This window comes from Thalassophryne amazonica, chromosome 6, assembly GCF_902500255.1.
Source record: "Thalassophryne amazonica chromosome 6, fThaAma1.1, whole genome shotgun sequence".
In the NCBI taxonomy this organism is placed as follows: domain Eukaryota; kingdom Metazoa; phylum Chordata; class Actinopteri; order Batrachoidiformes; family Batrachoididae; genus Thalassophryne; species Thalassophryne amazonica.
The window spans coordinates 78348296-78492474 of NC_047108.1; positions in this window are offsets into that span (position 1 = coordinate 78348296).

The window sequence follows — 144179 nt, forward strand, 5'->3', positions numbered from 1 at the left end:
ACATGACTGCCAACAAAACGGGTGGAAGGCCTGGAACCTTCCAGTAGAAGTTGTCTGCAGGGGTTTTGCTGGGCAGTCACTTTGGAGGATGCTGGGGCAGTTGGGAATTGAAGGGGTGGCCAGGAAGCGCTTGATAGGCAACATTACTAGGCAGGCAGAGGCAGCATCCAGATGGATTTGGATTCACAGGGATGTGAGGTGGCAGAGCCAGGCTGTGGAAGGATCAATGGCAAAGAGTTCAGTGGCGGTCAGCAGGGTAGATTCAGGACGCTGGATTTGCTGTCAAGCCCTCCCGATGTGTCATGGGCTTAATTTGACGAAACATCAAAAGAAGGGAGGGTGCCCATCTGATGACCTGTGGTAGCTACTCAACTCCTGCCATGTGCTGGTGCCTGAAAAGATGGAAGGAGAGGAGAGAGCGATGCCACTGGCCCACAGATGGTGCAGGGCAGAGTACCTGTAAAGGTGGGCCAATTGCGATAACCCTATCGTATATATATATATATATATATATATATATATATATATATATATATATATATATATATATATATATATATATATATATATATAAGGTCACACAGACAGACATCTTATTATCTGCAAAGCCACGGACAAATGTGGTTGGGTGACTCGTGCGGCGGAAGATCAGGCTAGCTTTAGCCTGCTATCTGGTGAATGCCAATTGGCGTCTTTATCAAGCAACAGACAGAGATATGCATGGTGTCAGATTGTGGGATTACAGAGGTGGACCATGAATGTCCCTGTACATGTGCACATAGGGAACACTCACGAGTGCATGAGAGGGGAAAAAATGTCTTGAATTCTGAAATCTTAAATCTAAAGGGGTGTTCTTCCTCTCACATGACCTTGGTGCAACATTCAGACAGTGTGAACAGCAACAACTCCCTTGTCTATCAGCTGGAATCTATGAAAGTATATCTTTGTATTTTATTCTATGCATTTTTAATATTTGATGAGTATAGAAGACATAAATACACACACACACACACACACACACACACACACACACACACACACACACACACACACACACACACACACACACACACACACACACACACACACACACACACACACACACACACACACACACACACACAGTTTTCACCACATTTTTATGCAGTGTTGTAATCATTGGCTGCTGGAATGAGTGTTTCTTCTGGAGATGATCCTTTTGTCAAAGCTGATGCACAGTGCAGTGCATCTCATAAAGTGTAATCTATCATCACGTTAGTTTATTCATCATCATTCTCCTTTTTGCAACCTCCAGAGACTCTGATCTACAGCTGAGGACAGCGTGTACTTGCTGTATCAGCTTCTCCAGTCTATTCTCTGGGTCACCAAGAGGCTGCTGTTTGACACAGCACACTAATGCATGAAATAGCTGATGCCACTCAAGAATCATAGTCTTTGGGAGTGCCCCAGTAAACTGAATGTTCTCATTGCATGCAGCAAATTCCAAGCATTCTAAATAAATAAATAAATGAATAACTAAATACAGGCTTCCATACTGGGTGCTTACAACAGACCCCATGTCAGGTCAGGTTTGGAAGTATAAGCTGGTACTGTACATTGTCACATCAACCACCTCACTGAACTACTTTACGTCTTAATTGATGTCAACCCAGGCAGACAAGCGGTGCTTCTTTATCTCGCAAATTTTAGTATCTGTCTGTTGTAATGAGATATTGCATGTGTGTGACCTTGGCCTCATCCAGATGCCTTGAGGCAGTATCATAAGCCATATGGCGACAGTGTCACAGCTGTTGCTTCCTTCGTGTCTCCTTCAAAACATCACTATGTATTGTGTACTCTTGGAGGCCACGTACTGGTGTGAAGCATAGTTCTCTTATTCAGTACTCAGAAATACAAGTCGTGATATGAGTCTCCCCACTGGAACATGTGCATTTGTTGACAGTTTGACCACTCTCAGTTTGGCACAGCACACAAACTAATCACCTGTGGCAAGTAATTTATCAAATCAAGCTGTTGTGTGGGCCGCTGAAGAGGAGGTACTGCTGGCCCGCCACCACCAGAGGGCGCCCTGCCTGGAGTGCGGGCTCCAGGCACCAGAGGGCGCCGCCGCCTCACGGGAGCAGCCTCGGTGACAGCTGTCACCCATCACCTGAGACAGCTGACGGCAATCATCAGTGGGGTATATCAGCAGGACGGCATCTCCACCTCATTGCCGAGATATCGTTTCTACCAGAGAGGTAACATATCAAAGCCTACTGAGTACACAGTATTGACTGAGCTAGTTATTGGTTTACTGTTCCAACGAGAGGTGGAGGTACCTTTCCTGCCGTTCGGAGTTCTGGGTGCAAACGCGCCCCCATCTAACTGTTCTTTTTCCCTCGCCAGCAGTACCAGGTCCGACACGCGGAGGCAGTGGCCACCTGGGAGTTCGGGACTTGGCGGCTCCAGTATTCCCGGGGTCCTGTGGCGGAGGAAGCTGTGTGGTTCCGGTCTTACCTTGGAGAGGCGTCTCCTATCTTCGAGCCTGCCCACACGACACCTTTGTGTATTGACTTTTGTCCGTTTCTGTAATTGGTTGTATTCGTTGTGCACATTCACAACAGTAAAGCGTTGTTATTTTGACTTACTCCATTGTCCGTTCATTTGCGCCCCCTGTTGTGGGTCCGTGTTCCTACACTTTCCCAACAGGATATCTCGGCCAGCGTCATGGATCCCGAGGGGCGTCAACCGGCTGTTGAACGGCCAATGGAAGAACAAGGCGCACAGGCGTCCGCAGGAGGGGTAATCGGTGAGTTGCAGCGGATCCTCACCGCTTTCACGACTCGGTTGGACTTGATGGCCGAGCAGAACGCCCTCCTGAACCGCAGGGTGGAGGCTCTCGCCGCGCAGGTGGAAGCGCGCCCTCCGGGCGCCGCTGCGGCTCTCCCTCCCGTAGACCCTGTGCGTGACAGCGACGTTCCACTGGTTGTCCAACGACCCCCCCCACCATCCCCTGAAGCATACATAAGCCCCCCGGAGCCGTACGGAGGCTGTGTGGAGACGTGCGCGGATTTCCTTATGCAGTGTTCGCTCGTCTTCGCACAGCGTCCCGTCATGTACGCGACCGACGCTAGCAAAGTAGCTTATGTGATAAATCTGCTTCGTGGTGAGGCACGCGCTTGGGCTACAGCGCTCTGGGAGCAAAGTTCACGGCTCCTTCTGACATATGATGGGTTTGTGAGGGAGCTCAGAACAGTGTTCGATCACCCTAATAGAGGAGAGACCGCTTCAGCCGTGCTGCTGTCAATGAGACAGGGGCGCCGGAGCGCAGCTGCCTATGCAGTCGACTTCCGCATCGCGGCTGCGAGGTCCGGCTGGAATAACACTGCCCTCCGCGCCGCCTTCGTAAACGGACTGTCATTGGTCCTCAAGGAGCACCTGGTGGCTAAGGACGAACCGCGGGATTTGGATGGGCTTATCGATCTTGTCATACGATTAGACAATCGGTTAAATGAGCGCCGTCGGGAACGAGACGAAGGGCGTGGCCAGGCACACGTCGTCCCTCTCCCTTCCGGTTCCAACCGCGTTCCGCCCTCCCCACGCTCCACGGCCCCTGCGCTCCGTGCGATCACAGCTCCCCCTGCTGACGAAGCTATGGACACGAGTAGGGCAACATTTAGGGCACCGGCCACACAGAGGAGGCTGGCCCGCGGAGCGTGTTTTGTTTGTGGCTCGATTGAGCATCAGGTACGAGACTGCCCCGAGCGGTTAAACACCAACGCCCGCCCCTAGACACTGGGCTAGGGGGGGGCCGAGACGTGCACGTGGGACACACCCACATCGCCACACGACTCCCAGTTACAATCCTTTATGAGGATTTAACCCTGAAGGCCCCAGCACTGGTGGACACGGGCTCAGAAGGGAATTTGCTTGATAGCAAATGGGCCAGGGAGATAGGGTTCCCTCTGGTGGCACTTACCTCGCCTGTGCAGGTACGGGCACTAGATGGCTCCCTACTCCCTCCAATCACTCACAAGACACCACCAGTAACTCTGGTGGTGTCGGGGAATTACCGGGAGGAGATCGAGTTTTTTGTAACTCCGGCCACCTCCCGTGTGATTTTAGGTTTTCCCTGGATGTTGAAACACAATCCCCGGATCGATTGGCCGTCCGGGGTAGTGGTCCAGTGGAGCGAGACCTGCCATCGGGTATGTTTAGGTTCCTCGGTTCCTCCCGGTTCCCAGGCCAGGGAGGAGGTCAGAGCCCCGCCCAATCTAGGGACGGTGCCGGTGCAGTACCATGACCTTGCGGAGGTGTTCAGCAAGGATCTGGCACTCACCCTTCCCCCGCACCGCCCGTATGATTGTGCCATTGATTTGGTTCCAGGCGTTGAGTTCCCGTCCAGCAGGCTGTACAACCTCTCACGACCTGAACGCGAATCAATGGAGACCTACATCCGGGACTCTTTGGCTGCCGGGTTGATCCGGAATTCCACCTCCCCGATGGGTGCGGGTTTCTTTTTTGTGGGGAAAAAGGATGGCGGATTACGTCCATGCATCGATTACAGGGGGCTGAACGAAATCACGGTTCGTAACCGATACCCCTTACCCTTGTTGGATTCGGTGTTCACGCCCCTGCATGGAGCCAAGATATTCACCAAGCTTGATCTTAGGAATGCGTATCACCTGGTTCGGATCCGGAAGGGAGACGAGTGGAAGACGGCATTTAACACCCCGTTGGGTCATTTTGAGTACCTGGTCATGCCGTTCGGTCTTACAAATGCTCCCGTGACGTTCCAAGCATTGGTTAATGATGTCTTGCGGGACTTCCTGCACCGATTCGTCTTCGTATATCTAGACGACATACTCATCTTTTCTCCGGATCCTGAGACTCATGTCCGACATGTACGTCAGGTCCTGCAGCGGTTATTGGAGAACCGGCTGTTTGTTAAGGGCGAGAAGTGTGAGTTTCACCGCACCTCTTTGTCCTTCCTGGGGTTCATCATCTCCCCCAACTCCGTCGCTCCTGATCCGGCCAAGGTTGCAGCGGTGAGAGACTGGCCCCAACCCACAAGCCGTAGGAAGCTGCAACAGTTCCTCGGCTTTGCAAATTTCTACAGGAGGTTCATTAAGGGCTACAGCCAGGTTGTTAGCCCCCTGACAGCCCTGACCTCACCAAAAGTCCCCTTCACCTGGTCGGATCGTTGCGATGCCGCGTTCAAGGAGTTGAAACGGCGCTTCTCGTCTGCACCCGTTCTGGTGCAGCCCGATCCTAGTCGCCAGTTAGTGGTTGAAGTGGATGCCTCGGACTCAGGGATAGGAGCTGTGCTGTCCCAGAGTGGGAAGACCGATAAGGTCCTTCATCCGTGTGCCTATTTTTCCCGCAGGTTGACCCCGGCTGAACGGAACTATGACGTCGGCAACCGAGAACTCCTTGCGGTGAAAGAGGCTCTTGAAGAGTGGAGACACCTGTTGGAGGGAACGTCCGTGCCATTCACGGTTTTCACTGACCACCGGAACCTGGAATATATCAGGACCGCCAAGCGGCTGAATCCCAGGCAAGCCCGCTGGTCACTGTTCTTCGGCCGTTTTGACTTCCGCATCACCTACCGGCCCGGGACCAAGAACCAGAAGTCGGATGCCTTGTCCCGGGTACACGAAGACGAGGTCAAGGCGGAGTTGTCGGATCCACCGGAACCCATCATCCCGGAGTCCACTATCGTGGCCACCCTCACCTGGGACGTAGAGAGAACCGTCCGGGAGGCCCTGGCACGAAGCCCGGACCCCGGGGCTGGACCAAAGAACAGACTTTACGTCCCACCAGAGGCAAGGGCTGCAGTCCTGGACTTCTGTCACGGCTCCAAGCTCTCCTGTCACCCAGGGGTGCGAAGAACCGTGGCAGTTGTCCGGCAGCGCTTCTGGTGGGCGTCCCTGGAGGCCGACGTCCGGGATTATATCCAGGCCTGCACCACCTGTGCCAGGGGCAAGGCCGACCATCGCAAGGCTCCGGGACTGCTACAGCCGCTGCCCGTGCCTCATCGCCCCTGGTCCCACATCGGCCTGGATTTTGTCACGGGCCTCCCGCCGTCCCAGGGAAACACCGTGATCCTCACGATAGTGGACCGATTCTCCAAGGCGGCCCACTTCGTGGCCCTCCCGAAGCTCCCAACGGCCCAGGAGACAGCGGACCTCCTGGTCCACCACGTCGTCCGCCTGCATGGGATACCATCAGACATCGTCTCCGATCGCGGTCCCCAGTTCTCCTCGCATGTCTGGAGGAGCTTTTGCCGGGAACTGGGGGCCACGGTCAGTCTCTCGTCCGGGTATCACCCCCAGACCAACGGGCAAGCAGAGCGGGCCAATCAAGAAATGGAGCAAACACTGCGTTGTGTGACAGCCGCGCACCCGGCGGCCTGGAGTACTCATCTGGCCTGGATCGAGTACGCCCACAACAGTCAAGTGTCATCAGCCACCGGCCTCTCCCCCTTTGAGGTGTGTTTGGGGTATCAGCCCCCGTTGTTCCCGGTGGTTGAGGGAGAGGTCGGTGTGCCCTCGGTCCAGGCCCACCTGCGGAAGTGCCGTCGGGTGTGGCGTGCCGCCCGTTCTGCTTTGCTGAAGGCCCGGATGAGGGCGAAGACCCATGCAGACTGGCGGCGGACCCCGGCCCCTACGTATCGCCCCGGGCAGGAAGTGTGGTTGTCCACCAAGGACATTCCACTGCAAGTGGCCTCCCCAAAACTCCAAGACAGGTACATAGGTCCGTTTAAAATTCTCAAGGTCATCAATCCCGCCGCAGTGAGGCTTCAGCTTCCAGCCTCGCTGCGGATCCATCCAGTATTCCATGTGTCAAAAATTAAGCCCCATCACACCTCGCCCCTCTGTACACCCGGTCCGGCGCCACCTCCTGCCCGGATCATCGATGGCGAGCCGGCTTGGACAGTGCGCCGGTTGTTGGACGTCCGACGGATGGGCCGGGGCTTTCAATATCTGGTGGACTGGGAGGCGTACGGCCCTGAAGAACGCTCCTGGGTGAAGAGGAGCTTCATCCTGGACCCGGCCCTCCTGGCCGACTTCTACCGTCGCCACCCGGACAAGCCCGGTCGGGCGCCAGGAGGCGCCCGTTGAGGGGGGGGTCCTGTTGTGTGGGCCGCTGAAGAGGAGGTACTGCTGGCCCGCCACCACCAGAGGGCGCCCTGCCTGGAGTGCGGGCTCCAGGCACCAGAGGGCGCCGCCGCCTCACGGGAGCAGCCTCGGTGACAGCTGTCACCCATCACCTGAGACAGCTGACGGCAATCATCAGTGGGGTATATCAGCAGGACGGCATCTCCACCTCATTGCCGAGATATCGTTTCTACCAGAGAGGTAACATATCAAAGCCTAGTGAGTACACAGTATTGACTGAGCTAGTTATTGGTTTACTGTTCCAACGAGAGGTGGAGGTACCTTTCCTGCCGTTCGGAGTTCTGGGTGCAAACGCGCCCCCATCTAACTGTTCTTTTTCCCTCGCCAGCAGTACCAGGTCCGACACGCAGAGGCAGTGGCCACCTGGGAGTTCGGGACTTGGCGGCTCCAGTATTCCCGGGGTCCTGTGGCGGAGGAAGCTGTGTGGTTCCGGTCTTACCTTGGAGAGGCGTCTCCTATCTTCGAGCCTGCCCACACGACACCTTTGTGTATTGACTTTTGTCCGTTTCTGTAATTGGTTGTATTCGTTGTGCACATTCACAACAGTAAAGCGTTGTTATTTTGACTTACTCCATTGTCCGTTCATTTGCGCCCCCTGTTGTGGGTCCGTGTTCCTACACTTTCCCAACACAAGCAAACAAATTCTGAATGTGCACACACCATAGCATTTGGAGCACTCCAAGTAGTGGCTTTGTTACACATTTTTCTCACTGTCACAACAGAGCTCTGCATGGACTGCAGACAGGAGCACAACTCCCACCCTCTGCTTTTGTTGTACAGCTTGTACTACAACATTATGTGTGTACTGTTATTCTGTAGTTCTTCTGCAATATGATTCAGCATTACATTTTTGCATTTAATTAAAAAGAAAAATGTCAGTCCTTCCATCCTTTCAAATTTTAGGCCTATTTCTCAACTCTCTTTGTATCCAAGGTGTTGGAGAGAGCTGTCGACATCCAGTTGCAGTTGTTTTTAGCCCAGCATGACATTCATGAAAAGTTTCAGTCTGGCTTCAAACCCAGACATAGCACCAAAACCACTCTACTGAGAGTTTTTAGTGATTTGATTTTAGTTGCTGACTCAGGTAGTCCTGCCATCCTGTTACTTTTAGACTTGTCAGCTGCCTTTGACACAGTCATCTCAAGCAGTGTGTGGGCATTCCAGGCTCTGCTCTCACCTGGTTTCGTTTTATATTGTAAGGCAAGGCCATACAATAATTATGTAAAACCCCAACGGTCAAAACGACCCCCTGTGAGCAAGCACTTGGCTACAGTGGGAAGGAAAAACTCCCTTTTAACAGGAAGAAACCTCCAGCAGAACCAGGCTCAGGGAGGGGCAGTCTTCTGCTGGGACTGGTTGGGGCTGAGGGAGAGAACCAGGAAAAAGACATGCTGTGGAGGGGAGCAGAGATCGATCACTAATGATTAAATGCAGAGTGGTGCATACAGAGCAAAAAGAGAAAGAAACAGTGCATCATGGGAACCCCCAGCAGTCTACGTCTATAGCAGCATAACTAAGGGATGGTTCAGGGTCACCTGATCCAGCCCTAACTATAAGCTTTAGCAAAAAGGAAAGTTTTAAGCCTAATCTTAAAAGTAGAGAGGGTGTCTGTCTCCCTGATCTGAATTGGGAGCTGGTTCCACAGGAGAGGAGCCTGAAAGCTGAAGGCTCTGCCTCCCATTCTACTCTTACAAACCCTAGGAACTACAAGTAAGCCTGCAGTCTGAGAGCGAAGCGCTCTATTGGGGTGATATGGTACTACGAGGTCCCTAAGATAAGATGGGACCTGATTATTCAAAACCTTATAAGTAAGAAGAAGAATTTTAAATTCTATTCTAGAATTAACAGGAAGCCAATGAAGAGAGGCCAATATGGGTGAGATATGCTCTCTCCTTCTAGTCCCCGTCAGTACTCTAGCTGCAGCATTTTGAATTAACTGAAGGCTTTTTAGGGAACTTTTAGGACAACCTGATAATAATGAATTACAATAGTCCAGCCTAGAGGAAATAAATGCATGAATTAGTTTTTCAGCATCACTCTGAGACAAGACCTTTCTGATTTTAGAGATATTGCGTAAATGCAAAAAAGCAGTCCTACATATTTGTTTAAAAAATAAAAATAAAAAATTCACAGCATTTCACTTTTTCCCACATTTTGTTATGTTACAGCCTTATTTCAAAATGTAGTAAATCATTTTTTCACTAAAAATTCTACTCACAACACGCCGTAATGACAACATGCAAAAAGGTGTTTTGAAATTTTTGCAAATTTATTAAAAATAAAAAAACTAAGAAATCACATGGACATAAGTATTCACACCCTTTGCTCAATACATTGTTGATGCACCTTTGGCAGCAATTACAGCCTCAGGTCTTCTTGAAAATGATGCCACAAGCTTGGCACACCTATCGTTGGACAGTTTTGCCCATTCCTCTTTGCAGCACCTCTCAAGCTCCATCAGGTTGGATGGGGAGCGTCAGTAGCCATTTTCAGATCTCTACAGAGTTGTTCAATCAGATTCAGGTCTGGGGTCTGGCTGAGCCACTCAAGCACATTCACATAGTTGACCTGAAGCCACTCCTTTGATATCTTGGCTGTGTGCTTAGGGGTCATTGTCCTGCTGAAAGATGAACCGTCGCCTCAGTCTGAAGCCAAAGGCACTCTGGAGCAGGTTTTCATTCAGGATGTCTCTGTACATTGCTGTATTCATATTTCATTCAATCCTGACTAGTCTCCCAGTTCATGCCTCTGAAAAACATTATGCTTCACTGTAAGGATCGTGCCTGGTTTCCATTTTGGCAAACTCAAGGCGGGCTGTCATGTGCATTTTACTAAGGAGTGGCTTCCATCTGGCCACATACAGGCCTGACTGGTGGATTGCTGCAGAGATGGTTGTCTTTCTGGAAGGCTCTCCACTCTCCACAAAGGAATGCTGGAGCTTTGATGAAGTGACTCAACACCTCCAATTCAATGGTAAGCTGTACAATTTCATCTTTTTTCCACTCTGTGTTGTAAATTTGCAGACTTTTCTGCAAAAACTATTAAAATATGATGGCAGATGGAGTGAAAGCAGAAAAGTGTCAAATCACAGCCTTTTGTGTCTGATTTAACAGGTGCACATCAGGCTGCAGGTCTGAGTCTGAGCACGACATGAAAAAATAAACAGTTGGGCTTTTAATCACAGAAATGACTCCGGTCCCACTTTCCTCGAATCGGTGAGTGTCAGCGCTGAACTTTAGTTTGTACCTCTGTTACTCTGCATGTCCAGACTGCTCAGGGTTTTTAATGGAAATACATTGTGATTGGACGGGACATTTCATCCGATGTGAGCGACATTCCATTAAACAAAATCCGTTGAACTGTTTTTGTCCGGTGACTGCGGATATCTGGTTTATATGATGATGGTTTAGTTGAGTTTTACTGTACATGGGACTGAACAATAAATTTAGCTCTCAAAACTTTGACAGTGATGTCACTTCCATCCCACACAGCTGACTATTTTCCCAAATTTTTGTACATCCAAAATCTGTTCATCTTTAAGCCCTTGTTGTGTCTATTTGTGCATCCAAATGCACAGCAACCCGGGATTTTCAGCAGATAAATAAATAAAATAGCAGGTTTACATGCAGATAGATGAACAGTGAATGCTATTTTGGCCCCAAGATGGCACCACAAGTCACTTGACCGTTTTTTCGACTTGTCATGTTGCTACTCTCTCAATTAAGGGACCCTAACCAGTACCCCCCCCCGTCTCTTCCCACAGGTGAACTGTCCCCTGCGAGCCTCTACGCTTTCTTGCACTGCTTCTGTGTACTGTCTCAGCCCGTATCAAAAACCACCTGTGTCTTCAAGACATCTTTTCCAAGGACCAAAGTGTTCCAAAGTGTTGTAAGTCTTAAATGTAGGAATGAATCCATATGAATTAAATGAAATGAAATAGAAGTCAAAGTAAATGTAATAATCACCGCAGGTTTTATTGTTATTATTATTTTACTATTTATTTACTGAATTTATTGTTTTTTTTTTTACTTGGATTTTCCAAGCTTTCACAAATTTTTCTGTTTGAGGTTGTAAAACTGTTCCAGTGCATTGTATAATTCACACTCCAGTGGTAAAGACTGACCACAATAAACTTCTCACTTCTCAGCAAATTTGTTGAAAAGACTGTTATGATTACACTATTAAGCAGCAATTACACCGCAAAAAATCAACTAATACTATCTACAATGATTTACAGAGCTCTTACTGGCCTCGTCCTAAATAATATTTTCAAAATGCTTGTCAGTTCTGAAGCACTTGTCTTTTTACATATTCCAGGAGGTAATACTAAAACTGGCAAAGCACCCTTCTGTTTTTATGTTCCCATGTGTCGGAACAGCTTTTCAGTCGATCTCTGATATGCCCCTACAATAACAGACCATTGACCTTTAAATATATGGTAAACGTAATGGGAAAGAACAGTGCTGCTCAACATATCGATTTCTGAAATATGAAATGAAAAACTTTTCTTTTAGTACATGCTTCTCTTCAGCTTCCCTTAAATTTTTTTGTGTGAGTCATGTAGGTGTCTCTTTATTGGCTCCCCATGCATCTTATCTATATTGTAATAGTCGAATGGCCTCTGCATGCATGCGTGCGTGTGTATAGCTTTGATCTGGCAAAAACCAAGGAGAGCTGACATTTGCCATTTGGTAAGTTTATGTATTTTGGGTCAAGGATGAACGACGCCAAAACCGAAAGTTGGCAGGACTAATATTGCTAGAGAAGCTACATATATTGGCTAACAATACTGAACAGTGGACACTGATATTTACATTTTGGACTCACACACGAATCCAGCAGGGGGTGGTAAATCATCTATATATTGAAAGTTTGAGCAGATGATTTTATTTAGTAAGTTCAATGTAATCAATCAATCAATCAACTTTTTTCTTATATAGCGCCAAATCACAACAAACAGTTGCCCCAAGGCGCTCCACATTGTAAGGCAAGGCCATACAATAATTATGAAAAACCCCAACGGTCAAAACGACCCCCTATGAGCAAGCACTTGGCCACAGTGGGAAGGAAAAACTCCCTTTTAACAGGAAGAAACCTCCAGCAGAACCAGGCTCAGGGAGGGGCAGTCTTCTGCTGAGACTGGTTGGGGCTGAGGGAAAGAACCAGGAAAAAGACATGCCGAGAAGGGGGGCAGAGATCGATCACTAATGATTAAATGCAGAGTGATGCATACGGAGCAAAAAGAGAAAGAACAGTGCATCATGGGAACCCCCCACAGTCTACGTCTATAGCAACATAACCAAGGGATGGTCCAGGGTCACCCGATCCAGCCCTAACTATAAGCCTTAGCGAAAAGGAAAGTTTTAAGCCTAATCTTAAAAGTAGAGAGGGTATCTGTCTCCCTGATCTGAATTGGGAGCTGGTTCCACAGGAGAGGAGCCTGAAAGCTGAAGGCTCTGCCTCCCATTCTACTCTTACAAACCCTAGGAACCACAAGTAAGCCCGCAGTCTGAGAGCGAAGCACTCTAATGGGGTAATATGGTACTACGAGGTCCCTAAGATAAGATGGGACCTGATTATTCAAAACCTTATAAGTAAGAAGAAGAATTTTAAATTCTATTCTAGAATTAACAGGAAACCAATGAAGAGAGGCCAACACGGGTGAGATATGCTCTCTCCTGCTAGTCCCCGTCAGTACTCTAGCTGCAGCATTCTGAACCAACTGAAGGCTTTTTAGGGAACTTTTAGGACAACCTGATAATAATGAATTACAATAGTCCAGCCTAGAGGAAATAAATGCATGAATTAGTTTTTCAGCATCACTCTGAGACAAGACCTTTCTGATTTTAGAGATATTGCGTAAATGCAAAAAGGCAGTCCTACATATTTGTTTAATATGCGCTTTGAATGACATATCCTGATCAAAAATGACTCCAAGATTTCTCACAGTATTACTAGAGATCAGGGAAATGCCATCCAGAGTAACGATCTGGTTAGACACCATGCTTCTAAGATTTGTGGGGCCAAGTACAATAACTTCAGTTTTATCTGAGTTTAAAAGCAGGAAATTAGAGGTCATCCATGTCTTTATGTCTGTAAGACAATCCTGCAGTTTAGCTAATTGGTGTGTATCCTCTGGCTTCATGGATAGATAAAGCTGGGTATCATCTGCGTAACAATGAAAATTTAAGCAATACCGTCTAATAATACTGCCCAAGGGAAGCATGTACAAAGTGAACAAAATTGGTCCTAGCACAGAACCTTGTGGAACTCCATAATTAACTTCAGTCTGTGAAGAAGATTCCCCATTTACATGAACAAACTGTAATCTATTAGACAAATATGATTCAAACCACCGCAGCGCAGTGCCCTTAATACCTATGACATGCTCTAATCTCTGTAATAAAATTTTATGGTCAACAGTATCAAAAGCAGCACTGAGGTCCAACAGAACAAGCACAGAGATAAGTCCACTGTCCGAAGCCATAAGAAGATCATTTGTAACCTTCACTAATGCTGTTTCTGTACTATGATGAATTCTAAAACCTGACTGAAACTCTTCAAATAGACCATTCCTCTGCAGGTGATCAGTTAGCTGTTTTACAACTACCCTCTCAAGAATCTTTGAGAGAAAAGGAAGGTTGGAGATTGGCCTATAATTAGCTAAGATAGCTGGGTCAAGTGATGGCTTTTTAAGTAATGGTTTAATTACTGCCACCTTAAAGGCCTGTGGTACATAACCAACTAACAAAGATAGATTGATCATATTTAAGACTGAAGCATTAAATAATGGTAGGACTTCCTTGAGCAGCCTGGCAGGAATGGGGTCTAATAAACATGTTGATGGTTTGGATGAAGTAACTAATGAAAATAACTCAGACAGAACAATCGGAGAGAAAGAGTCTAACCAAATACCGGCATCACTGAAAGCAGCCAAAGATAACGATACATCTTTGGGATGGTTATGAGTAATTTTTTCTCTAATAGTCAAAATTTTGTTAGCAAAGAAAGTCATGAAGTCATTACTAGTTAAAGTTAATGGAATACTCAGCTCAATAGAGCTCTGACTCTTTGTCAGCCTGGCTACAGTGCTGAAAAGAAACCTGGGGTTGTTCTTATTTTCTTCAATTAGTGATGAGTAGAAAGATGTCCTAGCTTTACGGAGGGCTTTTTTATAGAGCAACAAACTCTTTTTCCAGGCTAAGTGAAGATCTTCTAAATTAGTGAGACGCCATTTCCTCTCCAACTTACGGGTTATCTGCTTTAAGCTACGAGTTTGTGAGTTATACCACGGAGTCAGACACTTCTGATTTAAAGCTCTCTTTTTCAGAGGAGCTACAGCATCCAAAGTTGTCTTCAATGAGGATGTAAAACTATTGACGAGATACTCTAACTCCCTTACAGAGTTTAGGTAGCTACTCTGCTCTGTGTTGGTATATGACATTAGAGAACATAAAGAAGGAATCATATCCTTAAACCTAGTTACAGCGCTTTCTGAAAGACTTCTAGTGTAATGAAACTTATTCCCCACTGCAGGGTAGTCCAACAGGGTAAATGTAAATGTTATTAAAAAATGATCAGACAGAAGGGAGTTTTCAGGGAATACTGTTAAGTCTTCTATTTCCATACCATAAGTCAGACCAAGATCTAAAATATGATTAAAGTGGTGGGTGGACTCATTTACTTTTTGAGCAAAGCCGATAGAGTCTAATAATAGATTAAATGCAGTGTTGAGGCTGTCATTCTCAGCATCTGTGTGGATGTTAAAATCGCCCACTATAATTATCTTATCTGAGCTAAGCACTAAGTCAGACAAAAGGTCTGAAAATTCACAGAGAAACTCACAGTAACGACCAGGTGGACGATAGATAATAACAAATAAAACTGGTTTTTGGGACTTCCAATTTGGATGGACAAGACTAAGAGACAAGCTTTCAAATTAATTAAAGCTCTGTCTAGGTTTTTGATTAATTAATAGGCTGGAATGGAAGATTGCTGCTAATCCTCCACCCCGGCCCGTGCTACGAGCATTCTGACAGTTAGTGTGACTTGGGGGTGTTGACTCATTTAAACTAACATATTCATCCTGCTGTAACCAGGTTTCTGTTAGGCAGAATAAATCAATACGTTGATCAATTATTATATCATTTACCAACAGGGACTTAGAAGAGAGAGACCTAATGTTTAATAAACCACATTTAACTGTTTTAGTCTGTGGTGCAATTGAAGGTGCTATATTATTTTTTCTTTTTGAATTTTTATGCTTAAATAGATTTTTGCTGGTTATTGGTGGTCTGGGAGCAGGCACCGTCTCTACGGGGATGGGGTAATGAGGGGATGGCAGGGGGAGAGAAGCTGCAGAGAGGTGTATAAGACCACAGCTCTGCCTCCTGGTCCCAATGTATGTAAGTACATAATATAATTGTAAAATGTTAAAAATACATGGATGACACGAGAAAATGAAAACACTTATTTCCATTGTGATCCATTTAAAAATCAAATTACAAAATAGAAGCAAAAATGATGATGATGATGATAATATTGTGTATATGATAACAAGAACCGAAACAATTTATAAATACAGTAAGACAGAAATTAACTTTAAAAAAATTACATAATTCACAGGAAATAATAGAGTTGTGGGGCAGCATGGTGCCTTAGTGGTTAGCACTATTGCCTCACAGCGAGAAGGTCATGGGTTCAATTCCTGCCTGTGGCCCTTTTGTGTGGAGTTTGCATGTTCTCCCCGTGTTTGCGTGGGTTTCCTCTGGGTGCTCCAGTTTCCTCCCACATCCAAAGACATGCGGGTTAGGTGGATTGGAATCTTTAAATTGTCCATAGGTGTGTGTGTGTGTGTGTGTGTGTGGCTGTGTTTGTTTGTCTATTTGTGGCCCTGCGACAAACTGCTGTCCTGTCCTGGGTGTACCCCACCTCACAATCTATGACTGCTGGGATGGGCTCCAGCCCCCCGCGACCCTTAACTGGACTAAGCGGTTGAGGTGTGTGTGTGTGTGTGTGTGTGTGTGTGTGTGTGTGTGTGTGTGTGTGTGTGTGTGTGTGTGTAATAGAGTTGCGTTCTTCTTCAAAAAACTGTTGAGGTCTAAGGTTATAAAAACATTCTGGAATCACACATCATTCCAAGTCATTATAGAAACTTTGCACAATTTATTACCACCCTTGAAAAATATCAGCTACCTACTTTATAAACACTACCCAATCTGGAGCCCCACGGGCAACATGCTAGTTATGTATATTTGGGAAAAGCAGATAACTCAAGTAAGACTGGCTTCAAGCCTTAACCCTCTGTGGCCGATGCCGTTGTATACGACGGTTAAGACCAAGCTTTACTAAATTATAAATAACTTTTTAATGATATGAGATAGAAACTTACTTTTTTGCTGAAAAGTTAACTCTGCGGACTTTCGAGCCAGCCATCAGCCATCTTTGTACTCCTCATAGAAGCTGTGTGATGACGTGCGCAATGTGAGTGTCCAATCGGAATTGGTTCACCGTCACATAGTTTTCCAAAATCCAATCGTAGGGCAGATTTACCTCACGTGAAATGCCAAAGATCGTTTTCAGGAGTGATATGTTACTAGTTGGCCCATTTGAATAGCCCCCTGGGTGCTCCAATGAGTACATACTATTAGTACATACGCAGTGCATCCTGCGCCATTACGCACAGCGATCAGTGAAAGCAGACGGAGCAGACAGAGAGCCTCTGATGACACTCTCACGTGCTCAAACAAAGAGTGTGTAACTATCAGGATTGCTCCACTAGTTTGCATGTGAATGTTACTGGATAACTCTGTTGCTTTCTCGGTGTAAAGCATTGTTTACCATATTAATGGAGCGAGGGGGAGGGCCGCTCCTCAGACTGTAAGGAGCCAAAGTGGGCCAAAGTGTGAATGAAAGCTGCTTTAGGAGCAGCACAGAACACTCCAAAACAGAGTAGAAGTAGAAGTGTAATAGCAGACAGAAATTGCTTTGAGATGAAGACAAACAAAATGTGTAGACCATTTTGTATATATTGTTCAAAATGTGCATTTGTGTTTATTGTTTAAACCTTTTTGTTGTACAGTCTTTCACACAAGACCTCAAATTACCTTTATAAAGTGTCAAAACAGTTGTTTATTATAGTTTGCTGTGTGTTTTGAATAAATGTGTGTGGAAAATAATTTCCCACTTTACTTTTTCCTTTCTTATTTCTGATTGTAAACCTTTATTACACTTATAAAACACAACAAAAGCATATATATTATGAAAGCACAGGTTGCCCTGAAAAAAAAGAGACATAAAACTTGATTGTGTGATGCAGGGAGAGCTGTTAACAGCAATAATAAAACATTTATGCCAGGTGAGTGAACTGTCCAAATAATGCCCTTGGACCCCAGAGGGTTAAATATGGATGGATACATCTTTTTTTAACAGTGTGTTTCATAACAGTGGTGGCCAGCAGAGTCACCATCTACACCACGAGAAGCCACCAATTATTATATGTAACATCGAAAAGAAAATTTGCTGTCCTATGTGTGCACTAGCAACACCCAGCAGCCTCTCGATGTCTGTGCTCCAGTGTTGGAAGTTCATGGCTGTCGTTGTCCCTCACACTACCCATATACCCTTTGATTAATTATTGAATAATTAAGGGTAGTATGGGTGAAATATCATTGTACACCTGTGGTTCTCAGTCCAATGTCTAGCTACTTTTGTTTTATTTTGCCTAGAGGTGGAACTGAGTAAAAGTTTGACCACATATTTGTTACATCCAACCACTGAACCAGCTGATTATTACCTGTCTTAGTTGCACAGGCAGAAGCAATACATGGTAAGACTCTTACTCAATGAAGCTGGGATTTTCCCACCTCTGATTTTGTCTGTGTCCTTTTGAGAATATCACACGATATCACATAATTCAAAGCAATGATTGGAGAATGAAGCACTCTTTGAAATCTTCAACACGCGAACGAACAAAGCTACAATACTTAGTTATCAATTGTTAACTATAGGTATAAATATAATGTTAAGTAATCCACTGTGTTAACAGAAATCTGTGCTTTCTTTAAACATTCCTGATAACTAGTGTATTTCTTGCACCATTGTACTTTGAAGTACTATTTGGAATCTTTGAAGCTTTACATTGAGTCAAGTATGTTGCAAGTCTTCTTGCATTGTCACACTTTTCAGGAACTGCCTCCACCAGACAGGTGTACCATACAGTACTATACTGTTTACATTTCTAAATAGTTTATGTAAATGAATTTCAAGACATATTCAGTAAGTTGGAAATGTTCATGTATCCATCTCCTGACTTGTTTGAATAAAACTGGCTACAGAAGCAATAATTTGTATTCAAAAATAATATTTGTACTGTACATTTACCTTTTCCAATTGCTAATGGCTTCTCAAACTGCAGTTACTGTGTAGGACTTGGCCGTAATATTTAAATGGTTAATGTGGCTAAACGGTTAATGTGATGTTTTTGTTAAACTGCTTGAATTAAAGCTCAAAGTCCACACTACAAGCACACCTTAATTGTATTTTCACTGAATTGTGGTGGTGTACAGAAGCAAAATAACAAAAAGTGTTTCAACATCTAACTATGTATGTACCACCATATATCATAAGAGCCATTTCAACACAAGGGGCAGTTTCTCTTTCCAATATACGCAGCCCACATTTCCCCCACTCACCCAGAAATTATGTTAGTTATCTAGAAGCTTTTACAATACCATTAATTTCTGGATCTACTGGGGTCTTCCATGCTGTTTTAAGAGGCATTCATCTTGGCGCATGTTAAATGTTAAACCATTGAAAATCTGCATAGTGCTGATTTTGTTTAATTTTATGTGAAAATAAAGTACAAATTCTAAATGACTGAACACATGATTTTTGAATTAAAAACATTAATATGTGCATTTGGGAAACATTGAGTTTGAAAGTTTTTAGTTTAAATTTTTTTTGTCAGCGTATGCCCACAACTGTATCTCACCTACTGTCATGTAAAATAATTAAATCACATTCCTTGTTTCACAAACACCGTAAGGAAACCCAGGCATGATTTATGAGTTTAAAAGATCTGCTTTTACTCAGAATAAAGAAAAATATGCATGAATTAAAATTAAACATACAGTTGAACAAAAATATGCTGAATAAGAGATGCTTGATGGAACCACTGCACTCACTGGTCGATTTCTCAAGTAAAAGTTGTCAAGTCTTAAACAATCACATCAGTCATTCAGCAGTCAGATGACATTTCTTCCCTATGATAAATTTTTACTTGAACAATGATTTTTTGATGGTGATGGTGGGGTCATGTGTACATGAATGTGACTTCCTGCACCACGATTAGCTTTATACCGCCATCACACATACGCTGATTGAGGCCGAAATGCATGACAATGACACATCCAGCCACAACTGGGAAATATTGACTTGCGGTCCAAAGACCAACGGACGGAAGTCTATGAGCATCTACATATTTGGTCCCATTCGCGCGGCTGTCCCGAGTGTGTTGCACATGTTCAAAACACTCTGGGAGCCATCGAGATGGAACGCACATCTGACGGCGGTCTGTATGCAGTTTTTGCATCATGTGATCTCAGTCTACATATTCTGATGGCATCAAAACAGCATCTGAAATGATCTGATAGCTGTTGATTGAGCTTTGAGATTGATCCGTCAGAGCAAAGCCTGCCAACATGTTGTGCCACGGATGTCCACCTCCATTGGACCCCAGCCAGGGAGGGCAAAGGAAATGTTGATATGTAATAACATGTATGTGGAACACATTCATCATATACAGTGAATGTGAACAGTGCATAATCAAACCGAAAGTACCGTGTGCTGCTGCACATCTCCGTGGTCTCATGCACAGTAATGTGTCATAGAGCATGTCAGGCACAGAGCTGAACGGATCTCATTGCTGTAATATGCATATTATTACCTGATCACCATCTAAACTCTGTGTCGGAGGTGTGATGTGGAACTGTATTGCCAGGCTGTGACAACGTTATTAAACATGAAACTCAACTCCAGTATGGAACCACAATCCTTTCACAGTGCAGAGTGCACAGGAACCAAACCACAGCCTGTGGTGAAAAGCCTCACCTCGGCTACAAAAATTAAATCCCATGTGATAATCCGACCAACATCACTGTGTACAGAGTTGTGTTGTGCTCCTGAAGTGAGCAAAAAAGAAAAAAGAAATTAAAGTTCGCTGGAAAGGCTGCGTCTGACACATGGTGTGACTGCTTGACCCACTGCCAGCAAACTTTCAGCAAAGGTGTCCAGCGGACATGCGACTTGCGCACACACTTGGTGGCTCATGCAGCCATTATGAACACACATACACACACACAACTGAGTGATAATTTCAGTCCCATGCGCACTTGCACACACATGCACATGGGGCAGAAATTTTATATATATATATATATATATATATTTAGAAAATGCAAATTTATAAAAAAAAAAAAAAAATGAACATGTACATAAGTGAAAATTGGATTCCACCTGGGGTAAAATCAGTTGATCTGACACCATTTGGAAAGACACACCTGTCTACATGTAAGGTCCCACACTTGACAGTGCATGTCAGAGCACAAACCAAGCATGAAGTCAAAGTAATTGTCTGTAGGACTCTCAGACCATGAGAAACAAAATTCTCTGGTATGATGAGACAAAGATTGAATTCTTGGTGAGAATGTCAGGCATCATGTTTGGAGGAAACCACGCACCATCCTTATAGTGAAATACTGTGGTGGCAGCATCATGTTATGGGGATGTTTTTCAGTAGCAGGAACTGGGAGACTAGTCAGGATTGAGGGAAAGATGAATGCAGCAATGTACAGAGACATCCTGGATGAAAACCTGCTCAAGAGCGCTCTTGACCTTAGAGTGGGGTGACAGCTCATCTTTCAGTAGGACAATGACCCTAAGCACACAGCCAAGATATCAAACAAGTGGCTTAGGACAACTCTGTGAATGTCCTTGAGTGGCCCAGCCAGAGGCCAGACCTGAATTCCACTGAACAACTCTGGAGCTTGGGAGGTGCTGCAAAGAGGAATGAGCAAAACCGCCCAGAGATAGGTGCACCATGCTTGTGGCATCACAGACTTGAGGCTGTAATTGCTGCCAAAGGTGCATCAACAAAGTATTGAGCAAATGGTGTGAATACTTATGTACACAATAATTTCTTCTTTAGTTTTAATAAATTTGCAAAAATTTCCAAAAAAAGCTTTTTTTCCCATTGTTTTTTTTTTGTTTGGTTTTTTTTTTGTCATTATGGTGTGTTGTGAGTAGAATTTTGAGAGAAAAAAAAATAATGTACTCCATTTTGGAATAAGGCTGTAACATAACAAAATGTGGAAAAAGTGAAGCAACATGAATACTTTCCAGATGCACTGCAGAAAGTTTTACACAACTGAGGTGATCACCACCTTTATGGTGATTGGAACTGTCTAAAAAAATTAGACCTCTGACTTTTTGAGCACAGAGGAGCAGCCTGAGCCAGTTTCATGACTCCTTTATGGGTTCCTCATCACACTGAAAGTTCAGCAGCTGAAGAGCAAAATCACAGCACAACTCAGTTTTCCAAACCACACTGCAGATGTACAGATGATGCATACATCATGTTTCATCCAAAAATCTCCAACAAATTGAAGCTGTAATTGCTGCCAGTGCTGCATCAACAAAGTATTGAGAAAAGGCTGTACTTATGTGCATGTGATTGCTTAGTTTTTTAATAAGTTAGCAATAATTAAAAAAAAAAAAACTTTTTCATGTTTTCATGGGGTGCTGTGAGTTGAATTTGAGGGAAAAAATGAATTTACTCCATTCTGCAATAAAGCTGCAACATAAAGTGTGTAAAAAGTGAAGCACTATGAATACTTTCTGGATGCACTATATCAAATCAAATCAAATCAAATCAGTTTTATTTATATAGCGCCAAATCACAACAACAGTTGCCCCAAGGCACTTTATATTGCAAGGCAAAAGCCATACAATAATTACAGAAAAACCCCAATGGTCAAAGCGACCCCCAGTGAGCAAGCACTTGGCGACAGTGGGAAGGAAAACTCCCTTTTAACAGGAAGAAACCTCCAGCAGAACCAGGCTCAGGGAGGGGCAGTCTTCTGCTGGGACTGGTTGGGGCTGAGGGGAGAGAATCAGGAAAAAGACATGCTGTGGAAGAGAGCAGAGATCAATCACTAATGATTAAATGCAGAGTGGTGCATACAGAGCAAAAAGAGAAAGAAACACTCAGTGCATCATGGGAACCCCCCAGCAGTCTAAGTCTATAGCAGCATAACTAAGGGATGGTTCAGGGTCACCTGATCCAGCCATAACTATAAGCTTTAGCAAAAAGGAAAGTTTTATGCCTAATCTTAAAAGTAGAGAGGGTGTCTGTCTCCCTGATCCGAATTGGGAGCTGGTTCCACAGGAGAGGAGCCTGAAAGCTGAAGGCTCTGCCTCCCATTCTACTCTTAAAAACCCTAGGAACTACAAGTAAGCCTGCAGTCTGAGAGCGAAGCGCTCTATTGGGGTGATATTATACTAAGAGGTCCCTAAGATAAGATGGGACCTGATTATTCAAAACCTTATAAGTAAGAAGAAGAATTTTAAATTTTATTCTAGAATTAACAGGAAGCCAATGAAGAGAGGCCAATATGGGTGAAATATGCTCTCTCCTTCTAGTCCCCGTCAGTACTCTAGCTGCAGCATTTTCAATTAACTGAAGGCTTTTCAGGGAACTTTTAGGACAACCTGATAATAATGAATTACAATAGTCCAGCCTAGAGGAAATAAATGCGTGAATTAGTTTTTCAGCATCACTCTGAGACAAGACCGTTCTAATTTTAGAGATATTGCACAAATGTAAAAAAGCAGTCCTACATATTTGCTTAATATGCACATTGAAGGACATATCCTGATCAAAAATGACTCCAAGATTTCTCACAGTATTACTAGAGGTCAGGGTAATGCCATCCAGAGTAAGGATCTGGTTAGACACCATGTTTCTAAGATTTGTGGGGCCAAGTACAACAACTTCAGTTTTATCTGAATTTAAAAGCAGGAAATTAGAGGTTATCCATGTCTTTATGTCTGTAAGACATTCCTGCAGTTTAACTAATTGGTGTGTGTCCTATGGCTTCATGGATAGATAAAGCTGGGTATCATCTGCGTAACAATGAAAATTTAAGCAATGCTTTCTAATACTGCCTAAGGGAAGCATGTATAAAGTGAATAAAATTGGTCCTAGCACAGAACCTTGTGGAACTCCATAATTAACCTTAGTCTGTGAAGAAGACTCCCCATTTACATGAACAAATTGTAATCTATTAGATAAATATGATTCAACCACTGCAGCGCAGTGCCTTTAATACCTATGGCATGCTCTAATCTCTGTAATAAAATTTTATGGTCAACAGTATCAAAAGCAGCACTGAGGTCTAACAGGACAAGCACAGAGATGAGTCCGCTGTCTGAGGCCATAAGAAGATCATTTGTAACCTTCACTAATGCTGTTTCTGTACTATGATGAATTCTGAAACCTGACTGAAACTCTTCAAATAGACCATTCCTCTGCAGATGATCAGTTAGCTGTTTTACAACTACCCTTTCAAGAATTTTTGCGAGAAAAGGAAGGTTGGAGATTGGCCTATAATTAGCTAAGATAGCTGGGTCAAGTGATGGCTTTTTAAGTAATGATTTAATTACTGCCACCTTAAAAGCCTGTGGTACATAGCCAACTAATAAAGATAGATTGATCATATTTAAGATCGAAGCATTAATTAATGGTAGGGCTTCCTTGAGCAGCCTCATAGGAATGGGATCTAATAGACATGTTGATGGTTTGGAGGAAGTAACTAATGAAAATAACTCAGACAGAACAATCGGAGAGAAAGAGTCTAACCAAATACCAGCATTACTGAAAGCAGCCAAAGATAACGATATGTCTTTGGGATGGTTATGAGTAATTTTTTCTCTAATAGTTAAAATTTTATTAGCAAAGAAAGTCATGAACCCATTACTAGTTAAAGTTAAAGGAATACTCGGCTCAATAGAGCTCTGACTCTGTCAGCCTGGCTACAGTGCTGAAAAGAAACCTGGGGTTGTTCTTATTTTCTTCAATTAGTGATGAGTAGTAAGATGTCCTAGCTTTACGGAAAGCTTTTTTATAGAGCAACAGACTCTTTTTCCAGGCTAAGTGAAGATCTTCTAAATTAGTGAGACGCCATTTCCTCTCCAACTTACGGGTTATCTGCTTTAAGCTGCGAGTTTGTGAGTTATACCACGGAGTCAGGCACTTCTGATTTAAGGCTCTCTTTTTCAGAGGAGCTACAGCATCCAAAGTTGTGCTCAATGAGGATGTAAAATTATTGACGAGATAATCTATCTCACTCACAGTTTAGGTAGCTACTCTGCACTGTGTTGGTATATGGCATTGGAGAACATAACAAAGAAGGAATCATATCCTTAAACCTAGTTACAGCGCTTTCCGAAAGACTTCTACTGTAATGAAACTTATTCCCCACTGCTGGGTAGTCCATTAAAGTAAATGCAAATGTTATTAAGAAATGATCAGACAGAAGGGGGTTTTCAGGGAATACTGTTAAGTCTTCAATTTCCATACCATAAGTCAGAACAAGATCTAAAGTATGGTTAAAGTGGTGGGTGGACTCATTTACATTTTGAGCGAAGCCAATTGAGTCTAATAACAGATTAAATGAAGTGTTGAGGCTGTCATTCTCAGCATCTATGTGGATGTTAAAATCGCCCACTATAATTATCTTATCTGAGCTTAGCACTAAGTCAGACAAAAGGTCTGAAAATTCACAGAGAAACTCACAGTAATGACCAGGTGGACGATAGATAACAACAAATAAAACTGGTTTTTCAGACTTCCAATTTGGATGGACACGACTAAGAGTCAAGCTTTCAAATGAATTAAAGCTCTGTCTGGGTTTTTGATTAATTAATAAGCTGGAGTGGAAGATTGCTGCTAATCCTCCCCCTTGGCCTGTGCACCGAGCATTCTGACAGTTAGTGTGACTTGGGGGTGTTGACTCATTTAAACTAACATATTCATCCTGCTGTAACCAGGTTTCTGCAAGGCAGAATAAATCAATATGTTGATCAATTATTATATCATTTACTAACAGGGACTTAGAAGAGAGAGACCTAATGTTTAATAGACCACATTTAACTGTTTTAGTCTGTGGTGCAGTTGAAGGTGCTATATTATTTTTTCTTTTTGAATTTTTATGTTTAAATAGATTTTTACTGGTTATTGGTGGTCTGGGAGCAGGCACCGTCTCTACGGGGATGGGGTATTGGGTGGATGGCAGGGGGAGAGAAGCTGCAGAGATGTGTGTAAGACTACAACTCTGGTTCCTGGTCCCAACCCTGGATAGTCACGGTTTGGAGGGTTTAATAAAATTGGCCAGATTTCTACAAATGAGAGCTGCTCCATCCAAAGTGGGATGGATGCTGTCTCTCCTAACAAGACCAGGTTTTCCCCAGAAGCTTTGCCAATTATCTATGAATCCCACCTCATTTTTTTGGACAACACTCAGACAGCCAGCAATTCAAGGAGAACATGCAGCTAAACATGTCACTCCCGGTCCGATTGGGGAGGGGCCCAGAGAAAACTACAGAGTCCGACATTGTTTTTGCAAAGTTACACACAGACTCAATGTTAATTTTAGTGACCTCCGATTGGCGTAACCGGGTGTCATTACTGCCGACGTGAATTACAGTCTTACCAAATTTACACTTAGCCTTAGCCAGCAGTTTCAAATTTCCTTCAGTGTTGCCTGCTCTGGCCCTCGGAAGACAACTGACTGGTGTCGTTAACTTCACATTTCTCAAAACAGAGTCGCCAATAACCAGAGTTTGTTCCTCGGCGGGTGTGTCGCCAAGTGGGGAAAAATGGTTAGAGATGTGAACGGGTTGGTGATGTACAGGGGGCTTCTGTTTAGGGCTACACTTCCTCCTCACAGTCACCCAGCTGGCCTGCTTTCCTGGCTGCTCGGGATCTGCTGGGGGACAGCTAACGGCGGCTAAGCTGCCTTGGTCCGCACCGACTACAGGGGCCTGGCTAGCTGTAGGATTTTCCAAGGTGTGGACCGAGTCTCCAGTTCGCCCAGTCTGGCATCCAGAGCTACGAATAAGCTACACTTATTACAAGTACCATTACTGCTAAAGGAGGCTGAGGAATAACTAAACATTTCACACCCAGAGCAGAAAAGTGCGGGAGAGACAGGAGAAGCCGCCATGCTAAACCGGCTAAGAGCTAGTAGCTGCGCTAAGCTAGCGGATTCCTAAAAACACACAAAGTGAGTAATGTGTAAATAATTTAGAGGTGATTCAGCAGAGGGAGTGCTTTAGTTAAGGCACGTGAAGATTACACTGTGAACAAATCGTTATCTAGTTAACTAGATCAATCTAACTGCGCAGATTAAACAGCTAACAGATACAGAAAAACACCGCTGTGCTCCGGAACAGGAAGTGATACAATACCGCAGTGAGAGCCAACCACCAGTCATATATATGCTGGTTTAATCAGCATTTTGATATTCCACATCAGCCAGGAGGGTGTATTATCATGGCAAATGTGAAGTGCTCACTAAAACACATTGTGACCAAAATTTGAGGAAAACAAATCATCTTCCTTCTTCCTAGAAGTCTTCGATTTTTTTACTTCAGCTCAAGCAAAAATGGAGTGAAAACAATTTTGTCACTGTATTTTATTTACACAGGGTGCATGCCTAGGCTTTTCCATTGCCTAGGAATTTGTTTATTTGAATGTGACAGTTGCGATAGTAGAAGGACACACAGCGTGTATTGTCATTGTACATACAATGAAATTTGTCCTTGATATTTAACTCATCCTAATTACAGTTAGTCACAATTCAACCACTTGGAGAAGTGGACAGCCACAGTCTGGCACCCGGTGACCAACTCTAGATGCAGAGATGCTGCAGTGGTTAGGGGCTGAGAAAGGAGCAGACCTCAATGTGCATGTTTTTGATAGTGGGAGGAAAACAGAGAGGCAGGAGGAAACCCATGTAGATACAGAACATGCAAACGCCACACAGAAAGGAACCGGGCACAGGTGGACTTGAACCCTAGACCATCTTGCTATGAAGCAAGAGTACTCACCCCACTGAGCCACTAAATATTACATGAAGTCACAACAAGCTGTACAAAAATTGTTTGATGCTTTATTTAGACTGATTATTAAAAAACAACAAACAAAAAAACAAGCACAATTTATTTGGAGTAGTGTTGAAATATGAACTTTTATCCAACAGTGCACAGGCTTTAGAAAGAAGGGAGGCTTATAGACAGAGAACCAGGAGTCCTGCTGTGCTGTTATACTGTTGATCTTTCAAGCAACATCAAAAGTGCTGCAGGCTATCTCTCTTTTCGCCCTTCCAGGACTATGATGTAACATGTTGAAAGGGAACTGAAATGGGAAGCGAAATTTGTCTATTATTTTTTAAAAGGATGTTTTTATCTATCAAAATGTTGGTGCAAACTTAAAAAGCATTTTTTTTTTGCTGTCGAGCTCATAGGGTTTGAAATTTATGTTTTGTTGATCCCTGTCAGGTTGGTTTCTCAGCTCGCAGTGCAGGACAAAATGTACCAGACGTGACAGGAATATGACATGTAGAGGGCAAGACTGCAGTTTTGCAAAAAGAATAAAACACAAATGCAAGCATTTTAATGAAATATGCACAAGGACTAAATGAATGACCAAAATGGCTCTAGTAGGGGGCTTGGCAGGGGTTGAGCCGCCTCCCCAGGAATTTCAAAGCTTTTTTTCTGCACTGTGCTATTTGTTGCTGAGTCTGTTTTTTCTTTTTTTTTCCAGCCGACAGTTTTCTCAAGGTTTCCAAGTTTGCACTGATTTATTACTGGAAGGGAAATTGGTGCGGCAGGTTATTATAATTGATTGTGTGTGTGTGTGTTCAAAATAACAGTAACATATTAGTAGATTTTCACCATATTTGGAAAGAATATTCCTTGGGTGAACATCTTCAGATGATGTCCTTTTGGAGCAGATCATTCAAAGGAAGAGAGGTCTCAAATTGATTCCAGAAAAGGCCGAGGGGGTGCAGGTTTTCTTTGCAACCACCTGCTCCATCAGGTGATTCCACTGATTAACTGATTCCATCTGCTCAAAGTGATTTGAATCAGTGAAATTACCTGCTGGAGTGGGTAGTTGCAAAGAAAACCTGCACCCTCTTGGCCCTTTCTGGAATCAGTTTGAGACGTCTGAGTTTAAAGGTTGTCAAGAATATTATCTGAAGCACATTTTTCCAGAATATTTTGTTAGAAATATATAGAGACTTAGCCCCAGTCACACGGCACTAACGAAGGACAACGAAACCCAAACAAGATAAGAAATCTGGACTTTTGTTGACTGCTTTCCTTCATTGAAATCTTCACAGACGTTGTCAACAAATTTTGTTGTAAGTTCTATTTGAGTTGACTTGATTCGCAGGCTTTTCTGTGATGGGAAAAGTGCAGGATCTTTCACCTACCTTTTCTCTACGATTTTTGACTTTTTATCCTTCGTCCAGCTATCGCTGTCGCCGTGTGGCTGAGCATAAGGGAAATGATGTAAAGCTTATATCAGTCAGTAAAGCTGTTGTAATCAAATGGTATAAATGATGTTATGACATCGCAAAGGCATCATGAAATGTCATAACTGCCCAAAAACACATTTCCAGCCTATCTCTACAGGTGATCTAAACATTGATCATTTGTCCTTATGTGGTGCAAATGACAACATGATGATATCACCATAGCCCGAAAAACACATTCATTGTGTGTGCAAACATGATGTACATTTCTCTGATGATTTTCATCAAACAATATCTATTGCTGGTTCTGTCTGTTTAGAATTATATGTGTGATTTAGCAAGGTGTATGTTGTAAAATTTTACTTTAAAATGCATATTTGCACATTTTCTACAGATTCTTCCATCTATCAAGCTTCCAAGCCCCAAGAAAAAATAATTCTCTGGAGTTCTCACTGTCACAAAAGAATAGAAAAAGAAACAAACAAAAAACAGATAAAAAATGAACAGGCCAGAAAGAAAAGAAAAGGTAAGTGAAGGAAAATAAGATATAGGGAAAGAAAAAATAAAGAAAAAAGAAATGACAAGAAATTTGTGAAAAATGGGAGTCTTCAAAGAAAAGGACTTAAATAAGGATGAAAAGGTCATTTGTCAGAGAAATGGTGATGTTTTTGCCATGAAGGTAACATCTGCGGGGTGTTTTAGCAGACACACGGTGATATTTCTCATCGGCGCAGCCATTCAGCCTAGCTGATCAGTCCGTTTTTCCAGAGGCGGGCCATATCTCTCACATGCATTGTAACTCTGTTGGCTTGACAGGTCATTTTGCTGGAACACGGCAAGGAAGGGAAGGCAGAATAGGAAAAGAGGAAAGAAGCAAGAAACATGGGACAATGGAAAAACAGCTAATACAATGGAAATAATTACACAAGCAATGTGAGACATGTGGGACTTTTTGTCCTTGAAAATTCTGTGGTATTCAGTGTAATTTTAGTCACAGAATTATTTTACTGTATCAGTTTGTGCTTATTCAGAAATTTTCAGTGGCATTTTATTTAGCACAAAGAAAACATCAGTTTGAATTCATATTTGTCATAGTTCATGTTTTGATCACATCTTTGGTGTCTGTTTTCTGCTCTCTTGGTTATTTGAAACTATTCTCCAGTGTTCTCTTACTTTATTATTGTGTTTCCTAGTGAAATCCTCTCCATGCTGCTTTTCTCCTCATGGACTTCTTCTGATATGTCTACTCCTTTTGTGCTTTCAGTTGCTTAATGTCTTGTCTCACAGGCACTCTGGCTTCCAGTTTCACGTGTGCGCTCACTTCCTAGTTCATTGAGTCATGCACAATATAGCTGTCCACATCCCTTAGTGCCAGATTGTCTTGCTCTTATCCTTGCTTTCTCACATTCTTTCCTGGTGTTTGATGTCCTGTTGCTGACCCACAGTGTCTCTTGTTTGCTGGGCACTGCCTGCATATTCTGAATCTGTCTTTATACAATCATCAATCTCCAAATCAACAATATGGCACGTACAATTTCCTCCATGTATTGCGGGTCATTTGAGCATATTTTCGGACTTGGTGTTGTGAAGTTGGTTATATTTGTGGACTTTTCTGCCAAAGGTATTTGATCCATGACTGAAATGTAATCAGTGTGTGTGGTGCAAAAACTTTTTTAAATATGACGGGAGAGGAAGGAGTGAAAACGTATAAAAGTAACAAATCAAAGCCCTTTGATCTAAAGCGGTTGGTTCCTCATACCCAGGCATACTTGTGAACTTAACACCATATTACAGTGCATGCAAAGAAGGCATTTTGTTAATCACTGGCCTTGAATAAAGGCCTGCCTTGTTTAGATGGCGTGTCTGAGAATGGAAAAATAAATGGCCAGGCTTTTAATCACGGAAATATGGTACCCACTTTCCTCAAATCGGCGAGTGTCAGTGGTGAGCTTCATTTCGTATCTCTGTTAGTGGGCACGTTCAGACTGCTCAGTCTGGCACATGCGAGGGGTTTTTAAGGGAAATATATTACGATGGGGCGGGACATTTTGTCTGATGTAAGCAAAGATCCATTATACAAAATCTGGTGTATATAGTGTTTATTACATGGAAAACCATACAAAAGCATTGGGACTTATGCTTTTGTCCAGTGAGTGCGAATATCCAGTTTATACGATGTCTGTTTAGGTAAGTTTTTCTGTATATCTTTCTGGACTGACTGTGCAAGAATGATAATATAATGAGGGAAGCCACCAAGGCACTCAGACAACTCTGAAGGAATTATAGGCTTCTGTGGCTATTACTGGACAAACTATGCAAAGTGTATCTGTTGTCTGTAGCATTTCCAGTGTAAAAGGTTCATTTAGAGTGGTGTAGGGAGAGATTCTCTTGAAAAGATGTATGAAATTTTCATCTAGTTTGCCAGAAGGCAGATGGCCAGATAAACTCAAATTTAGATTTGATCTGTTTTCTTGTTTTTAAATTCATTTCTGCTCCATGTCTTCATGAAGCTGTGATGGGAGATGATGGCATTTGTCACCGCAGGTCCATATCTAGTCCCACTCTAACGGTTGTGGAAAATTGAAGCTTCTTTCCATTTTAAAGTAACAGACTCTAAAAAAATTTGATTATTTTATGGATCATCACCCCATGCCTTTGTTGGGAGTTTTGTGTGTGTGTGTCTGTGTAGGTCTTGTTGCCCACCAGACCTAGTGAAAATGGAAAAAAAGGCAAATAAGCTTAATTCCACCCTCTAGCTTCTAAAATACCCTCTGTATGAGCATAAAAATAGGAAACAGAATGTGACCTTTGACCACTTAACAAAGGTCACGGTTAGCCATCTTTGAAATTTTCCAAGTCTGTCCCAACAATGCACCCTGTGAATTTGAAAACCCCTGGTAGTAATACGCTATGGATGGACAGATGGATGGATGCAAAGTCTTCGCAATACCAATGGCCATATTTTGGCCTCGAGTAAAAATTCACATCTATGTTGAGGGGGACAGAGAAAGAAGGAATGACTGCCTGATTTGGCAACATCTACCTATATATCCTTCTAGGACACCCGATAAGGTGCATAACACGATCCTACATTGCATTAAACAGGTACAGTAGTGTTCAGAATAATAGTAGTGCTTTGTGACTAAAAAGATTAATCAAGGTTTTGAGTAGATTCAGTAGATTCTCACAAATCCAACTAGACCAAGCATTCATGATATGCACACTCTTAAGGCTATGAAATTGGGCTATTAGTAAAAAAAAGTAGAAAAGGGGTGTTCACAATAATAGTAGTGTGGCATTCAGTCAGTGAGTTCATCAGTTTTGTGGAACAAACAGGTGTGAATCAGGTGTCCCCTATTAAGGATGAAGCCAGCAACTGTTGAACATGCTTTTCTCTTTGACAGACTGAGGAAAATGGGACATTGAAGACATTGTTCAGAAGAACAGAGTAGTTTGATTCATTATGTGATTGGAGAGTGGAAACACTTATACGCAGGTGCCAAAAAATTATAGGCTGTTCCTCTACAATGATCTCCAATGCTTTAAAATGGACAAAAAAAAACAGAGACGCCTGGAAAGAAAAGGGAAAACAACCATCAAAATGGATAGAAGAATAACCAGAATTGCAAAGGCTACCCATTGATCAGCTCCAGGATGATCAAGGCCAGTCGGAGTTACCTGTAAGTACTGTGACAGTTAGAAGATGCCTGTGTGAAGCTAATTTATTTGCAAGATCCCCTGCAAAGTCCCTCTGTTAAATAAAGACATGTGCAGAAGAGGTTACAATTTGCCCAAAGAACACATCAACTGGCTTAAAGAGAAATGGAGGAATATTTTGTGGACTGATGAGAGTAAAATTGTTCTTTTTGGGTCCAAGGGCCGCAGACAGTTTGTGAGAGGACCCCCAAACTCTGAATTCAAGCCACAGTTCACAGTGAAGACAGTGAAGCATGGTGGTGCAAGCATCATTATATGGGCATGTTTCTCCTACTATGGTGTTGGGCCTATATATTGCATACCAGGTATCATGGATCAGTTTGGATATGTCAAAATACTTGAAGAGGTCATGTTGCCTTATGCTGAAGAGGACATGCCCTTGAAATGGGTGTTCAACAAGACAGTGACCCCAAGCACACTAGTAAATGAGCAAAATCTTGGTTCCAAACCAACAAAATTAATGCCTCGCAGATGTGAAGAAATCATGAAAAACTGTGGTTATACAACTAAATACTAGTTTAGTGATTCATAGAATTGCTAAAAAAAAAAAAAGCAGTTTGAACATAATAGTTTTGAGTTTGTAGCATCAACAGCAGATGGTACTATTATTGTGAACACCCCCTTTTCTTTTTTTTACTAATAGCCCAATTTCATAGCCTTAAGAGTGTGCATATCATGAATGCTTGGTCTTGTTGGATTTGTGAGAATCTAGTGAGTAATATACTCAAAACCTGGATTAATCTTTTTAGTCACATAACACTACTATTATTCTAACACTACTGTATGGTGACACACGTGTGAGGGTAAATTAGATTTAAACAATCCCGACTCTGCTCTGCCTTCTTTGACAATAATACACTTCAAATATGTTCTTGCACATTGTGGATGGTGTCTGCTTCATCAGCGGTGTCAGTGGTTTCTAAGGTCTTCCTCTCATTGATACTGCACCTTCTTCTATGTGTTCTCCTTTTACTCCTCTTTTCTTCTTTCCCCTCACTCCACACAGGCACTTAAAGTGGTGAATAGCAGGTATCCACCTGCAGCCCGAGCTTATCACTGAGGTGCCAAAATTATTTCCATTGACTTTTTCAGAGTATGTCCAAAAAGTTTTTCTTCCCCACTTTCTATCCAGTTTTTGACAAAGGAGCCAAAAACCGTTACAACTGGAACATAAAAATGTTTTTTTTATGTTACTGAGAAAATCTTGTTACATCAGTATTTATATAGTATAAGAAGACCAATGTCATTTTTTTTCAATTGAAACATGACAAGAACAGATTTTCAATTCTCCAAAATCCTGGAGAAAATGTTCTATTTAAGATTCAACAATTCTGCATAGTAGAACGTTTGCACTCATCAAAGTTGTAGAAGTGATAACTACTGCCATTGAAAACAAAGAACATGCTGTGGGAGTTTTCTTGGATTTAACAAATGTGCTTGGCACAATTAACTATGATTTATTACTAAAAAAGCTGAACAACTACAGAATCAGATTTGCATTTTCGTGGATATCCAGTTATCTCAAGAAGGTGAAGTGTGGGCTTCCTCAAGGTAAGTGTTGGGACCACTGTTGTTCATTTTATACATTAATAATATATGTGAGGTTTCAAAAATGCCAACAACAATTTTCATTAATTGGCTGTTAGCAATGTCACCAGAAATCATTCTGCAACTTATCATATATCAAGTGTCTCATAAATGTTATTCTATTTTTTGGTAACCTCTTACAACTATAAACTGTATTACACATTTCAATTTGTCCTCAAGATTGTTCTATATGTTCATACCGGTTATTGAAATTCAATTACTTTTTGTATTAGTTTTTGCCCTCATTTGTTTAACATAGCCAAGCCTTTAAATCTGTCTTTACTGTCAGGTTTAACAAACATTTTGAGGATATTATATTGTAAGAGTTTACATACTTTGTACATTATTTGGCCAATTTTATCCTCTAATTTATTAAATTTCAGTGATTATAAACTGATGAACACTGATGAACAAGGCATTAGTTGGTTCTCTGTAATGTGATTGAGTGATTATCCTAATTGCTCTCTTCTCTAATGTGAAAACGGGATTAGTAGTGGCTTTGTATGGACATATTTCGCCATATTTCCAGGCAGTATGTGATATATGGAAGAACATAAAAACTTTGATTTTTTATTTTTTTATTTTACATGATTAATATGAGGTTTGAGCAAAACACCAGGAAATTTAATTTCAAGCACTGCTTCTTTTCCAGCATCATTTAAATTTATCATCAAATTCATCCCACTATTTTTGACCATACTTCCAAAAATTATGGCATTTGTTAGCTTGCATTTATTAGATAACATATTTACATCACTTTTTCATTCACTGCCGATGAATTTCGCTGCAACTCCTTTCATGGCAAAATCTTCTGTCACAGTGGAATGTGCTAAAAAAGTGCTGATCCACCTCTTCCACAATTTCTCGGATAGTCACACAACGGTCCCACATCACCACATGATCTGGTCATTTCAGCATGTTGATGGCCGCCCGGAGCGCGGCGCGCTCTCCACCTTTGTGCAACCGTCTTTAAACCAGTTGTACCGCTCCTTAATCTGTGTGATGCACATAGGATCGTCACCGAAAGCCATCTGAATAATCCGAATGGTTTCTACCTGGCTATTGCCCAGTTTCTGGCAAAATTTGATGCAGTCGCGCTGCTCCAGTCGTTCCGCCATTTCCTTGCAAAGAAAAAACGACGAGAGACTCCACCCATCCTCACACAAAGACTGCTTACAAGCAAATGATGCAACCGACAGGCGTGAAAAAAATCACGCATGCACACGAAGGTTCAAGGTTGGCTCATGCAAGCACACGTTATTCAAATCCATCAGGTTTTTGAAAAAAATAAAAAGGTCGGATACTTTTCTAACAGACCTCGTACGTCACACAAACCAAAACATTAAGAGAATTTAACTTTTAATCTGTTTTATGTACCCCGTTATGTAAGCTCTTTATTTTAATGCCTATCAAGCCATTGTTTTGTGTTTTATGTTCTATTTGTTTTATTAGCCTGTATTGTTTATATTTGTGTAAATAAATCATTATTTAAAAAACATTAAAAAAGACTATGTCACACTAGCAGAGCATAGTTTAGTGTAGCTCTGCATTGTATAGCTCATAGGAGGATCTGCTCCGTTATCTTGGTCTGATTCAAGCTCATCACCTGACCACATCGACAAAATCAACCCGGCAGCTTCTTTCACATGCTGTTCACTGTGGAAAAGCCTCTGCATTGTTCGCTTTCCAGTAACACTCTTCCCTATGTCGGCATGCCCTGCAGACATACAGCAGCAGCTTTTAGGACGACACAGAAATAATGACATGAACATTTTTGAACATAAAATGACCTGATGGGCGGGAGTTTCTTTCTTCACACTCCTTTCTTTCAGTGTCATTATTATGTTTCTCTCACATATAAACATCTGTCACACATGTATCACACGATTGTAGTGCTATAGTAGTATTGTGGCATGCAGAATGACAGAATGGCAGTGAATACTTTCCATTACAAATGCACTCATATTTTTGCTGTTGGTTTGGCTGCTTTTTTTTTTTCATGTTTCTTGTCTGCCTTTACTACTGACAGGTACAGACTGTGCAGCAGCTGCTGACAGCTTTGCTGTTAACATGCAAATAGTGTGCAGTATTTCAACATTGTACATTTCCAAAACTCTGCAAGAACCTTGCACTTTTTGAGGCTCTATTGCAAAGTCGAGGATTAGCTGTGCTAAACAGCTTGCAGATATTTATGCTATGTTTAGTCCAAATAAAATATATATTTTTTTCATGTAGTGTTATTTCAAGGCATGTGTAAGAAAGCCACTACACACAGATGCAGCCAGCAGTCATAAGCCAAGTACTCCTTTCTGTGGCTGATTCTAGCTCCCTTTCCAGTCTGTCATGTTTAAAAACTCCCTGCTGGCCTTCAATGTTTGGAGCCTTAATTGTATTTACAACCCTATTTGCAATGAAGTTGGGACGTTGTGTGAAATGTAAATAAAAACAGAATGATTTCAAATCCTCTTCAACTTATATTCAACTGAAAACACCACAAAGAAAAGATATTTAATGATCAAACGGATAAACTTTATTGTTTTGTGCAAATATTTGCTCATTTTGAAATGGATGCCTGCAACACGTTTCAAAAAAGCTGGAACAATGGTATGTTTACCACTGTGTTACATCACCTTTCCTTCTAACAACACTCAATAAGCGTTTGGGAACTGAGGACACTAATTGTGAGTGTCATGATTGGGTATAAAATGAGCATTTCAAAAAGTCTCAGCCATTCACAAGCAAAGATGAGGAGAGGATCACCACTTTGTGAACAACTGCATGAAAAAAATAGTCCAACAGTTTAAGAACTATGACTACATTTACATGCAGTTAATATTCGGGTTAAGGTCAATATTCCGGTTTCTGAATCATTAGGAATAAGCCGTTTACATGCTGAGTTACTCCTGTATACATGGTCATTGGTATCATTTGGAATATCCCCATCTAAACAGCGACGCACGCCGTTCACTGGTGCTTGATTTGGTCTGGCGTTCGTGCAAATCCTGCTTCGTGTAATCCTGCTTCCTCACTACACTTCTCAAACAGGCATTAACATTTTCTCATTTCTCTCCTGCGGGCTGCCTCTGCATCAATCAACAGCGAGTGTCATCTCTGGACCTGTTGCCAGATTTGGCGCAGCTACGCACAGACGAGAGAGGGGTGGTGTGAGTTTACTGAGCCCGCAGACAGTAAGCGCATTGGAGGCAGAGCAATCGCGGTGATATGCCGACCGGTGCCGCAACCGGCCCGCCTGATAAGGACGCAGAACACAATGCGCTGTTATCTCTGTTTCTGTGGTGTCCGGTGGGCTGCGCACACCGCATACAAGTAGTTGCCGTACTCAAAAGACCAAGATTCCTTGAGGATAGGACATGCGCAGAACACAAAATAATGTTCCTTTCTTTGGGGATATCCCGATGCGCGTTTATATGACCTGATATTCGGGTTAGAAAAGGAGTAACCCAGGGGTCTTTTCAGGTTTTTAAAAACCGGAATATGAGCATATTCGGGTTTTTGCAGGTGTTTACATGGCCGTGCGCAACCGGGTTATTGCTAACATTCCGGTTATGAAAGGGTTATTGGCTGCATGTAAACGTAGTCAATGTTTCTCAATATGCAATTGCAAGGAATTTAGGAATTCCATCATCTACAGTCCATAATATAATCAGAAGATTCAGAGAATCTGGAGAACTTTCTACATGTAAGCAGCAAGGCCGAAAACCAACACTTAATGACCATGACCTTCGATCCCTCAGGCGGCACTGCATTAAAACATCATTGTGTAAAGGATCTTACCGTGTGGGCTCAGGAACACTTCAGAAAACCATTGTCAGTTAACACAGTTCATCACTACATCTACAAGTGTAAATTAAAACTCTACCGTGTAAAGCGAAAGCCATACGTCAACAACATCCAGAAACACCACTACCTTCTGTGGGCCCAAGCTCATTTGAAATGGACAGACGCAAAGTGGAAAAGTATGCTGTGGTCTGATGAGTCCACATTTCAAATTGTTTTTGGAAATCATGGGCGTCGTGCCCTCCAGACAAAAGAGGAAAAAGACCATCCAGATTGTTACCAGCGCAAAGTTCAAAAGCCAGCATCTGTGATGGTATGGGGGTGTAGGAAAGAGTTGTTAATATTAAGCTCTGTTCCTTCTAAGTTCTGTTGCTGCTGACCCTTTAAGAGAGGTGGAGTTTCACCTGAGTTTTTTTTTTCTGCTGCCTGTGCATGTGCAGCCTGCATGATCAGGTTGTGGAATGAGGAGCAGCTACAGAGCTGTGTGTGTTTCTCTCCTGTTGCTGAAAACGTGTGTAAATGAGAAATGTAAGTACCAGCTGATTTATGTTATCACCAACATGTATGCATCCTGGAAATGATTATCTGTTTAATTTATCCAGATATTTCTTGGTTTGTTGTTAATGTCCGTTAGCTGAATTGGTTGTTAATTCATTTGCACTCCTGATTCCCATTACTGTTGGTATGCACTGAAGACATTTATATTCTTATTTATGTTGTTATTTTTACCTCCTGTTAATGAGGTTTGTTTATTATTATTGTTGATGGTTATTGTTCGTTATATGATTGACATGCTAAGTTAGCACCCTGTAACATGCTGTGTGTTAATTTGTGTTAATATTTGTGTATCATTTTACTGATGTACTGCATACTGTGTTGTGTTCACAGAACCACGTTCTTCTGATTGAGTGTCACTCCGCGCACCCTGTGGAGATTCAAACTCTCCATTACAGGGGGTGTGTTAGTGCCAGGGTTGGGAGGGTTACTTTAAAAATGTATTCCGATACAGTTACTAGTTACCTGTTGAAAAATGTAACCTGTAACGTAATCCAAGTAACATAAAATTAAAGTAATGTAATTTGATTACTTTCAGTTACTTCTGGATTACTCCAATATCAAATATGCTAATACAGACAAAAGAAACAAAATATAAATAGTCTTGACTACATAGTACAGTTTATTAAGCAAAAATAAAACTGTTTCTTTTACATGGCATGCTCTGTTTTACTTCACATTATGAATTAAGAGCACCCACAATATTGTTTTAAACACACTGTGTTCACCTGCTAAATTTTCAACAAGAAATGCCAAACAAATGAAGGATAATGAAAACTCAGGCGTGTGAGGATGAATTTGTAATTAAAAGTGGCTTGCAGAACAATATACAAAACAAAAAAAAAAGTCTACTATTTGAGTAAATTTGCACCATGTTTAACATATCAGTCCACTTATTGAACTTTCAAAATAAGAACAACAGCATAATGAAAACCATTAAGTAAATACTGTCAGTAAGGAGGTGTGGTTGCCATTTTAATTCAGGGCAAGTTAGTGATTAGCGTGCATAGAAGTTCAAGAAACAGGTGGAACATGCTGGAAAGCTGCGCATGTTGGCAAAGCCACAAACGGAGGAACAAGGGAGACAATATTTCCTTCCATAAGTAAGTGGTTTTCGTTCTTCTTGTCACTTTGTCCGTGATATTTGGGATAAACAGCTGTATGTCTTCTGCTGTACCTGTGTCGCCTGATGACATGGACCATTAACTCTTCACTTATGTCTAGTTGATATTTTCCACTGCTAGACCAACGTCTAGCATTGGAAACATACTTGTCGTTAGTGATTAAAATTGTTCGACAAGACTGGGGATTTTTTTTTTTAATTTGCACCTTAAAATAATGAGATTATAATGACCTGCGCACCACACAGAGAGATGTGTACCCACACCACTGACTTCATGAATGAAACTCGGTCAATAAAGGATAATTGTGTAAAATATATATATATATATATATATATATATATATATATATATATATATATATATATATATATATATATATATATACGAGGCTGTCCATAAAGTATAGGTCCTTTTATTTTTTCAAAAACTATATGGATTTCATTCATATGTTTTTAACGTCAGACATGCTTGAACCCTCGTGCGCATGCGTGAGTTTTTCCACGCCTGTCGGTGACGTCATTCGCCTGTGAGCACTCCTTGTGGGAGGAGTCGTCCAGCCCCTCGTCGGAATTCCTTTGTGAGAAGTTGCTGAGAGACTGGCGCGTTGTTTGATCAAAATTTTTTCTAAACCTGTGAGACACATCGAAGTGGACACGGTTCGAAAAATTAAGCTGGTTTTCAGTGAAAATTTTAAGCTGATGAGAGATTTTGAGGTGATCTGTCGTTTAAGGACTTCACGGTGCGAGACGTCGCGCAGCGCTCTCAGGCGCCGTCGTCAGCCTGTTCAAGCTGAAAACCTCCACATTTCAGGCTCTATTGATCCAGGACGTCGTGAGAGAACAGAGAAGTTTCAGAAGAAGTTCAGTTTCAGAATTTTATCCGGATATTCCACTGTTAAAGGAGATTTTTTTAATGAAAGACGTGCGGCGGATTGCGCGTCGCTCGCAGCCGCGCGACGCTCCGCCACAGGAAAAACACCTCTGTTGAAAGCCTTAAGGACAAGTTGGAACATGTCCTGCTGTTAACAATTTCTCATATACTCACTCCACTGAAAGCCATCAAAAGCCGCCTGGATTTTACAAATGGTTATCAACACGAGATGTTTTCCTGTGCCGCCGCACCGCGCCGGCTGCGTCCGACGCTGGCCCTGCGACAAACTGCTGTCCTGTCCTGGGTGTACCCCACCTCACAATCTATGACTGCTGGGATGGGCTCCAGCCCCCGCGACCCTTAACTGGACTAAGCGGTTGAGGTGTGTGTTGTGTGGTGTGTGTGTGTGTGTGTGTGTGTGTGTGTGTGTGTGTGTGTGTGTATAGAGTTGCGTTCTTCTTCAAAAAACTGTTGAGGTCTAAGGTTATAAAAACATTCTGGAATCACACATCATTCCAAGTCATTATAGAAACTTTGCACAATTTATTACCACCCTTGAAAAATATCAGCTACCTACTTTATAAACACTACCCAATCTGGAGCCCCACGGGCAACATGCTAGTTATGTATATTTGGGAAAAGCAGATAACTCAAGTAAGACTGGCTTCAAGCCTTAACCCTCTGTGGCCGATGCCGTTGTATACGACGGTTAAGACCAAGCTTTACTAAATTATAAATAACTTTTTAATGATATGAGATAGAAACTTACTTTTTGCTGAAAAGTTAACTCTGCGGACTTTCGAGCCAGCCATCAGCCATCTTTGTACTCCTCATAGAAGCTGTGTGATGACGTGCGCAATGTGAGTGTCCAATCGGAATTGGTTCACCGTCACATAGTTTTCCAAAATCCAATCGTAGGGCAGATTTACCTCACGTGAAATGCCAAAGATCGTTTTCAGGAGTGATATGTTACTAGTTGGCCCATTTGAATAGCCCCCTGGGTGCTCCAATGAGTACATACTATTAGTACATACGCAGTGCATCCTGCGCCATTACGCACAGCGATCAGTGAAAGCAGACGGAGCAGACAGAGAGCCTCTGATGACACTCTCACGTGCTCAAACAAAGAGTGTGTAACTATCAGGATTGCTCCACTAGTTTGCATGTGAATGTTACTGGATAACTCTGTTGCTTTCTCGGTGTAAAGCATTGTTTACCATATTAATGGAGCGAGGGGGAGGGCCGCTCCTCAGACTGTAAGGAGCCAAAGTGGGCCAAAGTGTGAATGAAAGCTGCTTTAGGAGCAGCACAGAACACTCCAAAACAGAGTAGAAGTAGAAGTGTAATAGCAGACAGAAATTGCTTTGAGATGAAGACAAACAAAATGTGTAGACCATTTTGTATATATTGTTCAAAATGTGCATTTGTGTTTATTGTTTAAACCTTTTTGTTGTACAGTCTTTCACACAAGACCTCAAATTACCTTTATAAAGTGTCAAAACAGTTGTTTATTATAGTTTGCTGTGTGTTTTGAATAAATGTGTGTGGAAAATAATTTCCCACTTTACTTTTTCCTTTCTTATTTCTGATTGTAAACCTTTATTACACTTATAAAACACAACAAAAGCATATATATTATGAAAGCACAGGTTGCCCTGAAAAAAAGAGACATAAAACTTGATTGTGTGATGCAGGGAGAGCTGTTAACAGCAATAATAAAACATTTATGCCAGGTGAGTGAACTGTCCAAATAATGCCCTTGGACCCCAGAGGGTTAAATATGGATGGATACATTTTTAACAGTGTGTTCATAACAGTGGTGGCCAGCAGAGTCACCATCTACACCACGAGAAGCCACCAATTATATATGTAACATCGAAAAGAAAATTTGCTGTCCTATGTGTGCACTAGCAACACCCAGCAGCCTCTCGATGTCTGTGCTCCAGTGTTGGAAGTTCATGGCTGTCGTTGTCCCTCACACTACCCATACCCTTTGATTAATTATTGAATAATTAAGGGTAGTATGGGTGAAATATCATTGTACACCTGTGGTTCTCAGTCCAATGTCTAGCTACTTTTGTTTTATTTTGCCTAGAGGTGGAACTGAGTAAAAGTTTGACCACATATTGTTACATCCAACCACTGAACCAGCTGATTATTACCTGTCTTAGTTGCACAGGCAGAAGCAATACATGGTAAGACTCTTACTCAATGAAGCTGGGATTTTCCCACCTCTGATTTTGTCTGTGTCCTTTTGAGAATATCCACGATATCACATAATTCAAAGCAATGATTGGAGAATGAAGCACTCTTTGAAATCTTCAACACGCGAACGAACAAAGCTACAATACTTAGTTATCAATTGTTAACTATAGTATAAATATAATGTTAAGTAATCCACTGTGTTAACAGAAATCTGTGCTTTCTTTAAACATTCCTGATAACTAGTGTATTTCTTGCACCATTGTACTTTGAAGTACTATTTGGAATCTTTGAAGCTTTACATTGAGTCAAGTATGTTGCAAGTCTTCTTGCATTGTCACACTTTTCAGGAACTGCCTCCACCAGACAGGTGTACCATACAGTACTATACTGTTTACATTTCTAAATAGTTTATGTAAATGAATTTCAAGACATATTCAGTAAGTTGGAAATGTTCATGTATCCATCTCCTGACTTGTTTGAATAAAACTGGCTACAGAAGCAATAATTTGTATTCAAAAATAATATTTGTACTGTACATTTACCTTTTCCAATTGCTAATGGCTTCTCAAACTGCAGTTACTGTGTAGGACTTGGCCGTAATATTTAAATGGTTAATGTGGCTAAACGGTTAATGTGATGTTTTTGTTAAACTGCTTGAATTAAAGCTCAAAGTCCACACTACAAGCACACCTTAATTGTATTTTCACTGAATTGTGGTGGTGTACAGAAGCAAAATAACAAAAAGTGTTTCAACATCTAACTATGTATGTACCACCATATATCATAAGAGCCATTTCAACACAAGGGGCAGTTTCTCTTTCCAATATACGCAGCCCACATTTCCCCCACTCACCCAGAAATTATGTTAGTTATCTAGAAGCTTTTACAATACCATTAATTTCTGGGATCTACTGGGGTCTTCCATGCTGTTTTAAGAGGCATTCATCTTGGCGCATGTTAAATGTTAAACCATTGAAAATCTGCATAGTGCTGATTTTGTTTAATTTTATGTGAAAATAAAGTACAAATTCTAAATGACTGAACACATGATTTTTGAATTAAAAACATTAATATGTGCATTTGGGAAACATTGAGTTTGAAAGTTTTTAGTTTAAATTTTTTTTGTCAGCGTATGCCCACAACTGTATCTCACCTACTGTCATGTAAAATAATTAAATCACATTCCTTGTTTCACAAACACCGTAAGGAAACCCAGGCATGATTTATGAGTTTAAAAGATCTGCTTTTACTCAGAATAAAGAAAAATATGCATGAATTAAAATTAAACATACAGTTGAACAAAAATATGCTGAATAAGAGATGCTTGATGGAACCACTGCACTCACTGGTCGATTTCTCAAGTAAAAGTTGTCAAGTCTTAAACAATCACATCAGTCATTCAGCAGTCAGATGACATTTCTTCCCTATGATAAATTTTTACTTGAACAATGATTTTTTGATGGTGATGGTGGGGTCATGTGTACATGAATGTGACTTCCTGCACCACGATTAGCTTTATACCGCCATCACACATACGCTGATTGAGGCCGAAATGCATGACAATGACACATCCAGCCACAACTGGGAAATATTGACTTGCGGTCCAAAGACCAACGGACGGAAGTCTATGAGCATCTACATATTTGGTCCCATTCGCGCGGCTGTCCCGAGTGTGTTGCACATGTTCAAAACACTCTGGGAGCCATCGAGATGGAACGCACATCTGACGGCGGTCTGTATGCAGTTTTTGCATCATGTGATCTCAGTCTACATATTCTGATGGCATCAAAACAGCATCTGAAATGATCTGATAGCTGTTGATTGAGCTTTGAGATTGATCCGTCAGAGCAAAGCCTGCCAACATGTTGTGCCACGGATGTCCACCTCCATTGGACCCCAGCCAGGGAGGGCAAAGGAAATGTTGATATGTAATAACATGTATGTGGAACACATTCATCATATACAGTGAATGTGAACAGTGCATAATCAAACCGAAAGTACCGTGTGCTGCTGCACATCTCCGTGGTCTCATGCACAGTAATGCGTCATAGAGCATGTCAGGCACAGAGCTGAACGGATCTCATTGCTGTAATATGCATATATTACCTGATCACCATCTAAACTCTGTGTCGGAGGTGTGATGTGGAACTGTATTGCCAGGCTGTGACAACGTTATTAAACATGAAACTCAACTCCAGTATGGAACCACAATCCTTTCACAGTGCAGAGTGCACAGGAACCAAACCACAGCCTGTGGTGAAAAGCCTCACCTCGGCTACAAAAATTAAATCCCATGTGATAATCCGACCAACATCACTGTGTACAGAGTTGTGTTGTGCTCCTGAAGTGAGCAAAAAAGAAAAAAGAAATTAAAGTTCGCTGGAAAGGCTGCGTCTGACACATGGTGTGACTGCTTGACCCACTGCCAGCAAACTTTCAGCAAAGGTGTCCAGCGGACATGCGACTTGCGCACACACTTGGTGGCTCATGCAGCCATTATGAACACACATACACACACACAACTGAGTGATAATTTCAGTCCCATGCGCACTTGCACACACATGCACATGGGGCAGAAATTTTATATATATATATATATATATATTTAGAAAATGCAAATTTATAAAAAAAAAAAAAAAATGAACATGTACATAAGTGAAAATTGGATTCCACCTGGGGTAAAATCAGTTGATCTGACACCATTTGGAAAGACACACCTGTCTACATGTAAGGTCCCACACTTGACAGTGCATGTCAGAGCACAAACCAAGCATGAAGTCAAAGTAATTGTCTGTAGGACTCTCAGACCATGAGAAACAAAATTCTCTGGTATGATGAGACAAAGATTGAATTCTTTGGTGAGAATGTCAGGCATCATGTTTGGAGGAAACCACGCACCATCCTTATAGTGAAATACTGTGGTGGCAGCATCATGTTATGGGGATGTTTTTCAGTAGCAGAACTGGGAGACTAGTCAGGATTGAGGGAAAGATGAATGCAGCAATGTACAGAGACATCCTGGATGAAAACCTGCTCAAGAGCGCTCTTGACCTTAGAGTGGGGTGACAGCTCATCTTTCAGTAGGACAATGACCCTAAGCACACAGCCAAGATATCAAACAAGTGGCTTAGGACAACTCTGTGAATGTCCTTGAGTGGCCCAGCCAGGGCCAGACCTGAATTCCACTGAACAACTCTGGAGCTTGGGAGGTGCTGCAAAGAGGAATGAGCAAAACCGCCCAGAGATAGGTGCACCATGCTTGTGGCATCACAGACTTGAGGCTGTAATTGCTGCCAAAGGTGCATCAACAAAGTATGAGCAAATGGTGTGAATACTTATGTACACAATAATTTCTTCTTTAGTTTTAATAAATTTGCAAAAATTTCCAAAAAAAGCTTTTTTCCCATTGTTTTTTTTTTGTTTGGTTTTTTTTTTTGTCATTATGGTGTGTTGTGAGTAGAATTTTGAGAGAAAAAAAAATAATGTACTCCATTTTGGAATAAGGCTGTAACATAACAAAATGTGGAAAAAGTGCAACATGAATACTTTCCAGATGCACTGCAGAAAGTTTTACACAACTGAGGTGATCACCACCTTTATGGTGATTGGAACTGTCTAAAAAAATTAGACCTCTGACTTTTTGAGCACAGAGGAGCAGCCTGAGCCAGTTTCATGACTCCTTTATGGGTTCCTCATCACACTGAAAGTTCAGCAGCTGAAGAGCAAAATCACAGCACAACTCAGTTTTCCAAACCACACTGCAGATGTACAGATGATGCATACATCATGTTTCATCCAAAAATCTCCAACAAATTGAAGCTGTAATTGCTGCCAGTGCTGCATCAACAAAGTATTGAGAAAAGGCTGTACTTATGTGCATGTGATTGCTTAGTTTTTTAATAAGTTAGCAATAATTAAAAAAAAAAAAAACTTTTTCATGTTTTCATGGGGTGCTGTGAGTTGAATTTTGAGGGAAAAAATGAATTTACTCCATTCTGCAATAAAGCTGCAACATAAAGTGTGTAAAAAGTGAAGCACTATGAATACTTTCTGGATGCACTATATCAAATCAAATCAAATCAAATCAGTTTTATTTATATAGCGCCAAATCACAACAACAGTTGCCCCAAGGCACTTTATATTGCAAGGCAAAAGCCATACAATAATTACAGAAAAACCCCAATGGTCAAAGCGACCCCCAGTGAGCAAGCACTTGGCGACAGTGGGAAGGAAAAACTCCCTTTTAACAGGAAGAAACCTCCAGCAGAACCAGGCTCAGGGAGGGGCAGTCTTCTGCTGGGACTGGTTGGGGCTGAGGGGAGAGAATCAGGAAAAAGACATGCTGTGGAAGAGAGCAGAGATCAATCACTAATGATTAAATGCAGAGTGGTGCATACAGAGCAAAAGAGAAAGAAACACTCAGTGCATCATGGGAACCCCCCAGCAGTCTAAGTCTATAGCAGCATAACTAAGGGATGGTTCAGGGTCACCTGATCCAGCCATAACTATAAGCTTTAGCAAAAAGGAAAGTTTTATGCCTAATCTTAAAAGTAGAGAGGGTGTCTGTCTCCCTGATCCGAATTGGGAGCTGGTTCCACAGGAGAGGAGCCTGAAAGCTGAAGGCTCTGCCTCCCATTCTACTCTTAAAAACCCTAGGAACTACAAGTAAGCCTGCAGTCTGAGAGCGAAGCGCTCTATTGGGGTGATATTATACTAAGAGGTCCCTAAGATAAGATGGGACCTGATTATTCAAAACCTTATAAGTAAGAAGAAGAATTTTAAATTTATTCTAGAATTAACAGGAAGCCAATGAAGAGAGGCCAATATGGGTGAAATATGCTCTCTCCTTCTAGTCCCCGTCAGTACTCTAGCTGCAGCATTTTCAATTAACTGAAGGCTTTTCAGGGAACTTTTAGGACAACCTGATAATAATGAATTACAATAGTCCAGCCTAGAGGAAATAAATGCGTGAATTAGTTTTTCAGCATCACTCTGAGACAAGACCGTTCTAATTTTAGAGATATTGCACAAATGTAAAAAAGCAGTCCTACATATTTGCTTAATATGCACATTGAAGGACATATCCTGATCAAAAATGACTCCAAGATTTCTCACAGTATTACTAGAGGTCAGGGTAATGCCATCCAGAGTAAGGATCTGGTTAGACACCATGTTTCTAAGATTTGTGGGGCCAAGTACAACAACTTCAGTTTTATCTGAATTTAAAAGCAGGAAATTAGAGGTTATCCATGTCTTTATGTCTGTAAGACATTCCTGCAGTTTAACTAATTGGGTGTGTCCTATGGCTTCATGGATAGATAAAGCTGGGTATCATCTGCGTAACAATGAAAATTTAAGCAAGGCTTTCTAATACTGCCTAAGGGAAGCATGTATAAAGTGAATAAAATTGGTCCCTAAGCACGAACCTTGTGGAACTCCATAATTAACCTTTAGTCTGTGAAGAAGATTCCCCATTTACATGAACAATTGTAATCTATTAGATAAATATGATTCAAACCACCTGCAGCGCAGTGCCTTTAATACCTATGGCATGCTCTAATCTCTGTAATAAAATTTATGGTCAACAGTATCAAAAGCAGCACTGAGGTCTAAACAGGACAAGCACAGAGATGAGTCCGCTGTCTGAGGGCATAAGAAGATCCATTTGTAACCTTCACTAATGCTGTTTCTGTACTATGATGAATTCTGAAACCTGACTGAACTCTTCAATAGACCATTCCTCTGCAGATGATCAGTTAGCTGTTTTAACAACTAACCTTTCAAGAATTTTTGAGAGAAAAGGAAGGTGGAGATTGGCTATAATTAGCTAAGATAGCTGGGTCAAGTGATGGCTTTTTAAGTAATGGATTTAATTACTGCCACCTTAAAAGCCTGTGGTACATAGACCAACTACTAACGATAGATTGCTCCTATTTAAGATCGAAGCATTAATTAATGGTAGGGCTTCCTTGAGGCAGCCTCATAGGACTGGGATCTAATAGCATGTTGATGGTTTTTGAGGGAAGTAACAATAATGAAAATAAATCAGACCAGAACAATCGGAGAGAGAAAGAAGGTCTAACCCAAATACCAAGCATTACTGAAAGCAGCTTTTTCCAAAGAATAACGATATGTCATTTGGGATGGTTATGAGTAATTTTTTCTCTAATAGTTAAAATTTTATTAGCAAAGAAAGTCATGAACCCATTACTAGTTAAAGTTAAAGGAATACTCGGCTCAATAGAGCTCTGACTCTGTCAGCCTGGCTACAGTGCTGAAAAGAAACCTGGGGTTGTTCTTATTTTCTTCAATTAGTGATGAGTAGTAAGATGTCCTAGCTTTACGGAAAGCTTTTTTATAGAGCCAGACTCTTTTTCCAGGCTAAGTGAAGATCTTCTAAATTAGTGAGACGCCATTTCCTCTCCAACTTACGGGTTATCTGCTTTAAGCTGCGAGTTTGTGAGTTATACCACGGAGTCAGGCACTTCTGATTTAAGGCTCTCTTTTTCAGAGGAGCTACAGCATCCAAAGTTGGTGCTCAATGAGGATGTAAATTATTGACGAGATAATCTATCTCACTCACAGTTTAGTAGCTACTCTGCACTGTGTTGGTATCTGGCATTGGAGAACATAACAAAGGAAGGAATCATATCCTTAAACCTAGTTACAGCGCTTTCCGAAAGACTCTACTGTAATAGAAACTTATTCCCCACTGCTGGGTAGTCCATTAAAGTAAATGCAAATGTTATTAAGAAATGATCAGACAGAAGGGGTTTTCAGGAATACTGTTAAGTCTTCAATTTCCATACTCATAAGTCAGAAACAAAGATCTAAAGTATGGTTTAAAGTGGTGGGTGGACTCATTACATTTTGAGGCGAAGCCAATTGAGTCTAATAACAGATTAATGAAGTGTTGAGGCTGTCATCTCAGCATCTATGTGGATGTTAAAATCTGCCCACTATAATTATCTTATCTGAGCTTAGCACTAAGTCAGACAAAAGGTCTGAAAATTCACAGAGAAACTCACAGTAATGACCAGGTGGACGATAGATAACAACAATAAAACTGGTTTTTCAGACTTCCAATTTGATGGACACGACTAAGAGTCAAGCTTTCAAATGAATTAAAGCTCTGTCTGGGTTTTTGATTATTCATAAGCTGGAGTGGAAGATTGCTGCTAATCCTCCCCCTGGCCTGTGCACCGAGCATTCTGACAGTTAGTGTGACTTGGGGGGTTGTTGACTCATTTAAACTAACATATTCATCCTGCTGTAACCAGGTTTCTGCAAGGCAGAATAAACTCAATATGTTGATCATATTATATCATTTACTAACAGGGACTTAGAAGAGAGAGACCCTAATGTTTAATAGACCACATTTACTGTTTTAGTCTGTGGTGCAGTTGAAGGTGCTATATTATTTTTCTTTTGAATTGTTATGTTTAAATAGATTTTTATGGTTATTGGTGGTCTGGGAGCAGGCACCTTCTCTACGGGGATGGGGGTATTGGGTGGATGGCAGGGGTGAGAGGAAGCTGCAGAGATGTGTGTAAGACTACAACTCTGGTTCCTGTCCCAACCCTGATGTCACGGTTTGGAGGTTTATAAAATTGGCCCGATTTCTACAAATGAGAGCTGCTCCATCCAAAGTGGGATGGATGCTGTCTCTCCTAACAAGACCAGGTTTTCCCCAGAAGCTTTGCCAATTATCTATGAATCCCACCTCATTTTTTTGGACAACACTCAGACAGCCAGCAATTCAAGGAGAACATGCAGCTAAACATGTCACTCCGGTCCGATGGGGGAGGGGCCCAGAGAAAACTACAGAGTCCGACATTGTTTTTGCAAAGTTACACACAGACTCAATGTTAATTTTAGTGACCTCCGATTGGCGTAACCGGGTGTCATTACTGCCGACGTGAATTACAGTCTTACCAAATTACACTTAGCCTTAGCCAGCAGTTTCAAATTTCCTTCAGTGTTGCCTGCTCTGGCCCTGCGGAAGACAACTGACTGGTGTCGTTAACTTCACATTTCTCAAAACAGAGTCGCCAATAACCAGAGTTTGTTCCGTCGGCGGGTGTGTCGCCAAGTGGGGAAAAATGGTTAGAGATGTGAACGGGTTGGTGATGTACAGGGGGCTTCTGTTTAGGGCTACACTCCTCCTCACAGTCACCCCAGCTGGCCTGCTTTCCTGGCTGCTCGGGATCTGCTGGGGGACAGCTAACGGCGGCTAAGCTGCCTTGGTCCGCACACGACTACAGGGGCCTGGCTAGCGGTTAGGATTTTCCAAGGTGTGGACCGAGTCTCCAGTTCGCCCCAGTCTGGCATCCAGAGCTACGAATAAGCTACACTTATTACAAGTACCATTACTGCTAAAGGAGGCTGAGGAATAACTAAACATTTCACACCCAGAGCAGAAAAGTGCGGGAGAGACAGGAGAAGCCGCCATGCTAAACCGGGCTAAGAGCTAGTAGCTGCGCTAGCTAGCGGATTCCTAAAAACACACAAAGTGAGTAATGTGTAAATAATTTAGAGGTGATTCAGCAGAGGAGTGCTTTAGTTAAGGCACGTGAAGATTACACTGTGAAACAAATCGGTTATCTAGTTAACTAGATCAATCTAACTGCGCAGATTAAACAGCTAACAGATACAGAAAAACACCGCTGTGCTCCGGAACAGGAAGTGATACAATACCGCAGTGAGAGCCAACCACCATTCATATATATGCTGGTTTAATCAGCATTTGATATTCCACATCAGCCAGGAGGGTGTATTATCATGGCAAATGTGAGTGCTCACTAAAACACATTGTGACCAAAATTTGAGGGAAAACAAATCATCTTCCTTCTTCCTAGAAGTCTTCGATTTTTTTACTTCAGCTCAAGCAAAAAATGGAGTGAAAACAATTTTGTCACTGTATTTTATTTACACAGGGTGCATGCCTAGGCTTTTCCATTGCCTAGGAATTTGTTTATTTGAATGTGACAGTTGCGATAGTAGAAGGACACACAGCGTGTATTGTCATTGTACATACAATGAAATTTGTCCTTGATATTTAACTCATCCTAATTACAGTTAGTCACAATTCAACCACTTGGAGAAGTGGACAGCCACAGTCTGGCACCCGGTGGACCAACTCTAGATGCAGAGATGCTGCAGTGGTTAGGGGCTGAGAAAGGAGCAGGACCTCAATGTGCATGTTTTTGATAGTGGGAGGAAAACAGAGAGGCAGGAGGGAAACCCATGTAGATACAGAACATGCAAACGCCCACACAGAAAGGAACCGGGCACAGGTGGACTTGAACCCTAGACCATCTTGCTATGAAGCAAGAGTACTCACCCCACTGAGCCACTAAATATTACATGAAGTCACAACAAGCTGTACAAAAAATTGTTTGATGCTTTATTTAGACTGATTATTAAAAAACAACAAACAAAAAAACAAGGCACAATTTATTTGGAGTAGTGTTGAAATATGAACTTTTATCCAACAGTGCACAGGCTTTAGAAAGAAGGGAGGCTTATAGACAGAGAACCAGGAGTCTGCTGTGCTGTTTATACTGTTGATCTTTCAAGCAACATCAAAAGTGCTGCAGGCTATCTCTCTTTCGCCCTCCAGGACTATGATGTAACATGTTGAAAGGGAACTGAAATGGGAAGCGGAAATTGTCTATTATTTTTAAAAGATGTTTTTATACTATCAAAATGTTGGTGCAACTTAAAAAGCATTTTTTTTTGCTGTCGAGCTCATAGGGTTTGAAATTTATGTTTTGTTGATCCCTGTAGGTTGGTTATCAGCTCGCAGTGCAGGACAAAATGTACCAGACGTGACAGGAATATGACATGTAGAGGGCAAGACTGCAGTTTTGCAAAAAGAATAAAACACAATGCAAGCATTTTAATGAAATATGCACAAGGACTAAATGAATGACCAAAATGGCTCTAGTAGGGGGCTTGGCAGGGGTTGAGCCGCCTCCCCAGGAATTTCAAAGCTTTTTTCTGCACTGTGCTATTTGTTGCTGAGTCTGTTTTTTCTTTTTTTTTCCAGCCGACAGTTTTCTCAAGGTTTCCAAGTTTGCACTGATTTATTACTGGAAGGGAAATTGGTGCGGCAGGTTATTATAATTGATTGTGTGTGTGTGTGTTCAAAATAACAGTAACATATTAGTAGATTTTCACCATATTTGGAAGAATATTCCTTGGGTGAACATCTTCAGATGATGTCCTTTTGGAGCAGATCATTCAAAGGAAGAGAGGTCTCAAATTGATTCCAGAAAAGGCCGAGGGGGGTGCAGGTTTTCTTTGCAACCACCTGCTCCATCAGGTGATTCCACTGATTAACTGATCCATCTGCTCAAAGTGCTTGAATCAGGTGAAATTACCTGCTGGAGTGGGTAGTTGCAAAGAAAACCTGCACCCTCTTGGCCCTTTCTGGAATCAGTTTGAGACGTCTGAGTTTAAAGGTTGTCAAGAATATTATCTGAAGCACATTTTTTCCAGAATATTTTGTTAGAAAATATATAGAGACTTAGCCCCAGTCACACGGCACTAACGAAGGACAACGAAACCCAAACAAGATAAGAAATCTGGACTTTTGTTGACTGCTTTCCTTCATTGAAATCTTCCACAGACGTTGTCAACCAATTTTGTTGTAAGTTCTATTTGAGTTGACTTGATTCGCAGGCTTTTTCTGTGATGGGAAAAGTGCAGGATCTTTCACCTACCTTTTCTCTACGATTTTTGACTTTTTATCCTTCGTCCAGCTAATCGCTGTCGCCGTGTGGCTGAGCATAAGGGAAATGATGTAAAGCTTAGTATCAGTCAGTAAAGCTGTTGTAATCAAATGGTATAAATGATGTTATGACATCGCAAAGGCATCATGAAATGTCATAACTGCCCCAAAAACACATTTCCAGCCTATCTCTACAGGTATCTAAACATTGATCATTTGTACCTTATGTGGTGCAAATGACAACATGATGATATCACCATAGCCCGAAAAACACATTCATTGTGTGTGCAAACATGATGTACATTTCTCTGATATTTCATCAAACAATATCTATTGCTGGTTCTGTCTGTTTAGAATTATATGTGTGATTTAGCAAGGTGTATGTTGTAAAATTTTACTTTAAAATGCACTATTTGCACATTTTCTACAGTTCTTCCATCTATCAAGCTTCCAAGCCCCAAGAAAAAATATTCTCTGGAGTTTCTCACTGTCACAAAAGAATAGAAAAAGAAACAAACAAAAAACAGATAAAAAATGAACAGGCCAGAAAGAAAAGAAAAGGTAAGTGAAGGAAAATAAGATATAGGGAAAGAAAAAATAAAGAAAAAAGAAATGACAAGAAATTTGTGAAAAATGGGAGTCTTCAAAGAAAAGGACTTAAATAAGGATGAAAAGGTCATTTGTCAGAGAAATGGTGATGTTTTTGCCATGAAGGTAACATCTGCGGGGTGTTTTAGCAGACACACGGTGATATTTCTCATCGGCGCAGCCATCAGCCTAGCTGATCAGTCCGTTTTTCCAGAGGCGGGGCCATATCTCTCACATGCATTGTAACTCTGTTGGCTTGACAGGTCATTTTGCTGGAACCCGGCAAGGAAGGGAAGGCAGAATAGGAAAAGAGGAAAGAAGCAGAAACATGGGAACAATGGAAAAACAGCTAATACAATGGAATAATTACACAAGCAATGTGAGACATGTGGGACTTTTTTGTCCTTGAAAATTCTGTGGTATTCAGTGTAATTTTAGTCACAGAATTATTTTACTGTATCAGTTTGTGCTTATTCAGAAATTTTCAGTGGCATTTTATTTAGCACAAAGAAAACACAGTTTGAATTCATATTTGTCATAGTCATGTTTTGATCACATCTTTGGTGTCTGTTTTCTGCTCTCTTGGTTATTTTGAAACTATTCTCCAGTGTTCTCTTACTTTATTATTGTGTTTCCTAGTGAAATCCTCTCCATGCTTGGCTTTTCCCTCCTCATGGACTTCTTCTGATATGTCTACTCCTTTTGTGCTTTCAGTTGCTTAATGTCTTGTCTCACAGGCACTCTGGCTTCCAGTTTCACGTGTGCGCTCACTTCCTAGTTCATTGAGTCATGCACAATATAGCTGTCCACATCCCTTAGTGCCAGATTGTCTTGCTCTTATCCTTGCTTTCCTCACATTCTTTCCTGGTGTTTGATGTCCTGTTGCTGACCACAGTGTCTCTTGTTGCTGGGCACTGCCTGCATATTCTGAATCTGTCTTTATACAATCATCAATCTCCAAATCAACAATATGGCACGTACAATTTCCTCCATGTATTGCGGGTCATTTGAGCATATTTTCGGACTTGGTGTTGTGAAGTTGGTATATATTTGGGACTTTTCTGCCAAAGGTATTTGATCCATGACTGAAATGTAATCAGTGTGTGTGGTGTGCAAAAAACTTTTTTAATATGACGGGAGAGGAAGAGGAGTGAAAACGTAAAAGTAACAATCAAAGCCCTTTGATCTAAAGCGGTTTGGTTCATCATACCCAGGCATACTTGTGAAACTTAACACCATATTACAGTGCATGCAACAGAAGGCATTTTGTTAATCACTGGCCTTGAATAAAGGCCTGCCTTGTTTAGATGGCGTGTCTGAGAATGGAAAAATAAATGGCCAGGCTTTTAATCACGGAATATGGTACCCACTTTCCTCAAATCGGCGAGTGTCAGTGGTGAGCTTCATTTCGTATCTCTGTTAGTGGGCACGTTCAGACTGCTCAGTCTGGCACATGCGAGGGGGTTTTTAAGGGAAATATATTACGATGGGGCGGGACATTTTGTCTGATGTAAGCAAAGATCCATTATACAAAATCTGGTGTATATAGTGTTTATTACATGGAAAACCATACAAAAGCATTGGGACTTATGCTTTTGTCCAGTGAGTGCGAATATCCAGTTTATACGATGTTCTGTTTAGGTAAGTTTTTTTCTGTATATCTTTCTGGACTGCTGTGCAAGAATGATAATATAATGAGGAAGCCACCAAGGCACTCAGACAACTCTGAAGGAATTATAGGCTTCTGTGGCTATTACTGGACAAACTATGCAAAGTGTATCTGTTGTCTGTAGCATTTCCAGTGTAAAAGGTTCATTTAGAGTGGTGTAGGGAGAGATTATCTTGAAAAGATGTATGAAATTTTCATCTAGTTTGCCAGAAGGCAGATGGCAGATAAACTCAAATTTAGATTTGATCTGTTTTCTTGTTTTAAATTCATTTCTGCTCCATGTCTTCATGAAGCTGTGATGGGAGATGATGGCATTTGTCACCGCAGTCCATATCTAGTCCCACTCTAAAGGTTGTGGAAAATTGAAGCTTCTTTCCATTTAAAGTAACAGACTCTAAAAAAATTTGATTATTTTTATGGATACATCACCCCATGCCTTTGTTGGGAGTTTTGTGTGTGTGTGTCTGTGTAGGTCTTGTTGCCCACCAGACCTAGTGAAAATGGAAAAAAAGGCAAATAAGCTTAATTCCACCCTCTAGCTTCTAAAATACCCTCTGTATGAGCATAAAAATAGGAAACAGAATGTGACCTTTGACCACTTAAAAAAGGTCACGGTTAGCCATCTTTGAAATTTTCCAAGGTCTGTCCCAACAATGCACCCTGTGAATTTGAAAACCCTGGTAGTAATACGCTATGGATGGACAGATGGATGGATGCAAAGTCTTCGCAATACCCAATGGCCATATTTTGGCCTCGAGTAAAAATTCACATCTATGTTGAGGGGGACAGAGAAAGAAGGAATGACTGCCTGATTTGGCAACATCTACCTATATATCCTTCTAGGACACCCGATAAGGTGCATAACACGATCCTACATTGCATTAAAACAGGTACAGTAGTGTTCAGAATAATAGTAGTGCTTTGTGACTAAAAAGATTAATCAAGGTTTTGAGTAGATTCAGTAGATTCTCACAAATCCAACTAGACCAAGCATTCATGATATGCACACTCTTAAGGCTATGAAATTGGGCTATTAGTAAAAAAAAAGTAGAAAAGGGGGTGTTCACAATAATAGTAGTGTGGCATTCAGTCAGTGAGTTCATCAGTTTTGTGGAACAAACAGGTGTGAATCAGGTGTCCCCTATTTAAGGATGAAGCCAGCAACTGTTGAACATGCTTTTCTCTTTGAAAGACTGAGGAAAATGGGACATTGAAGACATTGTTCAGAAGAACAGAGTAGTTTGATTAATATGTTGATTGGAGAGTGGAAAACTTATACGCAGGTGCAAAAAATTATAGGCTGTTCATCTACAATGATCTCCAATGCTTTAAAATGGACAAAAAAAACAGAGACGCATGGAAGAAAAGGGAAAACAACCATCAAAATGGATAGAAGAATAACCAGAATTGCAAAGGCTCACCCCATTGATCAGCTCCAGGATGATCAAAGACAGTCTGGAGTTCCTGTAAGTACTGTGACAGTTAGAAGATGCCTGTGTGAAGCTAATTTATTTGCAAGAATCCCCTGCAAAGTCCCTCTGTTAATAAAAGACATGTGCAGAAGAGGTTACAAGTTGCCAAAAGAACACATCAACTGGCTTAAAGAGAAAATGGAGGAATATTTTGTGGACTGATGAGAGTAAAATTGTTCTTTTGGGTCCAAGGGCCGCAGACAGTTTGTGAGAGGACCCCCAACTCTGATTCAAGCCACAGTTCACAGTGAAGACAGTGAAGCATGGTGGTGCAAGCATCATTATATGGGCATGTTTCTCCTACTATGGTGTTGGGCCTATATATGCATACCAGGTATCATGGATCAGTTTGGATATGTCAAAATACTTGAAGAGGTCATGTTGCCTTATGCTGAAGAGGACATGCCCTTGAATGGTGTTTCAACAAGACAGTGACCCCAAGCACACTAGTAAATGAGCAAAATCTTGGTTTCCAAACCAACAAAATTAATGCCTCGCAGATGTGAAGAAATCATGAAAAACTGTGGTTATACAACTAAATACTAGTTTAGTGATTCATAGAATTGCTAAAAAAAAAAAAAAAGCAGTTTGAACATAATAGTTTTGAGTTTGTAGCATCAACAGCAGATGGTACTATTATTGTGAACACCCCCCTTTTCTTTTTTTTTACTAATAGCCCAATTTCATAGCCTTAAGAGTGTGCATATCATGAATGCTTGGTCTTGTTGGATTTGTGAGAATCTAGTGAGTAATATACTCAAAACCTGGATTAATCTTTTTAGTCACATAACACTACTATTATTCTAAACACTACTGTAGGTGACACACGTGTGAGGTAAATTAGATTTTATCAACAATCCCGACTCTGCTCTGCCTTCTTTGACAATAATACACTTCAAATATGTTCTTGCACATTGTGGATGGTGTCTGCTTCATCAGCAGGTGTCAGTGGTTTCTAAGTCTTCCTCTCATTATACTGCACCTTCTTCTCATGTGTTCTCCTTTTACTCCTCTTTTCTTCTTTCCCCCACTCACACAGGCACTTAAAGTGGTAATAGCAGTATCCACCTGCAGCCCGAGCTTATCACTGAGGTGCCAAAATATATTTCCATTGATTTTTCAGAGTTATGCTCAAAAAGTTTTTCTTTCCCCACTTTCTATCCAGTTTTTGACCAAAGGAGCCAAAAACAGTTACAACTGGAAACATAAAAAATGTTTTTTTATGTTACTGAGAAATATCTTGTTACATCAGTATTTATATAGTATAAGAAGACCAATGTCATTTTTTTTCAATTGAAACATGACAAGAACAGATTTTCAATTCTCCAAAATCCTGGAGAAAATGTTCTATTTAAGATTCAACAATTCTGCATAGTAGAACGTTTGCACTCATCAAAGTTGTAGAAGTGATAACTACTGCCATTGAAAACAAGAACATGCTGTGGGAGTTTCTTGGATTTAACAAATGTGCTTGGCACAATTAACTATGATTTATTACTAAAAAGCTGAACAACTACAGAATCAGATTTGCATTTTCGTGGATATCCAGTTATCTCAAGAAGGTGAAGTGTGGGCTTCCTCAAGGTAAGTGTTGGGACCACTGTTGTTCATTTTATACATTAATAATATATGTGAGGTTTCAAAAATGCCAACAACAATTTTCATTAATTGGCTGTTAGCAATGTCACCAGAAATCATTCTGCAACTTATCATATATCAAGTGTCTCATAAATGTTATTCTATTTTTTGGTAACCTCTACAACTATAACCTGTATTACACATTTCAATTTGTCCTCAAGATTGTTCTATATGTTCATACCGGTTATTGAAATTCAATTACTTTTTGTATTAGTTTTTGCCCTCATTTGTTTAACATAGCCAAGCCTTTAAATCTGTCTTTACTGTCAGGTTTAACAAACATTTTGAGGATATTATATTGTAAGAGTTTACATACTTTGTACATTATTTGGCCAATTTTATCCTCTAATTTATTAAATTTCAGTGATTATAAACTGATGAACACTGATGAACAAGGCATTAGTTGGTTCTCTGTAATGTGATTGAGTGATTATCCTAATTGCTCTCTTCTCTAATGTGAAAACGGGATTAGTAGTGGCTTTGTATGGACATATTTCGCCATATTTCCAGGCAGTATGTGATATATGGAAGAACATAAAAACTTTGATTTTTTATTTTTTTTATTTTACATGATTAATATGAGGTTTGAGCAAAACACCAGGAAATTTAATTTCAAGCACTGCTTCTTTTCCAGCATCATTTAAATTTATCATCAAATTCATCCCACTATTTTTGACCATACTTCCAAAAATTATGGCATTTGTTAGCTTGCATTTATTAGATAACATATTTACATCACTTTTTCATTCACTGCCGATGAATTTCGCTTGCAACTCCTTTCATGGCAAAATCTTCTGTCACAGTGGAATGTGCTAAAAAAGTGCTGATCCACCTCTTCCACAATTTCTCGGATAGTCACACAACGGTCCCACATCACCCATGATCTGGTCATTTCAGCATGTTGATGGCCGCCCGGAGGCGAGCGCGCTCTCCACCTTTGTGCAACCGTCTTTAAACCAGTTGTACCGCTCCTTAATCTGTGTGATGCACATAGGATCGTCACCGAAAGCCATCTGAATAATCCGAATGGTTTCTACCTGGCTATTGCCCAGTTTCTGGCAAATTTGATGCAGTCGCGCTGCTCCAGTCGTTCCGCCATTTCCCTTGCAAAGAAAAAAAAACGACGAGAGACTCCACCCATCCTCACACAAAGACTGCTTACAAGCAAATGATGCAACCGACAGGCGTGAAAAAAAATCACGCATGCACACGAAGGTTCAAGGTTGGCTCATGCAAGCACACGTTATTCAATCCATCAGGTTTTTGAAAAAAATAAAAAGGTCGGATACTTTTCTAACAGACCTCGTACGTCACACAAACCAAAACATTAAGAGAATTTAACTTTTAATCTGTTTTATGTACCCCGTTATGTAAGCTCTTTATTTTAATGCCTATCAAGCCATTGTTTTGTGTTTTATGTTCTATTTGTTTTATTAGCCTGTATTGTTTATATTTGTGTAAATAAATCATTATTTAAAAAACATTAAAAAAGACTATGTCACACTAGCAGAGCATAGTTTAGTGTAGCTCTGCATTGTATAGCTCATAGGAGGATCTGCTCCGTTATCTTGGTCTGATTCAAGCTCATCACCTGACCACATCGACAAAATCAACCCGGCAGCTTCTTTCACATGCTGTTCACTGTGGAAAAGCCTCTGCATTGTTCGCTTTCCAGTAACACTCTTCCCTATGTCGGCATGCCCTGCAGACATACAGCAGCAGCTTTTAGGACGACACAGAAATAATGACATGAACATTTTGAACATAAAATGACCTGATGGGCGGGAGTTTCTTTCTTCACACTCCTTTCTTTCAGTGTCATTATTATGTTTCTCTCACATATAAACATCTGTCACACATGTATCACACGATTGTAGTGCTATAGTAGTATTGTGGCATGCAGAATGACAGAATGGCAGTGAATACTTTCCATTACAAATGCACTCATATTTTTGCTGTTGGTTTGGCTGCTTTTTTTTTTTTCATGTTTCTTGTCTGCCTTTACTACTGACAGGTACAGACTGTGCAGCAGCTCCTGACAGCTTTGCTGTTAACATGCAAATAGTGTGCAGTATTTCAACATTGTACATTTCCAAAACTCTGCAAGAACCTTGCACTTTTTGAGGCTCTATTGCAAAGTCGAGGATTAGCTGTGCTAAACAGCTTGCAGATATTTATGCTATGTTTAGTCCAAATAAAATATATATTTTTTTCATGTAGTGTTATTTCAAGGCATGTGTAAGAAAGCCACTACACACAGATGCAGCCAGCAGTCATAAGCCAAGTACTCCTTTCTGTGGCTGATTCTAGCTCCCTTTCCAGTCTGTCATGTTTAAAAACTCCCTGCTGGCCTTCAATGTTTGGAGCCTTAATTGTATTTACAAACCCTATTTGCAATGAAGTTGGGACGTTGTGTGAAATGTAAATAAAAACAGAATGATTTCAAATCCTCTTCAACTTATATTCAACTGAAAACACCACAAAGAAAAGATATTTAATGATCAAACGGATAAACTTTATTGTTTTGTGCAAATATTTGCTCATTTTGAAATGGATGCCTGCAACACGTTTCAAAAAAGCTGGAACAATGGTATGTTTACCACTGTGTTACATCACCTTTCCTTCTAACAACACTCAATAAGCGTTTGGGAACTGAGGACACTAATTGTGAGTGTCATGATTGGGTATAAAATGAGCATTTCAAAAAGTCTCAGCCATTCACAAGCAAAGATGAGGAGAGGATCACCACTTTGTGAACAACTGCATGAAAAAAATAGTCCAACAGTTTAAGAACTATGACTACATTTACATGCAGTTAATATTCGGGTTAAGGTCAATATTCCGGTTTCTGAATCATTAGGAATAAGCCGTTTACATGCTGAGTTACTCCTGTATACATGGTCATTGGTATCATTTGGAATATCCCCATCTAAACAGCGACGCACGCCGTTCACTGGTGCTTGATTTGGTCTGGCGTTCGTGCAAATCCTGCTTCGTGTAATCCTGCTTCCTCACTACACTTCTCAAACAGGCATTAACATTTTCTCATTTCTCTCCTGCGGGCTGCCTCTGCATCAATCAACAGCGAGTGTCATCTCTGGACCTGTTGCCAGATTGGCGCAGCTACGCACAGACGAGAGAGGGGTGGTGTGAGTTTACTGAGCCCGCAGACAGTAAGCGCATTGGAGGCAGAGCAATCGCGGTGATATGCCGACCGGTGCCGCAACCGGCCCGCCTGATAAGGACGCAGAACACAATGCGCTGTTTATCTCTGTTTCTGTGGTGTCCGGTGGGCTGCGCACACCGCATACAAGTAGTTGCCGTACTCAAAAGACCAAGATTCCTTGAGGATAGGACATGCGCAGAACACAAAATAATGTTCCTTTCTTTGGGGATATCCCGATGCGCGTTTATATGACCTGATATTCGGGTTAGAAAAGGAGTAACCCAGGGGTCTTTTCAGGTTTTTAAAAACCGGAATATGAGCATATTCGGGTTTTTGCAGGTGTTTACATGGCCGTGCGCAACCGGGTTATTGCTAACATTCCGGTTATGAAAGGGTTATTGGCTGCATGTAAACGTAGTCAATGTTTCTCAATATGCAATTGCAAGGAATTTAGGAATTCCATCATCTACAGTCCATAATATAATCAGAAGATTCAGAGAATCTGGAGAACTTTCTACATGTAAGCAGCAAGGCCGAAAACCAACACTTAATGACCATGACCTTCGATCCCTCAGGCGGCACTGCATTAAAACATCATTGTGTAAAGGATCTTACCGTGTGGGCTCAGGAACACTTCAGAAAACCATTGTCAGTTAACACAGTTCATCACTACATCTACAAGTGTAAATTAAAACTCTACCGTGTAAAGCGAAAGCCATACGTCAACAACATCCAGAAACACCACTACCTTCTGTGGGCCCAAGCTCATTTGAAATGGACAGACGCAAAGTGGAAAAGTATGCTGTGATCTGATGAGTCCACATTTCAAATTGTTTTTGGAAATCATGGGCGTCGTGCCCTCCAGACAAAAGAGGAAAAAGACCATCCAGATTGTTACCAGCGCAAAGTTCAAAAGCCAGCATCTGTGATGGTATGGGGGTGTAGGAAAGAGTTGTTAATATTAAGCTCTGTTCCTTCTAAGTTCTGTTGCTGCTGACCCTTTAAGAGAGGTGGAGTTTCACCTGAGTTTTTTTTTCTGCTGCCTGTGCATGTGCAGCCTGCATGATCAGGTTGTGGAATGAGGAGCAGCTACAGAGCTGTGTGTGTTTCTCTCCTGTTGCTGAAAACGTGTGTAAATGAGAAATGTAAGTACCAGCTGATTTATGTTATCACCAACATGTATGCATCCTGGAAATGATTATCTGTTTAATTTATCCAGATATTTCTTGGTTGTTGTTAATGTCCGTTAGCTGAATTGGTTGTTAATTCATTTGCACTCCTGATTCCCATTACTGTTGGTATGCACTGAAGACATTTATATTCTTATTTATGTTGTTATTTTTACCTCCTGCTAATGAGGTTTGTTATTATTATTGTTGATGGTTATTGTTCGTTATATGATTGACATGCTAAGTTAGCACCCTGTAACATGCTGTGTGTTAATTTGTGTTAATATTTGTGTATCATTTTACTGATGTACTGCATACTGTGTTGTGTTCACAGAACCACGTTCTTCTGATTGAGTGTCACTCCGCGCACCCTGTGGAGATTCAAACTCTCCATTACAGGGGGTGTGTTAGTGCCAGGGTTGGGAGGGTTACTTTAAAAATGTATTCCGATACAGTTACTAGTTACCTGTTGAAAATGTAACCTGTAACGTAATCCAAGTAACATAAAATTAAAGTAATGTAATTTGATTACTTCAGTTACTTCTGGATTACTCCAATATCAAATATGCTAATACAGACAAAAGAAACAAAATATAAATAGTCTTGACTACATAGTACAGTTTATTAAGCAAAAATAAAACTGTTTCTTTTACATGGCATGCTCTGTTTTACTTCACATTATGAATTAAGAGCACCCACAATATTGTTTTAAACACACTGTGTTCACCTGCTAAATTTTCAACAAGAAATGCCAAACAAATGAAGGATAATGAAAACTCAGGCGTGTGAGGATGAATTTGTAATTAAAAGTGGCTTGCAGAACAATATACAAAACAAAAAAAAAAGTCTACTATTTGAGTAAATTTGCACCATGTTTAACATATCAGTCCACTTATTGAACTTTCAAAATAAGAACAACAGCATAATGAAAACCATTAAGTAAATACTGTCAGTAAGGAGGTGTGGTTGCCATTTTAATTCAGGGCAAGTTAGTGATTAGCGTGCATAGAAGTTCAAGAAACAGGTGGAACATGCTGGAAAGCTGCGCATGTTGGCAAAGCCACAAACGGAGGAACAAGGGAGACAATATTTCCTTCCATAAGTAAGTGGTTTTCGTTCTTCTTGTCACTTTGTCCGTGATATTTGGATGATAAACAGCTGTATGTCTTCTGCTGTACCTGTGTCGCCTGATGACATGGACCATTAACTCTTCACTTATGTCTAGTTGATATTTTCCACTGCTAGACCAACGTCTAGCATTGGAAACATACTTGTCGTTAGTGATTAAAATTGTTCGACAAGACTGGGGATTTTTTTTTTTAATTTGCACCTTAAAATAATGAGATTATAATGACCTGCGCACCACACAGAGAGATGTGTACCCACACCACTGACTTCATGAATGAAACTCGGTCAATAAAGGATAATTGTGTAAAAATATTATATATATATATATATATATATATATATATATATATATATATATATATATATATATATATATATATATATATATATATATATATATACGAGGTCTGTCCATAAAGTATAGGTCCTTTTAATTTTTTTCAAAAACTATATGGATTTCATTCATATGTTTTAACGTCAGACATGCTTGAACCCTCGTGCGCATGCGTGAGTTTTTCCACGCCTGTCGGTGACGTCATTCGCCTGTGAGCACGCCTTGTGGGAGGAGTCGTCCAGCCCCTCGTCGGAATTCCTTTGTGAGAAGTTGCTGAGAGACTGGTGCTTTGTTTGATCAAAATTTTTTCTAAACCTGTGAGACACATCGAAGTGGACATGGTTCGAAAAATTAAGCTGGTTTTCAGTGAAAATTTTAACGTCTGATGAGAGATTTTGAGGTGATACTGTCGTTTTAAGGACTTCCCACGGTGCGAGACGTCGCGCAGCGCTCTCAGGCGCCATCATCAGCCTGTTTCAAGCTGAAAACCTCCACATTTCAGGCTCTATTGATCCAGGACGTCGTGAGAGAACAGAGAAGTTTCAGAAGAAGTCAGTTTCAGAATTTTATCCGGATATTCCACTGTTAAAGGAGATTTTTTTTTAATGAAAGACGTGCGGGCGGATTGCAGCGTCGGCTCGCAGCCGCTGCGACGCTCCGCCACAGGAAAAACACCTCTGTTGGAAGCCTTAAGGACAAGTTGGAACATGTCCAGCTGTTAAACAATTTCTCATATACTCACTCCACTGAAAGCCATCAAAAGCCGCCTGGATTTTACAAATGGTTATCAACACAGAGATGTTTTTCCTGTGCCGCCGCACCGCGCCGGCTGCGTCCCGACGCACGGACCCGTCCGCACGTCTTTCATTAAAAAAATCTCCTTTAACAGTGGAATATCCGGGTAAAATGCTGAAACCGACTTCTTCTGAAACGTCTCTGTTCTCTCATGACGTCCTGGATCAATAGAGCCTGAAATGTGGAGGTTTTCAGCTTGAAACAGGCTGACGACGGCGCCTGAGAGCGCTGAGCGACGTCTCGCACCGTGGGAAGTCCTTAAAGCGACAGTATCACCTCAAAATCTCTCATCAGCCGTTAAAATTTTCACTGAAAACCAGCTTAATTTTTCGAACCGTGTCCACTTCGATATGTCTCACAGGTTTAGAAAAAATTTTGATCAAACAAAGCGCCAGTCTCTCAGCAACTTCTCAGACAAAGGAATTCCGACGAGGGGCTGGACGACTCTTCCCACAAGGAGTGCTCACAGGCGAATGACGTCACCAACAGGCGTGGAAAAACTCACGCATGCGCACGAGGGTTCAAGCATGTCTGACGTAAAAACATATGAATGAAATCCATATAGTTTTTGAAAAAAATAAAAAGGACCTATACTTTATGGACAGACCTCGTATATGTAATTGTTTTAGGAGCCGCGCTGCGTTGAACAGCGCAGATCCGTGTAACTTTCAACACTAATATTTGGGAATGTGTGTGTGTCCGAGTAAATTTAATACTTTCCTGACATAATTTAATGTAATTTAATTTTACTGGCTCAATATCCAGGTCAAAATGGCATTTTTTAACACGTATTTTGCGAGTTTTTTTCTGAGTGTGTCCAGTCGCGGATCTCCATTGAAAATGCATTAACATCTGGGTACTTCATCAATATTTTGCCCGGTTAGGAGACGTCATGTCGCTGTTCATGAAGGGACATTTTCGTTTCAAAGATAAAAAAATATTATATACAGGTAATATCATAAAATGCATTAAAAGTGTAATCCTGCGAAGTAATCCCCATTTTTACTAAATATACCTGTAATCTGAATCCGTTTTTTTTTCTGTAACTAGCGGAATACAGTTACCTTTTTTTTGTATCCTAATTATGTAACGCCGTTACATGTATTCCGTTACTCCCCAAGCCTGGTTAGTGCCCATGGCATGGGCAACTTACACATCATGGCACCATCAGTGCTGAAAGGTACATCCAGGTTTTGGAGCAACACATGCTGCCATCCAAGCAACGTCTTTTTCAGGGACGTCCCTGCTTATTTCAGCAAGACAATGTCAAGCCACATTCTGCACGTGTTACAACAGCATGGCTTCGTAGTAAAAGAGTGCGGGTACTAGACTGGCATGCCTGCAGTCTAGACCTGTCCCCACTGAAAATGTGTGGTGCATTATGAAGCGCACAATACGACAACGGAGACCCCGGACTGTTGAACAACTGAAGTCGTACATCAAGCAAGAATGGGAAAGAATTCCACCTACAAAGCTTCAACAATTAGTGTCTTCAGTTCCCAACAGCAAGCCCTCAACAGCAAGCCTCGCTGACCAGTCGCTCTGCCATTGTACTGTTGCTGTCAGCGTTACTGTAGATGTCTGTGCTGTGTATCTTGTGATGTGCTACTGTGATATTGTTGCTGTCTGTCCTGTGATGTGCTGTTGTGTCACCTGCATTGTTCGTCTGTTATGTACAATGTATTGTACGGTCGGTGAAGACAAATTTCCCCACAGGGACCAATAAATCTAATCTAATCTTACACAATGTCCCAACTTCATTGGAACTGGGGTTGTACCAGACCTTATGAAATTTCCCTAATTAAGGTACTTATCAAAATGTTAAGAACAATTTTCCTTTCTGGTTGTGAGGCACACTGTGTAAAACTATAATAAGGCTCTAAAGCTGAAAATATGAAATGTATTTTTTTTTATTCTTCAAATCTTACAGTATATTAGAAATAGGCTTACTCAAGTATTTGGGTCACAAACGTAATGTGATATATGCATTTTTAAAATAAAAGTTCAAAATGAAATTATGTACTATCACATATAGAATGAAATTGCTGTCAGTCATGATGCATTGTCAAATGTTTTAGTGATTTTGATACATATATTTAACCTCTGTGTTGTGTATGTTCGCTCCACCTCCGGACATGAACTCATGGGAGGCACGCGCCCTGACCAGGAGGCTAAAACTCAGAGGCCCTGATGTCTGTGGCCAAAGCATCTTTTAGTGTTGGGGAGTGAGGTTTACTGACTTCCATATAGACAGCAACTCCTGCTGGCTTTCATTACACGTACTACATAACAACTTTCATTCATTCATTCATTCCATTTACACTTCACTATGATATTTTTCTCATGACACCCACTCATTTCCATCACTTGTGTTCAGTTTATCCCACAAAAAACTAATGGAGAGTGATTTATGATCATTTTGAAATATGGAGAATCACTTTTGACGAACACAGACATGAACTGACCAAATCAGACCCATTGTGTCATGCACAGCATGTCTGGAGCTAATTTTTGCATAACGCTCATTTGGAGCTGTCTGGATGTTACACAAAAGGTTATTTGTAAAAGAAAAGAAAGCACTTACCAGGTGAACTGAGGCCTTCTTTGTTCATGAAATTATGAAAAGCAACTAGGGGTCTGAATCAATAAATTCCAGTTGTGCTGCATAGCATTCCTCCACGTTTCTTCACTAGTTTTTTTAAGAGACTGAATGAAATGAAAATGTTTTCCAGTCCTTGAAAAAGCTCTGTGCTGTTTTTAAGCCATTCTTCCCATGTTCTGTCAATGAGAATGTCAATGTAACAGCTGAAAAATCAGACACACACACACACACACACCCACACACACACATGTCACTGCTGAAAGCAAAGGGGAACAGGTGAACAGAGGTCATGTGACATTCTCCAGCCTATAGTACTGGCTGTGAATGAAAGATTGTCTGCAAACAAGATGCACATCCAGTGAGAACTTGATGTCTCTGTGGTATTCTATCACTGATTTATTAATAGACATGACAAAATATTGATCATGATGTTGGGGCACGTCATTATGGCTCCAAATATTAATATTAAATTGGATAATTGTGTTACCCATGACCAGTGTTGGGCACAGCTAACTGAAAAGTTAGCTTCGATAACCACTAAGCCACAAACTGAAAAGTTAACTTTTATAAAGCTAAGCCGATAAACCGCAAAAAAAAAAAAAAAAAAAAAAAAATAGCAGAAGTTACAGCTAAGCACTAATCGCTAAATTTGTGTTGACAACTGATAAGCCAGTTTCAATTTTAAGCCCTGCAGGAGCTTCTGAGTAAATTCAGAAGTAATCATAAACCATAAACAAATGAGCCACAACTTTACTCTTTATGCATGTGAAAATATTGCAATATCTTTTAAAGTAATGCGCTTATTCTGAAGGTTTAAGCATTAACCGACACGTGCCAAAAGGCATTATGGGAAATGAGTTTCATCACTCCTCTCCCCTGTCAAAATGCATAGAACACTGCCATCTGCTGGATGGGAGTGTGAATAGTGCACTTAGAATGCCTCAATATTGCGTAAGTGAGGGAAGTGATGAATGCATATGATCAATGCTGAATCACACTTCACAAACAGCATTTTCAGTTTTGCAAATTCCTTTTTTTTTTTTTACAAATGGGAAAAAATGACATATTTACAAATACACATTTATTTGTAAAAATCATCACACACGTTACAAATGGGAAATGAGAATTTGTGTTTGTGGATCACAAAACACATGTGCAAATCAAGGACTATTTGTAGGTGACATTGGGTGACATTGTAGATGACATACTCTCATGACATCCATTAATTCCTGGAAATAATGTATTCTGACTTTTTCCAATGTAACAAATCCATCACCATGTCCAGGCAGTCTGTCAAAAACAGTGTTGTTTCCCTCTGTCTGTCAGTCATTGGGATGTTTCTGTTTTGCTAATTAGGATGTCACACACTGAAGAATGCAGAGAATTGCAGAGTGAGACGTTTTCCGGAAATACACCTGCTAGCACCCAGAATGAAAGGAATAAAATACATCAGATCATTCATTATTAGCACGTGTGCGGAGACACTTACAATCATGAGTACTTTTATATTGTATTACTAACTGGGATGTTAAAAAACTTTCCTCAAGCTTTAATCACTATGCCAGCAAAAAAATATTAGTGGACTGAAAGTTAGCGGAACTACATTTAGCGGAAGCTAATTGGTCCGCTGATGGTTTTCAAGTTCGTGAAAAGCTAATCAGCTGATGAAAAAGTTAGCTTCGCTAATTAACGGTTAGCATATTAGTGGAACTGTGCCCACCACTGCCCATGGCACATAAGCTGCTTTCAATGTACCACAGCTGCACATCACCTACTTTCCCGGTAAAAACAAACGTGTAATAAGCAGTTTCACACTCTTGCTATTTCCAGTGACCTACTAAATCTCTACAGTCAGGTCCACAAGTCAAATGAAAATGAGAATGACAATTTTTGCAGTTTTGCATCTGAACAAACCAAATTTCCAAATAAGAAAGCACATCAAATGGAGGCTCAAGTCTCCCATGTGGCTTCTGGGAAACTGTAGCTGACATTCCACAGCTTCCATTTGAAGAAAATCATTCCCTTTTCAAGTCCACCATGAAGCTGTATAACTGGTGATGCAACAAGATCCACAGAAGCCTATAACTCCTGCAGAGTTGTCATGGGTGTCTTCCTTCACCAGTTTCCTTCTTGCACAGTATCCAGTATTTGACAACTGCCTACTCCAGACACATTGACCACACAGTACCATCCTGTGACCGATATAAACAATGCCACCCCCCCCCCCCTTTTCCTATAAACAATGTTTAAGACATACTCATTGATTTCATGTTCATGTCTCCATCCCCTGACTTCACTTCAAAGTCAGAAGTCTAATTTTTTTTAGACAGTTCCAATCACCATAAAGGTGGTGATCACCTCAGTTATGTAAACCTTTGTACAGTGCATCCAGAAAGTATTCACAGAGCTTCACTTTTCCCACAATTTATGTTACGTTACAGCCTTATTCCAAAATGGAGTAAATTCATTTTTCCCCTCAAAATTCTACCCACACCTCATAATGACAACCTGACAGAGGTTTTCTTGAAATTTTTGCTCAATACTTTGTTGATGTACCTTTGGCATTAATTACAGCCTCAAGTCTTCTTGAATAAGATGCCACAACCTTGGTGCACCTATCTTTGGGCAGTTTTGCCCATTCCTCTTTGCAACACCTCTCAAGCTGCATCAGGTTGGATGGGGAAAGTCGGTGCACAGCCATTTTCAGACCTCTCCAGAGATATTCAATCAGATTCAGGTCTGGGCTCTGGCTGGGCCACTCATGGACTTTCACAGAGTTGTCCTGAAGCCACTCCTTTGATATCTTGGCTGTGTGCTTACTGTCATTGCCCTGCTGAAAGATGAACTGTCACCCCAGTCTGAGGTCAAGAGTGCTCTGGAGCAGGTTTTCATCCAGGATGTCTCTGTACATTGCTGCATTCATCTTTCCCTCAATCCTGACTAGTCTCTCAGTTCCTGCTACTGAAAAACATCCCCACAGCATGATGCTGCCACCACCATGCTTCACTGTAGGGATGGTGCCTGGTTTCCTCCAAACATGACACCTGGCATTGACGTCAAAGAGTTCAGTCTTTGTCTCATCAAATCAGAGAATTTTGTTTCTCATGGTCTGAGAGTCCTTCAGGTGCCTCTTGGCAAACTCCAAGCGGGCTGCCATGTGCCTTTACTAAGGAGTAGCTTCCGTCTGGCCACTCTGCCATACAGGCCTGATTGGTGGATTGCTGGAGAGATGGTTGTCTTCCTGGAAGAGTCTGCTCTCTTCACAGACGAATGGTGGAGCTCTGATAGAGTGGCCATCAGGTTTTGGTGACCTCCTTGACAAAGGCCCTTCTCCCCCACTTGCTCAGTTTAGAGGGTCGGCTATCTCTAGGAAGAGTTCCGGTGGATCAGAACTTCTTCATTTTACAGATGATGGAGGTCACTGCGCTCATTGGGACTTTCAAAGCAGCATAAATGACGGAGACCGGTGTCCAGTCGAGATGCGGTGAACGTCGAGATGAGGTGTGTCGCGCTATTGAGCATGCATGCGCACATCGCTCTACCCCGGACTTGAAGATGTCACCCATCGAGATGAGGTGCCTTGCGCAACTGCACATGAGGAGATGATGTAACTCGCTCGACGTGCAACTGCGCATGCGCATTTTTTTTTCGTCAAAGTTTTTTTTATTAATTGTATTCAATGTATTTATAGCCTAGTAAGTAAAACATTTTCTGTATTTTACGTTAGGAGCATAAATGTATGTATATGTATATTTTGCCTGTCAAAATAAGCTAACTCCAGATTAAAAATACTTATTGTTTTATAGTGAGTAGATTTTATATATTACTGCGTTCGGATGAACAATTTATACATTTACTTGCCCATCAAAATAAGCGAACTTCATCAAGTAATTTTTTCGGTGTACACATATGCAGTTATGCAAGGAATCTCATCTCGACGACGCACCTCATCTTGACAGAACACCGTCACTGCCTACATGAGGAAGTGCATGGATGATGTCACGGTCTCCAGAACCATCTCCATTCGGGCCAATCAGAAACCTTGGCTGACAGGGGAAGTCCACAGGCTCCTGAAGGCTCGAAACCCTGCCTTCAGAGCTGGGGATGAGGTGGGTCTAAGTACAGTCAGGGCCAATCTGCCACAAGGAATTAGAGAGGCTAAGAGACAGTACTCCATGAGAATCACTGACCACTTCAAGGACAGTAGAGACTCCAGGAATCTATGGCGGGGTATTCAGACCATCACGGACTATAAGCCCACCCCGCAGACCTCCGACAACACCCCCTCTCTGCTGAATCAGATGAACGACTTCTTCGCTCGCTTTGAGGCAGACAACAACATTCCAGCACAGAAGATTCCTCTGCCTTCTGATGACCAGGTACTGTCACTACCTTCAGATAGCGTGAGGCAAACGCTCAGAAGGATCAATGTGAGGAAAGCCCCCGGTCCCAACGATATTCCTGGACAGGTCCTGAGAGACTGTGCTGAGGAGCTCACGGATGTTTTCACAGAAAATCTTCAACATCTCGCTGAGACAAGCTGTTGTTCCGACATGCCTCAAAGCCATCACCATCATCCCGGTCCCGAAGAAGTCGTCTCCCTCCTGCTACAATGACTACCGCCACTCACTCCTATCATTATGAAGTGCTTCGATTGGCTAGTCATGGACCACATTAAATCTGCCCCCCCTCCCCCCACATACTGGACCCCTACCAGTTTGCATATCGGTCCAACCGCTCGACCGACAATGCTATCTCCACTGTCCTCCACTCAGCCCTAACTCACCTGGAGACCAAGGACTCACACGTCAGAATGCTGTTCATCGACTTCAGCTCAAAAATATGAAATGTATTTTTTTTAATTCTTCAAATCTTACAGTATATTAGAAATAGGCTTACTCAAGTATTTGGGTCACAAACGTAATGTGATATATGCATTTTTAAAATAAAATTTCAAAATGAAATTATGTACTATCACATATAGAATGAAATTGCTGTCAGTCATGATGCATTGTCAAATGTTTTAGTGATTTTGATACATATATTTAACCTCTGTGTTGTGTATGTTCGCTCCACCTCCGGACATGAACTCATGGGAGGCACGCGCCCTGACCAGGAGGCTAAAACTCAGAGGCCCTGATGTCTGTGGCCAAAGCATCTTTTAGTGTTGGGGAGTGAGGTTTACTGACTTCCATATAGACAGCAACTCCTGCTGGCTTTCATTACACGTACTACATAACAACTTTCATTCATTCATTCATTCCATTTACACTTCACTATGATATTTTTCTCATGACACCCACTCATTTCCATCACTTGTGTTCAGTTTATCCCACAAAAAACTAATGGAGAGTGATTTATGATCATTTTGAAATATGGAGAATCACTTTTGACGAACACAGACATGAACTGACCAAATCAGACCCATTGTGTCATGCACAGCATGTCTGGAGCTAATTTTTGCATAACGCTCATTTGGAGCTGTCTGGATGTTACACAAAAGGTTATTTGTAAAAGAAAAGAAAGCACTTACCAGGTGAACTGAGGCCTTCTTTGTTCATGAAATTATGAAAAGCAACTAGGGGTCTGAATCAATAAATTCCAGTTGTGCTGCATAGCATTCCTCCACGTTTCTTCACTAGTTTTTTTAAGAGACTGAATGAAATGAAATGTTTTCCAGTCCTTGAAAAAGCTCTGTGCTGTTTTTAAGCCATTCTTCCCATGTTCTGTCAATGAGAATGTCAATGTAACAGCTGAAAAATCAGACACACACACACACACACACCCACACACACACATGTCACTGCTGAAAGCAAAGGGGAACAGGTGAACAGAGGTCATGTGACATTCTCCAGCCTATAGTACTGGCTGTGAATGAAAGATTGTCTGCAAACAAGATGCACATCCAGTGAGAACTTGATGTCTCTGTGGTATTCTATCACTGATTTATTAATAGACATGACAAAATATTGATCATGATGTTGGGGCACGTCATTATGGCTCCAAATATTAATATTAAATTGGATAATTGTGTTACCATGACCAGTGTTGGGCACAGCTAACTGAAAAGTTAGCTTCGATAACCACTAAGCCACAAACTGAAAAGTTAACTTTTATAAAGCTAAGCCGATAAACCGCAAAAAAAAAAAAAAAAAAAAAAAAAAAAAATAGCAGAAGTTACAGCTAAGCACTAATCGCTAAATTTGTGTTGACAACTGATAAGCCAGTTTCAATTTTAAGCCCTGCAGGAGCTTCTGAGTAAATTCAGAAGTAATCATAAACCATAAACAAATGAGCCACAACTTTACTCTTTATGCATGTGAAAATATTGCAATATCTTTTAAAGTAATGCGCTTATTCTGAAGGTTTAAGCATTAACCGACACGTGCCAAAAGGCATTATGGGAAATGAGTTTCATCACTCCTCTCCCCTGTCAAAATGCATAGAACACTGCCATCTGCTGGATGGGAGTGTGAATAGTGCACTTAGAATGCCTCAATATTGCGTAAGTGAGGGAAGTGATGAATGCATATGATCAATGCTGAATCACACTTCACAAACAGCATTTTCAGTTTTGCAAATTCCTTTTTTTTTTTTACAAATGGGAAAAAATGACATATTTACAAATACACATTTATTTGTAAAAATCATCACACACGTTACAAATGGGAAATGAGAATTTGTGTTTGTGGATCACAAAACACATGTGCAAATCAAGGACTATTTGTAGGTGACATTGGGTGACATTGTAGATGACATACTCTCATGACATCCATTAATTCCTGTAAATAATGTATTCTGACTTTTTCCAATGTAACAAATCCATCACCATGTCCAGGCAGTCTGTCAAAAACAGTGTTGTTTCCCTCTGTCTGTCAGTCATTGGGATGTTTCTGTTTTGCTAATTAGGATGTCACACACTGAAGAATGCAGAGAATTGCAGAGTGAGACGTTTTCCCGGAAATACACCTGCTAGCACCCAGAATGAAAGGAATAAAATACATCAGATCATTCATTATTAGCACGTGTGCGGAGACACTTACAATCATGAGTACTTTTATATTGTATTACTAACTGGGATGTTAAAAAACTTTCCTCAAGCTTTAATCACTATGCCAGCAAAAAAATATTAGTGGACTGAAAGTTAGCGGAACTACATTTAGCGGAAGCTAATTGGTCCGCTGATGGTTTTCAAGTTCGTGAAAAGCTAATCAGCTGATGAAAAAGTTAGCTTCGCTAATTAACGGTTAGCATATTAGTGGAACTGTGCCCACCACTGCCCATGGCACATAAGCTGCTTTCAATGTACCACAGCTGCACATCACCTACTTTCCCGGTAAAAACAAACGTGTAATAAGCAGTTTCACACTCTTGCTATTTCCAGTGACCTACTAAATCTCTACAGTCAGGTCCACAAGTCAAATGAAAATGAGAATGACAATTTTTGCAGTTTTGCATCTGAACAAACCAAATTTCCAAATAAGAAAGCACATCAAATGGAGGCTCAAGTCTCCCATGTGGCTTCTGGGAAACTGTAGCTGACATTCCACAGCTTCCATTTGAAGAAAATCATTCCCTTTTCAAGTCCACCATGAAGCTGTATAACTGGTGATGCAACAAGATCCACAGAAGCCTATAACTCCTGCAGAGTTGTCATGGGTGTCTTCCTTCACCAGTTTCCTTCTTGCACAGTATCCAGTATTTGACAACTGCCTACTCCAGACACATTGACCACACAGTACCATCCTGTGACCGATATAAACAATGCCACCCCCCCCCCCCTTTTCCTATAAACAATGTTTAAGACATATTCATTGATTTCATGTTCATGTCTCCATCCCCTGACTTCACTTCAAAGTCAGAAGTCTAATTTTTTTTAGACAGTTCCAATCACCATAAAGGTGGTGATCACCTCAGTTATGTAAACCTTTGTACAGTGCATCCAGAAAGTATTCACAGAGCTTCACTTTTCCCACAATTTATGTTACGTTACAGCCTTATTCCAAAATGGAGTAAATTCATTTTTCCCCTCAAAATTCTACCCACACCTCATAATGACAACCTGACAGAGGTTTTCTTGAAATTTTTGCTCAATACTTTGTTGATGTACCTTTGGCATTAATTACAGCCTCAAGTCTTCTTGAATAAGATGCCACAACCTTGGTGCACCTATCTTTGGGCAGTTTTGCCCATTCCTCTTTGCAACACCTCTCAAGCTGCATCAGGTTGGATGGGGAAAGTCGGTGCACAGCCATTTTCAGACCTCTCCAGAGATATTCAATCAGATTCAGGTCTGGGCTCTGGCTGGGCCACTCATGGACTTTCACAGAGTTGTCCTGAAGCCACTCCTTTGATATCTTGGCTGTGTGCTTACTGTCATTGCCCTGCTGAAAGATGAACTGTCACCCCAGTCTGAGGTCAAGAGTGCTCTGGAGCAGGTTTTCATCCAGGATGTCTCTGTACATTGCTGCATTCATCTTTCCCTCAATCCTGACTAGTCTCTCAGTTCCTGCTACTGAAAAACATCCCCACAGCATGATGCTGCCACCACCATGCTTCACTGTAGGGATGGTGCCTGGTTTCCTCCAAACATGACACCTGGCATTGACGTCAAAGAGTTCAGTCTTTGTCTCATCAAATCAGAGAATTTTGTTTCTCATGGTCTGAGAGTCCTTCAGGTGCCTCTTGGCAAACTCCAAGCGGGCTGCCATGTGCCTTTTACTAAGGAGTAGCTTCCGTCTGGCCACTCTGCCATACAGGCCTGATTGGTGGATTGCTGGAGAGATGGTTGTCTTCCTGGAAGAGTCTGCTCTCTTCACAGACGAATGGTGGAGCTCTGATAGAGTGGCCATCAGGTTTTGGTGACCTCCTTGACAAAGGCCCTTCTCCCCCACTTGCTCAGTTTAGAGGGTCGGCTATCTCTAGGAAGAGTTCCGGTGGATCAGAACTTCTTCATTTTACAGATGATGGAGGTCACTGCGCTCATTGGGACTTTCAAAGCAGCATAAATGACGGAGACCGGTGTCCAGTCGAGATGCGGTGAACGTCGAGATGAGGTGCGTCGCGCTATTGAGCATGCATGCGCACATCGCTCTACCCCGGACTTGAAGATGTCACCCATCGAGATGAGGTGCCTTGCGCAACTGCACATGAGGAGATGATGTAACTCGCTCGACGTGCAACTGCGCATGCGCATTTTTTTTTCGTCAAAGTTTTTTTTATTAATTGTATTCAATGTATTTATAGCCTAGTAAGTAAAACATTTTCTGTATTTTACGTTAGGAGCATAAATGTATGTATATGTATATTTTGCCTGTCAAAATAAGCTAACTCCAGATTAAAAATACTTATTGTTTTATAGTGAGTAGATTTTATATATTACTGCGTTCGGATGAACAATTTATACATTTACTTGCCCATCAAAATAAGCGAACTTCATCAAGTAATTTTTTCGGTGTACACATATGCAGTTATGCAAGGAATCTCATCTCGACGACGCACCTCATCTTGACAGAACACCGTCACTGCCTACATGAGGAAGTGCATGGATGATGTCACGGTCTCCAGAACCATCTCCATTCGGGCCAATCAGAAACCTTGGCTGACAGGGGAAGTCCACAGGCTCCTGAAGGCTCGAAACCCTGCCTTCAGAGCTGGGGATGAGGTGGGTCTAAGTACAGTCAGGGCCAATCTGCCACGAGGAATTAGAGAGGCTAAGAGACAGTACTCCATGAGAATCACTGACCACTTCAAGGACAGTAGAGACTCCAGGAATCTATGGCGGGGTATTCAGACCATCACGGACTATAAGCCCACCCCGCAGACCTCCGACAACACCCCCTCTCTGCTGAATCAGATGAACGACTTCTTCGCTCGCTTTGAGGCAGACAACAACATTCCAACACAGAAGATTCCTCTGCCTTCTGATGACCAGGTACTGTCACTACCTTCAGATAGCGTAAGGCAAACGCTCAGAAGGATCAATGTGAGGAAAGCCCCCGGTCCCAACGATATTCCTGGACAGGTCCTGAGAGACTGTGCTGAGGAGCTCACGGATGTTTTCACAGAAAATCTTCAACATCTCGCTGAGACAAGCTGTTGTTCCGACATGCCTCAAAGCCATCACCATCATCCCGGTCCCGAAGAAGTCGTCTCCCTCCTGCTACAATGACTACCGCCACTCACTCCTATCATTATGAAGTGCTTCGATTGGCTAGTCATGGACCACATTAAATCTGCCCCCCCTCCCCCCACATACTGGACCCCTACCAGTTTGCATATCGGTCCAACCGCTCGACCGACAATGCTATCTCCACTGTCCTCCACTCAGCCCTAACTCACCTGGAGACCAAGGACTCACACGTCAGAATGCTGTTCATCGACTTCAGCTCAGAATTCAATACAATCATCCCCCAGCAGCTCATCCTCAAACTACTCCAGCTGGGACTCAACACATCCCTGTGCAACTGGCTGCTGGACTTTCTGACGGGGAGACCACAGACAGTTCGGGTTGGCAGCAACACCTCCAGCACCATCATGCTGAAAACAGGAGCCCCACAAGGATGTGTGCTGAGCCCCCTCCTCTTCACTCTGCTGACCCAGGACTGCACACCTACATCCAGCTCCAATCTCTTCATCAAGTTCGCAGACGACACGACTGTGGTGGGTCTCATCAACAATGATGAGACAAGCTACAGGAGTGAGGTGAGCCGCCTGGCCACGTGGTGCACGGACAACAGTCTCCACCTGAATGTGGAGAAGACAAAGCAGATTGTCGTGGACTTTAGGAGAGAGCCCACTCAGCATGCTCCACTAACCATCAATGGCGCTGAAGTGGAGCGGGTGAGCAGCACAAAGTTCCTGGGTGTACACATCTCCCAAGACCTGTCCTGGAACATCAACACCACATCTCTGGCCTAAAAAGCCCAACAGCGACTCTACTTTCTGCGGAAACTGAGGAAAGCAAGAGCCCCGACCCCCATCATGTACTCCTTCTACAGGGGTACCATCGAGAGCATCCTGACCAGCAGCATCACTGTGTGTGACCCTGCAATGCACTGTGAAAGCAGCTGGGAAGATCCCCTCTCTGCTGGACACCTACCACACCCGCCTCACCTGCAAAGCCACCAGGATCGCAGGTGACCCCACCCACCCAATTCACAGTCTTTTCAGCCTGCTGCTGTCGGGGAGGAGACTGCAGAGTCTCTGGGCCAAAACCAGCAGGCTCAAAGATAGTTTCTTCCACCAGGCAGTCAGGATGCTCAACTCCCTCCCTGCTCTGCCCCCACTGCCCCCCGCGTGAGCCCCCACCACTGATTCTGCCCGCCCACGCACTCACCAACCCCAGGTCTGCACACCTCACTTTATCCTCCCACATTGCACTATTGCGTCCACATCAGGAATGCCTATACTGATACTGGTACATTACTATATAGCCATTGCACTTTTGTATTTAATGCTATAATGTTATACTGTCTACATCAGCATACTGTCACTTGCACCACTGGATTATACTGTTATACTGTATTATACTGTTATCGTATTTAATGTCATACTGTCTACATTAGTACACTGCCATTTGCACTACGGCATCACACTGTTATACTTACACTACCTGCACTGTTTATACTGTTTTATATTGTTATTTTTATTTTGTAAATCAGAAGTATTTAAGGTAAATTTTTTTACTTAGCTTAATAGCAGTTTTTATTCTTACTCTTCACCATGGGTCTGAGAGGACTGAAATTTCATCTGTGCTATATGATGAGCATGTATAGCATATTTGACAATAAAGCTGACTTTGACTTTGACTAAATGTTTCTGTACCCTTCCCCAGATTTGTGCCTCGAGACAGTCTTGTCTCTAAGAGCTACAGACAATTCCTTTGACTTCAGCTGTGGGACCTTATATGTAGACAGGGGTGTGCCAATCCAAATCATGTCCATTCAACTAAATTTACTTCAGTTGGACACCAATTAAGCTGTAGAAATATCTCAAGGATGATCAGTGGAAACGGGATGCACATGAGCTCAATTTTGAGCTTCACTGCAAAGCTGTGAATACTTACATACACGTGTTTTCTTAGTTTTGTTTGTTTGTTTGTTTTTTTAAATAAATTTGCCAAAATGTCAAACATTTTTACATTGTCATTATGGGGTATTGTGTGTAGAATTTTGATGAAAAATAATTAATTTCATTCATTTTGGTATAAGGCTTTAACATGACAAAATATGGAAAAAGTGAAGCACGATGAATACTTTGGGGATACACTGTAGATGCAACATTGATTGAATTAATTTATTTATTCGGCACACAGAATAACAACACAGACAATAACGAAACTCATAAAAATAACAACGTACAATGAGTCAGTGTGGCCAAAAGGGTGAAGCCAGAAGCAAAGCTTGTAAATACCCAACCCTCATATATATATGTATATATATATATATATATATATATATATTATAGCTGTTATAAATAACGCATTAACTATTTGCGTTATTTTTTCCCCTATAACGCGATAAAATAAATTGATCGCAAAGATTAATAAAAAGAAGGCCCCTTCACTTTGCAGTACCACACGGTCAGTCAGTGGGGGCAGCATTACGCCCACGTCCAGCGTGCCACCAGAAGGAAGAAGAAGTGGCCATTTCCTGTGTTTACGTGCTGCTGGTGCTACGTCAAGCTAGCGATGGAAAATAAAAAAGACACGCTGTTAAATGGAAAATTTCACTTTAAGATACAACCAGACGGTGCTTTGGACAAGACAAAGGCAATATGTGTGCTTTGCAAAGGTGAATTCAATTACCACCGAAGCACTACATCACTCGCATATCACCTTAAGTAGGCACTTGGACATCAGCCGCGTCAGCCAGCAACTTAGCCTCGCGTGATGACGTCATCAAATTTTCAAGCTCGCGGTTCATATCGTTCGCAAAATGCGGATTGGAGAGGCTGGTTCTGCATGAATTCTACCGGAAATGCCGCTATTTTGATGTAGGAGACCTGCGAATTCTTACGCACTTTGTCTGGTAAAAATCCATTCAGATTTCTGAAATGTGCCTGATTTCCAAATCGAACGTGGAGTTCCCATGTTAAATTCACCACCTGCGTGACTTCCTTGGTGATTAAATACCTTTGCTTGGTCTAGTTTATGTAATAAACATCATTTTAGCGAAGTATCATATGAATCTGTGCCTCCGCACTAATATTTTGGATCCCCGCCGGTAGCCATGGTAGCGACCTCCCGCTGAAAATATGTTGTCGTCTACTCGCTATGCCCGGAAAATAATTGTTCTATACATGAACATCTGCACATTTTTCAGCCGATAAATGCTTCAGATAAGTTTATCGATATCTTAAAATGTTATTTTCGTGAGGATTTTATTTCAGTTTTGCTTCATTATGAAGGATTGATTGGGGATTTATTTTGTTGAGCATATTTTGGGCAGGCTGGCTCACTGGTTTATGGTTACTGCTTTCTGATTGGTCGAGCGGAACTATGACGTGTTGAAGTGATACCCTCTGATTCTTCTTCTTCTTGGTTGTTGGCAAGCTAGGCACGGTCAGTGCATTGCTGCTCCCCTCAGGTCATAAGACACAGAACACCTATTAAGTGTCAATGAGATATAATGAGATATAATCTACCTTTCCTTTCAGCCAGAAATTCCTATTATTTGACACAATTTTTTCCTCTATTGTAATGTAAATAAGCTTAGAAAATAGGGCACGAAAATGACCCCTTCAAATCTCAATATCTCTGGTGTTATTTATCCGATTTTGACAAATGATGTTATGTGTCGGACGCAGCTCGGAGAACCGACCAGCGTTTGAAGGACCCAGTATGAAATAAGCAGAGCACGGTTCAAAGGCTAACTGAATTTAATACATAACAGTGATAATATAACAAAAAGGTGCGGCCTGGCGTGGTGCGCTCCCAGCAGCGCTAACGGTCCGGAGCCAGAAGCTGTTTCGGACCCAAGGACCCCGCCGACACCCCCCAGGTGGCCGCAACAACCGAGTCTGTGAAAGAAGGAACCATTATGTGAGTCCACACTCTACACACAGAACACTTAAAGGTGTACAAACAGCAAACACTTCCTGGCTTGATTACTGATCAGCTTCCCAACCTGCAGGCATGGAACATCCAGTTCACAAAACTCCACTGCAGTGGAAGCTGATACATGACTAACAAACAGCTCAATACAATAAGGTGTGAGGGACACCACATTTACTGACTGTATAACTGTTAGTCACAAAATCTAACGTACCTCAGGAAGTGTGCTGACGAGCGTGAGACCTCACCCCCTCCTCTTTCACAGACTGTGCATCAAACCTGGACGTTCTCAGCATCCGCTGTTGATGAGATGGCTCCCGAGACGACGATCTCACCCGTCTGGTCACAAGGTCGAGTCTCTGGCAAATACACACTGTGCACTCCAGTCTTAAATGCCAACATGTTCCAATCCATCCAGATGCACCACAGCTGTGAGTCCTGACGAGTCGCAGGTGATCAGGGTGAGGTCCTGACAGCCTCAGCAACACAGCCACTCAGTCCCAAACGCAAGCCACCTGGGAGGAAAACCAAAAAAACAGAAACAAACCGGCAGCCAGGCCCCCCCAGCCATATAACAAATGAGCTGTCATTTTGTTGCATTTTTGGTACCCTTTCTTCTGATTGCAAGCAGAAGGCCATTTAAACAACTTTGAAAGAATGTCCAAGTGCCTACCTTAAGGCGAGGCATCCCGGTGTGTCGCTGACCACGGAGGGAAGCGGCTTTCGCCAGTCTACATTGCAGGAGTTTGGAGCGAGAGGCGGGACCCTTTCCAGGCAAACCAAAAACAAAATAACAGAAGCTATTGCTTGTTGGGTCGCTAAAAATGGTCACCCCATAAATATTGTTGAAGATGCAGGTCTGAGGGATTTGATTTGAGAGGCGTCTGGGGACTCATCATTTACCTGCTAGGCAAACCGTAATGTCCAGAATAGAGACTCTGTACGAAAACAAGAAAGCAAAACGGCAAAGCTGTTGGGAAGGTGTCGTAGCACGGACCCACAACAGGGGGCACTAAAGAACGGACAATGAATAAGCCAAAAAGTAACAATTTAATGTTGTGACAACACACAACTAAATACACAAAAATTGTAAAGTCAATTAACACCAGGTGACGTGTGGGCAGGCTCGAAGATAGAAGACCCCCGACGAGAGAGAAGCCGCGTCCCACACGGCTTCCACCACCAACGGTCTGAAGAACACTGGAGCCGCCAAGTCCCGAGTCCCCAGGTGGCCTCTGTCTTCGGCTGTCGACCCTGGTACTGCTGGCAGAAAGCAAAGACAAGATGAGTGAGTGTGAGTCCGCACACTCACTAATCCACAGTCTGCACACAGTTAGGAGGGAGCACCTCCACCCCCAATCACACACTCGTGCAGCTCCTGTTTAATCCACTTATCTGGTTTGGGGTGTGAGGTGAAGCCGTCGCTGTCACACCAAACGCCAATCCCACAGATAAGGAAAGCACCAGGAAAACGGCTGCAACAGAAGTTCAGATTATTACTCAACGTATGAGTCAGCAGAGAAAATTACCTCTTCGGTAGTCGATTTCTCGGCGGGGAGGTGGAGTTGCAGTCCGGCTTATGTAGTGGTGTAGATGAGTGACAGCTGGTGCGATGAGTGACAGCTGTCACTTCTTCTGGGTCTGGCGCCCTCTCGTGCTTGGAGCCCGCACTCCAAGCAGGGCGCCCTCTGGTGGTGGTGGGCCAGCAGTACCTGCTCTTCAGCGGCCCACATAACAAAAGCATGTTAGAGAAAGCCCCCTTCATTGCTCTCACGGGAGGTCATTGGACTTCTGTTAGCAATGATAACTATTTGGGTGTCACAGCTCACTTTACTGATGACAACTGGTGTCTACAATCCTTTGTATTAACAGTGAGTAAGTCAAACGAGCGCCACTATGCAGAAGTATGTGCGCAAAACTTTCAGGCTGTTGCTCAAGAATGGAACATAGAGACAAAATTAACGACGCTTGGGACAGACAGTGCTCGGAACATGACAGCAGCTGTTAAGACTACTTCCATATGAACATCTGCCTTGCACTGCACACGCTCTACAATGCGCAATAACAGTGTCACTACGTGACAGCGGATTTGATGCTGTTTTAGCCAAATGGGCTGTGCTTGAAATGACTGACAATTTGTCAGTCATTTCAAGCACAGCCCATCTAATGCACGAGAGTTGAATGAACAGCAAGTTGCACACATACAAAAAGAAGAACCCCTGATTCAAGACGTGCCCACTAGATGGAACTCCACTTTACACATGATCAAAAGGATCTAACAAAACAAAGCACCAATAGAGACAACCCTGTCCCAGCAGAAGGGCAACATCTCCATGCTAACTGAGTCTGAACTGGCAAAGCTGAAGAAGTTGGAGGAGCTACTTGAACCATGCAGGTGTGTTTTATTACAGTTTCAGTGTATTATATTTGTATTTTATTTGCAATTAAATTAATTATTTGTAAGTCAATTATATTGAACAATTAAATGATGTAAAAAATAAAAGTGTGTGTGTGTCTGTTTTCAATTGAAGTTTGTCTATTGAATTAATACTGTTATTTTATGTCTGTTTTCACAGGCACTACATCTCCTGTTCTGTGGTTTTGCCAGCCTTCTGCCACTTGTTCAGAGTCATGGAGCCATCAGATGATGATACTGTCAACATCATAAAATTCAAAAAAGCTTTTTCTGAAGACCTGGCTCAAAGAAAGGAGAACTCCAATCTCACTTGGCTCAAGATTGCTACTGCACTTGATTCCAGGTTTAAGGATTTAAAATGCCTGCCTAAACCTGAGAGAGGTGAAGTGTGGAATTCCTTAAGCACCCTCCTCAGAGATGATGGTAATGTCCAGGTCCAGGGTGCGGAAACAACAGGGTGTGAAACTACAGAGGAATCACCACTAAAGAAGAGGAGAATGTCCATCTTTTTGGTTGCATCACCTGATTCAGACACAGATGAGGAAGCTGAGTCCATTCAAACTTCACTGGACCGCAACAAATCAGAATCCAAAAGTGACCCGGATCAGTGCCCGCTGGAGTGGTGGTCAAAAAGAAGGACTCATACCCTAGACTAGCACATCTTGCCCGCAAATATCTCACATCACCTGCCACCACTGTGCCCTGTGAGAGGCTATTCTCCCTCTCCGGCCACATTCTTCAGAAAAAGAGAGCTGCTCTCTCTTCTACAAATGTTGAGAGACTGGTGTGTCAGAGTAGTTGGCTGAATGTAAAGGAGGAGTAGACTTGGTTTCCAAACTTAAACTAAAATGTTTTGCAAGGTTATAAATTGCACTAATGCACATGTTCTAAATCAAAAGATGAATGTATCACCAATGCACTTTTGTTAAGCTTAGTTTTCAGGTAAGCTGTAGTATTTAATTTCAGTTATTTAAAGTTACGTTTGCCAGAGGAAAGAGATGCTCTGAGGTTAGAAGATGTTGTAAATTTGCAAAAGAAGCCAGTTTCAAGTTCATGTCACAGCTTTTAAGTGTGAGTAGTTGGCTGAATGTAAAGGAGGAGTAGACTTGGTTTCCAAACATAAACTAAAATGTTTTGCAAGGTTATAAATTGCACTAATGCACATGTTCTAAATCAAAAGATGAATGTATCACCAATGCACTTTTGTTAAGCTTTTCAGGTAAGCTGTAGTATTTAATTTCAGTTATTTAAAGTTACATGTTTGCCAGAGGAAAGAGATGCTCTGACGTTAGAAGATGTAAATTTGCAAAAGAAGCCAGTTTCAAGTTCATGTCACAGCTTTTAAGTATGAAATAAAAATAAAAAAAAACAAAGCCCCCTTTGTGAAACTAACGACTTTGTGTATTTATTATAATTTGATTTAAAATGAGATTAATCGCGATTAATCATGATTAATTTTTTTCCAAATTTGCGATTAATTAGTTAATTTTAATTAATCGATTAACAGCCCTAATATATATATATATATATATATATATATATATATATATATATATATATATATATATATATATATATATATATATATATATATATATATATAATATACTTATAACAACAATACAAAAGAAATGTGTACAAACAATACAACTCAGTCAATGCACTAGAATTTCAAAACAGAACCAAATGAGCAACAGTGCACAAACCCAAGCACAACAACAAGAATGGTAAACCTAATTCTTCAAACTATAACCGGTAAGTATATTATTTTTGTAAAGCCTTTCAAAGCCAACTAAGGTACCAAGTAATTTAATATTATCAGGACAATTATTCCAAATATTAACACCTTTAACAGAAACACAATGACTTTTTACAGTAGTTCGGATCTTTAATTTCTCAAATAATAATGTCCCTCTCCCAAATTGTAACTGGAGTCCCTCATTTTAAACAGATCCTGGATATGTTGAGGCAAAAGTTTATTTTTGACTTTATACATAATTTGTATTGTGATGTAATCAACCAAGTCCCACAATTTTAAAATTTGTTAACAAGCAAATAATGGATTTGTTGGCTCACAATATGCCTTATTACTTATAATTCTTATAGCTTTATTTTGCAACAGAAATATTGGATTAGTTTTAGTTCTATATGTGTTTCTCCAAACCTCAACACAAGATGTCATATATGGAACAAGTCATGTATGACACAAAATGGCCAAAGAATGTTGGAAGAGGAAGTTTTGTGCTTTATGCATAATTGTAATGACTTTGGACATTTTAGATTGAACATAATTAATATGTGTTTTCCAGCTTAATTTATCATCAATATAAACACCAAGAAATTTTGTATCTGTTACAATTTCAATATCATGTAATAATACCTTTCTGCTTAAGTTCCTGGACTTACTATCAAATATGATACACTTAGTTTTACCAAAATGGTTTGGCTGAATCGAACCAATGTTTAAATTTCTGTAATTCATTCTCCATCATGTCCAGGAGCTGTCCCAAATGGTCCCCACTACAAAACACAGTAGTATCATCAGCAAATAAAATACAACTTGTGGACTTGGAAACCAAACATATATCATTAATGTACAAAAGAAACAGCAATGGCCCAAGGACTGAACCCTGGGCCACCCCACTTGTAATCTTCAAGAACGTGTACCACCAATGAATTTGTCCACTAGTGTGGACACACTGATACCTATTGGTGTAAGTAGCTCATTATACAATCATGTGCCACTCCCCTGATACCAGACTTCTGTAATTTGTCCAATAGCAAAGTATGATCTATAGTATTAAATTCTTTCTGTAAATAAAAAATCCCTACAGTATATTACCTATTCTCAATCGTGTTGGAAATTTATTCAACAATATCCATTACAGCCAATGATGTAGCGCAGTTCTTTCTAAAATCATATTGCTGCTCACTAAGGATATGATGTTTAGCTAAGAAATCATTTAACCTCATTACAAATACCTTTTCCAAAATTTTAGACCTAGGCCAAAATTATAGGCCATTATACACCAAAATTTGGCCTATAATAATAATAATAAAAAAAATGTTTGTCACCAGATTTGAAAAATAGAAATTTCCCAGTGATTAATGACAAATTACAGATATACGTTAAAGGCTTAACAATACAATCAATAATATTTTTTAACCAAAAACATATCAAAATTGTCACTATCAGTTGATTTTTTTCCCCCTTACGTTGATGAACTATGTCAATAATTTATTTTTCATTTGTCCATTTAATGAACATTGAATCCACAACTGTTTTAATTGTTTTGCTGTAATCCAAAGAACATGTTTTAGAAGATACAACTGAAATTGCAAAATTTTTACCCATGTTAACAAAATAACCATTAAAATGATCTGCTATAGCTTTCTTTTCCTTAACAATTGTGTCAGTATTTGTATAAAAAAAAAAATAAAATAAGCAGGATATTCTTTAATGACTTTTTTCTTATTTGTGATTTCATTTAAAAACTTCCAAGTACTCTTTATAGTCATTTTATTTTTCCAATAAATCACTATTGTACTGCCTTTTACAAGATCGCATAATGTTACAACCCCTGGCAAAAATTATGGAATCAACGGCCTCGGAGGATGTTCATTCAGTTGTTTAATTTTGTAGAAAAAAAGCAGATCACAGACATGACACAAAACTAAAGTCATTTCAAATGGCAACTTTCTGACTTTAAGAAACACTATAAGAAATCAAGAAAAAAGATTGTGGCAGTCAGTAACGGTTACTTTTTTAGACCAAGCAGAGGAAAAAAATATGGACTCACTCAATTCTGAGGAAAAAATTATGGAATCACCCTGTAAATTTTCATCCCCAAAACTAACACCTGCATCATATCAGATCTGCTTGTTAGTCTGCATCTAAAAAGGAGTGAACACACCTTGGAGAGCTGTTGCACCAAGTGGACTGACATGAATCATGGCTCCAACACGAGAGATGTCAATTGAAACAAAGGAGAGGATTATCAAACTCTTAAAAGAGAGTAAATCATCACGCAATGTTGCAAAAGATGTTGGTTGTTCACAGTCAGCTGTGTCTAAACTCTGGACCAAATACAAACAACATGGGAAGGTTGTTAAAGGTAAACATACTGGTAGACCAAGGAAGACATCAAAGCGTCAAGACAGAAAACTTAAAGGAATATGTCTCAAAAATCGAAAAATGTACAACAAAACAAATGAGGAACGAATGGGAGGAAACTGGAGTCAACGTCTGTGACCGAACTGTAAGAAACCGCCTAAAGGAAATGGGATTTACATACAGAAAAGCTAAACGAAAGGCATCATTAACACCTAAACAGAAAAAAACAAGGTTACAATGGGCTAAGGAAAAGCAATTGTGGACTGTGGATGACTGGATGAAAGTCATATTCAGTGATGAATCTCGAATCTGCATTGGGCAAGGTGATGATGCTGGAACTTTTGTTTGGTGCCTTTCCAATGAGATTTATAAAGATGACTGCCTGAAGAGAACATGTAAATTTCCACAGTCATTGATGATATGGGGCTGCATGTCAGGTAAAGGCACTGGGGAGATGGCTGTCATTACATCATCCATAAATGCACAAGTTTATGTTGATATTTTGGACAATTGAAAGGATGTTTGGGGATGATGAAATCATTTTTCAAGATGATAATGCATCTTGCCATAGAGCAAAAACTGCAAAAACATTCCTTGCAAAAAGACACATAGGGTCAATGTCATGGCATAGGGTCAATGTCAATGAGCAGATCTGATTTGATGCAGGTGTTAATTTGGGGGATGAAAATTTACAGGGTGATTCCATAATTTTTTCCTCAGAATTGAGTGATTCCATATTTTTTTTCCTCTGCTTGGTCTAAAAAAGTAACACAATCTTTTTTTCTTGATTTCTTATAATGTTTCTTAAAGCCAGAAAGTTGCCATTTGAAATTACTTTAGTTTTGTGTCATGTCTGTGATCTGCTTTTTTTCTACAAAATTAAACAACTGAATGAACATCCTCTGAGGCCGGTGATTCCATAATTTTTTGCCAGGGGTTGTAGTTTGTTTCTATATGTCTTATATCTTCTCTCAGCTTCATTTGTTCTAAATTTTGAAACTGCTTGTACAAAATTTTTCTTTCTTTTTACATGCATTCTGAAGTCCCTTATTGATCCAAGGTTTATCAATATTTTGCTTATTTCCAACGTTTAACACAAATGGGCAATGCTTATCATATAACTTGGAAATAATAGAAATGAATGATTTGTAAGATTAATCTACATCCTCAATATAAATGTCACTCCAGTTTTGATGTAATAAATCCATTCTAAAATTTTCCTTAGTTTCCTTTGTTATTTTCCTTGTGAAGTTTGTAATGTTACTATGGTCAATTTGATCTACTAATGAATTGAACGCAACAAATACAGGCAAATGGTCACTGATATCACTAATGAGTATTCGGTCTGTTATATTTCTCAATATATTATCAATAAGTGTTGATGTATTCCTAGTAATCCTAGTTGGATGAGTAATCACTGGATACAATCCCATACAAAACACAGAATTTATAAATTCATCCATATGTAATTGACTATGAGAATTTAGGAAATCTGTATTAGTCTCCACAGATAAACAAAAGCTTATTATTTTTAAAAGTGTTGTACATATCTGTCAGTTTATCCACAAAAATTTTTATGTTTGATCCAGGTGCTCTATAAATGCAGCTTATGCTTGTTTTTTTTTCACATTTAATTTCCACTGTAACACATTCCATGAAATTTTCAAGAGAAAAGGACATATTGTTAATTTCACAATGATAACTTGAACCAACATAAAGTGCCACACCACTGCCCTGTTTATTCATCCTGTTTATAGCAAAAAAAAAAAAAATCAGAACCCTCAAGCTGGACAGCTCATCCCTCAACCATGTCTCAGTAACCGCAATAACAGAAAAATGTTTATTGACATTTTTTAAACAATCCTAAATTTTAAACAAGTTCGTAGAAAGACTTCTACTATTGAAATGTAATTACAGTAGTGAGTAATATTTTTGAGAAAAAACAATCCAGTGTCGCAGACTGACCACAGGTGCAGGCAGACCATGTGCTGCTGTGGTCCGCCCCTAAAAATCGGTCCACCTTTTGCATTTGTGCATGCGTCGTTTCGGACCACAGCAGCACATCTGAGACAGAGTCTCTTCGCCCAAAGTAATCAAATGGATTAATGGGATTATTAACCATCAGATGATAAAGATAAAACCTCTTAAATCATTATAAAGTCAGTTTTAGGCAGAAATGAGGCAGTTTTAAGTAGAAACGAGGCGAAATTCCATGACGCTTTGAAATGACCGACGCAGTGAACACATCAGCTAGCAGCTCATTTAGCCTGATCGCTCTGATCGCTTCAGCCGCCTTTTAAGATTTAATAATTCTGAATTTATGTGGAAATGATTGTTGTACAAAAGCTTCAGATATCTGTTGCTGAGATAGATGATTACTGGTGTGCAGTTTGAAGCAGAAATGAGGTGTTAATCCGTGAACAGCGTCATCAGGGGGACCGGCGGATCTATATTATATTCAATGTTATGAAATTTCTGTTCAAAGTAATAGCAAGAGGTGGTAATGGTCGAAAAAATTTTGTTTTTTCAAATATGCTTACATCCACTTCAGAGATTGTGCATTGTGTAATTTGGGAGATATTTCATATAGGAAGTGGGTGTCTACCATGACAAAAAAACCCCACCCCATGCAAAAAAGAAAACTGCAATATATACTGTAATTTTAACATCTTTCAAAATATTAGAATGTAATTGTTTTGACTTCATTATTAGTTTTGATGAACCCTGCACTGAACAAAACATTCAAGTTTATGATATATAATGCTCCTGACTTGGTAGTACTTGTTTTAGAGAAGTCACAAAAGTTACATAAGTACTGATATTATTACAGTGATCACGCAATTACACATGTAATTTCAAGTCACAGCATGGCAAGTTGTAGTAAATCAAGTGTCATGGCCAAGCCAAAAACAAGATCTCAGACTAAAGAATTTGATAAAACCTTGGACAATGGTTTATGTTTTTAAAGTTTTTGAAGAGCATGACCTCCTCCTAAGTTCTGTTATTCACACAGTGTTACTGAAATAAAACATTTGACAATGCTTTATGTTTTTAAAGTTTTTGAAGAGCATGGCCTCCTCCTAAGTTCTGTTATTCACACAGTGTTACTGAAATAAAACCTGTTGGGAAAGTGTAGGAACACGGACCCACAACAGGGGGCGCAAATGAACGGACAATGGAGAAAGTCAAATCACAAAGTTTTACTGTTGTGAATCCACACAACAAACACAACAGATTACAAATACAGCAGTAACCGAATTCCAAAGGTGTCGTGTGGGCAGGCTCGACGATAGGAGACGTCTGTCCGAGTCGAACCGGAACCACCCAATTTCCTCTGCCACCGAACCCCGGGGATACTGGAGCCGCCAAGTTCCGAACCCCAGGTGGCCACTGCCTCCGCTCGTCGGATCCGGTACTGCTGGCAAGGAACAGAAACAGTCAGGTGTGGGTGCGGCTGCACCCAGCAACACACAGGGTGGAAACACCACCTCCACCTCTTGTCAGGAAAATACAGGTGAGTGCAGGAATGTGAGTACTTATCCAAAATACAGTCTCCTGCTGGCAAAAAGTATTTAATGGTCAAAAGATGATCTGTTTGGCTGGATACGTTACCTCCTTGGTAGAGCGATATCTCGGCAATGAGGTGGAGATGCCGTCCTGCTGATATACCTCCCTGTTGATTGATATCAGCTGTCTCGTCTCAGGTGATGGGTGACAGCTGTCACCCTGGCTGCTCCTGTGAGGCAGCAGCGCCCTCTGGTGCCTGGAGCCCGCACTCCAGACAGGGCGCCCTCTGGTGGTGGTGGGCCAGCAGTACCTCTTCAGCGGCCCACACAACAGGACCCCCCCCCTCAACGGGCGCCTCCTGGCGCCCGACCAGGCTTGTCCGGGTGGCGACGGTAGAAGTCGGCCAGGAGGGCCGGGTCCAGGATGAAGCTCCTCTTCACCCAGGAGCGCTCTTCGGGGCCGTACCCTTCCCAGTCCACCAGATACTGCAAACCCCGGCCCATCCGTCGGACGTCCAGGAGCCGGTGTACAGTCCAAGCCGGCTCGCCGTCGATGATCCGGGCAGGAGGTGGTGCCGGACCCGGAGTGCAGAGGGGTGAGGTGTGATGAGGTTTGATTCTGGACACGTGGAACACTGGATGAATCCGCAGTGAGGCCGGAAGCTGAAGCCTCACTGCGGCGGGATTGATGACCTTGAGAATTTTGAACGGACCAATGTATCGTTCCTGTAGTTTTGGGGAGTCCACTTGTAGGGGAATGTCCTTGGTGGACAACCACACTTCCTGCCCAGGACGATACGTAGGAGCCGGGGTCCGCCGCCGGTCTGCATGGTTCTTCGCCCTCGTCCAGGCCTTCAACAAAGCAGAACGGGCGGCACGCCACACCCGACGGCACTTCCGTAGGTGGGCCTGGACCGAGGGCACACCGACCTCTCCCTCGACCACCGGAAACAACGGGGGCTGATACCCCAAACACACCTCAAAAGGGGAGAGGCCGGTGGCTGATGATACTTGACTGTTGTGGGCGTACTCGATCCAGGCCAGGTGGGTACTCCAGGCCGTCGGGTGCGCGGCTGTCACACAACGTAGGGTCTGCTCCATCTCTTGGTTGGCCCGTTCTGCTTGCCCGTTGGTCTGGGGGTGATACCCGGACGAGAGACTGACCGTGGCCCCCAGTTCCCGGCAGAAGCTCCTACAGACGTGCGAGGAGAACTGGGGACCGCGATCGGAGACGATGTCTGATGGTATCCCATGCAGACGGACGACGTGGTGGACCAGGAGGTCCGCTGTCTCCTGGGCTGTTGGTAGCTTCGGGAGGGCCACGAAGTGGGCCGCCTTGGAGAATCAGTCCACTATCGTGAGGATGACGGTGTTGCCCTGGGACGGCGGGAGGCCCGTGACAAAATCCAGGCCAGGGGAGACCAGGGGCAATGAGGCACGGGCAGCGGCTGTAGCAATCCCGATGTCTTGCGGTGGTCGGCCTTGCCCCTGGCGCAGGTGGTACAGGCCTGGATGTAACCCCGGACGTCGGCCTCCAGGGACGCCCACCAGAAGCGCTGCCGGACGACTGCCACGGTTCTTCGCACCCCAGGATGACAGGAGAGCTTAGAACCGTGACAGAAGTCCAGAACTGCAGCCCTGGCTTCTGGTGGGACGTAGAGTTTGTTCTTCAGTCCGGTTCCGGGGTCCGGGTCTCGTGTCAGGGCCTCCCGGACGGTCTTCTCCACGTCCCAGGTGAGGGCGGCCACGATAGCGGACTCCGGGATGATGGGATCCGGGGGATCCGACGACTCCGTTTTGACCTCATCTTCATGTACCCGGGACAAGGCATCCGATCTCTGGTTTTTGGTCCCGGGACGGTAGGTGATCCGGAAGTCAAAACGGCCGAAGAACAGTGACCAGCGGGCTTGCCTGGGATTCAGCCGCTTGGCGGTCCTGATATACTCCAGGTTCCGGTGGTCAGTGAAAACCGTGAATGGCACGGACGTTCCCTCCAACAGATGTCTCCACTCCTCAAGAGCCTCTTTCACCGCAAGGAGCTCTCGATTGCCGACGTCATAGTTCCGTTCGGCTGGGGTCAACCTGCGGGAAAAATAGGCACACGGGTGAAGGACCTTATCGGTCTTCCCGCTCTGGGACAGCACGGCTCCTATCCCTGAGTCCGAGGCGTCCACTTCAACCACTAACTGGCGACTAGGATCGGGATGCACCAGAACAGGTGCAGACGAGAAGCGCCGTTTCAACTCCTTGAACGCGGCTTCGCAACGATCCGACCAGGTGAAGGGGACTTTTGGTGAGGTCAGGGCTGTCAGGGGGCTAACTACCTGACTGTAGCCCTTAATGAACCTCCTGTAGAAATTAGCAAAGCCTAGGAACTGTTGCAACTTCCTACGGCTTGTGGGTTGGGGCCAGTCTCTCACCGCCGCAACCTTGGCCGGATCAGGAGCGACGGAGTTGGAGGAGATAACGAACCCCAAGAAGGACAAAGACGTGCGGTGGAACTCACACTTCTCGCCCTTCACAAACAGCCGGTTCTCCAACAACCGCTGCAGGACCTGACGTACATGCTGGACATGGGTCTCAGGGTCCGGAGAAAAGATGAGTATATCGTCTAGATATACGAAGACGAACCGGTGCAGGAAATCCCGCAAGACATCGTTAACCAACGCTTGGAAAGTCGCGGGAGCGTTTGTGAGACCGAACGGCATGACCAGGTACTCAAAGTGACCTAAGGGGGTGTTAAATGCCGTCTTCCACTCGTCTCCCTTCCGGATCCGAACCAGGTGGTACGAATTTCTAAGATCGAGCTTGGTGAAAATCTGGGCTCCATGCAGGGGTGTGAACACTGAATCCAACAGGGGCAACGGGTATCGGTTGCGAACCGTGATCTCGTTCAACCCCCTATAATCAATGCATGGACGAAGTCCGCCATCTTTTTTGCCCACAAAAAAGAAACCTGCGCCCATCGGGGAGGTGGAATTCCGGATCAACCCGGCAGCTAACGAGTCCCGGATGTAGGTCTCCATTGATTCGCGCTCAGGCCGTGAGAGGTTGTACAGCCTACTGGACGGGAACTCACTGCCCGGAACCAAATCAATGGCACAATCATACGGACGGTGGGGGGGAAGAGTGAGAGCCAGATCCTTGCTGAACACGTCGACAAGGTCGTGGTACTCCACCGGCACCGTCCCCAGATTGGGCGGGACTCTGACCTCCTCCTTAGCTCGGGAGCCGGGAGGAACCGAGGTACCTAGACACACCCGATGGCAGGTCTCGCTCCACTGAACCACTACCCCGGACGGCCAATCAATCCGGGGATTGTGCTTCAACATCCAGGGAAATCCTAAAACCACATGGGAGGTGGCCTGAGTCACAAAAAACTCGATCACCTCCCGGTGATTTCCTGACACCACCAGAGTTACAGGTGGTGTCTTATGCGTGATCGGAGGGAGTAGGGAGCCATCTAGTGCCCGAACCTGTACAGGCGAGGTAAGCGCCACCAGAGGGAGCCCTATCTCCCTGGCCCATCTGCTGTCCAACAGATTCCCCTCAGAGCCCGTGTCCACCAGTGCTGGGGCCTTCAGGGTTGAGTCCTCATAAAGGATCGTGACTGGGAGTCGTGTGGCAATGTGGGTGTGTCCCACGTGAATGTCTTGGCCCACCCCTAGCCCAGTCTCTAGGGGCGGGCGTTGGAGTTTTGACCGCTCGGGGCAGTCTCTCATATGGTGCTCTATCGCACCACAAACAAAACAAGCTCCGTGGGCCCGTCTCCTCTGTGCGTCTGGTGCCCTAAATGTTGCCCTACTCGTGTCCATAGCTTCGTCAGCAGGGGGAGCTGTGGCCCCACGGAGCGCAGGGGCCGTGGAGCGTGGGGAAGGCGGAGCGCGGTCGGAACCGGAAGGGAGAGGGACGGCGCGTGCCCGGCCACGCCCTTCGTCTCGTTCCCGCCGACGTTCTTCTAACCGGTTGTCTAACCGTATGACAAGATCGATGAGCCCATCTAAATCCCGCGGTTCGTCCTTAGCCACCAGGTGCTCCTTAAGAACCAATGACAGTCCGTTTACAAAGGCGGCGCGGAGGGCAGCGCTATTCCAGCCGGACCTCGCAGGCGCGATGCGGAAGTCGACTGCATAGGCAGCTGCGCTCCGACGCCCCTGTCTCATCGACAGTAGCACAGTTGAAGCGGTTTCTCCTCTATTGGGGTGATCGAACACGGTTCTGAACTCCCTCACAAACCCATCATATGTCTGAAGGAGCCGTGAATGTTGCTCCCAGAGCGCTGCAGCCCAAGCGTGTGCCTCACCGCGAAGCAGGTTTATTACATAAGCTACCTTGCTAGCATCAGTCGCGTACATAACTGGACGCTGTGCGAAGACGAGCGAACACTGCATAAGGAAATCCACGCACGTCTCCACACAGCCTCCGTACGGCTCTGGGGGGCTTATGTATGCTTCCGGGGAAGGTGGGAGGGGTCGTTGAACGACCAGTGGAACGTCAATGTTACGCACAGGGTCTACGGGAGGGAGAGCCGCAGCGGCGCCCGGAGGGCGCGCTTCCACCTGCGCGGCGAGAGCCTCCACCCTGCGGTTCAGGAGGACATTCTGCTCGGTCATTAAATCTAACCGAGCCGTGAAAGCGGTGAGGATCCGCTGCAACTCACCGATTACCCCTCCTGCGGACGCCTGCGCGTCCTGTTCTTCCATTGGCCGTTCAACAGCCGGTTGACGCCCCTCGGGATCCATGACGTTGGCCGAGATATCCTGTTGGGAAAGTGTAGGAACACGGACCCACAACAGGGGGCGCAAATGAACGGACAATGGAGAAAGTCAAATCACAAAGTTTTACTGTTGTGAATCCACACAACAAACACAACAGATTACAAATACAGCAGTAACCGAATTCCAAAGGTGTCGTGTGGGCAGGCTCGACGATAGGAGACGTCTGTCCGAGTCGAACCGGAACCACCCGATTTCCTCTGCCACCGAACCCCGGGGATACTGGAGCCGCCAAGTCCCGAACCCCAGGTGGCCACTGCCTCCGCTCGTCGGATCCGGTACTGCTGGCAAGGAACAGAAACAGTCAGGTGTGGGTGCGGCTGCACCCAGCAACACACAGGGTGGAAACACCACCTCCACCTCTTGTCAGGAAAATACAGGTGAGTGCAGGAATGTGAGTACTTATCCAAAATACAGTCTCCTGCTGTCTTTTCTCTTTCTGTGTAAAGGCAAAAAGTATTTAATGGTCAAAAGATGATCTGTTTGGCTGGATACGTTACCTCCTTGGTAGAGCAATATCTCGGCAATGAGGTGGAGATGCCGTCCTGCTGATATACCTCCCTGTTGATTGATATCAGCTGTCTCGTCTCAGGTGATGGGTGACAGCTGTCACCCTGGCTGCTCCTGTGAGGCGGCAGCGCCCTCTGGTGCCTGGAGACCGCACTCCAGACAGGGCGCCCTCTGGTGGTGGTGGGCCAGCAGTACCTCTTCAGCGGCCCACACAACAACACCTTTGTGAAAGAATTGTGTTTATAAAGTTTTTGAAGAGCATGGACAAACTTTACACATAGCAGAATAGCCAGATAATTGAAAATAGACCATACTTTGTTACATTCAAGGGGTGGGGGGTTATTTTCAAGATATAGGATTAATTTTGATGCCAAAATGCTGGTATTAATATTGTGAATCGTTTCCGAAGTGGATGTATTGAAATTCTGACTTGTGATTTTAACACCTCCTGCTAAAAGTAATCACATTTTTTTAGGTCAAGCTCCTGTGCAGAGGTAATTTGGAAAGAATCAACTGACATCATAAAAAAGCTGTAATCCACAAACCAAAATTGCGGCTAAATAAAGTCTGACAGTTTGATATAAACCAGTACATAAGTTTTCTCAAATGGTGCCTCATAACAAAGGGAAAACAAAACAAAAATCAAATGAAAAATCCTCCAAATAAGTCAGGTCGCTTGTATTTTTTTCTGTTTTCGAAGAACTCCGGCTTATTCCTCCACATTTTTCTTTGTCAAATGATCATTTACGTACACCTCAGTTTTTCTCAACTTTTTTGATTGCCTTAATTAATCATTCTTAAACCTCTTGTTCGCAAACCGGATAATAATAACCGGTTTTGTCTTTTCTTGAGACTGAATGGCAGTCTGCAATATCAGTACTATTAATGAGGATGTACTTGGAGGAAAAACACTGAACAACCTGTTGCTCTAGGGAGTGAGTTTCTTCCTGTGTGACCTCTACGTCATCGGCACAGCTGCCCACAGCTGCAGCACTGGCATATGTCCGATGATTGTTTAGTCCAGACACAATTACCTCACCCATCCTCATGTGTTGCTCCAGTTCGACTACACGGTTTTCCAGAGTTCTAATTTGAATGTTTTTCTCCTATAAAATTCTCTTAAGATCATGAACCTCCTTCAATAAACCAAGCAGTTCAGTTTATTTTTTCACCACTCCACTGAGTTCCTCCAACATGAAATTTAAGGAGAGTTTGAGTTCATCCAAGTCTTCACTGCTAATGGCTTTTTTTTTTTTTTGGCATACTGAACAGTTTGGAAAAAAAGAAGTTTTACCTTACAGGCAGCAACTACACCGTCTGACCACGGGGAGCCTGTCCCCGATATTAAGCTGGATCTAGTGGCTAAACAGGCCTAGCCAGAACCCAGGCCTGCTGGTAGATGACCACAGCCAAAGCCCAGGCCTGATGATGCAGCCACCGCTGTCACTCGCCTGCGCTTCCAGTGCTCGTCAGCTCCGCCGTCGAGGCCCTGTTCTGTGGAATGATCTCCCTGCGCAAATAAGGCAGTTGGATTCTGTGGAGACTTTTAAGTCTAGACTTAAGACCCATCTGTTTTCCCATTCTTATCATTAGTATATTATGTTTTTATGTGCTTTTTTAAATTCTTTTTACTCTTTTATGTTTTTAATTTTTTATTGTGCCTTATGATCTTTTAATTCATTTTGGTCTGTTTTCGAGTTGTGTTATGTGTAGCACCTTGAGGCGACCCTGTTGTGAACTGGCACAATACAAATTAATACATTTGATTTGATTTGATTTTGAGGCCCGTCAGTTCAGCAGCTGCTGCTGGAAAGCTTCGCTGTTGAAGCCCGTCAGGACCGCCGCTGCTACTTTGTCAGCTACGCCGCCAAAGCTTGACAGTGCTGCTCGACATTAAAAACCATACACCAAAAGGCATGAGTATGCCCAGTAGCATTATGAAGTCATGCATACATTTGTATTGCAGACTGAGCTGCCATGTTACCTCTTTTCTCAGGCCTTTTACGAAGCACCAGAGGAAGCGCTCCTGGAAGCTGTTCATCACAGTTATTTTTTAGTATGTGTTGAAGCTGCTAGAAATTGTGGAGCCATTTGTGCAAATTATTGTCTAATTTAGTACAAACCCCCAGTGTATAATTTAAAGGGTTCCCGGTGATACTCAGTTCTGAAATATACACACTTTTCTTCCTTGTACTCCCTCAAGGATTACAAAAAGTCCAGCACTGTCTGGCATTGTACAAAGAGCACAACATTCACATGTGGCCAGATGTGGAAAACCCTGACTTCAGTGAGTAAAAGGTGCTACCATGAGTTGTTTCTACCTGTGCATCTAAAACGAGTCATTTCATTGGTTAGCTCCGCTAATTAAAATCAGCTGATTTAGTGGGTGGATGGAAGAAATGTGTGGTTGCACTTTTCTCACTGAAGTCGGGATTACCCACTTCTGCACATGTAATACATCCACAACGTACATACTCTGCTTGCCTGCACATACATCTTCTTTTTCTTCTCCTCCTCCTCCTTTCGGCTGCTCCTGTTAGGGGCCACCACAGCAGCTTAATCGTTTCCATTTCATCCTGTCCTCTGTAACTTCCTCTGTCACACCAACCACCTGCATGTCCTCCCTCGCCACATCCATAAACCTCCTCTTCTGCTTCCCTCTTCTTCTGCCTGGTGGCTCCATCCTCAGCATCTTTCTCCCTGTATAACCTGGCTCCCTCCTCTGCACATGTCCAAACCATCTCAGTCTCTCCTCTCTGACTTTGTCTCCAAACTGTCCCACCTGAGCTGTCCCTCTGAAATTTTCATTCCTAATCCTGTCCATTCTTGTAACTCACAAAGAGAATCTCAACATCTCCAGCTCTGCCTCCTGTCTTTTTGTTTGTGCCACTATCTCTAAGCAATATGACATACAGTATAGCTGGTCTCACTACTGTCTTGTAAACTTTCCCCTTCAGTCTTGCAGATATTCTTTGGTCACAAATTACTCCTGCCACCTTTCTCCACCCACTCCACCCTGCCTGCACTCTCTTCCTCACTTCTCCCCCACACTGTCCATTACTTTGGACAGTTGACCTCAAGTATTTAAACTCATCTATTTTCACAACTACTACTCCTTGTAACTGCACTATTCCACTGGGCTCCCTCTCATTCACACACATGTATTCAGTCTTGCTCCTACTGACTTTCATTCTCCTGCTCTCCAGAGCACAGCTCCACATATTCACTCAACCAGCCCTTTATTCTCACTACAGATCACAATGGCATCTGCAAACATCATAGTCCTTGTTCTTAAAAATAGGAACCAGCACACTTTGTCTCTACTCCTCAGGGATTCTCTCACGTTCCAAGATTTTATTAAACAGTCTCCACTGCCATCGCTCTGATACATTTCTATGCCTCCACTGGAATGTCATCTCAACCAACTGCCTTTCCACTCTTCACCCTCTTCATAGCTGTCCTCACGTCATCCCTACTAACCTCTTGCACTTCCTGATTTACTCTCTCTACATCATCCAGCCTTCTCTCTTTCTCTCTCTTTCTCTCTCTCTCTCTCTCTCTCTCTCTCTCTCTCTCTCTCTCTCTCTCTCTCTCTCTCTCTCTCTCTCTCTCTCTCATTTTCTTCATTCATCAGCTCCTCAAAGTATTCCCTCCACCTTCTTAACACACTCTCCTTGCTTGTCAGCACATTTCCATCTGCATATTATACCACCCTAACCTGTTGCAGATCCTTTCCACCCCAGTCCCTTTGTCTGGCCAATCGGTACAAGTCCTTTTCTCCTTCCTTAATATTCAACTTCTTGTACAGCTCGCATTATGCTTTTTCCTTAGCTTTTGCTAATTCTTTTTAATTCTTTTTTCACTTTACACTGTATCTCCTTGTACTCCTGTCTTCTTTCTTCATCTCATTGACTATCCCAATTCTTTTTCGTCAACTCTTCTCCACATGCTTTCGTTGAAATCTTCATTCCACCACCAAGTCTCCTTGTCTTCCTTCCACTGTCCAGATGTCACACCCAGTACCTTCTGTGCTGTCTTCCTCACCACATCTACAGTACATATCAAGTTGTCCAAAATTACCTCCGCAACCCTTAAATGGACTAAGCGGTTGAAGATGATGAAGATGAAAATGAAGTCTTCCTCCTTCAGTTTCTACCATCTGATCCTTTGCTGATGTCTCACTTTCTTCTTCACCTCTAAAGTCATCTAACAAACCACCATCCCATGCTGTCTAGCTACACTCTTTCCTGCTGCGACCTTACAGTCTCTTATTTCTTTTAGCTTGCATCTGCTACAAAGAATGTAGTCCATCTCTGTGCACCTTCCTCCCCTCTTATGTCACCCTGTGCTCCTCCCTTTTCTTAAAGTAGGTTTTCACCACAGCCATTTCCATCTTTTTGGCAAAATCAGCTACCATCTGCCCTTCCACATTCCTGTCCTTGAAACCATACCTGCCCATTACTTCCTCATAACCTCTGTTTACTTCGCCACCATGCCCATTGAAGTCCGCTCCTATCACCGCTCTTTCATGCTTGGGCACACTCTCCACCACATCATCTAACTCACTCCCGAAATCTTTCTCCTTTGTCTCGTAACCTACCTGTGGAGCATATGCACTAATGATATTCATCCTCACACCTTCAATTTCCAACTTCACACTCATCACCCTGTCAGACACTCGCTTAACTGCCAACACACTTTTAATAAATTCTTCTTTTGAAATGACCCCAACACCATTTCTCTTCCTATCCTCAGCATGATACAACAACTTGAACCGTAATAAAATGGAATGTCACAGTGAAAAAGTGTTGAACATGTTTAGTGAAATTTATTTCTCTATGTAATGTGGAGTTGCATCAGGAAGGGCATCCAGCATAAAACTTGTGCCAAATCAACATGCAGAGCCACCTCTGATTTGCTGTGGCAATCCCGAGTGAAAACAAGGGAGCAACCAAAGGGAAAATTACTTTATCCTCTGTACAAAAGCCTTCATTGGTAATGTCAGCTTCAAGACATCTCCCGTATGTAAAAACTAGTTGCATGCATTGCTTAGATATGATTTTTGACCATTCTTTCACACAGTCTTCAAATCTTAAAGGTTCTGTGGACCTTCTATGAACTCTTATCTTTAGTTCTTTCCATAGATTTTCTGTTGGATTCAAGTCATGATGGGATGGGAAATTCCAGCAGCTTTATTTTCATTCTTTGAGAAAACAACTGAGGGTTTCCTTGACTGTGTGTTTGGGATCACTGTCTTGCTGAAATGTCTACCCTTGTTTCATTTTCATCACCTTGATAGGTTTTAGCAGGAATTTCTCAGTACATTCTTCCATTCATCCTTCCATCAATTATGTGAGTTTGCCAGTGCCATATGCTGAAAACATCCCCACACCCTGATGTTACCATCTCCAAACTTCACTGGTGGTATGGTGTTTTTGGGCTGAAGTGCAGTTGTTAGGGTTCTGGTCTGGTTGGGTTGTTTTTGGGTGTTCTGTTTATGTGATCCCTGTTTCCATGTCCTTGTGTGTTCCTTTCCTTCTGTCCTGCCCCGCTCCTCCCGTGGTCCCTGTGTGCATGCGTGTGTGGGGGGATCGGTGTGGTTGCTTCCCAGGTCCTCGTGTGTGTTTGCATGTCTGTCTCGTCCATGAGTGCGCGTGTGGTCTTTTATGTTACGTGCACCTCTGGTCCTCCTTGGCTGTGTCTGCTTGTCTGCATGTGTTGGTGTGAATATGTCAGCACGTTTGTCTTCCATGTTGTGGAGTCCTGCATGCATGTGCGTGTGTTCACACCTGCGTAATGTCATCCTCCTGTCATGTCTCCATTGTTTCTGCCCTGCCTCTGGGTTTGTCCCACTGTGTTCGGGGATTCCAGACTTTTGAACAATTATGTACACATCACTCTGCATTGTTGTTCAGTGCTGGTCTTTCTGTTGGTTGTTCCTGCTCTGCATTCACGTTTGTTGTCAGAATTAGGCCTCGCAGTGAGCATGACGCTTTGACAGCTGTCATTTGAAGGTCACACCCTTTGCGCTTGTAGTGTTTCCTTCCTGATCGTCTTGTCTTTTATTAACACTCCCCAGTGTTTGTATGTTGATTATTTTCCAGTGTCATTTGGGTTCTTCATTTATTTTGTTAGTGTGAGTTATCAGTATCACTTTGTGTCTGTCTTGGTCTACTCCGCCGTTATGGTCATGTTCAGTCACATGTATTTCCTGTATTCAGCTGCCCCCTTATGTTCAGGGTAGTTCATCACATATTCTGTACGCCAGTGATTATTTTCACCTGTCAGCAATTAGTCCTGTCGGTATTTAAATCACACCTGAATTTGTGTTCCTTGCAGGTCCATTACCTATGTTTGTTGGAAGTTTTGTTCAAATGCTGTGTGTCACGGCACTCCCATGTCATCCAGTGTCCCTGATTGTTGTGAGTAGCCTGTTTTGGTTTGCACTCCCTTTTGGTATTAACTGTCTTAGTTTTTTCTCGCTTCCTTACTCCCTGGTCCTCCCTTACCCCGAGTGGGATCAAACTGTATTTTTGTTTGTTCCTGCCCTTGAACAGTTTTTGTGCTCCTGCTCACCTGTTGTAAATAAATCACCTGCAGTTTTGAAATTCATCTTTTGTGTCTGGTCTGACCTGCATCTTGGGGTACATTTGATTCTGTTCCTGGCTCCAAACCATAACACGGTATTATCGTGTCCAAAGTTTTTGGTCTCACCTGACCAGACCATATTGTCCCAGTATTTCACACAGGCTTGTTTCAATGTTGTACAGCAAACTTTAAATGAGCTTCAACAGACTTTTTCTTCAGCAATGGAGTCTTGCGTGGTGAGCATGCATACAGGCCATGGTGGTTGAGTGCATTGCTTCTTGTTTTCAATTCAGTTCATTTCATTTACATAGCACCAAATCACAACAAAGCTGCCTCAAGGTGCTTCACACAAGTAAGGTCTAACCTTACCAACCCCTAGATCAAGTACATGGGCAAGTCAGGAAAAATGCCCTCAGATGATTTGAGGAAGAAACCTCAAGCAGACCAGACTCAAAGCAGTGACCCTCTGCTTGGGCCATGCAACCGAAACACTTGACAATGGTTGACAGTGGTTGAGTGCATTACTTCTTGTTTTCTTTGAAATAGTTGCTCTCCACAAGTGGACCTTGGCTCTTGGGGAACTCTTATGATAATTCTTTTTATTCCTTTGTCTGAAATCTTAGGAGGAACACCTGGCCGTGGCTGGTATATGGTGAAAGGATGTTCTTTTCACTTTAAGATGATGGCCACAATAGTGCTCATTGGAACATACAGAAGTTTAGAAATTCTTCTCTAACCAATCTCATCAGTATGTTTTGCAACAATAAAGTTGTGAAGATCTTGATTGAGCTCTTTGCTTTTACCCATCATGGGAAATATAATTACTGAGACAGATGATGTGTTAAATACTTACTTTACCCGCTGTATTGACCTGCTGTTTTGCCAGTCACCTGCAATGGTGTAATCTTAATATGACAGGATATTATGGCCACTGTAAGCAAATAAACAAAACGAAATACAAGCAGAGAAAAAAAAAATCATGTTTTTGAGTGAAATGAACCCCCCGCAATCTTTACCTACCTTCTTGATTTTCAGGAACAGGCAATGTACAAGAAAACCCCTTTTATTTGTGATGCACTGCTTCATCTCAGGGAACTTTGGTGGCCACTGTCCACTCTGACAGGATCTGTTAATGAAACAGAAATATTTTCATTGATACCACAGTGCTGTTGTATGCACCATGGCACACTCCATTTCAAAATGAAGTACAAATATCGCTCTGACTGGTTGATATGTTCAAACTACAAAACAACCATGAATAATGGAAGCGGTAAAGCCAGGCTTGTGTGCACAGTGCCTGGCTTTGTGTCAGTATTTCTCTGCTTAAATCTCAAGATGCACTGAGACACACCCCAAATGGGCTTGTGCCATCTTTGACAGTTTGTTGTTTGCATCAGCCAGTGATATACAGCCTTTTGATTTTAAGTACCTTAGTTAACCTGTCCATTGTTTCGGCTTATCCATTTTTCACTTGGGGTCACCACAGCAGATCCAATATGGATCTAAGTAATAGTAAAAAGTAACTATGACAGGTTAATATGAGATTAACCAACAGTAACAGCATAATTTAGCAATTTAAATGATTTTATCCGACTTACATTTTGATGGTCATGGATACTGATTACAGGATCAAAATAATCTGACAAACCGCAGGCCTGCAAGAGGGCTTAAAGCCGAAAGATCAAAGGTATGCTCCACGCCTTGATCCTGATTCTTTTATCCTGATTAAAGCTAGACAGATTGTGGTAGAATTGTAACCTACTTGGTAAGGTTCAAAGAACAGTTCAAAAACTATCCATCAAAGATGAGGGTTCATATCCTAAACCTTGATGAGAATCAGAGGTCACCAATCAAAGAGTGATCAGGAACAAAGATCAGGATCAGCATCACAGGTTAGCAAACAGGATCAAAGCTGAAGAATAAAAGAAAGCAATGATGATAATAATAATAATAATAATACATAAGTTTTATACAGCACTTTTCATGACACTCAAAGACTCTTTACAGGTGAAAAACATGTAGACAGTACAAACACACAGTATAAAGATAGGCAGGACAGAGGTAGGGAGAAACAACAGTACAGTGAAAGACAACAAAGGGCAACAACAACAACGGATCTGGAGGGAGGAGATGGTGGTGGTTGATGGAACTGGAGAAGCAAGCCTTAGGTGTTATACATGGTCTGGAAAAGGTGGGTCTTAAGATGGTGTTTGAAGGATGGCAGTGAGTCAGACTCTCGGATGGCCAGGGGAAGGGAGTTCCAGAGGGTGGGGGCGGCGATGGAGAAGGCTCTGTCACCCAGGGTGTGGTACTTGGTCTTGATGGTGGGGGTGAGGAGGTTGGCATCTGAGGAGCGTAGACGGTGAGGAGGAGAGTGGCGGTGTAGGAGATCGGTGAGATACGGGGGGGCTAGGTTATTTAGGGCTTTGTAAGTGATGAGGAGAATCTTGAAATGATCTAAGAATGTTACAGATTCAGAGGAATAACACCCTCATAGTGAACAAGGGATAAAAAAGGAATGTGTTAGCAGACATGTAAACAGAAGACTGTTGCATCTTGTTGGAGTTTTTCTCTTGTTAAGCTCCCCATATTGCAGTTTTTTTGGCGAGGGGGGGATTTACCCAGTTTGTTGTGTGGCACGTTGGATCGCCAGTGTGTCTGCAGTAGGATTCACATGACACCAGTGTGAAACGCCTGCAGCATAGTCTGTCGGTAACTGACACTGATACTAATGAGCAATTTCTTTAGTTGCGGTGATTTTGATCCCTACTAGTGTCAAATATCTTGTAAAGCAATACACAACGGACCTGGTGTAGACTAGCTTTATTGTGGTTACCCGACCAAATCCTGTGCCAGCTGCCATTCTGCCACCCCCCGCCACCCCACGCACACACACACACACACACACACACACACACACATACAAACAGCAGGTCTCAGCTTCGTATTTTGATGCAGTATAAGCATCGCTGCAGAACTTTTTTATGGTTTGAATCACAGGGCGGACATGAAATTAAAGGTACAGTGGGGCAAATAAGTATTTGATCCACTTTCGATTTTGCAAGTTTTCCCACCTACAAAGAATGGAGAAGTCTGTAAGTTTTATTGTCGGAATACTTCAACTGTGTGAGACAGAATAAAAAATAAAAAAAATCTGAAAAATTACATTGTTTGATTTTAAAATAATTAATTTGCATTTTATTGCATGAAATAAGTATCTGATCACCTACCAACCAGCAAGAATACTTATTTTCCCCACTATATGCACATTGATTCTCATTCTCATACACACCCACACACACATACACAGATATGCATGCATTCACACGTAGCATAGACCAGACATCAAAGCAGTGAGGATGTTTTGTGGAGCCTCCACAGTCACTGCACAGCAACAGGAGACAAGCAGCCCAAATAAAACATTTAAAAATCTAGGTTACTGGCACGCATGAATATCTTATGCAGCCCTCTTCATGTAGGAGAGTGACACAGTGATTTGATGCTGGGGGAGAGATGTTTCATGCCTCTGCATATCATAACCTGATTTCCCACGTTTGCTGCAACTTTTTCTGAGGGAGAGACGCCAAGCGAGTTGTATCATTTGTAAAGTTGCAGCATTGTGCTGTTAGGGGAAGCAACAGCATGTCCATCATTGGATGTTGTTCCAAATATAATCCTGAAATAAATTCATGCAAAATCTTAATGGAAGATAAAAAAAAAGTAAATTGGTATCACACACTCAATCAATTACCCAGTCAGCCAGGAAACAGTTGGCAACAACCTGGAGGACAGTTTAAAATAGTAATGTTGTTTATTTTGCAATCAATCATGTGTGAGGGCACCCAGGTCCAATCTGCTGAAGTTGATCTTTTCTACTCCCCTCAGAGATTTGTCCAGCAACATCATTCACTGCTGGGGATGAACAGAGTAATTCAGGCTTTAGAAGAAGAAGATTACATTTCCTCAGACTGAGCCTTCGTGTTTGTTTGGAGCACACACAGGCTGCTTTCATTATTCTGTGTGTTAACCCTTCAAAGATGATACAACTGAAATCACAACTCAAAAATGTACAATGTGCTCCTTACCCTACTGAATACATCACTACCCTGTATCCATGGTCAGGTCTAAAAATATTTGGACAGTTGCACTTTTTCTTTTTTTTGTGTAAATTTGCGCATGTTGATCACCACAGTGAAGTTGAAAAGAAACATAAATATTGCATTAACTATTTTGAAATTACAGCCACTTTTATACACAGTCCCTCCATTTTCACAGGCCGCTGGTCACTGGATAGAATAAAGACAAGATTTTTGCAGCATGTTAGCTTAGTGGTTTGCACAGTTGTCTCATAGCAAGAAGATCATGGGATCGATTCCCACCTGTGGCCTTTCTCTGTGGAGTTTGCACATTCTCCCCATGGTTGCATGGGTTTCCTCCGGGTGCTCCGGCTTCCTCCCACATCCAAAGAGATACAGCTTAGGTGAATTGGAAACTTTATAATTGTCTAGGTCCCTCTTGTAAAAGAGATCTTGATCTCAATGGGATTAACCTGGTTAAATTATTAATACAAACCATAATTTTTACAAGCAGTTTTCTTGGATGAATTATCTCGGCAAAGGAGAAGTGCTTACTAACACAAATTTAGACAGATTTGTGAACAGTATTTGAGAGAAATAGGTCTTTTGTGTATGTAGAAAATGTTTTAGGTCTTTGAGTTCAGCTCATGAAAAATGGGAGCAAAAACAAAAGTGTTGCTTTTATATTTTTGTTTAGTGTATGACTACAGTGGACCTGATACAACACAAGACACATTTAAGAACTTAACAAGGGCAAACAATAAGTGGAAACAACTTAACAACTGTAATTTACAAGTATAACTCATCACACTTCAAACTGGCTTATATGACGAGGAAATCACGAACAAAAATATTGATTTAAAGATTTTGATGATACTCGGGAACAAGACCTCGAGATACTTAAACTCCTCCACTTGAGGCAAGGACACTCCACCGACCTGAAGAGGGCAAGGCACATTTTTCCGGTCGAGAACCATGGCCTCGAATTTGGAGGTGCTGATTTTCATCCCGGACGCTTCACACTCGGCTGCATACCGCCCTACTGCACGCTGAAGGTCCTGATTTGACGAAGCCAACAGAACCACGTGAACATCCTCCACAGGTGCAGCTAATAATGCTGATGAGGGTGAAGGACTCATCTGCCAGCACCTTCTCCACAGACAAAAACCAGTTTGCATACCACCTGGAGAGCAAAGAAAAGAAAACAACACAAAAACAACCAGCCAAACCCCCCAACACACAACAATGGTAGCTTAATGGTAGCACCATTGCCTCCGAGTGAGAAGGTCCCTATTTCACTTGATTCTGACCTGGTCATTTCTTTGTGGAGTTCACACATCGTCCCCGGGTTAACAACTTGGTCCGGGTTAGGGTTGGGTTAGGGTAAGGGTAGGTTTAGCCCTGGACCCAGTTCACAACTGGGGCAGAGTTCACATTGGGTTGTCTTCTCCTGTATCCATTCACTTTTTCTCCTCATGTTTGCGTGGACTCCCTCTGGGTGCGCCAGCTTCCTCCCCGTTCCAAAGACATGCAGATAGAGTTGGAAACACTAAATTGACCTTAGGTGTGAGCTAAGGTTGTGTCAAAAGCCAGGAAAATTATGGCCGATTCTGCACACCCTCTGCACCCACAATTTAAGTTTCTGCCCTCGGGCAGACGCCTGGTAATGCCCAGATGCAGAACCAACAGACTAAAAAACTCTTTTATTCCCACAGCCATTGCTCTCCTAAATAACACCTAAGGACTCACTGTTGCACTTAGGTCTACACTGACTCGTACCTTATTTCTGGGCTCTTGTTTTGTATATTTATTCTGCTGTGTTTTTATGTTTTTTATGTTTTTATGTTTTTTATGAATTTGTATGATGTGGTTTTATGAATCTAATGTAATTTTTACTGCTGACTGCACCTGAATTGCCCCCATGGGGACTAAATAAATGATCAAATCAAATCAAAGTGTGAATGTATTTGTCTGTCTATATACGGCCCTAAACTGAAATAAGCATCAGAAAATAGATGAATAAATGGATAAACATTGCATTTATTGAGTTCAAAGCACACTTTGTTTTCTGTGTTTTGGGACAGCAACAGTGTAAGAACCAATACCATTCTGGAACAATTATAAAGAGTAAATCAAGATTCAATCTGGTCTCTTAGAGCAAATTTCATTGTTCATGCTTTGTTTTCCACCCTTGAGTCTGGAACAGTTTGGTATTAAAAGTATTTTTGGAAAAAGACCAAGTTTGTTTAAATTGACACCAGATGCAAAGCGGCTGGTCAGGGAAACAGTTGCTTGCTGTTATTTTTTACACTTGCAAATCTCTTGCAGGCAAATCCAGTAAATAGCTGTGTTAAGAGTTCACTGCTGACGTTACAGTCTCCAGTTTTCACACTCATGGATGGATGTAGGTTGATGCAGGTTGATGCATTGTGTGAACATTTGAGATGACGAAAAACCTTTTAAGGTCTTGCTATTTTTCAGCATGCAAAATTAAGAAACAACAGAAAAACCATGAGGCATGAATAATGTATGTATGTGACCTTATTTGGCAGATAACTTATTATTTTGGAAAATGTACTAATTTAATGTGTAGCCAAAACCTCAACATGATCTACATCATCTGAAACATAGCTGCTGAACATTACCTTTCTTGGTTGTTGTGTATAATAAATTATACAAGTAACAGCAGAAAGTTTTACAGGTTGAGTACAAAAGACTATTGTGAGATCAATTATCTTAATACTTTCCAGTGCGTAACTGTAATGTATTATTATTATTATTGTTATTATTATTATTATTGTTGTTTTTTTACAGCTGTATTTGTCATTTTGTTGAAGATAATGAAAATTTGTGGTACTAAGTATTTGGCAAAAGGGTGTGGAGGTGGTGTTTGGCATTGCATCATCAAGTACCTACAGGATCAAGAATCCATTCCAGTGGGGCTTGATGTCAATATGATTGCTACACTTTGGGATAACATTTCAAATTTACCATCGCTGTGCAATAGGCTGTGTACCACCAATCAAACAGTTACTGTTGTAATCTTCTGTGAGAGGTTTAATAATATTTTGCATACAGTGCTTGGACTGTCAAAGGTTGCTGCATGGTGGGTGCTGTATCTTCTGACCACCGCACCAGGATTATCCCTTGAAGCCGCTTGACACAGTTAATCAAAATGCATTAAATGTTTTCTAAACCTCCATGAAAGCTGTGCACACAAACTCTTTCAGGTGCCAGATGATATGAACACACCAGCTCTGTGTCTGATTGCACCTCTGTTTTAGACCAACACACCTACATAAATGCAAGAAGGTCAGGTCAGGTTAGGGTCTGGGAGCATTCACTATTACTGCATGTCGCTACGCATCAGTGCATCCACTACACAGTGGAACTGCCTTTAATACTGGGTGCAACCACCCAGCAGCCAAGTGAAAGGTGGTCATCGCCTTGGTCTTGTTCGGATTTTGGGGCTCTCCCATGACCTTGCCTTGCCCCCCATCACCTTATCCCGTGCATCCGTTTGATGTGAAAGAAGGATTTGACCAAGTATTTAAAACTGAACACAATTACTCTGGCAGATAGATCTCTACATGAAGATTATACAGAATTTAAATGTAACAAAATGTAACCGAATTTAAATGTAACAGAATGAGTAGGATGAATTTTATCATACCCAGAAGTTCTGAGGGTCCCAGGGGCTGAGAGCTTCCAAACAGCAGTCTGGTGTTCCGGCGAGGAAACTAGAGCAACGGGCTGGACCCTTTTTATACACATCTGACTCCTATGCTAATACAATGATTCATGCTAAGCTTGGGCATTGGGCATTTGGCCACTTCTCCCTCTGCTTTGGGGCACGGTCCACCCACAGGCACTGTGCAGTCTTGTTACTTCATCTTTTTCCTGAAATAACACCTGTGCCTAGACTGATAAGGAATTGTTTGGGCAAAAAACTGCAAACTGAAGGACTGTCACCAAGTCTTATCACCGCGGTTGCACCACATGTGCACCCAGCAACTCCACAGTCGTGGGGCACTTAGACAGATTTCACATTCAGCTCGACAGTGATCGTCTGCTGACTGTTTTTGTGATGATAGTACGAATGGGCACACATTTTCTAAGTGCCAAACGAGCAGTGTTAGATGTTCATGTGTGTCAGCTGGAATTTGTCCAACACCTGCCGCAAGAGGGTTCGATGGCCTTGCACAACACACACTCTGTTTTTCAACCACTGGTGTGTGTAAATAACTGTAGCAACAGTTGTACGAGGCGTTCAAGGCAGCTACGAATTTACACGTTTTGCATTTTTCTCTTTCTCTCTCGGCTGCCTATCTTTCTATCTTTGGAGTTGCAAGGTGCCTTTTTCTCCATCCTTCAAGATACTTTTCCTTTCTTTTCCATTCAACAGTGATACCCGCATCAGAAACCCTCTTCTTCCACAGAACACGATCTCTCGTGTTCTTCTCCCAAGTTCTTTCATCTATTTCTGCTGTCTTTAGGTGGCGCTTCAGGACATCTTTGTAGAGAAGTTTTTGTCTGCCACGTTTCCTTTTACCTGATGTCAATTCACCATACAGGACAGCTTTTGGTAGTCAATCATCTGACATTCTCACGACATGACCAGCCCAGCACAGCTGATTCTTGACTAACAAGGCCTTCACACTCTGCATGTTAGCTCTTTGGAGAACTTCGCTGTTGCAGGTACATTCTTGCCAGGATAGACCCATGATGTTTCTCAAGTGATGGAGCTGGAAAGTTGTAAGTTTCTTTACATGAAAATTCAATAAGGTATGTCTTCTATAATACATTCCAATTCTAAGGTAGAACTCAACTAGTATATACTAAAGTATATCTAAAAAAAGAAGAGTAGAATAGAAGAGTAGAATAGAGTAGAGTAGAGCCACTTAGGTGCCTGGTTTTGAGAACCAGAGATGGTAGGTTGAAAAGTTTTTTATCCAATGGCAACTCTCCCTACCCACCCAAGTGGCTCAAGAAAATGGACAGCATGTATATAAGATATTTACACAATCAGGGTAATAAACAACATATACAAGAAATATAGTTACAACATAATATTATAGGAGTAAGCTTCTAAGGGCCCTGTCCCACTGGGGAGAGGATTAATTGTGCATGAATTGAGTATACAAATCACGGGCGTTTGTTATCGTCTGCAACAAAAATGGCCAAAAATGACTAATGTCCCAGTATGAATTACGGATATATTAATAATATTTAGCGAATATATGATGAACAATCACGGTTATATAACGCATGTAGTGAGGAAACTGATCCGACACATTGAGATTATCACGGCAGTATTATGGGTGTATTATGAATGCGTCGCGCACGTGTTGCGCGTGCACGGCATCTGCATTGCGGTCATAAAAGAAGCGCACTCGGGCCGTCGGCATCACTATTCACGCCAACAATACAGCCTCTGGAGCATTTGCTGGACTTGAACAAGTTGATCACAGAATGTTGTCATGCAAGGGTTAACTGTTCATGAGTTTGGGGAGCGGGAGGGGGGAAGCCGCTGGGGGTGTGAGACGGTGTTTTTTTTTTTTTTTTGAGTGAGTTGTGGATAACAGCAACTCTTCCTTTTGTTGGTGTTAAATAAAAGTCCTGGATTGCAGCAGCTACGTCTTTGTGGATCTACACAGCCGGATCGACACTGACTGGTAGGTATGTCACTTTCTGCCACATATAATACTTTGGGTTTACGTGACGTGTTTGTTATGCATTCACAGATTGTCCACAAATCAGCTGCAAAGCAGATGTAATAAAAACGCTTTATTTGTGGCCAGTTTGTATGCATTCGCTACAACATATTTTAGTTTGTGATGTGGACATGATAGGCACGATATACGAGGTCTGTTAGAAAAGTATCCGACCTTTTTATTTTTTCAAAAACCATATGGATTTGAATCACGTGTGATTGCATCAGCCAAACTTGAACCTTCGTGCACATGCGTGAGTTTTTTCACGCCTGTCGGTTGCGTCATTCGCCTGTGAGCAGGGTTTATGTGAGCAGTGGTCCACCCCTCTCATCGGATTTTTATTGCGAATAAATGTCTGAACAATTTGGAGCTTTGCTGCATCAATTTTTTCCAGAAACTGTGAGAGACCTCCAGGTGGACACCATTCGGAAAATTCAGATGGCTTTCAGGGATGATTTTATGCGGATTACACAGATTAAGGAGTGCTCCAGCCAGTTTAAAGACCGCCCACAGCTGCTAAGAGCTCGCCGCGTGCCGATCAACAGGCTGAATCAACCACATAATTTCCAACGTGAAGGTTTTGTTGATCCGGGACGTCGTCTGACTTACACAAAAATGGCAGGAGATGTGGACATCAGTACTTTTTCGGCACATTCCACTGTTACAGGAGTTTTTTTCATGGAAAGAGAAGCGGAGGGATGCGCCATGGAGCCGTTCATGGCGCGGGACAGAACCACCTCCGTGTTGGTCTCACAGGACAGCTTTGATATGGCTTTCAGATGGCTTTCGGTGGTTTTTCAGTCGTGTGACGATCCGAGAAATTGTGGATGAGCCTGGACATGCCAGAACATGTCCTGTGAGGCTTCATCATGGCGTTGCTTTGAGCCATGCGGCACCGCCGCGACACGCGAAATTCCTCAGCACGTCTGTCTCAATGTGCTGAAAAAGTGCTGATGTCCACGTCTTCCGCAATTCCTGTGCTAGTCAGACGAGGTCCCAGATAAAACACAGCATCCAGTTTGGAAATGAACGGCACATTCCACTGTTACAGGAGTTTTTGTCATGAAAAGAGGAGCGGAGGAATTCCCCGTGTCGCGGCAGTGCCGCATGGCGCAAAGCAATGCTGTGATGAAGCCTCACAGGACATGTTCTGGCATGTCCAGGCTCATCCACAATTTCTCGGTTAGTCACACGACTGAAAACCCACCGACAGCCGTCTGAAAGCCATCTCAAAGCCGTCCTGTGAGACCAACACGGTGGTTTTGTGCCGCGCCATGAACGGCTCCATGGCGCATCCCACCGCTTCTCTTTCCATGAAAAAAACTCCTGTAACAGTGGAATGTGCCGAAAAAGTACTGATGTCCACGTCTCCTGCCATTTTTGTGTAAGTCAGACGACGTCCCAGATCAACAAAGCCTTCACGTTGGAAATGATCTGGTTGATTCAGCCTGTCGATCGGCGCTCGGAGCGCAGCGCGCTCTCAGCAGCTGTGGCCGGTCTTTAAACAGGCTGGAGCACTCCTTAATCTGTGTAATCCCCATAAAATCGTACCTGAAAGCCATCTGAATTTTCCGAATGGTGTCCACCTGGAGATCTCTCACAGTTTCTGGAAAAAATTGATGCAGCAAAGCTCCAAATCGTTCAGACATTTATTCGCAATAAAAATCCGACGAGAGGGGTGGACCACTGCTCACACAAAGCCTGCTCACAGGCGAATGACGCAACCGACAGGCGTGAAAAAACTCACACATGTGCACAAAGGTTCAAGTTTGGCTGATGCAATCACACGTGATTCAAATCCATATGGTTTTTGAAAAAAATAAAAAGGTCGGATACTTTTCTAACAGACCTCATATATCTGTTTTATACACTGTTCCGGTCCGCTGCCAAGCTACAGATCCCCGTCAGTTGCGGATATCAGCGGTTAACAGCAGATATGCAGCGCATAGAGTGAGTATGTATTGTGTATGAATTGAGTATGGAGTATGTAAGGCGGATGTCATCCGCATTCAGATTTTTGAACAGCTCAAAAATCCTGGCTGTGGACATGCGTGCCTCTGCGGATTATCACGGGCGTGTTCGGATGATGGCCGACTCATACAGGCATGTTACACGGATATTGCGGATGTTTGGCAAATATGGGCCAATTTTGTGCACAATCCATACACAAATCCTCCTAAACACCAGTGGGACAGGGCCCTAAAACCTAAATATTCATACAGGAGAAAAATGTTGTATACGTATACCTAGTTTGCAGACTTGTAGTAAAATTAAATTATAGCTATTTGGCTAAGCTATAATATGGTTATTTTATTATAGAAACAGAAGCTATGATGTAATATGTTTTAGATATCTATCTAAAGTTCACCCTGCAAGCTTACTATAGGAAGACAAAATACATACTCTACAACCCCTGGCAAAAATTATGGAATCACCGGCCTCGGAGGATGTTCATTCAGTTGTTTAATTTGTAGAAAAAAAGCAGATCACAGACATAACACAAAACTAAAGTAATTTCAAATGGCAACTTTCTGGCTTTAAGAAACACTATAAGAAATCAGGAAAAATAATTGTGGCAGTCAGTAACGGTTACTTTTTAGACCAAGCAGAGGGAAAAAAATATGGACTCACTCAATTCTGAGGAATAAATTATGGAATCACCCTGTAAATTTTCATCCCCAAAACTAACACCTGCATCAAATCAGATCTGCTCGTTAGTCTGCATCTAAAAAGGAGTGATCACATCTTGGAGAGCTGTTGCACCAAGTGGACTGACATGAATCATGGCTCCAACACGAGAGATGTCAATTGAAACAAAGGAGAGGATTATCAAACTCTTAAAAGAGGGTAAATCATCACGCAATGTTGCAAAAGATGTTGGTTGTTCATAGTCAGCTGTGTCTAAACTCTGGACCAAATACAAACAACATGGGAAGGTTGTTAAAGGCAAACATACTAAGGAAGACATCAAAGCGTCAAGACAGAAAACTTAAAGTAATATGTCTCAAAAATCGAAAATGCACAACACAACAAATGAGGAACGAATGGGAGGAAACTGGAGTCAACGTCTGTGACCGAACTGTAAGAAACCGCCTAAAGGAAATGGGATTTACATACAGAAAAGCTAAACGAAAGCCATCATTAACAGCTAAACAGAAAAAACAAGGTTACAATGGGCTAAGGAAAAGCAATTGTGGACTGTGGATGACTGGATGAAAGTCATATTCAGTGATGAATCTTGAATCTGCATTGGGCAAGGTGATGATGCTGGAACTTTTGTTTGGTTCCGTTCCAATGAGATTTATAAAGATGACTGCCTGAAGAGAACATGTAAATTTCCACAGTCATTGATGATATGGGACTGCATGTCAGGTAAAGGCACTGGGGAGATGGCTGTCATTACATCATCAATAAATGCACAAGTTTACATTGATATTTTGGACACTTTTCTTATCCCATCAATTGAAAGGATGCTTGGGGATGATGAAATCATTTTTCAAGATGATAATGCATCTTGCCATAGAGCAAAAACTGTGAAAACATTCCTTGCAAAAAGGCACATAGGGTCAATGTCATGGCCTACAAATAGTCCGGATCTTAATCCAATTGAAAATCTTTGGTGGAAGTTGAAGAAAATGGTCCATGACAAGGCTCCAACCTGCAAAGCTGATCTGGCCACAGCAATCAGAGAAAGTTGGAGCCAGATTGATGAAGAGTACTGTTTGTCACTCATTAAGTCCATGCCTCAGAGACTACAAGCTGTTATAAAAGCCAGAGGTGGTTCAACAAAATTCTAGTGATGTGTTGGAGCGTTGTTTTGTTTTTCATGATTCCATAATTTTTTCCTCAGAATTGAGTGAGTCCATATTTTTTTCCCTCTGCTTGGTCTAAAAAAGTAACCGTTACTGACTGCCACAATTTTTTTTTCCTGATTTCTTATAGTGTTTCTTAAAGCCAGAAAGTTGCCATTTGAAATGACTTTAGTTTTGTGTCATGTCTGTGATCTGCTTTTTTTCTACAAAATTAAACAACTGAATGAACATCCTCCGAGGCCGGTGATTCCATAATTTTTGCCAGGGCAAAAATATGCTATCTAATGGAAACCTCAAACTTAGAAACTTAGATACTATTTGTTGATTTCTGTTAAAGAACCCATAAAATGAAGAATCATCAAAAATCTACACCATGTAAAATAAAAGTATAAATCACAAAAGTAAGCTAACTATAGCTAGATAAGCTACCATTAAACTAGCCGTTAATTAGCCAACCGTACCTTGCTAGCCTACATGTCTTCTGTACAAAGTGTATGTCTCGGTGGAGTAAAGAAGATAAGGAAGAACAAAGACTCCATAAAGCTTGCATTTGGTTTCAGCTTTATTCCTCTCTGAGACCACACCAAGAGCTCAAGAGCTCCAAAAGCATTTGCAGCACTCTGAATGCATCTTGTAATCTCTAAATCGATGGAATTATCTGAAGATATCACGCTTCCCAAGTAGAAATTGCTGACTGATTAGACTGGATTATCATGTATACAGCGCTCACGATCTGAAGGAGAAGTGCAAGGTGCTGGTTGGTAGAGAACCTCTGTCTTCTTGATGTTAATGGTAAGGCCAAATGCTACAGATGCTGCCACAAAGCAATCCAACATGGCTTGCAGGTCTTCAAGAGATTGAACCACCAATGCAGTGTCATCAGCATGAAGAGTTCCTCCACACATATTTCATGACACAGAGATTTTGCATGAAGACGGGCCAGGTTGAACAGATTGCTGTTTGTCCTTGATCGTAAATAGACTCCATTTTGAGCTTCACATGCCTTGCCAGAGGAGACTTCCAAAACAGCAGCTAGGTAGAGACCAAACAGGGTTGGTGCCAGTTGGTGCATATGTTTTGCATATGATTCCTGCTTCATTCGCACTTCGACCAAATTTGCACTATGTGTGAAGGGACCCTTAAAATATGATCTCACAGGGACACAAAGCCATTGAAGAGACGCCAAAATGGGTGTAAAAACTTTCTTAAAACTTTCTTAAAAAGCTTTCTGCTTCCTGTCAAAATATAATTCGATATGATACACTTTATTATCCCTTCTGGGAAATTTGTCTTGGACTCCAAGAGCTGCACAGATAAAGCTGCCAAGGCATAATTACACAACTCATCCATATTGCACATAACTTAATACACACAGCAATAATGCACATACCCCTTTTGCACAGCAGTCTCACACAGATGGTTCATGCATATTGTGCATATCCCTAATTCACATATCCATATTGCACAGCAGTTGGGACAGTGCATCACCTTGGTATATTCCGCATTTGATTGTGATTTGCGCGATTGCCTTCTAGTTGGCCTCCAGTGATGTCTTCCACAGCCCCACTGAGTTTCTAATGAAGGTTGTCAGTGCTGGTATAGTGCTAAGCAATCCATGTGTGTGTGTGTGTGTGTGTGTGTGTGTGTGTGTGTACACACACACACACACACACACACAGTGTGACTTTTACTTTGGTAAATACAACGACATCTAGTTGTCTCTTAAGTTCACTGGTTAGAGTCCAACTTTCACAATCACACAAGCACACTTGCTATTTAAAAAACATGGATACTGGGAGTGAAAATCCCAGTACCCAACTGTGTGCGGCAGAAACTAGGAATGACACTAGCACTACACCATGCGCATTTTGCTCTGAGTATTTGCGCTGAGATATTATGGGACCTATTTTCATAGGTCCCATAATATCTGCCATTGAGGACTTATTTAACATCACAATGGATACTTCTGTGCCAAAAGTTGGAAGAAATATGTGGAAGTTAAATAGGACAAGTTATCACACAGTCTCATCTCACAGGGGCGTCATGGTTAGTCTATCAATGCTTCAGTCGAGCAATAATTATAAATGTTCAACATTACCCTAATACACTAATGCAGATCATAACGTACCTTTTTGATTATGTTTGATAAACTGGTGTAAAAGTTCTTTCCAGGTTCCAAACTGGTGTAAAAGTTCTTTCCTCACAGGTACTTTGGACCTGTGAGGGCAGATAAGAACAGTTATTACTTTGTCTTATGTCTATCTTGTATATACTGTAACCTGCTGAATTTTAAGAGGTTTTAAACAAGCCAAATAATGAAGTGATGCAAACCTGTTGTGTGGGCTGCTGAAGAGGAGGTACTGCTGGCCCACCACCACAAGATGGCGCCCTGCTTGAAGTGCGGGCTTCAAGCACGAGAGGGCGTCGGAGCGACTGGGAGTGACAGCTGTCACTCATCATCCGTACCAGTTGTCACTCATCCACTACTCAACACCATCACCATAAAGGCCGGACTGCAACTCCACCTCCCCGCCGAGAAATCAGCTACCTTGGAGGTAATATTCTCTGCTGTATTTAACGCTGACTAATAGTCTGAACTTCTTTGCAGCCGTTTTCCTGTGGGTGTTGCCTTATCTGTGGGATTGGCGTTTGGTGTGATCAGCGACTGCTTCGCTTCACACCCCAGCCAGATAAGTGGTTAGACAGGAGCTGCACGAGTGTGTGATTGGAGGTGGAGGTGCTCCCTCCCAAAAGAACACAGACTGTGGGATTACTGAGTGTGCGTACTCACACTCACCTGTGCTGTTTCTATTCTCTGCCAGCAGTACCAGGTCTGACAGCTGAAGACGGTGACCACCTGGGGACCCAGGACTTGGCGGCTCCGGTGTTCTTCAGGTCCGTTGGCGGTGAGGGCCGTGTGGGATCCGGCTCGGTTCTGGACGGGCGTCTCCTATCCTCAAGCCTGCCCACACGTCACCCAAACTGATTGTTGTCTGTATTCCGTTGTGCACAATTTACAACATTAAATTGTTACTGTTTGGCTTATCCATTGCCCGTTCTTTTACGCCCCCTGTTGTGGGTCCGTGTTCCTACACTTTCACAACAAAACCAGCATCCACAAAGATCTGATCTTACACAGAAACACTGCATGTATTGCCAAAAATGAAGAAAATACATCACCATTGTGTTATATGGCCTCATAAAACTAGAGTTATGAATATGAGATTAGCAGGTGTTATACATCTCACGCCTTAATGAAGTGTGGGAGGACAGAGCTGGCCTTTTAAGATAATGTAGTCCACCTTCTCTTTGATCCTGCAGGGTTGGGGGAAAATGCATGTGTTGAACAACAACAGACAACCTCAGCTTTATGGTAATGTCACTGATTATGAACTTGGAGGAGTACTCCAGCTAAGGATGCGTATGTATGAGGAAACTGTGTGATTTTTTTTTTTTTTTAACTACCAGAAACACCCATTGGTTAGAATGCCTAACACAAAATACAAAGAAATGAATGAATGAATGAAAAAAAACTGTGTTGTCATTTTTTTGTAGGAAACAGAAGAAAGTTGAAAAATAGAAACAATTTTGATCAAAATACTGTACATATAAGCTCAAATCCAGTGATATAATTTAAAAATGTATTTATTGTCCTTCAGACATCATCTTCATCATGTTCATCATCATGTTCCAAACATATTTTTGGTGTTTTTTATTTAGTGTGTTTTTGCTCATGAATCGACGCTAAGATCGGCCAGAAGCCATTTCAGGCTGAAGCTATTGACTCGGTCACACATCTGGGAACTCTGCCTGTGAGGTCTTAGCAATGTGTTTAGCAACGCCGGCTGGTGTGTAAACAATCTATAGCAGACAATGTAAATTGATGTGAGTTTTTTTTTTTTATTATTTTCATCACTGTTTTGTTTTTTAATGCCTGAGCAATGTGAGGCAGTGGGTTGTACCAACAAAGCGAGAAAGTATATTAAAATCTGTCATGAAACACCAAAAATATTATGCATCACATTGATCATGCGTTACTTTGGGGGAGTGCAGTGAGTGCGAATGTCCGGTTTATATGATGATGTTTCAAGTGAGTTTTTCTCATCGATTTCTATGATTTTACTGTATTTTCTTACTTATTGCCGGAAAAAGGTTTCCACAACGACTGCGTATTTCCGGTCAAATATAAGAAAGTTGGGTGAAAGGAATCTACTGGGGGGGGGGGGGGGGGGAATTTATTACAAATAACTAATAATATGGCTTGTTGTGTGTTTAATTCTCTGAACAGATCATCTAAGATGTCTGCAGACTATTATTTGTATCAAGCAAAATTATCGTATGATGGTATTTTGGATGCTAACGCTGTTAGCATTTGAGGCAGCTGTTGGTAGCTTCATAACATTAGCTCATTAATCCACACTTATTGAAGAACGAAGCTGGTCATAATTTTTAATGCAAAAGTGTTATGAGAACACCACTCAGCCCTCAAAAATAAGTAATAAACTCTTGAACTGATGTTAGCCTCTTAGCTGGGCCTGTTAGTAATGAACACGCACACACACACACACACACACACACATATATAACAGAAGGACAGACATACGTTGTTCAAATGTGGACCTATGGACGGAGCTATATACTCAACAAAAATATAAACGCAACACTTTTGGTTTTGCTCCCATTTTGTATGAGACAAACTCAAAGATCTAAAACTTTTTCCACATACACAATATCACCATTTCCCTCAAATATTGTTCACAAACCAGTCGAAATCTGTGATAGTGAGCACTTCTCCTTCGCTGAGATAATCCATCCCACCTCACAGGTGTGCCATATCAAGATGCTGATTAGACACCATGATTAGTGCACAGGTGTGCCTTAGACTGCCCACAATAAAAGGCCACTCTGAAAGGTGCAGTTTTGTTTTATTGGGGGGGATACCAGTCAGTATCTGGTGTGACCACCATTTGCCTCATGCAGTGCAACACATCTCCTTCGCATCATCCGTGAAGAGAACACCTCTCCAACGTGCCAAACGCCAGCGAATGTGAGCATTTGCACAGTCAAGTCGGTTACGACGACGAACTGGAGTCAGGTCGAGACCCCAATGAGGATGACGAGCATGCAGATGAGCTTCCCTGAGACGGTTTCTGACAGTTTGTGCAGACATTCTTTGGTTATGCAAACCGATTGTTTCAGCAGCTGTCCGAGTGGCTGGTCTCAGACGATCTTGGAGGTGAACATGCTGGATGTGGAGGTCCTGGGCTGGTGTGGTTACACGTGGTCTGCGGTTGTGAGGCTGGTTGGATGTACTGCCAAATTCTCTGAAACACCTTTGGAGACGGCTTATGGTAGAGAAATGAACATTCAATACACGAGCAACAGCTCTGGTTGACATTCCTGCTGTCAGCATGCCAACTGCACGCTCCCTCAAATCTTGCAACATCTGTGGCATTGTGCTGTGTGATAAAACTGCACCTTTCAGAGTGGCCTTTTATTGTGGGCAGTCTAAGGCACACCTGTGCACTAATCATGGTGTCTAATCAGCATCTTGATATGGCACACCTGTGAGGTGGGACGGATTATCTCAGCAAAGGAGAAGTGCTCACTATCACAGATTTCGACTGGTTTGTGAACAATATTTGAGGGAAATGGTGATATTGTGTATGTGGAAAAAGTTTTAGATCTTTGAGTTCATCTCATACAAAATGGGAGCAAAACCAAAAGTGTTGCATTTATATTTTTGTTGAGTGTATATATATATATGCACTGATTCTATATCCACACCAATGATACAAGTTATTGTGCTTGCAGAACAGAACAACTCATCTCTCTTCTACTTATGAAGTTGTTCGGTGTCTTTTGTTTGGTCTCTGCTGTGTTTTCGATGTTCCTGCATGCATCAGTGTCAACCCCCTTCCTTCCTGCTCCTGATTTATGATTCCTATCCTGTTCTGTCATTATCGCCTCCAGAAAGCAGCATCGATGTACCAATATTACCAAGAGAATTGCCTCTTGTCCACCAGTATCATGAATATTCTTCTTACAACTCAGGTCAGATAGCATAAGATGACATATTCCATTGCTGTGAGACATTCTGTTTTATTTAGGCTGGGATTTAATATAGAATATACAAGAATTTGGTGCCAAGCATAATCTTCTTCTCTTTGATCCCCATCGTTTTTTGCTCCATACATGTAATATACAGCTAATGCACAATGTTTTCCAGCTAATGATAACATTTAAATGCACTAGTTTCTATTGCAACAATTGTTAATGGAGCAGATAGCTTTATCTTGTTGCTCCCTCACACTCTCTCACTTTATTCTTAGACATTTCCACAGACATTTCCCTCAGCAGCTGTCGATCCTGGCTATCATCCCCACAGCAGTGGGTATTAGGACAAAAGGGCAACCTGAATTCTAAAAATAATGCAAGCTCTCCAGTCTCCAGTGTTTCTTTAATAACACTAACCCAGGGCATGATTCAGTGTAATTATCATTGGCACAGACTCCGGGGCAAAGCTGTAGAAAGACGCAACACAGTACAGGTCATCTTTAGATTGATGCATCTAACACAGACACACACACAGACATATCTGTCTATCTCTATGCTACACAGTTTTTCTTATCCCATCTTTCTTCCTCTTTATCCTCTTTCATCATCTCCTGATCCTCCATCTTCAATTCTAACAACAAAGGTATCGTCTAGACTCCAAAATGCGCAAGGGAGTTACACTGAGATTGAACCCTCACACTAAGTCTCCTCGATGCCTAAAGACCATCTCCACCTGCTCAGGCGGCAGCAAACTACTTCCGTTCTCCTTCCATTTTTTCCACCCAACAGAACTTTCTGAATTACCTACCTCAGGGACACGCTCCTTTGTCAGAGCCCATAGCTTTGATTTGAAATTCAGCCTTAACTGTGTGGTGGTCAGTGAAACGTGGTTAAATCTGTCTGGCTTTCAAGGTTGGGTAGGATTACTTTGAAAGAATACATGTGGATTACATGTATGTATGCAAATACATTTGGATTACTTGTTATCTGATTACTTCTGGATTACATTTCAAAGTAATCCTACCCAACCCTGCTGGTTTTGGTGTCCATACTGGCTGTGGAAGCATGTTTGATGCATTACTATTTACACTGGACTGTGATTAAAATCAACCTAAGCACTTATCTTGAGCCAGTGGTCCCAAACAGGTTTTTTTAAAAAAGCAGAGGAAGTCCATTTTTATATTTGAGCCAACCATATTGACCAACACAGAGCAGGTGGCTCTGTAGGATACAACATGACTGCCAATATATAGACTGTGTTGTGATTTCAGTTGTGTTACACACTCTCTGTCTGTATCCTTGGACAGATACATTTCATTTGCAGTGTACTACTCCATCCAGTTGTGAATGGGTACCATCTTGGCTGAGGAAGTGACCTCCGCTGGGCTGGGGCTCAACCAGGTGGAATCCATGAGCCTCGTCCACTCCATGTTTATTATCATTGTCCAAATGGATCACAGGGTTGTGTTAGGTTTACTTCTACTTCTACATCAGCTAACCACTGCCCCAAACCTACATTTTACTAAATGTCAACTTTAACCACCCCCCTTGCCTAATCAGAAAGTGTTCCTGGTATATTTGGATCTGGTACAACTCTCAATTCGCAGTTACATCATTCCTTAGCATGTTGCTGCATATAAGATTGCCTTATATGCCATTGTAGAGACAGCAGGGGCTCGGATAAAAGCGTCAGTTTTTACATGTTCAGATGTGAGTATACTGATGTATGCATGGGTACCTCGTCATGTAGATACATTGTAGTTACGACGGGTAACTGATAGTAAGGTCTGTTACTAGTTCATTGCTATATCTCAATGTAGTGAGTGACAAATTAGCAACACACCCATCACCTCTCATGTAGTTTTGAGCCAAGTCTTATGGAAGAAAGTGCACTCAAGAGTGTAACACCAATGTCTCACTGTGTGTGGCCAAAACATTTGATCAACTCTGTCCAAACTTGAGCCACTTTATCCTTCACTAACACACACACCCCTCAATCATGTTTAATGCATATTTGCTCCAAACTGACTGAATTAAACAGCTATGACCCTGAGTTTGGCCTTTCAAGGTCACATGTTTTTCACAAGAAAAGTGGTATATGAGGAGTATCACTTATTCTACTTTGAGACCAAGTTGATCGTACAAACCCAACGACAATATCAGTGTCATTTTGCAAATAGGTTTTCTATGACTCCCCTTGTGGGGGACATCATGTTGTAAAACCAAGATCAGGAAGACACTATTTTGTTTCAGCTTGTGAATTAAATATCAGATTGAAACATCTTGATCAGTTAGACCATTCTTGATCATTATGCAATTATTGCATTGTGTTGTGGAATCCCGATCCACATAAAGTCCGGGTCACAATGTGAATTACATATCTTTTCTTTTGAGTCCACGTCAAACATTGGCGGATGTCAGAAATCTCCGACTGCTCTTGTTTTTTTAAGTATTAATTAGCTTTTGGTACTTTGTTATAATTCTTTGATTTCCTAAATTGGTATGCTTCTAGGTTTTGAAGTTTTTTTGTTGTTGTTGTTTTGAATTAATGATTGTGTGATTTGTCCCTGATTGGAGCAAGAGACAAAACCACCGCTCCCGAGGAAAACTCAGCACCATGCTGATGAAATATTCAACATATCACCAAACACTGGCAAGGCAAGTCAGCAGAGAGCGACACAGATACCTGGCGGTTCATTGTTCCATGTTACTGAAGATTCACATGCATCCGCATGACTTTAAAAAAGGAACTCTGAACAGGCACACTCCAGAAAGAAATAAAACCTCCATGCACACTTCTCCATCACCACTTCAGTACACACAGACTTTGTCAGTGTTTAATGTCTCGTTCTTTCCCGGAGTGGTATCGGCTGTCGTTCAGAGATAATGTCTCAGATGTTTCCATGGCGTGCACATGTCCTCTTACATTCAGCAGTGTGATGCAGGTACAATAGCTCAAAGGAAAGGCGCAATCATAGGCTAGCTCCCCTATTGAGCCTCCGCCATCCTCCCTCAGGTTGATTATGTGTAACACTACACCCATGGAAATGCCACGAGCTTCGACCCATTCATTGCTGTTTATAACAACCTAGAAAACAGCACTGCTGTCAGTGTTTTGTCTTTAAAAAAAAAACACACCAAGAAAACAAAAAAATAAACCGCTTCCAACAGACCACACGGGCTGGATGGAGCAACTCTTCTGTGAAGTGCCTCGTATCAGGGAGCTTTATTCTGGAATCCAGCAATTGTTTCTGTCCCTCTCTGCAGCACAGCACTCGATCAGAAATCAGCTAAACTATTATCTATAACAGGAGAGTCAGGATTACTCAAAACTTGAGTAAAGATTAACTCAGTGCTTTCCATAATAGACATTTCTCTCGCATCAGTTTCTGTCATCCCCATTAAAACATACCGCTGCTTTTTATTAGACAGGCAAAAGATAGTGGCAGCAAAGAAAGTGTAAGGCTGCTAATCAAAGGCAGTACAGTGCCAATAACTGTTGCAATAACATCACAAAGATTTTTCATTCCTATTTTGCCTTGTGTGTTTTTAATCAGACTTTTCTCAAAGTTGCAGAATCATTCATGGTATGCATATAATTAAATGTATTTTTGTGTTTTATCGGGTTTGACGCCAGACACATCTACATTATCAACACTGTGAATACTTTCTGGATGCACTGTATATTAAAAAAAAAGATATTGCTTCACATTGCCCATTTATATGGCTCATCAATTAAACTTTGTCCAGAACTATAGTAAAACTTAGACCCAGAGAAATTCTTATTTAAACATTTTAGTTGTTAAAATTATTATTATTATTATTATTATTATAAATAGTAGTAGTAGTATGAAAAATGTTGTCAAAAGTAGACCTTTAATCAAGGGGTGCTGCGGAGGGCACCCCCCCACCACACCCACAACACCCTCTTTCTGTCTGGATGTGCCCCTGGTCTCTGAGCAAAAACAATCAAGAATTTATGTATTTATGTGAAAACGGCGACCTGATTGAGAGGTAATTTTATTTTTCATTATGCCATCCGCTGCAAGAGATTTTAGGCATATTTTGGGAAAAAAAAAACATCGTCATTATGGGGTATTATGTGTACAATTTTGAGAAAAAAAAAAGAATTTCCTCCATTTTGGAATAAGGCTGTAACATAAGAATGTGGAAGAGTGAAGCACTGTGAGTATTCTCCAGATGCACTGTAAATGTGTGGTGAAAATTAAGAAAACTGGTCTATAACAACACTCCAACCAGAAAAGTACATCTGTCAGCTGCGGTCAAAGTTAGAACCAGCTTGATGGAGAGCCTCAAAGGATTCAAGCCATAATAAAAGTTAATGTGTATAACTTTTCTGGTGATGATTCAATAATTTTTTTTTCCTCAACATTTATGATTCCATTTTTTCACCCCCCGTAACAATGCAAGTAGGTCCATAAGCAGCTGGACATTGACAGTTTTGTAATGTTGCTTCTGTACGCCACCTCAAGTGACCAGTAACGCAACAGTTAAGTTGTTAAGTTACTCTATTTACAGCCACAGAAGACAATAACTTCTGGAGACTTGTCAAAGTACTTTGGTGGCTTTTCTCACCCAGCTCTTTCTTGAGCGATTGCTGAATTTTTCAGATCTGCCTACTTCAGAAAGAAAGAGAGGGAGAGAGAACCATACTGTATGTATTTCTTAAGAATTGATGTAAGTGAAGTCAACGACTTTTTCACTGACTTGGAAAAGTTCATGTATCCATTCCCTGACTTGTATAAAGAAAACTGGCTACAGAAGGGATGAATTGCAGACACACAACAAGTACATCTTAACTTGTAGTCTCTACTGCTATGATCTGGTGTAGCACGTTGTCGCATCCATCACACCACAGAACTATCTTGGGTCCTGGATGACAACCACTCAGGCAGACTGACTGTCCATCTCCACCTTTCAAAAATAACCATCTATCTACCACATCCAGGTGAAATGTGGGCATCCCCTTTGCCCTCTCTGGCCACTGAGGTCATCAAAACTGAGGCACCTCCATACTGGGTCATGCGCAGAGAAAAGTGCTCATGGACAAAATGTTGTAGCTGACATTCCTTCATAATGCAAGTGATACTCCTCATCCACTGTGATGGTGTTTTGAGGTATAAGCCCAAATATGGTGTCACTATGCAATTACTTATGGACCTGACTTTAAAAGGATTAATATAAACGCAAACCATCACAGACTTTTATTTGTTTTTGTTTTTGCATGTAATACAGTTTTGTTTTAGTTTGCTGTGTGATTAGAGCATTAATGGCCATCCTCGTGTTTAAAAGCAAAGTGTGTCATGAACCCTTGTGTGTAAGGCGTATCTGAATATTGCACAACATCACTGGCAGAAGAACTACATGCTCCACTTACGCAGAGCCCTTGTCATGACCAATAGTCCAAAATGTGATGAGCTGGATGCCCCTTTCATGTGATAGAGTCAGCGGAAGGATAACCCTAAACCTAATCTAAGATTACCCAGAGTAATCCTAACACTAACAAAGATAAATGATACCCACTGTGTCCAGGGATGACCTGAGAGTCAAGCAGATAGGTTTGTATTATAGTGGGCCTGCCAAGTGCTGAAACTTTTATTTAGATGGCGTTTCTTTGATAAAAGCCAGCAACCATGTTGGTTTGGTCAATTAGTATATGCTGAACAAGGTTAGGCCGGATGCCACCCTGATTTTTGAGTTTTAGGGTCATTTTCAAGGTCATGAAATGACCAAGGTCAAAAAGCCAAATTCCCGAAATCTCCCAATGCAGAAGCTTTCTGCAAGTGCTAGAAAGTTTTGTTTTATCCCAAATAATTCCCCAAAGGTCATCTTTTAGCAAAAATATGCTAAGACCCAAAATTCAAAATGGCTGCCTGATGTTCAAAATGACTTAAAATACTTTAATTTAATAATTGTTTTCATTGAATGAATCATCCAATTTGAACAATCTTGGTGTCTAAATATATGTTTTTGAGCCTTCCAAACTTATTTATAGTATTTCCTGAACCATACATGCCAGCCATTTTCCAATATGGCTGCCATAATACAACTAATACTAGTTTTTACCACATAAAACTATATATTTATGCCTTATGAATTAAAGATTGGCATTGCTCAATTTAGAAAACATAATGTTTGTTTTTCTATAACAATTTAGGAACACAGAATATTATGCATTTTATGAAAACATTATTGTATGTTTCCTTGGATCAAGACCTTTAACTATAAAAACGTTTATAACCAAAACACATTATACATAAAATAGTGTTATCTTAAGATACATGTTCCTGCAGTATGTTGTGGCTGGGGTGCCTGGCGTGCCTGGCTGGCTTTTGTTTGTCTTCTGTTTTCTGTCTTATGTTTTTCCTTCCAGGTGGCATGCGTTCAGGACTGAGTGGCTGTGTGGCTGAGTTATCAGGACCTCACCCTGATCACCTGAAGCTTGTCATGTGCAGCTCGTCAGGACTCACAGCTGTGGTGCATCTTTATGGATTGGGGCATGGTTGCATTTAAGTCTGGAGTACACAGTGTGTATTTGCCAGAGACTCGACCTTGTGACCAGACGGGTGAGATTGTCGTCTAGAGAGCCATCTCATCATCATGGATGCAGAGACCGTACCAGGTTTGATGCCATGGTCTGTGAAAGAGGAGGGGGTGAGGTCTCACGCTCGTCAGCACACTTCCTGAGGTACTTTAGGTTTTGTGACTAACATGAGTACAGTCAGTAAATGTGGTGTCCCTCACACCTTATTATATTGAGCTGTTATGTTAGTCGTTTAATCAGCTTCCACTGCAGTGGAGAATTGAACTGGGTGTTCCATGCCTGCAGGGTGGGAAGCTGATTGGTAATTAAGCCAGGAAGTGTTTGCTGTTTATGTACACCTTTGAGTGGTCTCTCTGTGTGTGGAGTGGTGGACTCACATGATGGTTTCTTCTTTCACAGACTCGGTTGGTCGCGGCCACCTGAGGGGTGTCGGCGGGGTCCTTGGGTCCGAACTGTTCTGGCTCCGGACCGTTTGTGCTGCTGGGAGCGCACCGTTCTTCCACCTCGCCAGACCGCGCACTTATTTGTTTGTAATTGAGCACTCACTGTTATGTTATTAAATTCTGTTATCCTTTGAACCATGCTCTGCTTATTTTATACTGGGTCCTTCAAACGCTGGTCGGTTCTCCGCCCGCGTCCGACACATAAGTATTCAGCAATGACTGTTTTTACATAATGCAGTTACCATTCTACTATTTATGAAATGTCTACTGTATGTAATGTATACCATATATTTCTTTCATTTAGCCTTCAGAAGGATTGCATCAGCCTAAGGCATCACATGCACATGCAGATGTGCATTTTATTCCTTTCTTGAAGCATGAACATCTTACAGTCTTGCACTTTGTTTTGCATCCACAAGTCATTAGTTCCACACACGCATCAGGTATTGGAGGCAGTCTTGACCAAATTGGCTTTAGCTGTCCAGATACCATCTGCCATCCTGGGGTATTCATGGGAGGTTCAATATCGATGTGTTCCTTGTTTGCTTGGAGCCAAATCCGGGCTTGGTAGTTTGCACGAAAAGAATGGAGCTCAAGGGCATCTCGAGTTGGGGGTAGCATCTCAAGTCCTGTCTTGGCCTTTTCAAAGAGCTGAAGTCTAGCATGATTAATGCTTGGTTGACTTTGCATTCCATACATGTGACATACAAACTCTTCAGCATTCCCAAAAGCTCCATCTCTTCTAATGCCACTCAGCAGAGTAGGATGCTTGAGGAATGTCTTCCAGCAAGACTTTTTTCCATGACCACTGAAGGATGATGCTGTGTCACAGCCTGTAAAGGCATGGAAACCAATTATGTTTTCTCTCACAATGTCATCCATGTTTTGACATATCTGGTGCACTGGGTAGCATTTCTGCTTTTTGGCTGTACCAGAGATCATCCACACTTCCTTTGCATCAACAGGCATAAAATGCACCAGCAAAACAAGTACATCTGTATCTCTACAGACAACAAGAATTCACTCATATCCTTTGTCAACTGCATTGCACAGGTGGAGTACTAGCCTGGTGTCAGCCTCTTCATGGTTAGCTTGGAGGCCAACTGCATCCTGTCTTGTTGACCTTGCTTCCGTGGCATTAGCAAATCCTCCTGCAACAACCAGCTCACAGCGTTCTGGTAGAGATTGACCTTTCTCTATGAGAAGTTCGGACAGAAATTCAGCAAGATCTGCCTTGTTGTCTTCAAGTGCAATGAAGCTATTCCACACCTGTGGAAGTGGGACTTGCGGGCCATCAAGAATTAGTAAACCCTCTACTGATTGGCTAGAAACAGGCTGGCACTGGCTTCTGGCTGCCTGCCAGCAGCACCTAGCAGACCAATGAGAGCAGAGCCCTGCTGCCTTCTAGGACAGGCTGTTGGCAGTGTGCCAACAATATTCCCACTAGCAGTGACAGGCTCTTACAGTTGTTCTCCTTCACATTGTACCCATAAAGTGAGGCAGGATATAGTTGTAGACAATATTTGTAGCATAATGACCACAATAAATATTAGAAAATTGATGCAGCAGCATAGAAAACAGATTCCACTTATAGTGTAGCTTATTAATAAGATCATGTCAAAAAGACCCAAATAGGCATACTTTGACACAAACAGCATAAAAATATGACATTACATGGTAAAAACTGGTATTAACTATATTCTGGTAGCCATATTGGAAAATGGCTGCCATGTATGGTTCAAGAAATATTATAAATATGTTTGGAAGGCTTTAAAACATATATGAGACACCAAGATTGTTCAAATCCAACAAGAACCTCTGTTTTCCATGAAAACGAGTAATTTAAGCATTTGGCAGCCATTTTGAACCTCAGGTGGCCATTTTGAATTTTGGCTCATGGCATATTTGTGCTAAAAGGGGACCCATGGGGAATTCTTTGGGATAAAACAGAACTTTCTAGCACTTGCAGAAAGCCTCTGTAATGGGTATTTTCTAGAATTTAGCTTTTTTACCTTGGTCATTTCATGACCTTGAAAATGACCTTAAAACTTAAAAATCAGGGCGGCATCCGGCCTAACCTTGTTCAGCATATATTAATTGACAAGACCAACCTGGTTGCCGGCTTTTATCAAAGAAACGCCGTCCTTTCATTTTCTAGGCTACTTTTTGAATATTGGCTGGCCCACCATTATCAGAAAGCAGTTAGGCTCCTGCATATTCTGCTACCTTGCACGTCTCTAAATGACATGAAGGGGGTACCAAGTGCATCACGTTGACGAAAAGGGTGACGGACCATGGATCAATCTGTGATGAGTTAGGAGTGAGAAAGTGTCGTCTGAGGCCCAATCAATTTCTGCTGCATCATAACAGCAGCACCTCATTTTAAGACCAGCACACACAGATGAACACAAGTGCACCCGGTCTGCTCCGTGCACAGCTTTGCCTCATCTTTATGAAAAACACAGCAGTCTGAGTGACACACAAATCTCTTCATCAGAGGGAATGTCACTGACTGCTGCCGATCAGCGAGTGGAAGAGAGGGAACTTATCAGTTCTCTCACATGGCAGTAAAGTTCTGCTTCTGCTCGATCTGTCCGATCTACCGAGCGATCGTGTTGGAACAGCTGCTGCAAGAGTGTTATTTAAAGTTGATCAGATGTGAGGAAAAGCTGCCACTGCCCCACCGCGCACGACGACTTGATGGAGGTGCTTCAGCAGGAGGTGGAGGCCATCAATCAGGCGGCTGATAAAGTGGTGGTGGACAGTTACATGTTCAATCATCTGCTCTGTGTCACGGAGAAAAGAGACTGTGACGTGAACAACAGAAAACTGAAGTGAGATCAGTCAAAGATTGGTGATCTGAAGAACAAACATGCTCTCACATGCAGACAATCACAACCAGTTTTGACACAATTATCCCTCGATATCACACCACAGTGAGTTAGAGGCAAGATATTTTTTTTATGTTTTAGTTTCTTGTTTTGAAATAATAAGTTAAAGAAAAGGGAGCAAACACTTTTTCCAGAGACTGCAAATGTTTTCTGTCTTTGCTGCTTATTTCATTTCTGAGCTCTTTCCTGAGCTCTTTGGATTTAGTACCAAACAAATGTAGGCTCATGGGTTCCATGTGCCATCTGGGAAACTATAGCTGAAATGTCACGTCTTCTCTTTAAAATAATCTTTCTCTGCTCCACTTCACCGTGAAGCTGTATAACTGGTGGTGCAACAGACAAAAGAGGGTATCCAAAAAAGTGCCACAAAATTATTTGACTCAAATTCTGCAACAGCTAATCTGAATTCTGTTTTGCTTTTTTCCAGTTTTGATTTAAAAAGAGTAAACACAGTTGTTTGACAATAAATGGCTTCACCCAACTGCTAACATGAGTGAAAAAAGTTTGTGTTTATATATATATATATATATATATATATATATATATATATATATATATATATATATATATATATATATATATAGTGGTCCCTCGCTATAACCTTTCGCGGCCTCGCAGTTTTGCGGATTTTTTTTGTGCAATTTTGCATACTTTTTTTTTAACAGTGCATTGTGTTCTGCATCCTTATCAGGCGGGCCGGTCGCGGCACTGGTCGGCACGACCACGATTGCTCTCACTGCCTCCGATGCGCTTTCTGCGGGCTCAGTAAACGCAGCAGCAGGCCACTCACACCGCCCTCCTGTCTGCTGTGTGGAGCTGCGCCAAATCTGGCAACAGGTCCAGAGACTACGCTCGCTGTTTTGATGTGGATGTTGACCGCAGCCACATAACTCCATGGCCACCGAGAGAGGACTTGGATTCTTTGCGGGTCCCTCATCCGTACCTCCGGAGGCAGTGAGCGAAGGGAGAGTTCTGCGTGTGTCTGTTTATAATCTTCTCGCCCAGAAGAAAAAAGAGTGTGTTTACACAGGAGAGAAAAGTGAGAAAATGTTAATGCCTGTTTGAGAAAAGTGTATAAAGTGTGGAGTGAGGGGTTTTACAGCCTTAAAACATCTATAATAATTGCAAAAAATAGCTCTGACTACTTCGCGAATTTCGCTTATCGCGGGTTATTTTTAGAACGTAACTCCCGCGATAAACGAGGACCACTGTGTGTGTGTGTGTGTGTGTGTGTGTGTGTATATATATATATATATATATATATATATATATATATATATATACACTCAACAAAAATATAAACGCAACACTTTTGTTTTTGCTCCCATTTTGTATGAGATGAACTCAAAGATCTAAAACTTTTCCACATACACAATATCACCATTTCCCTCAAATATTGTTCACAAACCAGTCTAAATCTGTGATAATGAGCACTTCTCCTTTGCTGAGATAATCCATCCCACCTCACAGGTGTGCCATATCAAGATGCTGATTAGACACCATGATTAGTGCACAGGTGTGCCTTAGACTGCCCACAATAAAAGGCCATTTATATTTTTATTGAGTATATATACTTCTGATCACAACTTTAGATGTGAGGAATTTCTTCTGATGTAGTTTGAGACTGATCCAATGAGGATGCCACTTACAATCGAGCACAAAGGGAAACTGGTAGAATTCTACTTTGAGACCAAGTTGATTGTACAAACCCAATGACAATATCAGTGTCATTTTGCAGTTAGAAAAGCTCCAGACAGAAAGACAATATGCAGGATTATAAAGAAGTTTCAAACTGATAAAAGTGTTCACAATGTTATCAAAGGAAGAAGATCTGGCCGAACCAAAGCAGTGGTGCACAGTTAATCTAGTCATAGCCACAGAAGCTTGCCAATCCTTCAGAGTTGTCACAGGTATCTTGGTGGCTTTCTTCACTATTTTATTTTTATTTTTTAGGAGTTTTTGAGAACTGCCTGCTCCAGACAGATTCACCGTGCAGTACTGTACCATTTGTATTTCTATGATACAAAATAAAAGCTTCCCACAGGCATCTAAAGAGACTGGTGGAAGTTACAAAGACAAAGAAAGGACATAAAAAGTATTAAAGAACATTTCACAAAGGGGGGTACAAGCTTTTAGACTGATGTCATTTTCATTATTTCAGTAAAATATTATTTTCATACACTTTTCATCAATTTTTGTTACTTCTGATGATGCTGTAACATTTGCACGAGGTGAAAAGGCATGAAGTATTAAGTTGATGAAAAAAATACCATTTTAAAGAAAGGAGATGCAAATATTTGTGCTCAAACGTAGATCCTTTGGCCCCCAAGGCCACAGCTGCTTCATTAAGGGAGACACCAGCCACCCTCCTGAGGAAACCCATTTCAGCCGCTTGTACATGAGTCCTTATTTTATGTTACACTGCTGACATTCTGATGGTGTGCATAAAGTGGATCAAATTTGAATGTAGAAGCACAACAGTCCATGAAAACTTTTTGTCTGCCTTCTTTCAACTGAAGTTCTATTTTTCTTCTCGAAAACATCTGAAGCAAACACTCCTGTCAGTGGGAGTTTTGCTGAGTGATAAAACTGAATCCTATTGGGCACTTTTAAAAAGTCTTGAAGATCTCGGTGATGCTGTAGAGGAGAACCTTCACTCTTTATTTACGCCTCTTCTGAGGCTACAGGCTGCAAGAATAAAAGCTCTAAAAGCTGAAATAGATTGCTTTGTTGTTATGATGTGAAAAATACTGAAAAATTTAAATTCATTTATTTTTTGCTTTTTTATTCCCTTTGTCTAAGGAAAAGTTGTGCTGACATAAAAATAAATAAGTAATACAATTACTTGTATTTTACAGTATTGCATTTTCACAAGGACCCTAAATGTTGGATGTTAAGATAATTTGCCCATGACTTGAGCATAATTTTGGAGTTATTAATGCCAGCAAATAAAAATGGGGAAGATTAATGGCCCCTTCACACATAGTGCGAAGTTTGGTCGAATACGGCGAAACAGCGCGAAACAGTTCAAATTAGCGGACTACGAAACATTTCATCGATGGGCAGGCATGCACAATCCCAGCAGGAACACAAAACCAGCTGGTACCTGTGGAACTACATCGCGCTGCTGATGTGGAATAAATAAAAAATAAAAACCAGCTGGTACCTGTGGAACCGCATCATGCCGCTGATGTAGAATAAATAAAACATAAAAACCAGCTTGTGCCTGTGGAATCGCATTGTGCTGCTGATGTGGATTAAATAAAAAATAAAAACCAGCTTGTACCTGTGGAACTGCATCACGCTGCTGATGTGGATTAAAAAAACAAACTAACAAACATACCACCCACCTTTACTGATTGCCAGCCCAAAACTTTACCACTGAGCTACCATCACTGGCCTGTAAATGGTGCGGGGAAAATGCCTGAAATCAACAAAGAGATGGACGTATTTAAAAAAAATAAAACCATACACCATAAAAACACAGCCTTTTATATTGAATCCCTCTTATCAAGCGGGCGATACAAATATGATGCGTCTGTTCCTCTGTAGATGACCCATGGTCACAGACATACAGTCATGAAATGACATGAATGAGAAGCAGTTCACTCTTCTCATGTCCACATCTGCTGGCATGTGTCCAGCCGGCCCGCGTGCATCCTGCCCAACACGCGCATCTCATGGACGGCCCACCAGAAGTGATACCGTGTCATATCGAACAGAGCTCAAGTGCGTGACGTGAAAATCAGATCACCCGCTGCAGTGAGGGAGAGCGCGCACGCTGGCTTCAGCACACAGCATATATCGCCACTACTGTTAATTTTGTCACACATTTTTCAATTTAGTCTTAGTCTTACGTCATAGTTCATTCTTAGTCTTAGTCCTATTCAGTTATTCACATATTATTTTTGTTAGTCATGTTTTAGTTGACTAAAAGTCTCAACATTTTAGTCTACGTCTGGTCAGTCAAAAGAGAACTCAAGGTATTTTAGTCGAGTTTTATTCAAATTTTATTTTCTATTTATTTCAGAGATCATTTTTGTTTATTCATTCCAGTTGACTTGTGTTCCACAGCTGAAATATTGCTTAAATGTCTGGAATAACAAATATCTTGAATGAATTGAATTGAATCTTCAGTGCAACTTTGCTAAAAGTGTCTTGTTTGTTTATTCAATACACATTGAAATGATCAAATGATCAGTGGTGGGCACAGATAACCAAAAATTAACTTCGATAACAGATAATCAGATAACTGAAAAGTTATCTTCGATAAAGATAAAACAATAAACCACCCAAAAATGTATCAGAAGTTACAGATAACCGATAAATTCCAATATTATCTCTGGCCATTTACAACTACTAGTAAAACAAATTTAATAGCTTATAATATTAAAAATAACAACAGACCCAAACAATAAAACCACACTTTTTTTCTTTCAACAGTCTGCCCCTGCTGGAAGCTCTTGTTTACTATAGCGCTCCGAGCACAGACGCACCCCGAGACCCAAATAATAAAACCACACTTTTTTCTTTCAACATTCGGCCCCTGCTGGAAGCTCTTGTTTATTACAGCCCTCCCCACAAAGCGGCACCCTGAGAACAGCCATAAAGCCAGCTCTCTATCAACAACAAAGCTCTGGTCATGCGGAGGTCTTGAAAAATAAAGTCATATTGAGTTATGGTGTTGATTTATAAATAACATTAATCCCGATAGAATAACTCCATTAATGTCAATTCTGTCATTTGTACAAAGTTAAAATATAACATATATCTTTTAATGTTGAATAATGCACTAATTCTGTTTTGTAACAAAGAGACAGATCGCAAAGGATTCTGGGTAAACGTGCCTCTGCTAAACACTGATTGGTTCAGTCATTCATTATGTAAACCAACACGTTAATGTGACGTCTGTCATGTGTTGGTGTTTAAATGTGCTTTTGTAAAATATTCCATTTTTTTATTTGTAAAAACAGGCATTTTTACAGAGCCCTGGAAGTGTCATCGCAAAATTTTTTGCATGTGGAAAGAATGTGCGCAAACATGCGCACATTCTCTCCACATTCTCTCTTTACAACATTCATTTGATGTTGTAAAACATGCTTTACAGTGTGCGAGATGATTTTTCATGCAGGAATTTTTTTGGACCAAGTTTCAGGTTAATCGTGCATCCTGCATCATGTAGTGTTCATGGAGTATCAAGCTGCGGTCAACATCTGACGACCACCTCCTGATCGCCGATCGTATGGTCGAATGAGAATCAAACCTGTTTGATATATTATTGTGGTCGGCCGTCGTGAGGTTATCCTGCTGCTGAAAGCTACAAGCAGCATCCAACCGTTCACGCTGTGCCTGTGCAAACACTGCAGAGCTGTCTTGTAATAATATTATTATTACTATTACTATTATTATTATTATTATTATTATTATTATTATTTTGCAGTTGTTTTGTTTTTAAACTTCATTTGTAAAAAAAAAAAGCCATTTGCAAAGCAAAAAAGTTGATTTGACAATCATCTGACATAACCGGGGTCAAAATAAATAGAACACTGCCATCTAGTGGTTCCCAGACACTGTCATGAACACTACTGGCCAGTAGATGCTAGATGGCAGTAGATGCTTTCAAAACAAATTCTAGATAATCCCTGTCTGCTCACATTTAAAATGCGTGGAATTTAACAAACGCAATTAAAAAATCAACATCTATAAACGCAGAGAATATATTCAAGAGAGTTGTAGGCACTAGAGTTTAATGCTGTTGTCCGTGGAGCCTGAACAGAGTGTCTGAAATGCATTTGTCCTTTCGTGATGTACTGAGATTACATCATCCTACCCAAAATGCACTGCTGGGCAGAGCATGTGCTCACAAAACCTTAAAAATTAGCACATTACTTTAAAACTAAAACATATATCTGATATTTTTACTTTATGAAACTTCAGACATGACAGTAATTTTAAATAACTTGTCAAAAATTAGTTTGGTTAAAATTTGAACCATAAGTTAAAAATGTATGCCTCTGGATGACTTAGGTCATATTGCCCACATATCAGTATGGTGTTAAAGGAAATGGTTTTTTCTTTTTCCTTTTGGGGCTGTTTTTCTTTGTTTGCAGAGTATTGAGATGCTTTTTATATAAGCAGTTCTCTTCTGTTTGCAAAGGTTATATCTATGTGTCTGTTACAAAATTTTTAACAGGTGGGTGCTGAACTAACTCTAAGAATGCTTGTCGCTGTTCAGCTTTGTTTATTTTGTTTATCAGTTTAAAAGTTATCAGACAAAAATTAATCGGAAGATAATTGGTCCGATAATGGTTTTTAAAGTTATCTAAAAAGATAATCCGATACTGAAAACATTATCTTCTATAATTATCTGTTATCAGATTATTGGAAGTGTGCCCACCACTGCAAATGATGCACTTGTTCTGATGTTTTATATTTATTAGAAACACCAACAAAATAAAATCAAAACTGGTGTTAAATAATATGACTCTTACAGCTAGACTCTTATAGCCGAGCAGATTCAGAGGGATATGAATGGAAAATGTTACTTCGGCTAAAGTCTCCTCTACAATACTCGCACCTAGAGCACTGTAGCGCGGCTGTGCTCAGAGTGGAGCGCTGAGACTTCGCTTTGAATTTATTGATTGCGGTATGATCTGTCTTTCCGCCTTTACTCAGCAGGGAGCTGCAGCAAATCCCACAACACACACAGACAGGTAGTGGATGATATTATCATTATTATTATTTTCATGAGGGACAGTAACTTTAGTTTACGAACCAGAGAAGCGGGAGATTTTTTTTAAATTTTTTTTATATTTATTTCATTCATTTAAAAGAAAAACAGAAAAGCAAAAAACAAAAGCACCACAATACCAGAATGAAAAGGAGCAGAAAGAAGAACCAGTCCACTGCAGAGATCCACGTCATTGGCTGCCCCACATAAAAGGTATGTTAATGGCAAATGAATAAAAACCATCCGTGTGAAGCAGTGGATGATTCTCGCAGAATCACGCAGCCAGAAGATACATAACGTAGCCGACAGTCGAAGAACTGCTGGCACAAACACGACAGCTGGACTGGATGCTGTGTTTCTTAATGTGTAGTAGCCGAAAACGAGGAAGGAGTTTTTGTTTATTTTTTTATTTCTTGCAAAACATTTTCATCTCGTTTTTATTCATCAACAATAATGCATTTACACAGTTTTAGTAAGTGTTTTTAGAACATTGGCGGCGTCTCATCATCGTCTCGTCTTAGTCATGGGAAAAAGGGTTGTTGACGAACATATTTCATCTCATTTCGTCCGAGAAATTAACACTAATCGCCACAGCGATAATTTTTTTATTTATGTCCATTTGATGACAGCAAACAGACACACGCGCGTCACAGTGGGCAGTTGTTAGTCCATGTCTGTCCAAGCACAGTACATGCTGTCCAGCTGGGATGGCCAGAATGTCAGATCTCCACAGCTGCTTCTGTCAGTGGTCATGCACACACCAAAGCCACAATTGTGCGGAACATAGACAAATTTCACTGTCAGTGATTGTCTGTAGACTATTGTCATGTTAATAGTGTGAATGGCCACACATTTTCTAAGTGTCAAACAAGCGGTGTTAGATGTTCATGCATGTCACCTGAAATTTGGCTGACACCTGCTGCGAGAGGGATCGATGGGTTCGCACAGTGCACACTCTGTCTTGGCTGGTGTGCATGAATACTTGTAGTAACAGGTGTACAAGGCGTTTGAGGCAGGGAAAATTTTACACATTTTGCACATAACCAGAGGATTTTGCACATGACCAGAGGACCCCGTGGGGCCCTCTGGTCATGTGGAAGGTCAGGATCCCCCGGTCCTGACCTTCTTGTAGAAAAAATGGTGTCAATAGCGTTCAGAGACCAGCTGATCAATTCCATGGTTAATCCAATAGTAGTCTAATAGATCCAGAATCCAATATAGTTTTGAGGAATTCACGAGTCTGGTGAAGTAGGGACTTGAAGGTTAAAAGCAGAGAGATAAGGGAGAATGGAGGAGATGTGACCGCCCTCGTCGGAGTCCCAAGCTGAAGCAGATGTGCTGACCTTTAAAGCCAACTTGTGTGGGGTAGTCCAGGAGGGTAAGGCTGTTATTATAGTTGACAGCTTTTCTTCATTTGCTTGAACTTCTTCTTCGTTCAGCTTCTCTCATTAAGGGTTGCCACAACAGATCAATCGTTTCCATCTCACCTTGTCCTCTGTATCTTCCTCTGTCACACCAATCACTTCCATGTCCTCCCTCAGCACATCCATAAACCTCCTCTTTGGCCTCCCTCTTCTTCTCCTGCCTGGTGGCTGCATCCTCAGCATCCTTCTCCCTATATACACTGGGCCCCTCCTCTGCACATGTTCTCACTTGAACATCTCCTGGCAGCTTGTGTTATAGGCTGTAATTGATGTGGTTGACAACATCAGTTTTGTACTCCAGGATCACCTGCTCAAATAGCCAAGTGGGATTAGCATACCACTCATTTAATTTACAACAGGGAAGGAGTGGCCTTTGACATATAAGCATTCAGATGAAGCAAAAGTCAGCATTTTTCCCTGGGGGAGGTACGCACTCTCTTTACCTTGTTTTGTGTGTGTATGTGGGGGGAGTTGTTTGTTTGTTTGTTTTTGTTTTAGCTTCTAACCAGTGTGCTTATATTTTTCTTTGCCCTGTCATTACCAAGTTTTAAGTATTTTTTGTAGAAAAAGATAAGCACACCGCTGCCATCAGTGCATCAACATGATGGCTTTAGGCTATAAATAAGCACCAAGGTGGGGGTATGCACTTTGAGTGCTGTAGTTAAAACCACAGCATTGGTTTCCAATGCTGTGATAATTATTTTTTCTATGCCTAGTAGGTCCCAATTTATAAGAGTTACAACCAACCAACTAACCAACATACACTTGCCTTATATATATATATATATATATATATATATATATATATATATATATATATATATATATATATATATATATACACTCAACAAAAATATAAACGCAACACTTTTGTTTTTGCTCCCATTTTGTGTGAGATGAACTCAAAGATCTAAAACTTTTTCCACATACACAATATCACCATTTCCCTCAAATATTGTTCACAAACCAGTCGAAATCTGTGATAGTGAGCACTTCTCCTTTGCTGAGATAATCCATCCCACCTCACAGGTGTGCCATATCAAGATGCTGATTAGACACCGTGATTAGTGCACAGGTGTGCCTTAGACTGCCCACAATAAAAGGCCACTCTGAAAGGTACAGTTTTGTTTTATTGGGGGGGGGTGATACCAGTCAGTATCTGGTGTGACCACCATTTGCCTCATGCAGTACAACACCTCCTTCGCATAGAGTTGATCAGGTTGTCAATTGTGGCCTGTGGAATGTTGGTCCACTCCTCTTCAATGGCTGTGCGAAGTTGCTGGATATTGGCAGGAACTGGTACACTCTGTCATACGCCGGTCCAGAGCATCCCAAACATGCTCAATGGGTGACATGTCCGGTGAGTATGCCAGCCATGCAAGAACTGGGACATTTTCAGCTTCCAAGAATTGTGTACAGATCCTTGCAACATGGGGCCGTGCATTATCCTGCTGCAACATGAGGTGATGTTCTTGGATGGCACAACAATGGGCCTCAGGGTCTCGTCACGGTATCTCTGTGCATTCAAAATGCCATCAATAAAATGCACCTGTGTTCTTCGTCCATAACAGACGCCTGCCCATACCATAACCCCACCGCCACCATGGGCCACTCGATCCACAACATTGACATCAGAAAACCGCTCACCCACACGACGCCACACACGCTGTCTGCCATCTGCCCTGGACAGTGTGAACCGGGATTCATCTGTGAAGAGAACACCTCTCCAACGTGCCAAACGCCAGCGAATGTGAGCATTTGCCCAGTCAAGTCGGTTACAACAACAAACTGGAGTCAGGTCGAGACCCCAGTGAGGACGACGAGCATGCAGATGAGCTTCCCTGAGATGGTTTCTGACAGTTTGTGCAGAAATTCTTTGGTTATGCAAACCGATTGTTTCAGCAGCTGTCCGAGTGGCTGGTCTCAGACGATCTTGGAGGTGAACATGCTGGATGTGGAGGTCCTGGGCTGGTGTGGTTACACGTGGTCTGCGGTTGTGAGGCTGGTTGGATGTACTGCCAAATTCTCTGAAACGCCTTTGGAGACGGCTTATGGTAGAGAAATGAACATTCAATACACGAGCAACAGCTCTGGTTGACATTCCTGCTGTCAGCATGCCAATTGCACGCTCCCTCAAATCTTGCGACATCTGTGGCATTGTGCTGTGTGTTAAAACTGCACCTTTCAGAGTGGCCTTTTATTGTGGGCAGTCTAAGGCACACCTGTGCATTAATCATGGTGTCTAATCAGCATCTTGGTATGGCACACCTGTGAGGTGGGATGGATTATCTCAGCAAAGGAGAAGTGCTCACTATCACAGATTTCGACTGGTTTGTGAACAATATTTGAGGGAAATGGTGATATTGTGTATATGGAAAAGTTTTAGATCTTTGAGTTCATCTCATACAAAATGGGAGCAAAACCAAAAGTGTTGCGTTTATATTTTTGTTGAGTGTATATATATATATATATATATATATATATATATATATATATATATATATATATATATATATATATATATATATATATATATATATATATATACGAGGTCTGTGAGAAAAGTATCTGACCTTTTTATTCCTCCACAC